The sequence below is a fragment of the Columba livia genome, chromosome 5, assembly GCF_036013475.1.
Source record: "Columba livia isolate bColLiv1 breed racing homer chromosome 5, bColLiv1.pat.W.v2, whole genome shotgun sequence".
Taxonomy (NCBI): domain Eukaryota; kingdom Metazoa; phylum Chordata; class Aves; order Columbiformes; family Columbidae; genus Columba; species Columba livia.
Genome location: NC_088606.1, coordinates 62,379,873 through 62,524,051, shown reverse-complemented (window position 1 = coordinate 62,524,051; position 144,179 = coordinate 62,379,873). Strand labels below are relative to the sequence as shown.

The 144,179-nt window shown below is 37.1% G+C and overlaps 2 long non-coding RNA genes across 2 annotated transcripts; one reads left to right on the top strand and one right to left on the bottom strand.

Annotated features, from left to right (window-relative positions):
- The first annotated feature begins 46,024 nt into the window (after positions 1 to 46,024).
- LOC110354952 (uncharacterized) lies at positions 46,025 to 58,729 on the top strand. Its single transcript, XR_002407212.2, has 6 exons — positions 46,025 to 46,129; positions 53,432 to 53,565; positions 56,604 to 56,743; positions 57,236 to 57,311; positions 57,780 to 57,913; positions 58,308 to 58,729. It is a non-coding gene; the product is annotated as an uncharacterized LOC110354952 (long non-coding RNA).
- Positions 58,646 to 140,528, bottom strand: LOC110354950 (uncharacterized). Its single transcript, XR_010473131.1, has 10 exons — positions 140,398 to 140,528; positions 73,047 to 73,124; positions 72,391 to 72,503; positions 69,882 to 70,003; positions 68,112 to 68,179; positions 65,865 to 65,941; positions 65,153 to 65,347; positions 64,684 to 64,881; positions 63,615 to 63,770; positions 58,646 to 61,284 (listed from the first exon to the last, which is right to left on the bottom strand). It is a non-coding gene; the product is annotated as an uncharacterized LOC110354950 (long non-coding RNA).
- Positions 140,529 to 144,179: the final 3,651 nt, after the last annotated feature.

Here is a 144,179-nt window from a genome sequence, read left to right as displayed (position 1 = left end):
GATTTGTGCAGGCAGGCAAATCTATTCTACAGTGATTACTCTGAAGTAATCAAACTCCAACGTGTGATAGCCACCCTCTCCAAAGGTAGTCAGATGAAGCTCAATTTAAAAAAAAAACCCTTTTAAAATATTTTTATTTTTAAACCCTGGCTATAAGCTAACTTGTGCGTAGTGAATAGTGTGGTTTAAAATAATTGCTTTGGCAGAAGGGAGGAGACAGAACTGTTTGCAGGGATAAAAATGAGATTGTGAGGATAGGACAGCTGAAAATTTATAAACCAGTTTAACTTGTGAAGCCATATTTTGTGGAATTGTCTTCCATGTGCAAGTCATCACATACAGCCTAAGAGTCCTGTTCTCTTGGTATAACTCTGTCTTGCGTATGACTCCTGGTTTGTGTGTTGGACCTTACATTTCTCAAAGCTTCAGTTATCTGGTCAGTGAAGGGGTTTAGAGATGGCTGTGAAAGGGGGTTAGGTACTTAAATTGTCTAAGTGGAACAGGTAGATTTTTGAAAACTCTGTGCGGTTGCTCTTAACCTACTGGACAAATACCTTCTAGAGAGGCGTGAGTGCTTTGCCCTCAACCCCAAACCCTGTTAGTGCCGTGTCTGTGTGTGCACGTGTCCTGCTGTGCAGCTCAATGTCTGAGCCTGGCTGTGATTTCCAGACTACTAATTCTTCCACCTATGCCCTTGCTGCCTGCCTGGCTCTTCACTACAGTCACCTGGCATATGAGGATCAAAGTTTTGGTGTGTTCATTTTTATTTATTTGTTTTAATGTGAATGTAAGTTTTTCCATATTACCAGAAAGGTGTAATTCACTGTAATTCCTTGAAAAATCCATATACCTCTTCAAAGCTTGATTTCACAGTGCTTTGTGTAATACTAAGCAGAGGGCATTATAAGCACTACTTTTTTTTTGCTCTTACATGTGCTTTGATTACTATTTACAACAGATGAGAAGTTTGGTTTTTAATGAAGCGAATGACATTTATTAACTACCCTGTGACTAGTTCAAAATAAATCAGCAAAGTCTGAACAAAATAAAAATAATTAATCTATAGAGATGGTTGTCTTCTGTGAATCACCTAATGCCACCTACCTCAGATTGGCGTTCCAGGAGCCATTAGTGAGGATTTTTCACTTTGTGACATGGCACGGTGATGGCAGATATATCCAATTAGTGCTTTTCCCAGTAGACAAGGTATTCTAATTATTGTTAAGGAATAGAAAAGGAGTGTCTGGTAAAGAATCATATGAAAGAACTCTTGACTTTCTCCCTTTTTTATATATCCCATACTGTGCATACAGATATATAGCTCACAACCATGATCTTTAAGAAAGCACTGAAGAAAAACATACATCTATAATAGCCTGATTAAATTTTATTGTGAAGTATGAAAAAAGCTTCTATTTACAAATAGAGAAAAAAAATCTATATTAAAAGAAAAACATCAGCTTCATCTTGAAAAGCAATTTCTTTTTACAGGTACAAAGAATGTATAATTCAGAGATTACTGAAGTTCTTAATTTGGATGGATACTTTTTATGATGCTTGACTTCAGCATGCATGGAAATCAGAATTTATTGGATATCAATATTTATTTGGTGTAACATTTTACTGTTTAAATATAAAAAAAATAATTTTAATTTTATTAACAATATCTTATTTAGCACAGTTGCTTTTCTGTGAAGACAAGATTTTATCTAAAAAGGCTGACTTTGGAAGCGTAATGTCACAGAGCAAGGAGTTTGATGGAAATTTGGTTTTCAAGAGGCCATATGCTATATCCATTAGCTCCTTGTACTTGCTTTCACCTGAAAATTTTCAACTTCCCCTCAGTTCAAGCAAGACAACAGTTTAGAAAGCCATTCAGGGAACAGGATCAATGATCAAATGACTTGGTTTAACGGGTCTTTTAAGAGGTTATTTTGACAAGGTCATTTTTAACCAAAATGTATTTAGTCCAGTGACTTGCAACCCTGCTCCATTAGCAGTTGTGTCAGCTGAGGAGAAGTGATAAAAGGAGCAGTTAACTACAAAGGCAAGGACTCCTTATGATGGCTTTGTTGCCAGAGTCAAAGCATATGTAACTTTGGACATAAAAAGATACGCAAAATTTTGTAGAGGCTGTGAAACTCCTGCTAGGCTGCACATGCAGCTGTATGTAAAACTAGAAACAGAATCAACTTCTAAGTCATGAACTTACACCTCATGTTATTTTTATTGGTTTTTAACATGATTACTTTCTGTGCTTTCATGTGTTTGTTTCACTAGCAAGGAGCCTGAATTGCTTCCTTGTCCTTTTTCAAATAATATATTAAAAGCTATGTGTTTCTCCTACCTCCTTTGCCAATCTCCTTTTTACATCTGAGTTTCCCTTTCTCCACCCCTTTTTCTTTTGTGTTTGTTTGCGTTTTTGTGTCATTTTTGACTTTTTTAGACTAGGTGTCTAATAGCAATTGATAAAATAGCCATTTTTCATGATGTTGCTATGGTTTGCAGGTATTCTATCCATTGCCAGACTTAACTAAACTTTATTGGTCTTCAACAAAAAGATTATATTGTGGGCCATTGTTTTATTTTCTCAGTAACTATTCACAGATTAGTTTGAATGTTCATCCACCACACTTAGCTGAGGGCTGCAAAGATCCTGTGAGATGAGACTCTGAAATCATGCTTCGAATTGCACTTGGGTTCTTATCCTCTGCCGTGAGAATCTGAGAAAGAAATAGTGGTTATGGGCACAAGAGAGAGAAAATGAGAGATGAGGTAGGAGGAAGAAAAGGAAAGAGCCAAAATATAAGAAAATAGAGACATTGAGACAAGTGTGATGAAACCAAGGTAGAGGATAGAGACTTTTCACCATTGATTTCTGTGTGTCAGTTCAGGCTGAGATTTGGAAAGCCTGTTGCCTTCCTTTTAGGAATAAAGCACTATTTGTTTTCATTTAAAAAGGTGTCCGGCACAGCACTCTAACTGTTGCTAATTATCCATTTCCACTCTAGTCCATATGTAAAGTACCAGCTTGCTTGCAGTTTGGATATAACTAAATTTTGAGACCCTGTTGAATCAAGAAGTTCTAACTTTGGGTTTTGCTTACTAAGAATGAGGAAAAAAAAAAAAAGAAAAATCAAAATTGTTCAGTTTTGTCCTTGTATATGGTAGTTTCTTCATATAAAAGTTTAAATGGAATTATTTAGTAAAGCTTCTTCCCCAAGCCCAAGATTAATCTGAATAAAGATATTGCGATTGGGTTATACAAATATATTGCTTTTCCCATCTGAAATACTTTGAGTAAAACCCCTACCACCATCTTTATTTTGAGGGATCAGAGGATCCCTTAAAAAATGTTTATTGCTTAAGCAATTATATAAAGAGCAAAATTCACCCCAAATTATGCCAATGGAGTAAATGTCACCCGCAAAGAATAGTTTAGTATCATTCGCAGCAGCATCCTTGATTCTTCCTCAGCTCCATTTTAGGTGGGCAATGTCCTGTAACTTCCTTACTGTCTTCAAACTTGACTTGTTATAGTGTACATACATTTTTCAATAGGTCCCTAGGTGTTTCAGAGAATATATCCCGTGGTTATAAGCAGCTTTTTAAACTTTGATATAGTCCAGTCTTGGCGGTAGCTGGAAGAGTTGGTTGGTTTGTTTTTTCCCTATAGTGCTTTAGGAAAGAAAGCTAGAAGAACAGTCTTAAAATCAATAGATTTAATATAACTTTCTACTGATACTGTACCGATGTTTGGTGGTGATAGACAAGTGATTTTTTAATCTGAATGTTTCCTAGTTTGGTTCCAAATTACAAAGTAATGAAATCTCTAGTCTTTTCTTTGCAAATGCAGATTTTACAGGCAATCCCTCTGCTGTCTGGAGTCCCACTGATTGAACAGCCAGCCTACTTTTGAGCAGGGAAATGAAGCGTGTAGACAAACTTACCACACTGTGAATGCTAATGAATGATACAGGGAAATGAAGGTTAAAATGAGAAATGTTTGGCTTAAGCCAAGTGGGATTTTACCAGAACTTGCAATAAAGTCCTGGCTCCACTGAGGTAAATCAAAGCTTTTGTACTGACTTGAATGAGATTTCACTTGCGAATGAAATCTTTCTGAATACATGGTGAAGATATAACATGGTTCTATAATAGCATGAACCGTACTGGTGTGCCTCAGAGTTGAAACTGCAGAGTGGACATGGTGAACAGCCTTCACCAAGACCCACCGCACAAGCCTGGCCTTACCACCCCCATGACACGAGGGATTGTTAAGATTGTTTCACCCCTATTCTTCAAAGAGCAGTACTGGAATTGTTTGCACTTATCCTTAGATGAGCAGTAGTTTATAATAGTGGACATACAATTTTCCAAGAGAAATATTTTTCTCAACAGATAAAACCTAGCTCTTCAGGAGTACATTTGTCCACACAAATCCTATAAATATGTAAAGACGTTCTTGTAGTTTGTTGTTAGATAACTGCACTAAAATTTCAGGAAAATGCTACCAGAAGTAGAGAAGTCACTCTAAAGTGTTTGCTGTGCCTAAACCTCTATGACACTGTTTTAGATTAGTGACAAAAACAGTGTTGATAACACACCAGTGTGTTAGCTATTGCTGAACGGTGCTTGCATAACACCAAGGCTGCCTCTGTTTCTCACTCTACCCTGCAGTGGGTAGCCTGGGAGTGGGTGAGAGGATGGGAGACAGCTGACCCCAAGTCACTAGAGGGATGGTCCATGCCACGTAGCATCATGCTTGGCAATAAAACTAGAGGGCAGTTTTTCCAAGGTAGATGTTGCTCAGAGACCACCTGGGCATCAGTCTGATGGTGGGAGGTGGTGAGTGATTTCCTTTGCATCAGTTGGGGTGGGTCTGTTTGTTTGTTTGTTTGTTTTCTCCTTCTCTTTATAAAGTGTCTTTACTGACCTATGAGAGTTTTTATTCTCACTTTTGCTCTTCCAATTGCTTTCCCTTTTCTGCTGGGAGGAAGTAAGTGAGCAGCTGGTGTGTGCCTACTTGCTGGTTGGAGCCAACTTACTACAAGCATGAAACTTGCTCTTCACTTTCATCTTACAGACTGGCAATTAAAAGTAGACCATTTAGAAGAAGTTTTCTTGAAAGTATTGAAAGCTAGGACAGGAAGAATTTTCCTATACTTGTACTTTGTATCAAAATCTGGTTTATATCAAGGTAAGGAGTGAATGATTAATTCTTAAAAGAAATCTACATCTTTTATAAAACTTTACTGAAACTTCATGGTTTTTGCTCTATTTAACACATACCAAATCTCTGGAAGAGAGAATGCTGGCAGCTCTAACCAGAAAAAAAAAATCATGACGCAGTCACTATGTCATTCTATCATCATATTTTGGCTTTGAGACATTTTCCATGGTTTGTTCATTTGCAGATCTTAAAATTCCTCCCACACCTCAGAAATGTATTTTAAGGTGATGCTGTATCCTCAGGATTCATTTCCAGCTTAAGAGAAAGGTGCAAGCAAATTCTAAAGTTTTGGCAACTGATATGAAAATACTTACTATGGTAGAAACTACAGGCTGAAATCTAATCAGATTCGTAGAAATGGGATCAATTCAGTATGTTTCAATCTCGTACTTTTTCCAGTAAGAAGGAAAGGGACACTATAACTGTTACTGTAAAACCTGGTAGTATGATTCAGAACTAGAAAATGTGGCTCCAGCTCTATGTGATAAACTTATCACCAGCTCCATCACAAGGTATGAGAAGGAACTCTGGGAGTTTTATTTTGCACATGTGTTTGTAAGGAGGATAGAAAAGGGAAAGAGGAAATGATGTTCAAATGAAAAATAGTCTAATTTTGAGATTTCTGAAATAGTTTGGTAGAACTGACCAAGCCTGTAAAAAGATACCAATGAACAAGATTTATGTTAATGTAGACTTTAAAAATAATTTTTATTAGATTCCCTAGCTTGATTGGCTCATGAGCATGGAATATTCAGCAATGAAATCAGCAGAGGAATATTTGAAGCAATATAAGATCTGGAGAATATTGCTATGAGTTGCATACTGATTCATACCGTCTCAGGATCTGACTCTCACTTCATTACGATCGCTTGTTCCCCTAGTACAATACACAGAAACAACACTGAAGGGGAAAATGGTCTCCCTGAGTTCATAGGACACAATAAACTACTATATGCATTGGAGAGTACCTGGGATAGTGTTTTTCCTCTTGTACCTGCTCTGCTGCCCAAACCTGTTAAATCTATGCTGGAAATGGGAGACAGGGATCAGGCTGGGATGATATCCAGGAAAAAGAGAAGAGGGAGTGGTGGTTTTGTGATTCTTCTCAACTGACAGAACCTTTCTTACACTGCAAAAAAACAAATCCTTTGCTTCTTACAATGAGGTTGGGAGCTGTGAACTGTTTTGCTACCTTCTCTCTTTGCTCTGCATAGCCTGGCAGCAGAAAGTTCAGTCTTTAATGCCAAGTCTGCCACCAAAAGTCGAAAAGGTCTGAGTATTTGGGGGTTCAAATCCATTGGTTTTGATAAATTTCTGTATTCCACTTTGCCTCCTCTATACATGAAGATTTTAACGAAGATTCCATGAAGTTAGAGGTCACTGTAGGCATTTCCCAGGAGGAAGAGAAAAAGAAAGAAGTTTTTATACCGTACTGAAATTGCAACTTACATTTTATCAGGTTTGTTTTCAGCAGGTTCAACAGGCAGTAGCTGTGTATAACCTAAGCAGAGGGCTTTTAAAATAAGAAAGTTTGCTGTGTTTTCCGTTACCTGCTGTTTTAGGCTCGTTGCAAACAAAGGCAGCTGCCCCACATTGTATTCTCTCATTTTAAAAGTACTCTTTGCGCAGTAGGGACCTGAAACTTTTAGAAATCTCTTTCAATATAAGTAGCAATTTGAAGCTATGAAGAACTTAAAAATGAAACCTGGAACACTGTTCTCTAGTAAATAGTGAATACTTCACAATTAATTTGCAATGAAATTTGGTGGCACATTGGCCTAGTTTTTATTAGGGATCAATATAAATACATATTTTTAATGAGAAATTTAGAAATTGCATGGAGTGTAAGAAAATGGTCAAGTACAAGAGGCTACTCAGAAAAGAAAAAACAAAACAAAACACAAAAAACTAGCACATGAATGTTTCTCTTTTGATTTTTTCCCTTGGCAGAATAGAGAAATCTGCACTTTCCTTTTACATACTCGTGAGATTCAGACAGACTGATTCTCCAGTTTACTAACATAGATTTTTCCAAAGAAACTGCATCCTGGGAGGCAATTTCCTTTGTTATATACGGAAGAAGCCATGCTGAAAAAAGTGTAACATTATACGTCCTGCCAGAAGAGACAGAGCAATTTCAGTCCAATCCAGCTTGGGGATATTGTTTCAGTGATGGTCGAGTGAGTGGAACTCATTGGGTTCGATCTACCCTTCAGAAATCTGATGTTCCTTCCTTCTCGACTGTTCGGTATGCCTGCTGCCACTTGGCTTGATCCTCAGAACACTTCCTCCTATACGTTTTCTAGGTCTCATTAGAACAATTTTTCACAAAGGTAAAAGTGGTCCTATTCACTTTGTAAAATCAGGCAAATAAGAGCAATGTTTGAATTGTTATTCTATGGGCCTAAATCGATGATTTTGAAGACATAGTGCATAATGCAATTGTCCAAAATACAAGTTTAAGCACAATTTACTGCCTGCCCAGGGAGGCTAAAGGGCTGGCTTTCTGCCACAAAAACCAGTTAGGATGCCTAAAGTCCATGTGCCAGGAGATACCAGTATTTCAACTGAGCCAAACATTGTGCAGCCCTGTTTCTTATTAAAGACTCATGTTTTCACTTCCACAGAATCACATTTTTATGTCTCCAGTCAGTCCTGAACATGTTTGATATGCACCAGAAAACTGAGTTCAGTGTTCAAGCCTGGCTACCTTTTCTCAGAAGTTCAGACAAGAGGGCTTAATACTATCTGGTTTTGAAGGACAGCTTAGAAAGCCTAAATTCAGTTTCCTCATTGCCATGGGGTAATAGAAGCATGATATATATTTTTTATTTTCCTGTGGTTTTACTAGCTGGGAGCTGAATTAACCCATAATTTGCTACAACTTTAATAATTTTACACCACCACCATCATTATGATCTGGTTAATTTTAAATTTGATCTTTGTAATCTTAGGGAGAGGACTATGCACATTTTGTCTGGACATCATGATATAGTTTACAGCTTTTTTGCTTCTCTTCAGTAGGATTTTTTCTCAGCTGGACTATGAATCGTTTGAGACTTTGCATGCAAAACTACCTCTTTACCAGTGTCTCCTAGAAATTGAACAGCATGCATATTTTTGAAAGGCCTCACTCTAAATCACTTGTGATTCAGTCGGCTTCTCCACTGTCATGCATACAAAAAGAAAATCCTTGGTATACTGAGAGAGCCACCTGTCATGCTGAAGAGCGTTGTTTCACTCGTCTCCTCCCTCCCTTTTCTTCTGTTTAATTGTTTCTTTTTAAAAATTTCAAATACCTTATTTTTTAAAAAAGAAAGAGCTCCCTCAGTGTGTACAATACCTAGCAAAATGGTATCTTCATTTCATGGCCTAGGTACAGTGACAGTAAGAATAACCAACCATTGGTTAATAACATGAAAAGAATACCCCAAACTATACTAATAGTCATTTAATTATTTGTAGGTTTTGGTAGTGAAATCTAGGTCAAAGAATTCCTAATCCTACCTTGGTATGTTAGAGTTTCCTGCATAAGATACTTGTATATACATAGAAGCAGCTATGTGGAAAATACGTTCTTTAAAATGACAGAGTGTGAGTTGTCCAGAAAAAGAAAATTTAAAAAATCAAGAAACGTAAAATCACCTTCACTGCCTCTATGGTCTTCGTGAAATATTTTGCGCAAAGATTATTAAACTGATGTCGATGGCAGGTGTAGCCTTGAGGTCATTCTAATAGACCAAGGACAGCTTTCACATTAGAGATTTTAAAATATGAACTTCATTAATGTTTGCCTTCAGAATCTGTGTATGAGACAGCGTAGATGCTAATGTGGAAGCACAGGGAGGATGAGTATGTTTGCACATTCTTTGGCTATAATCTAACAGTCTTGTTTCTCTCAATGCACCAAAATAACAATATGTACTCATAGTGAGGTCACTGGAACAGAATCCTCATATGACTTTTACTAGCAGAATAAGAATTATTATCCATTACTTTTAAATCCTGGACTTTTTCAATATTTGAGTTAGATTTAATAATTAATCTTGTGGATTGTAATAATCCTCTGCTTCTATTAATTTTCGGGGTGATATTCAGCACACTGTGGACATTCTCCAATAGAAGTTGAGGTCTCACAAGAGTTTGGCATCACACTGTCATTTTGGTGCAAAATCAGGGTGTTCCCTTATGAATCAGTAAGAACAGAGTAACAAACTCGTGCATATTATGCTGTCAGTTCTGCACAAAATGCACAGGAGGAGGTAGCACAGTCCTGTGGTACTACTGTGTTGGTGGATGGTTGGTTGGTTTCTTTTACTGTAGTAACAAACAAGATCTATTCCCTTATTGAGAGCATGTACAAGAAAACAAATCTCTTCTACATGTAGATAGAAACTGAGGATTTCAGGTAGGTCACAGTCCTGTGCAGCTGGAAAGGAAGAGAACATCATCTTTTCAGACTGTCGGGCAGAGAGTTGAGCCAAAGAGATTTCAATCTCAGCACTTCATTTTGTGAAAATAAAAGGGGTGAAGAGGTGTGTATGAAAAGGTCTTCAGACTTTCTTTTGCTTTGTCTCTCAGTTCCTGTGATAATAAGAAGCTCTGTGAAACCGTTTTAATTTTGGTAGACCATGAGCCCTATTCCTTATTCCTCCTCCAGTCCTTCTACTTAGCACAAGAGGTTATATTGCTCCTGTAAGTGAAGAGGACGGGTCATGTTTAGTCCTTAAAGTCATTGGCAAAGAATAGCAGAATAGATTGGAGAAGCTAGAGAGAGTGGAAGAAGAATAGAATGTACCAGAACCATGTTATTTTTGGTTTTTAAATGAGAAGTAAGTGAATCAGTTGTCATAGAATCATTTCGGTTGGAAGAGACCCTCAGGATGTCCTGCCAGTGTACACTCATGATATCGGTTCCTAGGGGAAAAATGTGGAAAGACATAGGCCTGTGAAAAGTGAGGACCAGAAGCTATTCAAAGAAGTTAATGTAGTCAAAAACTCTCTAAAATTTATCTTTAGCTTTTATTTGACATTAGGGACAGTGCTGCATGTTCCTTTCACTATCTTGTTATTCAGCCAGTCCAGCTGACTCATACATTCATTAATCTTTCTGAAGGATGAGATGCTGTAGACATGGCCACCTCCAATCTACGGGGTGAGAGAAGGAGAGACTCCTCATCATAATATCAGGGCTGAAATCAAATGACAAAGAATCGGCTTCAGCATCTCAAATGGGGACACGCTTTGGGTAATTCAGGAAGATCTCTCTGCTATGTTAAAAGTTTGGATCCTACCCTGTTGTGAAATCTCAGCTCAACTGGAGCAGACAGATTTCTTGAAATAAGAAGTGGTTAATATGTTCAACTGAATTTACTTGGGAAATTGTAGAAGCTTGTCAAATTCTGGCTTTGCTTCACAAGTTCAATTCTAAAGAAATCCATGTTGTTTATGATCAATTGTATCACTAAAATTACTGTATTTCCATAGTAATTTTTTTACTCAAAACTTGTGAATTTTTAACAATCAAACTGGATACCTGGAACTGTTGTATTAAAAAAAAAACAACAACCAAGTCCTCCTTTTGAAGAATAATAACATTCTGCCTAAAATTTAATTTTATTTACTAATGCTTTAGTTTTTTGAAACTCTGATAAAATCTTTTTGCTTTTTAGAAAATCTCTGGAGAAAAGGGAAAGAACAAATTAGACTAAACAGAAGTTGAGGAAAGAGAATATATTTGATGTTGTGTATTGGTTAAAATAACAGGAAAAAATAATAACTAATAATGTCCTGAATTGGAAACTAGCTGTGAGTCTCATTAAAACCTTAACTGCTTTAGGCTTTCCCTTCTCTCACCTGCCACCCACTGATGGCCTATGAGTCACCAACCATTCCAGCTTCATCTGAAATCTTTATTAAATTATTTTAAACCCTAAAGCCCTGTGTGATAAGAAAAACAACAGATCAGCTTTTATACTTTTAAATTATAAAATTATCTGTAGATAACAGAAATCATACTCTTCCATGTATGTATCTACAGGTATAGATGTATTAACAGCTACAATATGTGTAAGTGTATAGTTTTAAAGCTCACAAATAGAGTAAATTATGAAAAATGATGACATTTTAGCTCGTTACAGTTCACTGTTCATAAACCAACTAGAAGACTTTCAGATTTACTCAGAGTATCAGCCTCTGGGCAGCAAACAAAATGTTAATCGGGATATACGTTTCTTCCCAGCTTTTTTTTTCCTGGTTAATACAACACAAAATGGCTATTGATTTAAAATTATTTTTATTCAATAACATGGAAAAATACTAAAGGCACTGGTTTGTCCATGTTTTTCTCTGTTAACAAAAGGTTGGCCTTAGTCATTGCCTAGATGCTTCTCAACAATTATACATGCAAGTAACTACCTGCTGTTTGTCTCACCAAGGCACAGATAACAGCAGGTCATTGAAACCAAAAGCTTCTTATTGACCTGGTGCAGCTGCTCACTGAAGGCAACTGGACCTGGGTGTGTCAAATGGTGGGTGACGTTCCTAACCATTGTACTACCACAAAAATCACAGATGCGTTGTGATGCTGCTTGGGGTTTTTTGTGTGTCCTGGAGAGTAGTCATTGTGAGTAACTACAACCAGGAGAGGTTTCGCAGATGTACATTCTGTAGTAGAAAGAAATTGCTGTTAGTTACACCACAGCTCAAGGGGGACACATCTAAGGCTACACCCCCTTCACAAGAACTCTGTGCAATAGGATTTTCTATTGGATGACTTAGGTACCTCCTCATTCAGCATTTCAGATTTCTCAAATTTTGCTAGCATTGTTACTTCTTCCTATGTATCATATAGAAAGTTAAGTAACTCAGCTATTAATTAGGTATAATTTTGGCATTCTACCATGTACCAAGGTATCTAAAAGGTAAAGGCTGCAGTAAGTAACTCCTTGAAGACACACTGTGAGTTTGTGATAGAACACAAAACATGTTCAGGCCTCCAGAGTGCTGTTCAGCCAGTTAACTATTCAGCCAATCCTTCTTTGCCATGTTCCCCTAGAATATGAGCTACTATAAGTGCAAATCAAAACTCTTTACCTAAATTCACAGGATGGAGGAGTAATACTTGAGATGAACAGAGGATCTGATGAGTTGTAGCAAATAGTCAAAATAACGACAGCAAAATGGCTGATGGTTTGCAGTGTGCAGAAATGGAGTCATGTGAAGCAGAGAATTACATAGGGGTTTAGGCTTCTCTATGATCAAGCACTTGCTTCAGTTCAAGCATATGAATAATCTTATATTAATTATTTCAGATTTGTTAAGTTTCATTTAAGCATGTGACTAATAACTCTCCTAGGTTGGGATATTAATCATGTCACCAATATCATTCACCAATAAGTAAGAAGATCAGAGATGGGCATTTTGTGAATATGTTTTCATAACTCCTTGAAAATCCAGATCTATGTCACTGATGACTCATATGACAGAAAGAGCAGTTGAGAAGATCAAATATAACCTTTTTGCTGCATGAACTAGACACACTAACGTACCACTAGAGCTTCTTCCTCTTGCTTAGTCTGAAATGGAAATCTGTTATGCTATGGACTTTTTCTTTCCTTACCTTTCCTCTCTCTCTCTCTCTTTCTCTTTCTCTCTCTCTATATATATACATATATATATAGATAGATATATTTAATAATTAAATTGAACCAAAAGTGATTCAGCTTTTCTTTTTAACATAACCTTTACTTACAACGAATCTTCACTCTGGTCAGCTGTTAAGGCTGCATTCAGTATGTTGATTCAAGTGAACTTTTTTCTCTGTTGTGTTTCTTTTCCTACCTCTTTTCCTTTCTTCTCATCATACAGGGAAGTACCTCCTCTTTATTTCTTATTCACTTTTGTGTTAACTTCCATTTAGTACTCTATCCTGATTTTGTTTCCTATTAATGTATGGAAACATTTTGCTATTGCTCTCCTTTTTTTTTTCTCCCCGCCTGACCAATCCTCTCCTTGCCTCTTGCAGAAGTGAAAATATATCATGTCCATATCTAAGAATCCTCAGAAACTTCATGCTTATTTCTGTGTCCATTACACAGTCTCTATTCAAAACCTATTTTGCATTTTATCATGTTTGCTTGTAATACTAAAAGCTAAAAATCCTCAAATGTGTCTCTTGTTATAACATTTTAATGGAATCTCCAATCTTAGGACTAGTTGGTTTGATAAAACTTGGTTAAAAAACAAAACCAAACCAAACCACAGAACTGCCTCTTCTGTAAAGCTACAGACATTTATATAAAAAGAAGTCACATAGGTTTTATATATCTATATCAGAGAAATATCTTTAAAGAGAATGGTTATATATCTGCTTTAACAATCCACGTGGAAAAAAAAGTAGATTTCATTGTGGATATACGATTATAAATAATTAGAACACAGTGAATAATATCTGCAGCCTGGTGCTGAATCATGTACCTCACTTTCCTTGAGGTAGATCACCAAAACATACAGTTTTTAAAAATTAATTATTTGCAAAGGTCAACAAAATATTTTATGGGACATTTTATGCAGATCAAAGAACTTTTGGTCCTTTTCTAAAGTTGTAATAATGTAGATCATCTCAACTGCTGACCTTCAAAAGACCAAATTTGACGTCACCAAGTTCTGCTGAAATGACTGCCTGCTCATTATGTTCATAGCACAATGAATTTTCTAATCCTCACACCTAAGCAGATTACCTTGTTGTATAGAAGATGCTGCCCTTTCCTTTTCATAAGCACCTTGTCAGACGCTAAGTATTATTGGGCTAAAAACATCTTTTACTGTTTTTCTGAAAACCTACTATAATTTTTCTTTATGAAGTCATAGAGGGGATCAAAAGAGAAAAAAAATCTACAGCATTTCTTGAGTAGGAAATGAAGGAAGAGAGTGCTGTTCTTCCCGCAGGAGGATGAGCATGCAAGAGAATGACCAAAAATGAAGAGCTGTAGTTTCCTGCCTTTCTTTGTACCTGGAAGAAAATAACCTGAAACTGGTGTCTTTTTTTTTTTTTTTTTTTTAACAACCTCTATTTTCTGTTTCTGTGGCTGAGACAAAATTTGAAAAATTAGTGCTCTTTAATCCTGTCTCTCCTGTTCTTATACTTTAGTGCTCCATGATACTACTTAGGCAACTGAGCTAGACTTTGAACCGAGAAACACAGGGGTTTCTTTGACTGGAGGGTTGTGTTGGCTTTTACTATGTTCCCAGGACCCTTTAGCAAATTTAAATTGTATTCTGCAAAGATATTTCATTTAGGCTGGGCTTATTCCAATTTAAGTAACTCATAGATGCGCAGGTCCTAATAAACATGACTGGAGATGAGGGAAGTTCTGGATTCATTTTGGCCTCATGTAACATGCTTTGTAAGACAGCACATTATCCATTTTGAAATTATCTGTACAGTTATTTAGATATAAAAATAACAAACCAAATGTGTCTACAGTGATAAATCTGTTTTGTGCTTGTCAGTCAGACGCTTTACTTGTCTGTCCTCCAAGAAAAAAAAAAACAAAGCTTTAAAAGTAACACATCTTTTAAAACAACAAGGAGAATCAATGCCGTACTTAAATATGTGCAATCTGTCTGAACAACAAGTAATGCAACATTTCCTTAGCTATAGTAAAGCTAAACTAAAGACAACCCACAGATATGGGCAGTTGGTGAGTGGGTAGTACTCCAGTACAGTCATGCCTGAGGAGTAATTGCGTTGTAATTGGCGTTTTTTGCTTTTGCTCTCACTCAGCCAGCTTCCAGCAAGTGGATACTCTTCTCCCCCCACACACTCTTACCTGACATGGACTGGGGGAGTGCAGACAACTGAGGGAGATTCTAAAAAGCTCCAAAGAAAGTTAAACTTTACTCTCAATATTTTTAACAAGAAGATACATCTGGTTTGTTGTTGTAAAGATGAGCTGTCCCAGCGTGAAACCTTTATGAATTGTCCAAACTGCACAATGCTGCACCAAGTTCTCTACAGTCTCCTTCAGGTTACTTTTATCCCACAATAATTGCCTCCTTACTTCTCAGTAACTTTGTACCAAAGGACAGTGAAAATAGATGGTCCTGCACTATCAGTTAGCAAACAAGGTCCTTCTCATATGTATATTGGGGGTTTTTGTTTCCAAAACAGATTACAATTTTTTTCTGAAAACATCCTACTCACCAACCCCTAGGGTCATGTTCACAGTCTTACTCAACCGTTACACAGTAGGTAGGAAGAATCATGTGGAACACATTTGACTTTTATGTGGAAAGGCTTTGCATAGCGGCCAGGGAACACCATAGAACTTCTGGGTTTGAATCTCTTTTGAAGCCTTCAACATTTTGCCTTGAACTCCCCATAAAAGTAATTCTTTCACCCACAGATCTCTTCATTCTGCTGCAACATCAATGAATCTGCCTGGCTGATATTTTGCAGGGGAAGAGTCTGGGGGAAAGTGTGTGTTCTTCTGGCTTTATTATGGTGTCCTCCTCAAGGATTTGAAAATGAAAATTCTATCCCATCTTAGTTAGCTTAAAGTTGTGGAAACTGAACTTTAGACTAGTTTCAGTTTTGTTTACTTCTCCAAATTTAAGACTGAATCTATGCACAAGACTGGTTCCCTTTGCTACTAAGTCAGATTTGACTTTCTTGTGTTTCAAACCCAGCCAACTTTGTCCACTTTTAGGTGCAGAACAGGAATTGCCCAACATTTAAATATGCACCTATCCTTTCTGTAACAGAGGTGCTTTCATCAGCACCCTTGCAGAAAATGGGAGTGGGAGTCAAGGCCATCTGTTAAGCACTGCTACTCTATGTCTGTGCCAATATTTTTATGGTATCAGAATTTGCAATGTACAGATTAATTAAAGCACTACAAAAAAGTCAATAGTATAGATTGACACTAACCAGGGAAAATGTCAGCTCCTTATTGAATGAACAGTGCAGTTAGGCCAGCAACCACAGAGACTGTATGACTAGAGTAAAATAAATAGCATGCTGAAGAAAATACAGCCAGGCTTAGTTTAATGCAGTAGTAAGCATTAGAGGTGTTAAGAGTGGTGTTGCCCCCAAGGCATAGACTTGCAGTACTGTGTCTTTTGGTAAAAATTTGCAACACTGTGAAGAGTATTATAGAAAGCAGACAGGACTGTTATTCTTGGTTTCGCCCATGAAAAATGGAATCCTAGTGAAATCTACTTAGTGACATCTAGAAATCTAGAAAAATGCATATATTCTATAAATATAGATATATAAAGCCAATTAAACTGGCCAGACAAACGTAAAACTGTATCAAAGGTGACAGAAAATTGCATCCTGACTATTTCTCTGGCTAAGCCCGTAAGACGTTGGTTGAAGAAACAAAAAAGCAGACAAATCCACAGGAGAAAGGCCTTACCAGGAAGTGTTATATTTCCTGACTGCCAGTCAAGTTTTCTAGGAAACACCATGATACCAAATATGTCCAGAATCAGTGTGATATGAATGTAGCTCTTCCTAGCAACCAAGCTGTTATTGCTGTAGCGGTTCGAAATTCAGTATGTGTACATATTTTTGAAGAAAGTAAAAAAGCAAATATGTTTTCCCCCTCCAACTCTTCAAAAGACAAATACAGAACTACTGTAAAACTTAAGACACAAAGATACAAAATAAATCAGTTTATTATATGGTTTATTTGACAGCAGATATTGCCTGCTGCTGGGAATATTCTTTGACAAAGGATTGATTACAGAAGAAATGAAAGATATCTCTTGAAAACTAATGAGATGTTTAAAAGTCATCCTTCCTTTAATTAAGAAATAGAAGAGTGAAGATTATTTTAGTATCCCTGAAGTAGAGAAGTAAAAATACAAATAGTGCGAATAAAAAAAAAAAGTCTGTAATGGTCCTGATATGATCACTAGATTATTAGCTTTCCATTGCATTATTTCTATCAGATTTATCTGAAGTACTCAGTACTGGAAAACTCTGGTCCTGTTGGTATCAGGCATGCAGTGAGGCAATGCTTTGTTCTTTAGAAATGTATGCCTACCCATTTTATCCATGCAAATTTGTCCCATTGTTAGGGAAGCTCAAACTTTATCTCAAGAGCTCAAGTGATAGCAGGAGAGTTCATGAATCTACCCAGTTTGTAAATATTTTGCAGTAAAACCGCTGCTGTCACCAACAAAAATCCTCCACTTCTGCTATCGTGACTTGTTGCATTTATTACCATCCAAATCTGAAATAGTTGTCAAGAAGGGAAAGCAGTTACACAACCTGTATTTTAAGAGTGTTATCGAAGTTCTGTGTTCCCTTTTTTAAAAATTTCAAAATAACAGCATTTGCAAACTCCTAAATGTTATGGTTTCAAAGTGCATGTCAACATATCAGTCTCTTGTGTACAGAAAACATGTTAAGTGTCACAGTTTTAAATGGTAATTTTCAAAAACAATTACTGTCTCCTATTATCATGTGTCACAGCAAATAAGTGTGTATATATAAAGTATGCCAGTTCATCCTTATATATGAAAATTGCAAAGTTCTGTCATGCTGCAGCATGCTCTCAAAGTTGCAGTAGATGCAGCAGTAGCAAGCTCTAATACATGAAAACCACAGAATAAATATATTTTTGAAGTTTTAGTTTAACAATCATTTTTAGTCTTCAAGAAGCAGCAACAGGAAAAACAAAATTTAAATATATGTATTAAAATTAATAATTAAGTCTTAGTACTTGCACCAGTATAAAGCAAAATGCTTGCAGACATGCACCTATTACTAGGAGCAAACTAACAAGTTGAAAACTTTAACTTCTAAATTACAGTTCACTATGTTCTTCATTGTAAGTAATGGTGCTAAACTTGTCGAGATCTAATGAACGGAGCAAGATGAATTTAAACAATATACACGAGGATTTAATTATAAAGTTGGTTAATGAATAGAACAAGCTATCAAGCTATCAGTTCTCCTTATTTTTGATAAGACTAGGTGATTTTCTGTGCCTTTATGTTTGTGTCAGCCTAGTGGACTATTAGTGAAAAGGTCATAATGCTTTATAGTCAGGTAGTGCTGCCATATTAAGAGTCTCTGATGTTGACTTCTGCATTACTTGTTGAAGTTGATTTATGCTTTATTGTATATTTACGCTCAGAGAGTAAACTCTTAGACACCACACAGATCTGTATTTGACAGCAGAGGCTTCAGGAGAGGGATCACTTCACCTGCTAGATTCATGGAACTGCAAGTTGCAATATTATTCTTCAGATTTTTGTGGCTTTTCAATAATAAGGGATTCCTGTGATAGCCTATGACCGACAGCAATTGAATGTCTTTGAGAATTGTAGGTAGGGTAGCTTATTCTTCCTTTGAGCAGAGACTACTGCAACAAACAAGAGCAATAATGTGTGATTATTCATTAAATATGTTGCTTCTGAGCCTCACTGTATCTGTTTCACACATGATTCTTCGGTATGTTAGAGCTCAGGAGATGCTCTAACTGGTCAGCTTTGGGTGGATGGGTCTGACGTGCTGGGCTTCTTTCACTTCTTTCCCTCAGAAAACCCATCTAAATCAGTGTTGTTTTTTTAAATGTCATAAAATGTAGAGGGTATTGACTCCAGCATGTTAGCTCCAACACAGGTACAGAATGAATCCATATTTTTCTGCATTTTATTGATCTCTTGGCATCATACCATTTGACTTTCAGTCTTTCTACCACAGAAGGAACTCTTCCTTCTATACTACATATCTAAATTTTCTACGAAGTGTACAGAGAAAGATTATATTGAAGAATGGGATTCACAGAAGTTCATAAACTTGATAGACAACTTCGCAAACTCATCTGTGGGAAAATGAAAAAGGGGGTGGTGAGATGTCTGGCTCTGGACGACGAGGAAATGAATTCTCATGTAGGTTAGGCAACCAAACCACGTGACTTTCTTCTCAAATGTAAATATTAATAGATTCTCTTATTCCTACCTCACTGAAACTAATAGTTCAGTGAAGAAGGTGCCTAGCCAGGAGACAGAATAATTTCCATTTACTTGAAATCTGTCAAGTGCTCTGCTCCAGTTGGAGAAAGTTTTGAGTCCCGATTCCTATACTATTTTATTTCCAAGGCATAGCCCTAGGGATGTAGGATTTTCTCTTCTAGCCACCTTTGAAGCTTTTCTGCTTTGAATATATAGCTATCAGTACACTGGAGAAAGGCCCTGCACCTGACTGTCATCTTATTCTAGGCGAGTGCTTTATCGCAGGGCTTGTAGAGTCAACCTCTCATTCATTCTTCTGATAAGACTAAAGCAAAAGGACAGGAATATGTGAGTAGCATAAGGTCAATGTACACGGAAACAAAATTTTAATGCCGATATATACTCAAATTAAATGTAAGGATGCTAGCTAGCTAGGGTGTAGGTTGCAGTCTAGATGCAGTGGGCGAGGGTTCTGCTCAGGCTAATATCTTCAGTTAATTAACAGGGTAAGCATCTTTCACAAAACGCTCTCTAAAACCAGCTCCCTTCATTGGAGAGGTGATGATCACTTGCTTCAAAAGCCAACTCTTTCATAATCAGTCTAAGAAGCCAAATTGCAGACAATCCAATGCTCCTTTGAGGTGCTGCCTGGGTACCCTGGAAGATCCCAGAGCTGGTGAGCTGTGGACATTTTGGTATCATATTAAACTAATAAGCTGATGTCTAAATTGACCCAGAAGTTAATTATGAAGTGAAAAGCGCACCTGTTGTTTCACTTGTCACCAAACTAAAAGCAATTATGTTAATCAAATTTAATAAAAACTTGTAATTAGTGAGCAGCAATCAATTGACACCAGAAATTGAGACTTGGTGTTTGCTTGACTCATACAGTAACTTTAGCATCTTGATCTGTGCGTTAGGAACTAATGACATAATCATATATAATTATTTAAAATGTTTTTATAAACTGCAGTGAATTTCCTAATGCTGTTTGCTAATTATGCAATATAATTTTAGGAAAATTTCATGCATGTTGTAGTATAGATAGGATGAGTCAATTGTGAGCACAAGATTGTAGAGAAATCCTCACTTCTATAAATAGAGCCATAGGCATTATGTATATATACACAGTGCCTTTTAATTTAGTTTTGGTTTTTAATTCCTGAATCTCTAGTTACTATTGCTATTGTGATATATAATAGTATAAATGTTACTTTATCTGAATACTAAAGAGTACTGGCAGCAGTTAGAAACATCATGCTTGAGGTACAGCAGAACAATGAGGCTTCTAAAACATTGTGGGTAGATTATTTTAGGGAAAAAGCTCAAGCACCAACTCCTAGGTATTATAGAAGTGTAGAATGAAAGAGTTCACCAACTAAATAGACTAGATCAAAGAACACAGAATGAAAAATGTGTGAAGAAATTGGTATTTTTTATGAAGAAAGTCAATATTAGTACTGAGAATAGAATTCTTAGAAGTCTTATACTACTGTGAAATACTACTACTAATAATTATAGTACTGACTGAGAGCTTTGGCTAGGATTAAATTATCATTGAACACAAGATCATCAAAGAGAAAAGACTTTCTGAAATGATTCTGAGTATTTTCTAATACAAGAAAAGACATGGGTTATTCTGAAAAGTTACTGATGAGACAACATGGGAAAAGCTGTGAAAACAGGAGCTAGACTAGGCTACTTGGTATCATCTTGGCTATATCTTCTTAATATACTTCATTCCATACAAGTTTTAAAATAAAGTCCCCATTCAGAATGTTTTCATTCTGTGCTATTAGGAAATACATGTCAAACACCTACCTAAATCTGTTTACCTTAGAGTCACCTTTAGACACCTGAATAACAACTTTGCTCTTGAAAGTGCTGAGCTTTTAATTGCAGCCAGTGATACCTGTGATCCAAAACTAAAGTAATTTGCTGGTCTATTTTTTTCATAGAAAGATAGCCAGAAGCTTCAATTAAAAGAGGGGAGGGCTATAATATTGCCTTTAAACAACCTTGAGCTGTGCTTGGATTTGGAAAGTATAAAACAAAAAACACCATATATCCGTAAGTGCCTGAACACATACATTAGTCACAAGTGTTTACAGAATCCTTGATCTGACCAAGACATGGTAGTGTGTGGGATAACATGCGCAGATATCCCCCTGAAGGCAGCAATGCTCCTTATGAAGTTAGTTTTGAAAACTTTAGATGACAAGTTCAAAATGTCATTCCCATAACTGGCATAGCAGAGGACAGATTTGCTTCTTCTCTCCAGTAGTGTTCCCAAAACTTGCTCCCATGATGGCAATCCAGCGAGGAACATCCTCAAATAACTAACTGACTCGCTCCCCAGTTGTCTCCATAGCATCTTAGCTTTATCACCCGGTGTCTCCGGCCACACTGCATTTAGTAACTGGGATTACTTTGAGTGTGGTCTCAGCAATCACATTTCCCATGAGTGAAGAGTTACAACATCATGTGGAAATATCCTGCTCAACAAGGGAGAAAGTGCCTCTTCACAGGGTAGTATCTTCCCCCACAGACTATTTGTCTCTCTTAGTCCAGACAGAAATTATGTTCCCTAGAGCATCTCGTGAAAAGGAGGTGACGTTTTTTAATACATAAGTGTCTATGGAAAAGATGGCCATTTTCTTCACAGGTAACTTGCCTTTCTGTGGTGTGGCCAAACCAGTAAATGAGAGAGGTCTCAGAGAGTTCTGAAGAACTTACAAGACAATAGATGTTGCTCATATCTGGATGTGGCATGAGGGAATCACTGTACAGACCTTAGAAAGAGGGATGGTGAAAGCTCTGTTCCAGACCTGCTCCTGTATGGGTGGCAGCAGTCCCCAAGACTGGTGATTCCATTTCATGTACAATTTCCTGAGGGAGTGCTCCGATACTTGGCCATGGAAAAGGACTTTTAAGCAGATCTTCCTGCTGAGGTTTTCAACCATGTCCTCACGTGCTGCTGCAACAAGACAGCATGTACAGCCCATGAATTTGACTTGTAAGCTATTATTGCAGGTACTCTGCTAAGATTTTATAGACACAATAGATAAGTTGAAAAGGCTCTTCAGGGGTATCAAAGGAGTAAAGTTGCAAAGAGTTACAGTGCCTCCATCTAGAACTCGAGCTAAATATCACAGCTCTTTCAGGCAGGTAATTGAAGTATAGGGAAGAACTTTGACTCATCGTGCAGGTAGAGTACTTTGAGTTACTTCACAAGAAGAGAAAGATCAACGTGATTCTTCCTGACAGTTTAACAAATGAGTCATGCCATCTGTTTTTAATAGCAGTTCAGATCTCTCCAAACTTTCTGTAGATTAACTTCAGCAAAATGTTTCCCAAGAAATTACAAATTATTATTCCACGTTCTCATGTGTCTCCTAATTCTTTAGTTAACCTCCACTGAATAAATTCTCATATGCTAATTGTTTGTTCTTTAATTAGTTACCACTGTCATAGTCACTAGTTGGCACAGGACAACAAGCAAAGGACTTCCTTCTCTAGTATTAATTATGCAGACAGGAATCTGAAGGAATATTCACAGAGCTACAGGTTTTCTGTTTTGTATTAAAAATTAAAGGCATCATAATTAAGCATTTCCTAAGTACTACTGATTAAAATAAAGACGATGGCTGGTACGAATGAAGTAAGGCCTGTATAGATGTTCTTATTTTCTTTCTAATGTAACATTTTATTCCTGTTCTACTTATTGGCTGAGAAACTAACACTTGGAAGTCTACTGTTATATGCTGGTAGTGTGCTCTGAAATGCGGATTTCTCATTTCCATTTTTAGATGATTGCTCAAGAAATGTATGAAATGAACAATTATGGTAAATAGTTGGAATAGAGTGAGGCCACATAGATTAGTGCACTAAAAGATGTCATGTACTAATCACTAAAATGGACCACTGAGACAGTAACAGGAAAAAAAAAACTGGGAATACCTTTGAAAATTACTTAGTTTACAGGAAACAATTGCAAAGAAAAGGGGGAAGAAAGTAGAGAATTTTATTCATGTAACTTAGAAAATGCCCAAAGCTGACAGGGTATAGTGGATAAGGCTTGAATTCAAGCAAGACTTAAAAGAAAATGCAGTAACCTCACATATAAAGGCTCTTCACAATAGTTGTCACTAAGATCACTAAATAAACCAATTATCTGCTACTTCTCAGATCAGCACACATGTTCAAAAAAATTAGCAAATAACCTTTGACAAATTTGCAGATATTTCTAGCAAAAATGACAACCACAAAGAAACAGCAAAGATGAAAAAGAACAACTAAAAGTATATGAAAACATTCAGGATTCTAACACACTTTATTGAGAGCCAAAATTCTGAACAGAACTTTGACGTTATTGAGAGCTGATACTTTGATGTGTTTGACAAGTTGATCCTATGTAACGTCCAATGTTTCAAATAAAAGATGGTCACACCATAGTCATTACCTGCTAAACTGAGCATATCAGTTTTCCTGCAGAACGCTTTCCTCACCTTCACTATAGACGCTGTAATCAGGAGAAAATAAGTTTTATAAGAAGCTGCCCTGGGAGGGGAAGGGAGCAATAGCCATCCCACGAATGTCCTGGACATGGGCGCCATGGTGTTCTACAGTCAGATGCTGCAATACTGCAGGAAATTCTTGTAGAATCTGATGTTGCTTAATGAAGCATTGGGTTTTATCCTGTTCTGTTTTCTGCCTTCCCTTCTCTAGAGGTAGGAAAATTACATTTCTGGGTAGCAGGGAGATCAGAAACAGAGCATATGTGGCAGTTCAGGTCAGGTAATGAGTTCAAGGATTAATTGCAGAAGCTTGGGAGGCCAAGCACAGTGCACCAGCTGCCCTGTGGTACATCTACAACAATGTGCTGTTGAGATACAGGGCTACAGAAAGGGAGCCTTGACTGTGCTCAAAAGAGGTTCTGCTCTTCAAAGGTAATTGGTGTGTACCTCCCTGAGAGTAAATGAAAGCTTTTTGTTCTATCTTAGTCTAAACTAATCTCCATAGCCAACACCATAAAGACTCTGTTACAGAGCGATGCCCAAAGCTCTGCAGTAACGTAAGCACGTTGCCCCAGTTTCCTTGGTCTTGGCCTCTCCATACCCCAAACTAGTGAACTGAAGTGTGTACTAAGTATACTATGGGTAATAACCATCTTGTTAAAGAGTATATGGGATGATACTGCTTCAGCTGTCTTCATTAATTATTCATTTATTAGTGGTCTCATCAGGATGAGCACTTCATCTCTGAGGCTGGATACCTGGGATAATCTTGCTGTCTGTCTTCGGCCAGGAAACACAACTGGACAGTAATTTACAGTGAAATAATGTAACCTCTAGCTCCTCAGAACTGACACAACTGTGTCACATCTCATCATTATTCAAGTGTGAAACAGCTGCCCCTCTCCATCCACCCCGAACTTTCAGCCAGAAGAATTGCTGAAACATTTCTTCCCGTACATTTACAAGACTTTTTAAAATATGCATAAGGTTTGAACACAGAATGTTGCTCAGTGATTTTATGGGTACCTTCATAGCCGATTTCAAACTGCTCTGATGAGACCTATCAAATGGCTCTTTTTAGAAAGCAGCTAAGGTCCTTGCATAACCTTAAAAAGTGGAGTTCATTGAATCTCGTTTGGTAGTATGCATGTTTTGCCATTGAACTCTAACAGTTTTCATTACTCTTACCTGTATTTTGCTCTTAAAATAAACTTAACAAACAAATGTTTTACATTGACCTATATGGAACAAACAGTTTATCAGGAAGGTAAATTATTAGTCTGAGCTCTTCGAAAACAGTGAAAAGGAGATGAAATTAATTTGTTCCAAAATAGATGGTAAAAATTCAGGCTAGATTCAGTAGGAGTTATTACTTCATAAAATGAGTTTGATGAGTAACACATTTGGTGCTGAGGGTCCAGAGTTCATACTGTACCCTTTTGGGGTTGGGGTGGGTTGCTACAGATGAGCTCTATCCTGTTTCTGCAGACAGAACACTGCTAGACACTGGTGTGCTTCTTCTGGTTTAAGTTTAGTTTTACTTTGTGCACCCTAACATTGCTCTCCTATGTCAACCACATTGGTTACGTGAGGACAGTTAAAAGGATTCACTCCACAGAAAATAAAAAGGCTTCCAAGTTGCATCTACATTAGCATTTTAGTTTGATGTGTGATCCTGGATCTGACAGAGACGTGCCCACTAATCCCCTATATTCTGGTGTATTCTAACCATTGGATGAGTGGGAAGATGCTGCTTTTCCATTGACTGTACTACCAGCACATATCTCGGCCTGTTATCTAAGGTCAGACCACCAAGAAAAATGGTGATCTAAATATGTGAAATAAGTTCCTATAGGTGTACTAGACCATCTGTTGGGGACAACTTTCTTAAAATCCCCCAGGTGTTAGAGTTCTGAAGGTAGAGGAGAAGTCCTAACTTTGAAAGTGTCTCCACCAGGAAACAGAACAACATCTTTTGTTTTACCTTGTAGGTTTTGTTTTTGTGGTACAGAAATATACCCCCATCAACTGTGTATTTGTTTGGTTTTGTTTCCATGTTTGTTGTATCAATAAAACCTGCACCTGTTTGTTTTGGCACCAGAACAGTTAGTTGTCTAGCCTGTACAAACATTTCCCACCTGCTTTGCTTATCTCTTTTCCAGTGATAAATACCCACTACATTTTTTGTGGGTAATTAGCAGGCCAGTTAATCCAGGAGAGGCAAATACTTCCTTGTGGACACTTGCAAGCACATTTTTATTTTCTACAAGTACTTTTCTGTTAGAAATTATGAGAGACTTTGTTCTTTTACTAAGATATACAGGGAGAAAGCAGAAAGCGTTTCTAGATGATGTGTTGTTATGATGAACAGGCATTAATAATTGACATTTGTGGTGAGAGAGAAGGCAGTACGCACTCTGAGGAATTGTGATGATATCATGGTAACCATGAGAGCAAAGCCCGAGTGGTCTGTGATGACGGCAGATGTGTGCATACCTTTATACAAGCTGTTCCTCTGTTGGATGCTTTACATTTGATGGAAATCCGTTTACTAAATTCATACGTAAAGTATCTACACGTACTCCTGAAAGTTTGCTGGGGACAAGAGTAGGTCAGCTCAGTTGCATAAACGTGGGGAGAACAAACTGCTACAAACTTCAGGCGTCACCCCAGTGAAATGAAGCAGAATTTCCATCGGTGTGTTAGAAGGGGAATAGCTGTGCTGCGAGGGAGGGACCTGCAGATGCACAAGCTTCCCAGGAGCGATCAGTGAGATTTTCATCCTGCGTGCCTAGGGCACAGCCTGGTTTGTGAGGGATTACAGTTATACAGTTAGCTCCTGTGAATTGGTGTAGTTGCAACTTCCTTTGGTAATCTCCTCTGTAGCCCTGTCTCAAGCCCTCCAAATATAGTTCAAAGATGTCTATTCTGTGATTACAGACATGCACCCTATTGCCTTTGTGTAACTTGAAAATTATAGGATCATATAAACAGCTGCTATAGATTGCCAACTTCATACCCCTGCAAACCAGTTTACAGCAACTCCTGAGAAAAAGATGCTTTTTTTTCAGACCTTCTTTTCTTGAGAATTAATACACTTATCAAAATCCAAACAGTTATTCTTTTCACTCTTACCATTGAGCAACTCAGTGAATTTAGCTGGTGGCAACCGCTTCAAATAGCAACTTTTCTGGTTGCCAAAAGCATAATGCGTGAGGACAGCCCCAGGTCCCACCATCTCCGAAAGGTGAAAACAGGCGGTTTCTAAGCTAAGTCTGGTGGAGGACAGTGAGCGTCCAACCCGAGCTCTTACTGCCTCAGTTTTCTTCTGCCTTTCCTTTTCTGCAAGGGGAAGCTGCATGCCAGCGGTGATCCAGAGCACAACACAGAGCTGCTGCTTGTTTCAACGTGCTTAACTAAGACCTTTTTGTACATTATTAGTTTTTCCTTGTGTTCTTCTATTCTGTTTAACTGCATGAGCTGGCAAAGCAACTGGGTTCTGACATTAGAGAATCCCTCTGGTATGAGAATTTCTTTGCTGGCAGACAGCTCCCTGCCTTCACAACACCAGTGGTGACAGGGGACCCGCCATCATTAGGTATTGTTATGCTGAAGTTACTAAATACGCATTTCCTTGTGTCCTGGGAAAATAATCCTGCAACACATAGTTGCAGAGCACTTGACACATAATGAGTTCTTGGTCTCCTTCCTGGTATACAGCTCTGCTGCATAATTCTCTGTTTCCGGTAGTGCTTGTTTGGCAGTAGTGTTGCTTCAGGCTGAGTATGAACAGGTATGTCTTTGTGCTTTTGTCCTTTACGTGAAGGATGACAAAATCCTAAAAACTATACAGCATAAGGTTCATAGCCTCATCCGCAGCCTCCCAAGATAGGAACTGGTTCCTTACAAGCTGCTGTTAATGGAATTATTTTGTTTGTTTGTTGTTTCCTATTCTGTGTGAATACACTGGTTGGGCACATATAAGAGTCCTTTTCTTTGCTCAGTTTTATGAAAATATGCTCATATAACGTAGGACTGCATACAGGGATTGTAAGAAGAATTTGTTTTAAACACGTACTAACACTTAAGAGACAAAGAAATGATGGCTGCAAAAAAGAAAATATCTTCAGTGTGGGAGTTTTAGTTACCATTGGGATGTAAGATACCCAGTAATGGCACATCTGGGTAGTACCTTGCATTAATACATGATCAGTTTAGTATAGCTTGTGGCATATCAGCCATCACTTGCCTTCAAAATGGTTTTCAGGACTGCAAGAACGCCCATGAAATGCTGTCTTGGGAGACAAGTAGGTTCTTTGACATTTAGTTATACCTTTATTGTCATGATTTCAGGTGGGAAGAGCAGGGCATTCTCCTGAGCAAATGAAGTGACCCAGTCCCAAATGAAGGACAAGAGGTAAATATTAGGCCTTTTAATAATGTCCTAAGAATTTTCTCCTTTTTCTTAGTTCTTATGTAATGTGCTTCTTAAAAACACATTGGCACTTGACAAATGTATTTCAAATATAATAAAATCTGTGACAGAATCCAGAAGGATGCTAAAGGATCACTGACTGAGCTCCTCTCTTTTTCCCATGCAATTTCTGTAGCCTGGCTATCCGATTATCTCTGACACTTTTCCTGTTTTCATATATATTAGTATTATTTCCACATAATGTAAAAATTTGTCATTTCTCCTACCTACTAAAATATCAGGAATGTTTTTATTAACCTGGGTGACAGCACTTTTTATTATGATAAGCATTTTGTTGGCAAATCCCCAAGCATTTCACAGCATAAAGTGTTGCGGTTGTTGATGTCTGCTTAAAGGAGGCCCCACAGTTTTCTGTGTATACTGTGCAGGCATATAAAATTTTAGAAGAAGGTCTTTAGAAATAGATAAGGAAAAAAATATAATGAAAATGTACCTGATTTGTTTTTCTACCCTTTCCCCTAAAAAGTAGAAAACAAGAGGAATACTCAAACATTCTGTGTAAATGCAAAATACTTGAGCACCCTGGGGGAAGAGAGGGAAGGAAGGTTTGGTGATAGGTAATTTTGTGCTCTGTCTTTATGGATTACAAACCTGGCTGAGGTAAGAATAAACTTTCCTGGAGTCTGTCTGGAGGACCTATGTTGTCTATTGATTGTCCTTCTTCACTTGTCCTTACTCTTCAGGCTTTTATTGCCACAAGGTAGGTTTAAAGACTTGTTTCTATAGGTTCTGAGCATTAGCCATCAAGGTTGAATAATATTCATTGTATTGTCACCCTATTTTCCCTTTAGGGTTGAAAAACTAGTAGGTGTGTGGTTCAGCAACCAAAACAAACCTGTTTTGTCCGTATTAACATTCAGTTTTAGCTCAGGAGAAACTACTCATCCATTTCAGATATCTGCTTTGTGCCAGACCAGCTTATTAAAGACCTGGAAGGCCAATGTAAAAATTAGCATTAGTTTCCCCATTGAAAAAGGTAGGAAACAAATTGGCACAAAACCAATATTTCCTCTTTGAGGACAAGAGGCGTATACACCACATTTGTAAAGTGATAAATGAGATCTCTTCCAAGGAAGCTGAACTAAATGGCTTTTTCTGTTTGCTGTGTATAGGAACTGTTCATTGACGACTGAGCACTTACATTTGAATAGCACATTAAACAATTATTTGCTCATTTAGGCCACATTTGTTCATCTGTGTCTCTCAATAAGAGTGCTGGGTCAGGCTGTTCCTGCCACATTGCCAATAGTTCATTCCTCTCCTGTGAAGTTATTTTCTACAGGCCTAGTTTAAGGCTGGATGAGTTCCCTGATTCAGTTCATGTGGCTTCATAAGCAGTTGCATGGTAGCAATTTGAGGGGAAATGAGAAGGGGAGGTGGGGAAAGATGCTACTGAACTAAGTGGAATGTCTGTGGAATCATGACTTCAAAACTGACCTTGATAGGATAGAGTGTGCCTAAGTAAAAAGCTTTATCTTAGGATTCAGGTCAGCTTTTTTGCTACGCATCAGTTCTATGTTCTCTCTTTGATGGTCTATGTTCAATATTGATTTCTCATCTCACTTGGTTTCTCAAGGTTTCTTACTACTTCCTTTTCAGATTTTAGGTGGTTGTACTGATCTGTTTTGCTTCATATGAGACAGTGTAGACTATTCTTTAATCTGCTTCTCTGTATTGATTTTCTTTTCTGATGTTTCAGCTGTAACAAAGTTATTTTAGTTTCAAAAAGAATATCGCTCAAATATTTTCCTATTTGTTTCAATACTACGTTTGGCTACTCACATATTTTTCCAGGTTGTTTGAAATATTTAATTATATACCTTTATATACAGATACTGTGGGTATTCAAACAGATTTCACCCTTCAAAACCAAATATGAATGCATTTCATGTCTCTGTTTTACCTAGGAGATTATATTATTTTATTAACATTTTAGAATTTTTTATGGGTAGCAGATTTATAGATTTAATATTAAAAAATAATTTTAAAATGGGAATTATTAATTGAGGCTATGAAATCCTCTACCAAGCAAGCAATACAACAGAATTCTTAATGTGAGATAGTTTCACAGATTATATTGTATTAGCAGAGGATGGACTAGAAATTGGACTCAAGTTCCACTGAAGTTGATCAAAGCTCTGCATTGCCACTTAGGGGGAATACACACTGGCTAATTATAGTTCAGGCTGAATCTCCCTAACTTGTCACTGTTGTCAGTGAAGAGAGATGAACTTCTCCAAGGGATAATTTAGAGCAGAAGTCTCATATAGCCATCCTTACTCATGCCGTGGAGGATCATACGGTAGAGTCCTCTTCAGCCAGTGCCATAGCAGCTAGTCCTTTCACGTGTTAATTAGATCAGTATTGTGATATAAACCAACAATATTAACTTTCAACAGAGCAGAAAGTTGTCATGTTGCTAGGTTTTATATAAATGTCATAAAATTACAAAAAGCACATTATTATTGTCTATAAACATACAGACAATAAAATTAGCAGCAGAATTTTTAAGCTTCATTTTAGGCAGATTTCTTAAGGATAAATAAGTGCTCAAAGAAAGGAGAATGTGTCCCATTATGTAGTAGTTAATAGGTATCATTACTTGCTAACCCTGATTAGTAACACTACGCTTCTTGGTTCAGGCATCTACAGTAGACATACCTACCACTTTGTGGAGAAAAAGTCTGCAAGGTTTCTCACATCTTCCCTTTGAGCTTTTAAAGGAAAAGATTTTTAAAAGCAATAACTCTGGGTAAAAACATTTAATGTCATAAAATACATGAGGTCTCATGCAAGTATCACAAGTCCCAGAGTCAACAAGGAAAACAGTTCAAATGGTTTTAACTGAAGTCCCTGAAAACGTAAGCTTTAGTTACCTTTAGTCAAACCAGGACATTATATATTCTTGTTAGGCCAATTGGCTCAGCTGGTCTGTATAAGCATCTTCCTGCATCCTGAGGCATTTCAGCTTTGCCCTCAGTACAGTTATCAGTTCCACATGTCATCAAAAGAATACGCAGGTTTTGGGTGACTGTTGAACGTTCTCCTTTTAGTTTATCTTTCTCAGTTTGCTGAGCAACTGCACAGAAAACAAAAACCAACGCAGTTGTGTTAAAGCCATGCAGACTTAAATAGTGTCTTTGTTAAAATATTAATATCTAAACTATTAACTAAGGCCTATATAATCCTATGGCAATTACCATAACGTTGCAAAAATTACAAGGTTCACCACTGTCCGCAACCTAGAAAGTATTGAAAGATGTAAATTGGAATCAAACTACCTACTGAAAACAAACAAACCAAGCAAACCAAAAAACCACAAACGGCATACATACCAAAAGAGAACAACCAAACCACCCCCCTAAAAAAAAAAAGGCAAACAAATACACACATACACACATGCAAACAACACCCACCACCAAAACCAACCAAAACCCAAACCAACAAACAGAATCAGACAAATTAAGCTACATCACTCTGGTATCAATTAATATTAAACAAGCACTCAAGACAACTGAGGCTGCTCATGTTCGTAAAGGAGTGGACTAATCAAATCAGACATAGAAAGTAACAAATCACCCTTTCTGAAGAGCTGAGTTGGTTTTGTCAGTGTAGCTTCAGTTCACACATTGCTTTATCTTCCATACATATACATCTAGAGGATTTTTCTTTCAATAGTGTATTATTTTTGCTATAAATATAACTTTGCAGATGTCCTTTCACACAAATAAAAGGCAAGAGGAGAAAAAAAAAAATCTGTTTTCTGCTCTGAGTGACATCCAAGGCAAATAAATTCTAAGAATCGAAGGTCATTCTTTCTTTCGTTAGTTCGCCTCTATGCATAAGAAAAGAATTTTAAGAGCCATACTGGATGTATACTGGTGACATTATAAAATATTTTCTTTCTTCCCCCCCAACCCCAGGATTTCTATGACATCCCAGAGATTCTTATTTCAGTTGACTGAGTTACGTGGGCATTTAAGGCCCACTCACAGATTGGATTAGAGGATGAGCATCATAGTACTTTTTCAACATCCCTGTTTAACACAGGATTCCTACCTGCAGCCTCAGATACGACCCTTTATTCTTTGAAGCCAGCCAGCCAGTTTTAGATGGTTCTGTTCCTAGGCACTTGTTTCTGACCCTGCGCCACAGTTTGGGTTGTGCCAACAGTCCTGCACATGGAGTTACCTGGGAGAGAAAAAATCTTCCAGGGTTTTCTAGTTTGATATTTAACCAGAAAAACTTAATTTAATGAATCTACAGCTTCTTTCCATAAGTGCTTTGGATTGCCACAACTCAGGTGACAATACATTTTGTCACAAGGGCAGGAAACATTGGTGAAGGGTGATATATGAAATGCAGGAGTGTATTTTGTCAGATAGTTTATGATTAATATTATATTATTAATAAAGTTGTGTTTCTTCTTGCGCTTAAGATTTAAAACCATGTTGCAAAAGTCAGGAAAAAACATATTTTGTAGTCATTGGTCCTCTTTTTCAGCACTAGGCATTTTTAGACATATACTGAATAATTTTATTTCTGTTACTTCTGTTGCATGCAGAAGTGAAACACCTGTTCAGGTTTGCTTCTCTGCCTTTCCGATTTCTTTAGCTTTTGAGAGTGCTTATCTGGAAAAGTCTGTTTCTCTGTTGTCAATGGCCTGGTCACAATTTCCATTGCATTCCACTGGGGAATGGGGGCTTATGAGACACCATATTTTTTTCTTGTGGACATGCTGCTTTTTGAATAGTTCTTTAGAAATGATCCACATAGTATAGTATAAAGTAACAGCGGTTGCCTGGGCTGGTAGAGCTCAGTATCTGACAGCTGTCACAGAACTGTTAATACATTTCCACTTTCCTGTCTGCTGCCCAGTGTGAGGGAGAAGGGACCTACTGGAATCAGTGACTTTCTCTATACAAATTCCCTTTCTCCCCCCCAAAAAAGTTTACCTTTTTCATGATCCATTTTGCATTGTGTGGGATTACTGGTTGTATATCCTTGAGGCAACTGCTCTCTTTACACTTCAAAATCAAGACAAGCAGTATTTTTTTTGCATAGTCACAAAATAACTTGCTTTAATACTTTCAGAAATGTTTCCCCAAGATTTATTTTTGCATCAGTAAAGTCTCTTCACACCCTCAGTAACTCCAGTACCTTTTCTCCGATGCTTAAAATAACAAGTTATTTCTTCAGCTTCTACCTGTAGCTTTTGGAAGTATAGCAGGTTTATCTCTCATTATATTACTTTCTATCATTTAATTTCAGCTATTTTTCTCTAGTTACTTGTAATTTCATTTGCCGTTACATATCTTATTAAGATACTCATATGACAGCTTTCCTAATCATCATCATCAACAATTTTTACTTCAGATTTCAATATTTTCTCTTTGGTGTCTTTTAACTTAACAGTCTGGGGTTTTGGCTTTTTTGGTGGTGGTGGTGTTGTTGTTGTGGTTGGTTGCTTGGTTGTTTGGCTGGTTTTGCTTGTTTCTTTGTTTTATTATGTTTTTTGTAATTATTTGGTTTTCCAGTAACCTTCTGTCATGTTTTTCTATATAATGAACTTATATTAATTACATAATTATCATGCAATAAATTTATGGTTTAGGTATTCATTCCTCAATTATGGACTATAGAGACTGTGAGGAGATGAATAGGTGGCTCTTTGGTTAGATTTAAAATAAATGGGAATTTTAAAATTGATCAGAATTTAAAAGAAGTGGAAACCTAAACCCATATGCAAAGCAAAGAACCTAATTTGTTTTACCATATATAAAATTGATTTTTCTTTCAATAGCCAGTCACCAAGATAAATAAATTCTTATGCCACTTTATTATTCTTGGCTCTCACAGGGACCTTGCAGAAATGGCTTACACTTAAGACTATATTATGGTCTCTCCTTGTGTAGAGATATAATAGTATCTCACAGGACTGGTGCAAGGCATAAATGGCTGATGTCTCATCACCAACTTACAGGTCATAAGAAAGATTGCTCAGTGTTTTCAATAAGTATGTTCTTTTGTTGTCACTGAAAATTTTAAAACTTACATTAAGCAAAAGTTTTACTCCTATTTGAATCCTTTGTTCTGCAAAACCGTTCTACTACTTGGTAAGGTTTGTGAATGGTATGGACTTGTGATATTGATCCCATACTGAGAGTCTTGAGGAGCTTACGTAGTACCCCACAGTACTGTCTGTCTGTCCTTTGAACTGACTGAAGGATCTCAAAATATTCCCTACCCATCCCAGTTTTTGGTACTGGCTTTCACTTACTTTTGTCATTTCACATGCCACAGTCTGGATGTATACAAAGACTGCTCAGACTTTTTAATAGCATGAACATGATATAAGTGCGATATAAATATTTCACATACTGTAGAATTTTCTCTATTTCAATAACTGTTTCTTTCCTACTTGATTATATTACTGCCAACTGTGGTTTGTATCTCCCTGCACAAACGAGCAGTCAGATGTTTTGCTTCAGATATGAGAATATTATTCCAATAGGCTTATTAACTTAGAGAGAATTTACAATATAAGATTTTTCAAATGGGGTCTGATTTATGGCAATTAAATTATTGTAAATGTGACAAATCTCTCAGATAGCCAATGTTCTTAAGGGAAACAACTTTAATTTCTTCTTTATACTGATTTCACAGCAAATGTTCAATAGTACACATTTAATTTTACTGGTAAATGTAAGTGTGAAATTCATGTCAACTCATTATAACCTTACGTTTTCTTTCCTTTAAAAACCTGTTTTCCTCCTATTAGTATTTCTGCCTCTTTCCACAAATAAAACCCAAACTTTGCTAGAAACAGGGCAAAATCAGGCTCCTGAGATTACCTTTTCCTCTTCTAATTTCAAGAGAAATGCAAAGGTTTAAAAATAACTGACAAAAACATGAAGCCCTATACTATTTACATGAGTAAGGGTTCTACAGATGGAGCCTGACATAAGGGTGATTCAGTGGCGTGGGTAAAAGAGAAACTTCTCCAAACCTTTTGTACAACTGGTAGTATCTCTCATCTAGTGTTTTTTTGATGCCTGGAAAGAAAAACAACCTTTTTCTCCCTCTATATAGTTTGTATTTTGTGTCATTATATATTCTGAGTATTTTCTTCTGGTCACCTCTCTGACTTTAGTGGGCACTACACCAGGCCTTACTAGCAAAAATCCGTAGGACAGATCTGTAGCAAGTATAAATACATATAGCTTTGTCAACTTGAGTGGAATGGTGCAGCTGAGGTGGTTTGATTGTGTTTTGATGAGACTGTAAGCCTCTATACATGCATGAACATTAACAGATTGATACAAATGCCTACAAAGTACCCGTAGAGCAAGTTCTTGTCAATTGTGGTAGACAAGTGCTATTGTGTTCTATATTACATAGGACTGTTTCATCTGAACCCAAAATATATATATTTCTGTTAGGTTGGAAAGCTGTCATTGCATATTATTTCTTTTTAGCAAAATCAAAACTCAGGATTCAGTAGGTAAATGAATACTGAGATCACTGAGTATTTTACAGTATGATGAGAGCATGAGTTAGCCCTAGAATTCTGTAGCTGTGTGGTTTTGGGTTTTTTTTAGAGTCCAGTTTCAAATGATGTGATGTATCTTCATGTTTAATTCGATGAGGTATGAGGGTACCTACTCAGCTTCTTGTTGATCTGAAAAAGGTACAAAAGAAATGCAGAAACCTGAGTCTTTCATTGAAACCAGGGGAAGTCAAGGACCCTCAGCATCTTTGCAAATTATGTGTTAGTGCCTCAAGCTGATAACAAAAATTGAAATTCCCTGAATGGAACTCCAGAGTGCATTTCACATAGTGTGAAACCTCTATGAAAATACTCTGGTCTATGGTATTAAAATCAATGCAAATGAAGAAATAAATTTTAAAAAGTAGTATCACAATGGATAATCCCAAATCTTCTGATTCATCGCCTCCTTCAACCCAAACTGTGTATATCATGCAGCTGATACTAAAATACTTGACATTAATCTATTGTTATGAATGTCACTGTTCTCTACAATTTGCTCAAGATTATGTTTTTTGGAGTATTATAATTGGCAATTTGGCAGAGCATAAAGTATGAGCTAATGAGTTGGAAGAACACTCTGTACTTGCAAATTCAAAACATTTACATATGAACTATCTGCAGTTTCTTCTGAAAATTTGTATTCTGAGTAACAGGTCCTGACCCCACTTGCAACTCCACTACCCCATATTCAGCACAGAGAGTAACATTTTATGGTGTAGTAGTTTCCCCTGTGTAAAGTATCTCACATTTTGAGTATGTAACTCAAACACAACCTTGAAGTAACTGATGCTCCCCAACTTTCTCAGCACTGATGCAGGGTAGAAAGTAAAGACAAACTGGACCTCTTGCTTCCTCCTCTGATCTTCGTACATATAACACTACTTAAAATACTTTCCAAAAAGTTCAAGACCATTGTTTTGGCCCCACCTTCCTGTGGAGGACTGCTAGAAGTCCTGCACTTCGTTCATTCCTTGTGAAGTCCTCTCTTATCCGACCATTCCAGTCCTGTGACGATAGACGGCAAAATAAAAGCCTAAAAGAGGTCAAGTCAAATGAGCAATGAAGCTGCTGAGGGGTCTGGAGCACAAATCTTATGAGGAGCAGCTGAGGGAATTGGGGTTGTTTAGCCTGGAGATAAAGAGGCTGAGGGGAGGCACTATTGCTCCCTACAACTAACTGAGAGGGGGTTGTAGTGAGGTGCATGTTGGTCTCTTTTCTCAAGTAGCAAGTGATAAGATGAGAGGAAATGACCTCAAGTTGTGCCGGGGAGGTTTAGATTGGATATTAGGAAAAAATTATTCCCAGAAAGAGCTGTGAAGCACTGGAACAGGCTGCCCAGGGAAGTGGCTGAGTCACCATCCCTGGAACAGTTTAAAAGATGTGTAGATGTGGCACTTAGGGACATGGTTTATAGGTGGACTTTGTAGTGTTGGCTTTGTGGTTAGACTCAATGACCTTAAAGGTCTTTTCCAACCAAAATTACTCTGATTCTATTAATATGCTTCTTATACCAAGAAACAGAGCTTTCCCTTTTATCAACTGTAATCAGGAAAATTTTGACTTTACCTTGTAGTACACCTTCTAATTTTTTATGATTTTTATACATTTTCTATAGATGCTTAAAAATATGGAACTCAAGCCTGTAAGAACTATAAGCAGACTTTATACACGAATTCATTAAATACTTCTGAACTGTCCTTAGTTCTCTTTTTAAGCGACTAAGCAGTCCTAGTTTCAAGTTTGTCTCCATAGCAGCAAATGAAGGAATTTCTGTGAGATCACTGTGCCCAATCCCCTAGTGCAGGTGGCAGCTACGCTATACAGTCTGTTATATACCCTGCTCAGGGACTAACATCATCAGACATTGTCTGGCCCCAGGGCTTCAACTGAAAACTGTTCCAGAAACCCTGATGATTATGAACCTCTTCTGAATTTCCAGTCCAGATATCATAACTCTGCTTTAATAACTGTGGCATCTCTTTCCTTTACAGAAAGAGTGACATCTCTGTTAAAACATTTTCACTTGTACACTTCAAATTCATCAGAGGTGAAAAATGAAGCCCTTTCAGGACACTTTAAATGGTGGTCAATGTTAACAAGAAGAACATTTAATTAGCCTTGGAAAGTGAAATTCAGGTTCTATAGGCCACTTGTATGACCAAGAAAATTGACACATCTCTGTAGGTTGACGGGTAGTTTGGTAGCAAGCTAGTAGATATGTTACCTGCTTTAAAACTCCATTGAAAAGTTCAAAAAGAATATTACAGTACACACCACTTCTCATTAGCTATGCATGTTTGCAAAAATGATATCAAATGTTTAGAATCCATTTTCTGAAGCAAAAATCCAAAGTGAAATTTTCTTCACAAAAGCGGAATTTCACATAACTTAAGTTTAATTGTCTGAGAATCAGGGATCAGATTTTAAAGGCCAAAGCCAAGACAGTGCCTCAATATATTTCAGAACTGGTAATCAGGTGCTTCAAATATTTTGCCTGGTAATGCCATGCCAGACAATAGCACTGTGTGACTGGTGTCATGATGTTTAAGAAGCTTATAAATTGTCTTTTAGTATTCGCACACAAACATGCACACAGTTTGAATTGTGTATTTCAAAGCATTTGGTGTTAAACATGGGCCAAGGCTATTTGTAAAAGATCATAATCTGATTTTCACTTATCCAGGCTCTGACTTTCAGAGAAAATTTAGATTCTTTGGAACCTCCTTAAAAAGTATTATACAAATGTAAATGCATAAACCTCTCATTAGGCATTTACAAAAATCTGTCACCGTGAGAAAGTTTTCATTTGGTTTATAATGTGTTTAACAGCATCAACTATTGTTGTAGTAACAGTAAATTATTTTACTTCACTGCTGGAAAGTGACCATATAGATACTAAAATAAAATATCAAACTGTTTTGATTAGTAGTTTTCATACTATTAAATATGCAAACAATTTAAACAGTTGGTTTTCAGGCATTTTACTATTTGTAGAAAATCCTTACATGCACTCAATTCAATTTTAACCTGAGATTTGGAATCCCATGGTTGGACTAGTCAGGTATTTAGCCGAGTTGATTAACTTGCTAGTTCAAGATTATATTTTAACTATAGACAAATTCATAACAAGACAATTTTTAGCTACTATTTGCAAAGGCACCTTCAAATATGAATCAGTAGTGGCACTGAGGTACAAGAAGAGCAGAAATCGGGGATGTTCAGGTCTTAACAGTAAAAATAAGTGCAAACATAAAATATTCCATATGCAGAGAAACAGAAAATGATGGGTGCCTAGGAAGCGGCACAGTAATGGTTGCAAAACAGTAAAGGACACAAAGATTTGCAGCTTTTATCCAAGCCATTTTGAAACTCAAGCAGTACTCATTATATTACTGGAGTTTTAAGTTAATAAAAATATTTGTTTATCAGATAAGTAATAAGCCTCTCCAGCGGCCTGTATAGAAGTTAAACAGTGTCTACACTGGGAGTTAACACAGATGAAGAACTTCATGTCAACTAAAAATCATAAGGTGCTGAACAGATGAGGACACCACCTATTTTTTATTCTTAATCGCAGGATAGGCTTTGGACTACCCTGCAAAGGCAAACTGATTCACACAAGAATAAGAACAGAATTTATATGCTAACTCCCTGGATAAAGTAAGACATTGCTTAATCTTTTTGTATCATGATATAATCTAAGAGTGATACATTAATCAAACAGCCCGCTTAACTGTTCTACTGTAGCTTACTCCACATTAATTTCCCTGTGTAAACAAGCCACGGAACTCATAGGGAGAGAAAAATTATGAAGAGAATATTAATCTCCTATAGTGCAGGATATACATTTGTTAGATATTGATGATGATGAAAGTTATGAAACGAGTTGGCAAATGATAAATTTGGTAGAGTTTGGTGGTCTTTATGTTTCTCAAGCTAGCAGTGTCCTAGAAGCATAGACATCAATAGGCCACTGTGCGTTCCCTGATTCTGCTGGCATCTATACAAATGCTCTATTTTCTCCAGTCCTTCTCAAGATATGGCATTACTTCATGTTTCTTCCTTGTAAATGTTCTACAGTCATTAACCTGTAACTTAGCCTAGATTCTACCAGGGCTACACTTCATTTTTTTCCAGGAAATAATATGAGTTCCTGTAAAATAATATGAACCTGTTATGCACAATTGTGTTATCGTTCTAATTGTAAGATGGGCTGAATGTCACAAAACTAATGGAATGCAGCCAAATTCCCTGTATTGCTAACAAGTGTAAAGAATAACAATGCCTTTAGCAACCTCTGTTTACTAAAGGTGTGAGGATGGTCCCTTTAAATTTATGTTAACTTTGCCTTCTAATTTACTAGAAAGAGGAAAGTTATGCTGACAATGAGACAGTGTTATGGGGGTGGAAAATATCCATGATCCAATCAATGAAGCCGGCGGTGGGAGGAACAGCTGCTCCTTAAGTAATGGCATATAAGTAATATTAGTCCCATTGGTTTAATTACATCGTAACCTTAAACAACAAACATCTGTTTTCCATGTTTTCTTCCCCAAGGCCCTGACATTTCCAACATAACCAAACCTTCTTGTATTTTTCATGATAAAACAGTATGAAGCGGTCAATAGTAGGAGTGTTATTAGTATTAAACAAACTAACTAACCCAAACAAGCAAACAACAACAAAAAACAAAACCACAAGGAAACAAAAAAAACCCCAAACAAATAAATGAACCCCCCCCTCCATCCAACCAAACTAAAAACCACAAACAAACACAAAACTCCCACCCCTCAAACCAAGAAGAAGATCCAAAGGAAAAACATATCACAGCTGTTCTCACAGTTTGCTTGTCTCCTATATTCTACTTGATTGTATGCTACAAAATGCAGAGATGAAGGATGAGGGAAATAGTCAATTAAGATGTTAGTATTTTTGCTTCTTTTCTCCTGTCCTCATGAATGTTTGCAAAGACCACGTATCTGTGATCTATGCGACATATGGAACTTTCAGATCAATTCTGTTTCCAATATAAAAATAAGTGGAGAATCACCATGCAGATCATAAGCATGTTTTAAATTCCATTGTGTTTTCCTTTCTCTCTTTGGTGCATCTATCAAAACAATCCGGTTTTAGATCTCGTATACTTGGGGTATCATGTACTGCCGTGATAAAGGGTGAGGGGTCTGCATAAGTCTATGTGTCGTATAGGAGGTCTGAGTGATCACAGAAATAAAGGAAACAATTAGAGAGCAGTGTAGGGGAAAGGGACCTGGGGGTCCTGGTGGACAACAGGATGACCATGAGCCAGCACTGTGCCCTTGTGGCCAGGAAGGCCAATGGCATCCTGGGGTGTATTAGAAGGGGGGTGGTTAGTAGATCGAGAGAGGTTCTCCTTCCCCTCTACTCCACCCTGGTGAGACCCCATCTGGAATATTGTGTCCAGTTCTGGGCCCCTCAGTTCAAGAAGGACAGGGAACTGCTGGAGAGGGTCCAGCGTAGGGCAACGAAGATGATTAAGGGAGTGGAGCACCTCCCTTATGAAGAAAGGCTGAGGGAGCTGGGGCTCTTTAGTTTGGAGAAGAGGAGACTAAGGGGGGACCTTATCAATGTTTATAAATATATAAAGGGTGAGTGCCATGAGGATGGAGCCAGGCTCTTCTCGGTGGCAAACAATGATAGGACAAGGGGTAACGGGATCAAGCTGGAACACAAGAGGTTCCGCTTAAATTTGAGAAGAAACTTCTTCTCAGTGAGGGTGACAGACACTGGAACAGGCTGCCCAGGGGGCTTGTGGAGTCTCCTTCTCTGGAGACATTCAAAACCCGCCTGGACATGTTCCTGTGCGACCTCACCCAGGCGTTCCTGCTCCAGCAGGGGGATTGGACTAGATGATCTTTTGAGGTCCCTTCCAATCCCAAACATACTGTGAAACAATTCTATAGGGAAAGGCTTGTTTTATAGTAAAATTCAATGTCTTGAAAAGTTGTGTTTGCAAGTAGATGCTTCTAGATAGCAAATGAAGGGTTCCTAGAAATACCTAAAATGAGACAGTTAGTTAGGAAGGTAAGAGGGAAAGATAAGCAGGCTGGATAGTCTTGCAAATATGGCTATGGGCTTGTTTTTCAGAGAAACTTACCTGAAATCGGGAACTCGAAGATGTTCAGTGGAATTTATCTATGGTGTGGGAAATACTTTTTGAAGGAGGATAACAAAGGAAGAAATGTATACAAAAATAACTATTTCAGGATGCTGTAAATTGCATTATATTCCTGTCTTTCAAGAAAGATACAGCAGGTATTAAAGATGGAATTCAGGTTTAGAATGCATGTAATAATTAATGAAAAATTGTTAGAGTAATCTTGTAAAATTTATAGATTATATGTATGGTTCACACAAGATTAGCTGTGTCTATAAAATGTTATAAATCTGTAGGGTGTGGCAATTCACAATTAGAGATATGATTGGTCCCCCCTGTTTTGTTTTCTTGTAGTTTCTATTTCTGTACTTTCTTTGGGTCTGATTTAAAGCTCTTGCTCTTAATCCTGCAAATTTTCCTAGAGCTAGGAATTGTTTCACAGTGTACGCTGAGGATACAAATATGAAATGAAAATTGCTGAACTGAGGTATGTGTTATTTGTGTTTTAGAGCCCGTTACACAAGGGGTATCTAAAGTGCTACCAATGGCCAGGAAGCAGGCTCAGGCACTGGATCCCTGGTGATCCACTCAGCTCCTTGGCTTACTTTTTAACATTCCAAAGCTGGAACTGGAGTTCTCCCAAAATGCAGGATGAATAAAATCAGTGCATCAAATTTAGCTTCCTCTACCTACGCAGTCTTTAAAAAAAAATAGATCTCAAAATGTTTAGCACCCTCAAATGCACCCTCATGCCTCTACCTCGGCCTTTTCTGTTACCTCAGTTTTCCGCTACAAAATCAAACTCCCTGGTTGGCTGCAATGAAGCTGTTGCATTCTTATAGTCACTTTTAAATTTTAAAAGTGGATGATAATGTGTTAGGGCAACAGAGGACCACATGGGGACCAGAAGGCAGTGAGATCAAAAGGCTGGCTACCCTGGATGTGGGCAATCTACCCCAAAAGAGGCTACATTTAGTAGTGTGGACACCAATCTATCCATTTCACTTGGTGCTGGAGTTGGTGAGGTACTTGAAATTTGTAGTGCTGAGAATGTGAGAAAAACATTCAAGGTTGGTTTTCTCCTTTACCTAAAAGATGGAACAAAGTGGTTTAAATTTGAAATTTTTGATTGGTCACATTCCACTAGCTCTAGGGAAGAAAAATATGGTTTTGTCTGTAATGAAAGTTGTGATAAGACACGTGTGTCATCTCTGTACCAGGCCAGTCAAATGACAGTTAGTGTTGCATTAAGATAACATTAAGATTTTCCTTTTCAGGATTTAAAAGGTGTATGTGACTGTCATTTCTGGTGACACTAACTTTAAGAAAAACATGTAATTGCAGATTTCAGGGAGAAAGAGTATTTGTTGGCTTGTCTAGATTTTCTTGCTTCACTTCAACACGAGAAGTCAGATGTGAAAAGTTAAATCAGTCCTCCTTACACTGAGTTGGCAATATCACATGAGTTGTAGAAGGTGACATTTCCTATTTGTTAAATTTTCACAGGATCTTGTTCTCTAAAATTTTTACCTCTATTAGGTTTTGTTTTTGAGCTGTGATAGAAGAAATTTAACGACTCAGAAACCAAGTAACTACCAAATCATAGGAAAACCATATCCACGCCCAATTAATGGGCATTTTCCATGGGGAAAGTGTAGAGGATTCCTGTAAAATCTAAAATCTCTTGACATACAGTGCTTTCGAGAAGTGGTTTTCTTCTATCATTTCCAGTAACTTGAATGTATGGACAGGAATAGTTCTAGTATGTCATCGGTATTACTGATGCTGTATATTGCAACCTCACCATCTTCATTTCTGTACCCAACTTCAACCATCACTGCCATCCATACAAACTCTTGCGAATAGTGAATCTTCCCATCAAACTCAAAAAGAGTGGAAGGGACTTCGTCACCTTACATAGCTGCTACATAGCATACATAGCTACATAGCATACATAGCATACATAGCTGTCCTGAAATGCAAAGGTTATTTATGGAGGATACCTGCCAATCTATCTGCAGAGACTGGGAGGAGATAACTAAAAGGATGGAACTAAACAGTAAGGCGTCATCAGCAGTGACTTGATCCACCGTGTGTGAATAACCTTTGAGGAGCAGGGCTGAGAAGGAGCCAAGTTGAGGGACTCACTGGCACATCTGTAAAACTCCATTTCCTTGGATGCTGACCTCTCTTTGGTCTTCAGGTTTTAAAAACCTTTCCATTTGTGAGTTCTACAGTAAAAACCAACAACATTTAAAATATCCAGAATAATATAAGCTTTCCAGAAGAGCACATAGAACATTTTAGTCTGGCAAATAATGCAGTGGAACATAGATTTTTCTGATTTAAACTCAAATAAAACCTATTTCATTTCAAAATAAACTCACAATGGTTACTCTAAATCAAATTATAGAAAAACAGGAGCAGAGTGGGCTGTGAGAGGTCATGAGCTTCACCCCTTTGTGCTGAGGTATGATCCATCCATTTGGTTCTCAACCTCTATTTGTAGAGTTGATCTTTAAATGTACTTAAAAGCTGCTATTTTTCTCACTGAGAATTTTCTGTAGGGCCTCACTACTGGACCACAGAATTTGTTCATTGTTTTGTCTTACGATAACATACGCATTTCCAAGCAGAGAACTTAACCATCTTCATTACATAATGCCAGATATTCAGACAATAGAAGCTAAGGCTGTTGTCAAATTGCATTTCCAATTGACATTCTGTGAGACATTAGAAGTCACTACATACATCTTCAGTGCATGTGGGAGTCATGACATTAAAAATGACATAAAACTTATTATGCAGACAGAAAATAAACATTTGCTTCCCTTAAAGAGTTTAAGATTGATGGATAATTACTTTGCTTGCCAAGGAGAGATTTCCATAATCAGTGTAAATCATAAGGTCACTAAATTGGTAGGGCAATGAGAAATAAATCAGTGCCCTGAAGATGACTTGTAGTTTCTTGTTGCAGGATACACGGCTGAATGGTATTTTGTAAAGACCATCCTGTGCATCTATCTAATTGGACTGGATGTGTTAGGGAGTCTATAAGAGCGAGCTGAATAAGTCAAAGACCACCCACATATGAACCAAATGACTTATGTGTCTGTGGGACACTGAGGAAGATCTGTACTTATTGCTCCATCTCAACTCGGTCAGGAAATGCTGAGGCCACTTTAAAAAAGGAAAGAAAAAAAAACAAAAGGTTGATGCAATTCATTTTGTGTAATGTTTCTAAAACCAATGATATGGAGACAAAAGTGACATGCAGTCATAGCGACAGAGATGCTATTTTGGAATGTTCTGCGTCTATGTCTTTCATAATTGGATTCAAATGACCAGAAAGTGACACTTCTCCCACAAGGAGCCAGCTCTTCCTTGTAGCCAAATCTGATAAATAGTTCAGAATGAAAATCTCAATAAATTGAGACGCTGCAGTTCGTGACCTTTTAGTACTGTGAGTTTATAAATAATATATTCATCAAAATCAACTTAATTAAAATGTGCATCTGCAAAAAGGCAGTAAATAACTACTCTAACATTGAATTAAATTGTGGAACAGGATTATCAGTGGGATTCACATTCTAGAGAATTGCCTTGAGTCTGTTTCACAACCTGGGCAAAATAAACGTGTATATTTAAAACTCACTTATTCTGTTGTTTTCCCTGTGGATTTTGGGCTTTTTTAATTCTCAGTTAATGTCTATATTAGTCTGGAATAATTCCACTAAAAATAATAGGATCGTTCCAGATTTATACAAGTGTCATTTTGCTTTAACATGCCTGTTACAAGTGAATTAAAAGGCAGGGATTCATTAAATGTTGCTTATTCGACATGCTTTGTTCCAAGCAAATGTATTTGTTTAGTATGGGTGACAATAATAAAATAGTTATATGACATTAGGGCTTAATCAGTGTCTAATTCCTGTTGTGCTGGGAGTGGTACAATTATAGAAAAAGACATGTTCCTTACCTCCAGATGTCTTAAGATTTCAAATGTAAAAAATAAGCTTGGCAAGCTGATGCATCATGCCAACAAATGCAAAAAAAAGGACAATTAACATAGTTTTGTTAGTTATGTATTGTAGCTGAGATTTAGGTTTTGTTTTTCAGCTGGGAGAAGACACAATGGAAAGAGAAGACAACAGGAACAGCCCGATTAGTTACCGCAGAAGAGCTGGAAAGGCATAAAAGGTGAAGACTACATATTTGCCCAGTAAGTTACTAAGAAGTGTAAAGCAAATTTGAAATGATTATTTAATCTGTGTCCGTCAGTTTTATTGTTTGTTAACTGAGAATAGACACACACATGTGTTAGAGACTCTTCAAATTACTTAGTAAAGCAGTTAACTATCTGCAGATTGCCATGGCTACTATCCAAGCAGGTAATTCAAAAAGCAGTGAATATGGCATCATTCAAAATTCCAAACTTTATTCTAGAATCAAATTTTGTAGATTGCCCCAATCTTCATAAGGGGCCAAAGCAAAAACTGCATAAAAACTCCAAAGCATACAGGTTGTTCAAAATTGAGATTCATCCTTCTGAATGAAGCTAGTCAATATCTTTTTATAAAAAAACCTTAGATGTGTAAAGCAAAAACTTCATTTTACACATTTTTGTAATGGTTAAATCAAGTTTTAAATTTCATTTATGTTTATATTTAATGTTAAATCTTTGATGGCAAATGAGTAAGAAAACAGCAAAATATTTTCTAGTCTGTCAAATTACAGATAAATCTGTTTAGCTGGTTTAGAATGAACTCTGCTATCTTGAGGATTTCACTCCTGTCTCTACTTGTTTGAATTATCTTGAGTTCGCCTTCAGAAGAAAATCTGAATGTTTTTAATTATGTCATAACATGAGCAATTAGAAAATCCACTGCAGTGTCATCCATGATCAGTTTTAACGTGGGTACTTCACTCTAGCGGTCCGAGTCTTCTAGTACAAATAGTTTGCCAAATAAAATGGAATGATGATATTCCTTTTATTGGTTGATTATATTCAAGTTCCACTTTTATCCAGTTTCAAACCTTTTCCGAATCACGACAATTGCCTTTTTTTCTGATGAGATTTAAACAATTGTCCTTTTCTTTTGCCCGTGAGTGTCAATAAGAGAAAGAGTTCATAGTTTTCTGAAAAGATGAAGTTGTTGTTTTTCTGCAGTGGTTTCTTAGAGAAGACGTTGGACCAGATTTCAGGTGCAAGAGTTCAGTGATGTTCCATCAAACCCAGTTCTTTTAATATAAGCAAACAAAATATGCAGTCAGGAGAGGTGAACAGAATAGGCCTCTGAGCCATATGAAGTTCAAACTCTGTTGAATACCAAGAAATAAATCCAAGAAATAGTAGAAAAAAGAGATTTAAAGATTTCAAGGCTTCAGTCAGATATAAACTAGAGTCATAGCATCTGCTACTGTTTGTTGCTCTGTTAGCATATCTCTGTATAGAGGAGGGAAAAAGTCTTTGAAGCCTTTTCCAAATAGTGATCTTGAGTAGCTTTCTTGGACTTCAACCCTTTCAAAGAAGTTTATATCTTACCAGAACTGGGGAGCAGATTCTTTTTTCAGCACTACTGGTGGGTGTTTTCATTTCCACCACCATCTGAATACAGAAGGTGAAGACCATAGGGCACTGAATTGCCACAGGCTGGCAGTTGTACTTATTCTTCATTATGGTGAGGTCTGTGCTTCACATGTTGTATAAAGAGGAGCTGGTCCTCCTCTTAAGCATCTGAACTTGGCTGTTTACGTGTAAAGGGTACAGAAGATTATGTAACAGTTTTGAGTCCCAAGGACTAAATGCCTTTGAGAACAAATCAGATGATCAGGTGGGGAAGTAGACTGGAAGATCTTTTCTACAACTCTGTGATAGCTCCATGCCATTCCTTTTCACTTTCCATACACTTTCACAATGACCCGGTAAAAGGATTGCAAACACGGCAGATGTAATTTCACTATTACCTGGAGAAGCAGATGGAGAGAGGGAAGCCAAAACTATTTCTTATTTTATTTTGGGAACTGAAGTTGAGGAGAAGAGGTGTTTTCCCTTGGCCAGGGAGGTGGAGGAAAGGAGGGATTATGCCAGCTGCTCTGTTACTCACGAAAGCAAGATCTCACTAATTCGATGTTCTTCTCCACCTACATACAGAGAATAATCATCTCCTAAAAATATTTATACATCCAAACTGATTTCAAATAGAACACATGCTTCCAAAAATGTAATAAAGAGATGTATGTTCCAATAATGAAGGTTATAAAATATTTAAATACTTCCTCCGCTTCTCTCGAGAGGAAATGCCAAATAGCAAAGAGGAAGGAGATTCCAACTTCTCTTGTTTTTAGTGTGAGGTTCTTATTCCCCTTTGCTTTATCACTCTCTCCTCCCAGAATAAAAACCTATTACTATTTTGTGATGCATATCCTGATCCAAACTTCATACATATGCATTGCCATATGTTTCACACATCATATGCTTTCCTTAGTTTCATTTCAGGTTCAACATCAACACTCTTTACCCATCACGCTTATATACACATACTTTGTTCATTTCACACATCTTCCGATGTTTGCAGAGTTGAACAGAGAAAGAAGTTGAATTGACTATATGTCTTATGGGGAACAAGAGACTTGAGCCCATATCTGGGCCTTTCTGTGCCATCCTTACTCAAAAAGAATAACATCAGATATTCACTGACTATATGAATCCAATCTAAACTCCCTTGCTTGTGCAGCAGTAGAATGTCAGTGAAATTAAGAAAGAAAACAATTATTTTATGTAAAGCACCAAGAGGAGAAAATACAAGTGGATTTGAGTATCTGTAGGCAGCACTACAAAACTGAATTTTAGATTCCTGGTTGCCTAGTAGAATCCCTTGTGTAGTTATCAGGCAGTTGCCTAAGTAGGGATCCTCAGGGGCCAACCTCCCGGCACCATCTTGACCAAAGGTGTAGCTCAGTGCCTGCAAGGTGCAGGAACAGCCCTGCTGTGGTTCAGGATGCTCAAGACAAGAGACCTTGACATACATTTTAGACTCCAAAGAGGGCATCACAGTTTTCCAGACAATTAAGTCCCAGCAATATAAAAGGAGTCTTCCTTCTAATGAGTGAATGGCAAAGAGAATAGGACAGAAAGGACAGGCTTGAGGTAGGTGTTCCCAGCTCTAAATCTCCTAAGAAACTGCCTATGGAGGATTCTTCACATTTTAAGCATTCTTCTAGGATATTGCAATGGGAAGGTGAAATGATTGCTACATAGGGCACACAACAGATGTTACTCTGGAATTTCAAGGTGGTTTTTGTTTTGTTTTGTGTGCTTTTTGTTCTCAATATTGGGATTTTTTTCCTTTTTTTTGCGGACATACCGTGATTTACCTGCCAGGTAGGTGAGGATGGATTGTTTTTTCCCCCAGTGGAAATGTGATGACATAGCAGCCATTTTTCCTGAATTCTACTTTCTTTTAAGACCACAATTATGTTATTACAGTATGCTAATGTACTTGAAACAGGTGGTGTAAAATAGCATTTCTTATTATGTTTAAATTTTACAGTCTGCACTTACAGTGTATAAGAGTATCAGCACTTGGAATTGTGAATCTCAACATTTCCAGATATATAATAGTGTGTGCATTCCACCAACATATTTAGGATCCTACATGAGAATACCATATGCATTTTTAGGCAATTATAGGTTTGATTTGTTTTCTACTTAGCATTTTAGTTATGGCTTTGGATAGAAAGTATTTATGTTATGGATGCTTATAAACAGATAACAAAATTAAGAGTTCCTTCACGTTTTAGAGGAAGAATTTGTTTGCTTGGTTTATTGAGCTGCATGGTAACCTTTTGGTTCCCAGGCTGAGTGATCTAGTGCTCTTTCATGTTATTCATGTATAAACTGACTTTTGGACCTATTTAGATATTGAAGGACAAATTTTAGATCTCTACAGTCATTAATGTAATAATTTTACATCACTCATAATGCAGTCAATGTTCTTACATATATGGGGTGGCTACCCAAAAATTTACTTGGGTAGTAATTCTGTTCTTCTGATATCTGATGAAAAGCAGATGGATTTCACAAAGTACAAATGTTATGGATCTCAGTATGAAGGACATACAGAATCTGCATGCTTTCATTTATATCTCTACTGTCGCCATTTGAATATACTTCATTTTTAACTGTTTTACAGTTCTATTTCAGCAAGTGTGAAAATGAGACACCCTGTAAAATAACTTAATAATTTAGTGATTTGAGTGTCCACCTGGAAAGTGGAATACCTGAGTTCATCTCTCTCTCCAAATCATGTCATGTAAAAGAGGCATTAGGGGAAGGAGACAGGAACTAAGTGTTGTGTTGGCTAACGATAGAGCTGCCTTAGAAGGATCCTGTTCCTAAGTCACTAACTTGAACTGCTTAGGGTCAGCAAACCCCAGGGTAGTGATGTGAGCTATTGCTTTAGAATTCTGTAATATCCCAGCTCATCACTTATGTTAACCTTTGTCCAGGGAGGCACCTCACTTGACCTATACCCTTTAAGAACCCTAAATATCAGAGGAAACAACCATTCATTTGATATTTATACAGATAAGAATACAGCTTTATTCTCATTTGACATTTATATACAGTTACATTATGGTTTTTCAGATAAATGTCAAATGAAAGGTTTCTAAATCTGACATTTTTTAATAGTATGTCTAAAAATGTTGCGGTCGAACATAAGACTGTGATTCATGTGGCACTTAGAATGTTCTACCTGTCTTCTGCATACGACTTGAAGGCTAATTCCAGCCAGAGATCAGCATGGTAGCACCTCACCAAAAAGGAGAACAGGAGAGCTCTCTGTGGCATTAATCAAGTTGAAGCAAAAGGCTCATTTTCAAGTAACAGACACTGAGTCTTACTACCAAAGAGGTGAATAACCATTTCAACTCCATCAGACTCCAATACTCTCTGACCAGGTTCTTCTAGATGTTTCACACAGAGGGTTTTAAAGTTTAAACCAGCTTTACTTATTAGACACTGGACGTTGTATAGGATTTTGATTTAGCAACTACAAGGTCCTGAAATCACAATACACATGCAAATTACACTTCACAGAAAACAGGAATTGCACTATACAGCTGAACCACAATACAAATGCGATTCTCATTACTCGTCTATATAATATGCTTACTGTCAAAACACGGGGCATCCCCAGCTGCCAAGAAGGTTTGAAACCAGCTCAAGCCTATTGCTCTCTTCAAAGTTAATTTTATTTTTTCAGCTTTTATACAGTTGGATTGAGCAACACATACACTCCCACCATGTTAGCCTGGCTGACTCAGGAAGACGCTCATACTCTTGATTAACTTGGGCAAAAATATTTAGACAACCAGTTCACCCATTCAGTTGATCTAAGGCCACCCTTCAGTCCCCTTTGTGTTGAGCTAAGTTCAGTTTCCTTTGTAACAGCTCTGCTCAGTCACTCCCTCGATTCTTCCCTGAGCTTCATGAGCAAATCATCTTCACCCATATCCCGTGAGTCTTCTCCTCTCTTGTGGAGGTTTATAGACCAGTCACAAACTCAGAGACTAGTCCAGGTCTTTCCAAGGATGGGCATTACATCAGAAAAAAAAGGATAATGGCAAATCAAGACCAGAGTGACTTAACATAAGCACATCAACCACCAGTTTTTCAGAGATTTTTAACTTTACTGATCATCTTCAGATCAAACGCATCTTTGAAGCTATATAGAATATCCTCAAGTAAAATTTGTCATGGACAGTAGTTTAACACGGGGAATAATAGCAGACAGGAACGGAAGTTCTCTACTTCAGCTGCATTTCTTTGTTCCACTTATTTTCTTACGAATAGCCATGTTGTTTGCAATAATACAAAGAAATTTTGCTTAATTCAGACAAGGGAGCTTCTTTTCTGCAATTTTGTTTATAAAGTTTATTTTGAAGGTGTAATTAATACTGTGAGTTCTAGACCTATCTTTTCAACAGCAATATGTGTATTCTTGTAAGGTATTAATATATTGAATCTCTGCTTTTTTTTTCTGTATTTCTATCAAATTGAGGATATAGATTTATTTCAGCTCTTCTTAGGGTGTTTCATTCAATTACAACTACCACCCTTATTGTGGCAGCACACTCAGGAGTATCTCACTGTGGTTCGGTCAATGATCACTAAATGTCACTAATCACTTTCATGGAACAAGAGGGAAGAAAGTCGAGAGTGAGCTGGTTTCTCTTTTCACCTAGTTCTATGTGATTTTGTCTTTGACCCTTAGGGTTATGTGCCCACCCACCCCCCAGAAAAGAGGAAATTGAAATCAGTATTAGACTGTTAGCTTTTGAAATAAGAATATACTTTGAAAATCAATTGTTATGAATTACAAAAAGCTACTTATTTTGCTTTAAATCAGAAGTTCAAGGATGAATCACATAACATCTTGAGATAGGGAAAACTCCTATTACTGACATTTGTATTTTGTTCATGAAAAGGAGTTTCACCCATCAAGAATTCTTAATTATATTGGTTGATCATTACAGCATTGCAGATGCGAGCAAGCATAAAGTTTGAAGTCAGGAAAAAAATCTGTATAGTGAGGATTCTTTTCATCATTTTGATGTATGTGCAGATGAATAATTGCAAAGAAGAAGGGAAAGAACTAAAAAAAATACTGGAATGTAGAATTATGAAACCAAGTAACTCCATATTTACCAACTGGTATCTCCTGGGTAATTTTTCTTGAAGCTGGGGCTGGTGAGTGAGGCAAAGAAACCCTACACCGATTATTTCATGTTATTTATCCTATAATATATGAAAATGTGTCTTGCCATCATAGACTGATCACCAGGAGAGAAATCATCCATCATAATTCCAATGCAAACCATTCACAGCAGGGCCCCTGATCAGTATGGCACTTCAAAGAACAGAACAAAACCAGCTATATCAAAATATAATTTTTGTGATTTTTAGATAGAGAATTCTGGACTAGATAGAAGGGTTTGTCTGAGGTTTGTCAGACATGGGAAGTCTATGGAAAAGACACAAACTGAACTTGGATCCAGATCAGAGTTAACCATTAGACCATTCTTTTAAATTGCTGAGAATTTATATGACATTCCAAATGACATGATTATAAAATTGAAACCTCACTGAAAATATTAGGCCTGACTTTTCTTAACAAACGTGACTTTAATTGTACTAAAGGAAAGGTATGTGTTATTGGACAAGAAATTTAATTATTTGTTCTTAAATACATGGACTTTTTATACCTCTTATTTTGTTTCATTCCATTATCACAGAAAAAAAAATCACCCAAGTTTCCTTCCACTTCTAGATTTTTGGTATAATTTTAGCACTGTTGGCTAAAAGAGCTATCATAAGGAAACAGACATTAAACTTTATGAAAACCATTTGAATTTTACTAAGAATGATAAATATAACCATTTATTTTGTCATAAAGAATTGGAAACACTTATTTGATGCTAATCAACAGGACACCTAGTTTGCTTTTCTTCCTTTAAGATGGTGAATATTCCCATGGAAGACGCTGCACGTTGATAACTTTCCATTGCACTGACTGGATGTTCAGTTGGACAACTCTCGTCAACTCTTCAGGAACTGGTTGAGGCATTTTTTGATTTCTGAATACCATACAGGTAATTAAGCTTTTTTCTCCTCCACAAACTAATTGTAATAAAAATTCACTAAAATGTCTAAGTTAGATGCCAGATATGAAATTGACGACTTTTGTATATATATTTTGATAGATTCAGATTGAACATGTCCTTACATAACTGAGTAGTTTAACATTAGTGCGATTAAGATGACTAATTATATCTGTCCTTACTGTATTTTTTTATCCTTATCTTCTGTTTAAAATGTATTTCTAAACTAACATTGCGGAAAAACATATAAAATAACCCAGAAAAGAAAAGAAAAAAAATTGCTTCTTTATCATCAGAAAAAAAGGCAAAAGAGAAAGAAAATAATACAAGATACCAAATAATTAATTTTTCTTAACTGAACTGTACAAAGGTACTCCACAGAACATTAAACCCCCATTTTATGTCATATGACATAAACTAAGTTATATATTTTAATTGTATTCATTACATATCCCTATAAAAGGAAACATCTTAGCATGGATTGGAACAAATTAGTCTATGCTTCTTGAAAAATGTACCCTTTGAATGAGGTTAAAAGCAAATCTAAAAAAAGCTCAAGCCAAAACAAAAACAAGTAAAAAAAACCCAAACCAAACAACCAAACATACAAAAAAAAACCAAACCAAGACATCCCCTATGAACAGCAGATGGACCAGTTATAAAGAACGGCCATTGCCACACGGGCAATTTTGTTATACCATGTCTGGGCCGGATTTGCCGTCTCACCATGAGAACAAAATTCACATCTGCTTCAGTTTTTTTTGTAATTTATAATCCTGACCACTGAAATTACAAACAGGTGCCAGTTAAATGAAAATGCGATGTAAAAAAACCCTACACAATATGTTTTCCATAAGATGGGGAAGTATAAGAAGAAGGAAAAAAAGATTGTTTCAAGTCATACAGTCAGAGAATCAAGGAACCTAAATTTTTAAAAAATTATCGAGATGGGATCTTCAACATTATTTCATTCATGTATGTTAAGATCTGAAAGAAGTTGCACAGCCAACAACATCACAACTTCTCCAGGATTTATATCTGTATCAGAAAATCTGAGGTGACAAGAGCCCATTATGGTTTTCTAGTCAGGTCTCTATTCTGGGTGCATTAGATTTTTGTTTCTGCTCCCCCGCCCCTTTCTCCATGAGAAAGATGTTGTTTCCATGAGAGAACAACAAATCATACATTACTACTTAGTACATAAAATAATAATGTCAGCAGACAAGCAAACTACCAATGCTAAAGAAGTAAAAACATGATCAAAAGGTAGACAGCACCAGATTGAAACAGGGAGCTGGACTGACTATGTCTGGGGAAGGGAGGACCAGGTTAGCGATGTTAAACTGTGGCCGTTTTCATATGAGTTACAGAATATCTTGTTGGCAGGAAGTTATTAAAATAATACCTATAAAAGTAAACATATGTGATTACTTCATTAAAAAGAGGTTGTAATAGAGATGCAGTTTGTTCAGATACAAGGGACCATCCAGTTCCTTAAAATAATTAGGCTCCTAAAAGACAGGTTGGGTAGAAGACAATCTACTTACCATGTCATTCATTTTAAGTCTATGCTGGAATTATAAAAACTCTTGGTTTTTTTTCTTGCTAGGAAAGAACAAGATTTATAGCCAGAATGTTAGGGGAAATGATACTGTCAAAGCAGAGAAAACAGCTAATCGAGCATTTTGTAGCTGTTTTACTTTCTAATGGATCCTTTACATTCATAGAGCTTTAAAGTCACAGTCTGTCAAATAGCTTCAAAACTACAGGAATAACCTTTTGAAACCCCGAAGTATGAAGTAAATGTTTCATCTTTCCTTTCTTACAAGGTCTTATATTGAGATGATAGAACTCAAGGCACTAAATTTAAGGATATAAGAGAAGTCATAACATAAAGCTCGAGAAAGGAAGACAGACTCTGAAACATTTTGATATTATGAGGTTAGGAAATACTATTACTTTTTAACTACACTGATGCAAATCTTGAGGAAATGTTAGAACTGAAGTAATAGTTCTCTTTGACTTCAGAGCAACCAGAATCAAGTAATTTGTTGGGACTCATGAGCTCTTAAAGCTGCTTTATTTAAAAAGGAAAAACTTATGAATATACCACATGGAAATTGCATTTAAGGGAAATGGAGATTGACTCCTAATTACCGCTGTTGCAAGTGAACACCAGTAATTAACACTTTTTCTTTTTTACATACTGTAACCTAAATACTGTACTTCTGTATTACTTTTATTGCCTTTTATAAAACAAACAGAAGGGAAAACACTGCATTTATTTTTTATACAATTTTTAAAGAGTATTACACTATTAATGCAAGTGTGAATTTCTGATTTGTGTCCAAGAATGTTAAAACATTTGTTGTTTGAAATAAATGCTGAAACATTTAAAATTGTGTTACCAAAGAAAATTTAGCTCCAGTAAATTAACCTAAACTTGAAAGAATATTCTATTCTCCTCTATTTATGAAGAGCTTTGGGTGCTCAGGAACTTTATAGTGAAGCAAAGTTTTAATACGATACTAATATGTTTGCAATTAAACAGTGTTTATTTTTTAGAAACCCAAGGCAAACTTTGGTTTCAATAGGCAGTTTGAAGGAACAAGGAACATGTTTTGCTTTGGAAATTTTCTAACATTTCTTTTTACTAAAAGAAACTTGTCAAATTTTCTTAGAGAAAATTGTCAGAATGTCTAATTTTCTAACAAACAGAATTGATTTTTTTTTTTTCTTGAACTTAAACCCCTTTTTATTTACTTTCTCTTACTAGATCCTTGACTTTTTCACAACAGAGTTCAAAATCTACATGTTCAGGTAGAGTTAGATGTCTACAGCTTTCCTTTGCCAGACACAGGGCTGGAGTTTACTCATTAACTAACAATTAGCTAGTGGTCAGGATGTTCTGACACTGGGAGTCTTGGCTTTTTATCCTTCATTTCATATTTTCTCCCGTGACTCTCTAACGCAAAAGGTAGATAAAAACTTAGGAATACATAGTAGAGTCAAAGTTTCTTTCCTTTCAGATTTGCTGTGAGCCACAACACAAGGAGCATCTTGTGCTCTTTGAGCCTGATGAGTTTTATGCACTTCCAGGAGCGGATGTCAACAAACAAGCCATAGTTTTAGACCTGGGCACCTAAATTCTCACTTATGTCCTACACAGGTAAGACTTCTTTTACCCAGTTTTGCTCTAAGTACCTAGGTCATGTGTGTAAAGGCTGAATTTACCAGGGAGATGGTGAAGAGTAAAACAAACAGAAATGGATTCCAGTGTTAGGTTCAGGAGGCACCCGGGTGTGGCAAGATGGTACCAACACTTTCCCGGTGAAACAAGAATCTCTTGTATTCAAGTCAAAACACATGCTGCGAGGAAGAGGAGGAGCTGCTTGCCAAGCCAAGTATAAAGAGACACTGCTCCTGAATTTAAGGAGCCAGCAGTAGATGGGAGAAGAGCTAAAATGAGGTTTTCTCTGATGATCTAAGAAATATTTATGACAGCTCTTTCTCAGAGAGACGGGTTTATTGGAAGATCTCACTACTGCTCAGTGTTTGTTAAGAATAATTGATTTTACCTTTTCTGCTCACATGTTTGATATGATGTCAGCTTAAAAGAAGGCAGAGCTCGTGTTTCAAATATGTGATTTTTCATTAACAGAGTCATGAATCTTGCGACTTGCAGCAGCGGTCTTCAAACTGCCCAAACCAGAGTTTGTACCTCCCACTTATTCAAGGTACTTAATTATTCAGTAGGTTCTGAAAACAACACCATAGCATACAACTGAATTTTAAGATAAGAGATCATAGTGTTATTTTAAGGAATTTGGCTGTACAACAGTGATACTATACTCTGAAATCTGCTCTCTATTAGATTGTGCTTGGCCTTTTAACATAGGGATTTTGGTGAGATCTTAAGGACCACGTTTTTAGCCATGCAGTGAGGTAACTTCCTTGATAATTAGATATTCTGAAATTATTCTCAAAGATTTTAACAAAATCTAATATATGGTATTTTTGCAAAAAGTTTAAAACCAGAACATTCTTTACCTGAAATAGATTAATGATCCCTGTAGTTTGTTAAATATGAAAATTTAACAGTAGTTCTTAATTTTCAGCACATCTAAGTTAGCATGTTAAGAAAGATGACCCATGGGAAATTTTGACTGTTCTTTAATTCTGCATATCATTGTCTGTTGTGATAGCAATTGTGAAAGAATGTCAGCTTTTGAGAAGACACCTCCAACCCCTGGATGGCAGAAAATTGACCTACTGTTTGTTGTCCTTGCTGATGCAGCATCAAGAGACAGTAGCACACCATGAAAACCACATTCCTCCGGTAAAGAACCATATTTAAAGTCATTATGGGGAAGTTTGCATTTCTGTTTACTATCATTTGCTGTCTAAATTGGATTTACTTTTTGTTAAACTTTTGCATTAGTCTTAAGCATCAGAGCATCTCTTCCCGATGCTCTGGTTTATTACTATATATTACTTTGGCTTTTCTTCCAAAAGAACTTTGGCAGTGAAGTGAACGTTTTTAGCACCTGAAATATAATGCAATTAGAGGCATTTCCTGGGTTGACCCCTTTTTGGTACCTCTGGGAAGGATCTGCCTGTCAGGGCTGTGACAGAAGTCAGCAGAGTTCTCCACGGCCAAGAAAGTTCTTCTCTTTGGGAAGACTCTTGTTTCTGCGGTGTCCCTTCCGTACTCACCTGCTTTTCATTTCCAGATCTACTGAATGCAGCCGCAATGGGAAAGTTTAGAGGGAGACGACCCTCCCGTGATGCAGGGAGAACACAGTGAGGACAAACAGCTCTGAGACAGCAAGGGTGGGTAAAGCAGTTGTGTAATTCACTGTGGAGCCTAAGACAAGGGGCGGGGGGGAAAATAAAGGTAAAAATAGAAAATTTAACTAAGTGTATAAATTTGGAGGAACTCCCAACTCCAAGACTGGCACATTATAACAGAACAAGGTCTACGTGCACAATGGGGAATAAAAGACACACAATAGCGATTTTAAAACCTTAATTTTTATTGTATTATGTGGTTTTTCTCTTTGGTTTTAGCTTTTTTTTTTTTTTTTAATTTACTGCATTGGATTTATGACTGAAATATGTGTATACTATCTAATATGCTGCTTCTCTTAACACAGTAATTTAAGATGAATCTCATTAAAAACCCTCTTTCGGAACACATAAACAAAGCACTAATGTATTTTTAATGAGGTAAGGTGATTTCTTGCTGTGCAAATGTGCCCAGACCTATAAAAACACCGTTTTCTTTTTACCTAGTGAGGATAATGATGCGTGTTTATCAATGTATCATTGTCCTATTTGCTGGTAGGACTGACCTAGTGAGCTACATATAAGAACCAGGGACTCCTCTGACAAAAAAAAAAGGTCAGTAGCGCTGTTCTGAAATTGCATTGTTTCAATAATGTTTGAATTGTTACAATCACCAACTTTTTTGTTTGAATTACAGCTTTTGTTTGAATATGTGTTGTTGTTGTTTGGTTTGGGGTTGTTGTTGTTGCTTTTGTTTTGTTTTGACTTAGGATTCCCTGTTACTGCTGCTGCTCGTATTCAAAGTGGCACCAGCAGAACTGTGGGGGATGTTCTTGGGTTTCACTGTGCTCTGACTGGTTTGTCATGGTCAGAACAAGATCATACTCTTCCTTTCCAAAAAACATTGTGCTCATGTTGAAGAAGCTTCTTAGAAAATGTAGAAATGTTTGCTTAGCAGTTTTTCTTTTTATATAAAATCTTTATTTGTGGAGGGAGCTATGGAAAGGATTGAAAAAGAGCAGGGACAGTATTTTTAGGAAACAAACCCAGAAAGAAGGCTGAAAAAATACCTGAAATACAGTTTCTGAGATGGAGAAATTTCCCCACTGCCGCTTCACAAAAAAATGACAGGAAACAAATCCCCCCAAAATGAAGTAAATCGTACTCTTGATCCAAACCATCTGAACCTCTTTGGTTCCACTTAACATAAAGTCCTCTGGGTGCTGTGGGAAATTTCAGTTGTCATTATGTATTTGACACTTCACTTTACATCCTATTAGAATAAGATGATGACAAAAAAAGTATAGATTTGTGTATTTTTACATTATACCTTTAGTGTCATCTAAATTGGTTTCTGACACATATTATTATTACTATGATTATTACCATTATGGGCTTGGCTTCTGTTTTCTTTTTACGTTTCAGTCTTGGCAACAGGTAGAAGTTTTAATTTATTTTGTAGTTTTTCTGGGGGGGCTATATTGTATCACACACTAAATAACTTCTATTAATTTCTTATTGTCTTCCTAATTTTTAATATATGCTAGCCATGGGATTATTACTCATAGCTAAATCTAGAAAAACCCCTAAGGTACAGAGTTATCTAATCTGATATAAGGCAATGGAAAAGTTCAAATTTATGTAGAATTTCTGCTTTTGGGTACAGGTATAAATAATATAAGCAGAAACTTTCAAGGAAAACGCATACTTTGATCAATAGGCACTTTAATTAATAACTAAATGGTTAATGTATATTGCATAGAAAAAGACAGATCTGAGAGAATCTTGGAGATAATTTTCCTTTCATTTCCTATTTGTTGAAAAACTGGTCCTATGAAATAGTGATGAACTCTGAATTGGACTCCAAGAGGTTTTCAATGCCGCTAAATTTGCAAGAGTATTTTGTGAATTAATTGCATTAGTTTTTCCAGTTGGGACTTCTTGTGGAAACATATCTAGCTTTTTTAATATCTAAGGCCAACTTGTTAGCTAATCAGTAATAACGAATACTGATCTCAGTGTGCAGATTGTAGACAAAGACAAGGGAACTGTTTTAGAAGCATTTAATTTCAATGAATGGACATTAGAGTTTGGAGGAAAACTGAGCACTGCCATCTTTTGTTGGAAGAGACAAACTGCAACTTTCAAATGTCAATATTTGGATCAGTTCTGATTTGTACGCACTACCTTCTATCACAAGGTTTGTTTACCACTAATTAGACAGATGGTTTTTCTTACTAAACACAAGAAAGAACATTTTCTGTATTGGGTGAATATTTGTCAAGGGAGAAAACTTCAAGTATGAACACATTTAGGAACAAGACCCACCATTTTACTAAACTACTATACTTTTATAAATGAAAACAGGCCAAATCCATGAGAATACATGTGGTCTTTTTTTATGACAAAGACAATGCATTCAAGCTTGATTTGTTAATGTAGCTGATGTAACCTACACTGCTGCTGAGAGATCAAGTCTTAGAGTGGTCAGAAGGTCTTCACTTTCTGTTTTGTAGCTCAGGGATAAAAGGGGGAAATGAAAAAGGGCAGGTAATGTACGTAAAAATGCAGAAATTTTTATTACTCCCATTTAATCATTATATATGATCAAAGGAGTTCGTTAGAAAGAGCTTAGTGAAATTTCATAGTGCCTTTCAAAACTGGGAATTCTGTGCTTTTAAAGTTCTTCTTTGTAAAGTTCTTCATTTTCCCAGGTAAAAAGATTAATCAGATCTACACTTACCATTTTTGTATGCATAATTCGCTCATTTATATCTATTACTTCCTATTTGAGCTCTGACACTTTAGTAACCAGGCAAATCGGGACTCTTTAAACCGCATTTGACTGTCAGTCTTTTGCTGAAGATGTACAGCAGGTAACCTGTGGGCAACTGTTGGTTAATGCCAGTACCTCAGTAGGAGCTGAAAAAGAACAAAAATTCATATATTTACATAATGTAATAAATGGACTTACAATACATTCACTGTATTCCTCCTGTTCTACCTTCCCGTTGTACAGTAGATTCCCATCTGGAAGTTCAAGATGGTGGAGTCGCTTATGGCAGAGGGAAAGGTGTGAAGAGGCCAGATGATGGAAGAACCCACATTAATGTCAGTGCTGGGCTTAAACCATCCTTTCACCTAAATATCCCTAATTATCAAAATTTGCCCTGAGCACATAGAACTACTACCAACCAAGCTAAACTGCAGAACAGAGCATGAAACCCAGATTCTCCTCCACAATTGTAGCTGTAAAGAGTTCTTTGTATTCGTCGTTAAGATGCCACTGTAGTTTGAACATTGGGGATATCTGAAAGGGCAACTGTTATATTCTTGCTTTATCCAAGCCCCAGATGATCTAAGCTCAATAGGCAGTGTTAATTTTTTCTTTCTGTTTGATACTATAAATGTCACTTTGCTTTACAACCAAAATTGTTTTCTAAACCACTATCAGTACTTTAATACAAAAAGTCTTTTCCTTTGGCAGCTCTACATTCAGTTTTTAGCTTGACCAAACATTGGGAAATTTATTTAGTTCTTGAGTTTTCAGATGGTCTATTTCCTTTAAGAATATTTGAATCAAAACTTTGTTTTGCTTCATTTATATTTTACACATAGAGGAAATTAACCATCTTGTATAAGACAAGTAACAAACAGTATCAGACCTCAGTTGTCTTATCGGTCAAGAGCCCAAATTCAGTAATATTCCCGTAGTCTTCCACAACTCTGAAGTTAAACAGATCAATGTCACGGATGCCTTTGGCAAGTCTCTGAGTAATTAGACTAATTACATGACCTCATGTATAGATTTGGATGTGTGGAGCATGACTGGTATGAGCCTGAACTTAGGAAAGAAGAGACCTGCAGCTTCTTGCTGTTCATCTATGGAATGGCCCACAGACCTCTGTCTTGCCCTGAAGACTATCCTAAAATATGAGATAACATATTAGTTAAAGATTCTCATAACCCTTAGAATAATTCTCCCTTCCTTCAAAATCCAAAATGTGGGGAAAAAAAATCTCTCTATAATCCATTTTGATAAGAAATAATTAGACTAAATGTATTAATATATATTTAATACATTAATATGTTCAATCAGTGGGCTTATCGTGCAATTTTTTTTCCTTAGTTTTCCCAACAGGCTGTGGTAATCACCGGCTCACAGTCTTGAAGAATGAACTGCAAAAATCTCATTTGGAAAAATTATTTGCTCAAACAGCAAAATATTAATGAAGACACCCCTATTAATGTCTGTGTCTTTTCTTGACACAACTTGTTAACAAGGTTTCACATGAAAATTACTGAGCAATTGCATTCTATGTCCTTAGCTTTCTTGGATATGTAAGCACTGAATTTTGAAAGACATAAATTCCCTTTTTTAAGGTCTTTTTCATGTAACTTCTCATAGAGGTTTGGCCATGCCACTGTTTTTATTAATATTAGCACAATTACACATTAACAAATGCCCAAACACCCTCATTATTTGTTTACTATAGGTATAGTTCAATAAGTTAACTGGAGTTATAGTTTAACACACTCATTCTATCTAAGCAATTTTTGCATAAAATCAGGGGGTTGAAGAGTGGTGGTTTTTAACCTAATAATTTGAACATATTTGAGTGACTTCCACAGGAAAGGAATAGTGTTTCTGTCCCAGTCAAGGATACAGTCAGTTGCCAATTGGTTAAATACCAACCAAAACAACACCATCAAAAGTTTCTGCACTGAATTCACTCTTAGCTGCCTTTACAGATCAGGAAGAGTTAATTTTATGTAAAAGAATAAAAGTTCTGGAAAAAAAATATGCATGGCAAGAGCAAGGGCTCCTCAAAAGTAAGGCAGACAACTGGGGTAGAAATGAGAGCAGCGGTGCTCTTCTCAGATGACAAGGCAGCTCTGACTTTTGCTAGTGGAGCTTTTTTACCTTTTTAAAAATAAATAAAAAAGCATTATTTTTGAGAACTGAATGTAATGAGCTGCTTATGGGCAATGCAAAAAACTTGTAATAACAAATCTATAAGCAATACAAATAACTTGTTCAATAATCATAATGCATTTCTTTCAAAGACTCGGATTTCCAACCTATTCCCCCACAGACTGCGGAATGGCAGTGAGACAGCCGCCTGCTGCTGGAAGTGAAATGGCTGGATTTGAGGAGTCAAGCATATCCTGGAGGGCTTCTAGTTCATTCATGATCTTGCGCTTTCCTTACTAAGTTCTGCTTCCCAAGTAATTAGGTGGTATCTACTTACATGCAGTAGAATAACCTCTGTCTCACGCATTCATGCCTCATTTCTTCATTTAATGCTCTTTTCAGTCTTGTTATTTATTTTCTTCAATATTACACTTCCAGCTCCATAGCCAGATGAGTCACACTCATTGCCATCCACAACAGCACTCTCCAAGGCCTGAGAAACAATAAAGTAATTTAGAAAAGGTTTTCCACTGAAGTTATATACAGTCAGAAAAGCTAACCTTTATTTTAGTGGCACTCAAATTAGGATGAAGTTCCATTCAGAGAAGATTATTCACAATAAAATACAGAGGAACATAATATATTTTATATTACAAAAAAAAAAAAAGAAAGAAAATAACCCACAATACCACAGCTACAACTTATCAGGATAGTGGTGTGAGACACACTGGCTCACAGATTTTTAATTCAGAAACTTTAAAACAAACCAACAAAAAAAAAGGACTGAACATTTCAGAGCACTTTTCTTCTTTGCCATAGAAAAGGTCTCAGAAACACCTACATTAAATACAGAATGACTGATTTATTTTCTTCACAACAGAAGAGTAATTTCTCATTTCAAAATATTGCTTCCTTTGAGTTTTATACTGTTCCCTGTTCAGCTATCATTATCTGCCTACAATCATTACATTTCCCAATTAGAATTTAGGATAAGAAAGTAATTGTTACTTTTCTGAAGGTGATGTTGACAGAGAGATAATAAAATGCCTATGAGCATTTTAAATCCCTTTTAACTTACAGAAAAATTCTTGCTACCCAAGAATAATGATATCCAGAACCCAAACACAGAAGAATCTATCTACCTGCAACTGAGGGGGAGCTTCTATACATTTTCCATGAAGGGAAACCACCATTGTTTCAATCTTGTCACTAGAAACTTGACCTACAAAAGTACAAAACCTTCCTTTTTCTGTCATTTTAACCACAATTTTCAGTTTGTTGATTATGATTGGAATAGTCTGGATGAGCAGATGGAAAAATTGTTACTATTACTCTCCATAAAGTGGCTTGTACCATTTACTTTCACTGGGATTAACATCGGTACCTCAAACACATTTACTGCTTACCTGTACCTACGTTGCCCAAACTGTCCTGTAAAATTTAAGCAAGCTTCAAGATGCTGGCCTTCTCTCACAGCCTATAAAAAATCACCGTCTGAGACATTCCCTTGAATCTTCAGTGAAGCAGAAGTCAGCACTGCCGAATTCAGGGTGACAGGGCCACTTCTGCAGCCATCACAGTCTGCCATACGTGTTTCTCCAAGTCTGTAATGCAAAAGATGAGTTGTTCTATTAACAGTTGTTGACATGAGTTGGGCCCAAACACTTAACAGGATTCCCGTATTAACTTGCTAGGAAAAGAACGCAAATTTAAGAATATATGTGGAGTCTGATATTTTGTAGCTCATGAATTCTGTTAACTTGTGTTCAGGATGACAAATCCAACCTCCAACAGACAAACATTGCTGAAATGGAGAAAAAAATAACATATATATATATATTTTTAATAGATAAATAAGTATATAAATAAATTTACCTTTATATGGTAGAGGAGCTGGAAATGAAATTAAGGATTTTGACTCCCACACTTCTAATCTGAAGTTCAGAACATACATAAAATGAAAGCAAAAAGATGACTAGTCAACCAAGACAAAACCACCACCATAATTGCCAGCCGGCACTTGTGTCACTGCGAAGAGTCTGCCACTGCCGCTTGAAGAATATTTATTTTCTGCAAAATTAAAGAAGTATTACTTACCACATTCAAATATCATAAGTTTTCACTAAATAATAATAATAATATAAAAAAATACCATCGCTATGCTGTTAAAAAATCAGAGCATAAAATTTCATGCTTGCAGAAGATGAAAAGGAACGCACGTTTTACACCACCTTAAAAATCTGCTTTGTCTCTTCTATATAAATTGTGACGTGATTTGTATAATAAAGTTTGATTAAAATATATATTTTTTCATACCTGCATATTTCTGAAGGCCATGCCATGGTACAGGCCTGTGTAAATGTCACATACAGAATTTTCAGACTTCCTGTATAGAAAACATTATATTTCTGTAATATTTGTAAGAAACATAATTGTCTTTGGCTGCACACCGACACTGTTAGCAGAGTCCTTTACAACAACAGAGTACATGCTGTAATTTTCCCTAGAGCTGAAAAACTCTTTCAAATGAACATGAGTCAGGCAGCACTTTAGGGAATAACGTTGCAAAGTTGTAAATGCTGCTCACCGTTCCCGTGAATCCTGCCTTCTGGAGGAAGTACATCAAGTGTCAGCAATGCCGTGCACTCCAGTTTGATGCAGTACCTGTTAGCAAAGGGATATTTTCAAAGACATTACTGTATACGGTCCTGCTAACTTTGAAGACAAATTTTTATTTAGGTTGACAAAGAGTTGCAAGAACTGGATACATGAAATGGATTAGGGCTTGCTGGATGATTTAAATGTGGGCCCACATTCAAAGCTCATTGGTGCTTTTTGATCCAGGATAATTATATGTTAAATATTGGTTATTCAAAATCTAACACCAGCTTGTTTATTGGAGAAGCACTAACACTCATATGATAGTTCTGAGGCCTCTTTTAAACCTAAAGACACACGCTCAGCTCTTCTACCTTCTTCTAGGAGCCTGCCCTACTGTAACTGTGCCATCTGTTTGGAACTCTAGTCATATGGTAGGAGTCTATATGATTATTTTAGTGATTAAACTCTCATCTGAAGAAGGAAAGAGCACAAGGTGGCACAAAAATAATTAAATCAATTTGAATTAAACATGCATTATTTACTTCTTTCTGCAAATATTACCTTCCAGGAGGAGCTTTCTTGTGATTTGATGATAATGTCACTATTTATTTCTGTTCAGGCTTCATGGTTTTCTTGGGGTAGGTACTGTCTCACATTTCTGATGGTTTTGGTAATTTTTGTCAATATTGAACCTTTTTTTTTTTTTTAAAGTCAAACAATAATATTTTCAAAATTGTCATGTTTCAAACAAGCATTTAGCATATTTCACTGTGCGGCCTAAATTTTCATTAAATGGTTGAATATATAGAGAGTTGATTCATTATACAAGTGTTCTAAGTCACTTTTATTAAAGGGCTTCATACAAAGCTGGGATTGCCAAAGTTGTCTATGGTTAAAGTTTTCAAAATCTCTTGTCCTGTATGTCCTTACGCCTTACATAGTATCGCTGGTCTGTGTTTAATGAATGATACATGAAGGGCTGTTTGGAACATGTGCTGTAGGGAAAGAATATTCTGAGTCATGAACAGTCCTGAACTGTAGACTCATTAATCTGATAAAAAGCATAGCTCATTATAGCCTAGCTGGTTATGCAATTTTTAAATAATACATAGTTTGAGATCTCATTAATTGAAGTTATTATGTATTTTATTTATTTTTATGAGTTTTTGATCTCAGTTGTTGTATTATGCTGTTTACATCATCAAATTTACCACTGGCCATGCATGTGCAACATGTGCATGTTGGCAACACAAATCTTGCTTCCTAGATACTTAGTTGAGTTTTCAGCTTTTGGGTATGGTTTGAAATTACGCATAACTAAAACCTGACTCTATTTCACATTGTTGGTGCTTGGACCTTCTCTGTATCTGTTTTGAAAAATAATTGTACAACCCCAAAATACTACTACTAAAGAAGCTTATAGCAGAACCTAAGCAATGCTTTGAAAGAAACTTCCTTGCTCTTTTTAAAAAGTTAAATTCAAATAGGATATACTTAACAAAACAATCTACTGAAAAATCAGTTCTATAACTGCCTTCATGCATGTATTCAGTTCCCTGGTGGACAAAGTCATTAAGGTCACACTGATACGATTATTCTTTCTATGAAATGCTCAGTATTACATACCATGAGGCAATCAGCAATAACTATTATTCTGGATCACCTCAAAAGATGCTGAGTCAGTAGACAGCAAATAGGCAGCAACAGTTGAAAAAAAAAAAAAAAAAGACTGAAAAAACAATGTTGAAAGAAAATCTCCATCCAACAGGAAAATGTTAACACTGCAAAGCCAACTCAGTTAAAAGCTTTGGTTCATATTATCCTTAGATGAACTATCAATACTATTTTTAGTAGAAATAGATAATGATTCAAGTCATACCCAATCTACTGTCTCTACTGAATGCAGAAAGTTTACTTGTGTCATAAAAGATGCAGGAAACATCCTGGAACCTGACTCCATGTGGAGAGAACAGTAAGGAAAACTTTCCTTCCAGACCTAAGATTTTGATTTGCGGAGCCCTTGCTGACAGGCTCATGTTTGACGTGACGTGTCCGGAGAGCTTGTAATGTGCTCTGATTCTGCAGAGAACTGCTTCATAACTCAATTACAGTTCACTGGAAAGAAAACATTTACTAATAAGAAACTGAATGACAGACAAATTCTTAGAACTGGCATGGGTTCTAGACCTTTTTATCAGAATTGCAGGTACTTTTCTCTTGTAGACAAACTCACCCTTTTTGGAGATGGCAAATGCTGTTTCAAAGCTTCCCACTTTTTTCCAGGCACTGCAATGATGTATTCTGAAGGACAAATAGAAAAAATAAATTCTTGAGATTTTCACTTTATATATGTAACAAGTTCTGAAAATTTACACTGACAAAACTTCTACTAATGTTGAATAAGAACATATAAAGATCTAAACAAACCATGTTAACAAAGTGCAGAGGAGCTTAAGTAGAATGTAACTATTGCTGGTAAGGGTTTGTTTGTTTTTTTTTAACTTACTTTAGTAGATTAGTCTAAAATACATAAGATGAGACTTAACCAAAGGAAACTCAGTTTCCCGGGAAGGGACCCTTATGCTGGCTGAGAAGCTATCAGAACCGTAATCAGAACTGTTTACCCAGGGCTTCCTTGTAAAACAACACAATAAACTCATTTTTAAAACCTGGGCTATGTATCCCCTGTCTAGGTACTCAGCTCCCAAGAAATAGCACCACGTGGAAGAGAGCGGTAGCGCATCTTTCTGGGATGGTGGCATTTCAGGCTTTCTAGTACACACAAACATTTTTCTACCTGATCAGTGCTCAACTTACGCAAAGAACAAGAGAAAGTTCTATCAAAGAATGTATGAGAAATTTAGCACATGCCATATTAAGGTAAGATTCTTACAGAAATGCATCTGAAAAAAAAAAGAAATATAGAACCATCTAAATCATAGAGCTGGAAATCCTTTTGAATGGAAATGGCATACAAATTAACCAGAATAATTCAACACAGTGCTATTGCTCCTCCATCCTGTCTCTGAACATGCTGTTGAACCTTCATCCAAATTAATTAACTTGCATCTTTGACATCGTCATGGTCCTTTCATCTACAGTTTCTCTGTATTTTAACAAGATACAATCTATTCTTTAGATGAGGGTGAGGTAAGCAGGCAAGATCTGAAGGATTCATGCTTATGGATCTTTGAGCTGAGAAGAATGCAAAGCCATGCACAAGATAGACAAAGTAATTAGTATTTGAAAATGTTGGTGTTTTAGAAGTGCTACTGTTTAGAAGGCTCAACTGGGCATTTCAATACACAACTCTAAAATATTTGACTCACCATTTAAAAAAAAACACAAACAAAACACCAAAAAATAAAAAAGCCTACTAATGAAAAAAACTATTTTGCTTTTGTTTTCTTTTAATACACTTGGCCATCTCTCTTTAATACACATGGTAATGAAGTGAATAATCTCTCCCTTATTTAGCGCTTTTATGATATTTTAAAAAGACCTTTTTTGTGGAATAATGAATTATAATCCCATGGGTTATGGAATGGTTCCAGTAATAGGTTCCTCACTTGTATGATCACTGTGATTTTACATCTGTAAAGTATCGTGAATTATATTAATATACTTCTTCTTATTAACTTATCAGAGTTTACAAGAAGTTCTAGATTTGCTCCAAAGGGCTCAGCCGGTATATGTACTGGATTGTTTGATATTAGGTGTTATGTTTTGAATCTGTTTTTCCACTAGGCAGATTTTATTTTATTTTATTTTATTTTCCTACTGCTACTACACTCCCAGGGAATCACCACCACTTGCAGTTGGACTAGATGATTGTTGAAGGTCCCTTCCAACTTAGAACTAATCTATTCTATTTAAATAACTTATGAAGTCATAGGAAATAACTGACATGTCCTTATTTAGAAAGATGGCTGTTTTGGCCACTTTCACTGACACTACAATGGCAGTGCTGAAAAAAATCTGTTTTCCTTATATCAAGTCTTACCTTGTGGTAGTTTAAGAAGTTCCCAGTGCCAAGTACAACATCCACTCTTCGCATTCATCTTAATCACTGACGACTTCCCAAGCAGTAAAATGTAAATCACCTGTGTGAACAAATTCTTTTCTCTGGAAAAAAACAAAGTCAATGAAGAGGCTACGTCTACTTTACAGGACATCTAATAGCATAATATTCCTTTAAAATCCTAGGCCACTTATGATAATTGTGCATTTTACCCGTCACTCAAATAGACACAGGACTTAAACCAGAAAAAAAAAAATCATAGCTCTAGGAAATAACAAGAAAATGAACAGTATATTGATTGATAAAGAGCCCGTCCTTTCAAAACAAATGTCCAGAAGACAGCAATTCTGTAGCCAAAAGCTGGTGTTACGAGTTAGTGAACCACAAATAATCACTTTTCACTTTCTCTGTGGCTGTCCTGACTGTTTCTCAACAGAAGCTTGAATGCCTTTTCATTTTTTCTGAAAACAATGAAAATGTAAAGTTGCAATCAAAACATTAAAGTGTTTCCGTGTGTGTGTGTTTGTATATTTTGTTTTAACCAAAACTTCAAAGCATTTTATTTAGGAAAAAATAATCTTGAATTGAACCTTTTAGCAAAGTTAGCATATCAAGATCAAAAAACCTGCCCTCGGTTGCTGCATGAAAAACAACCATCCAAGCAAGAAAAATCTCACCAATTAATAGAACTGTAGAAGAAACTTTGCTACTTCTGAGGTGAAATATTTTGTTGAGCTGCAGATGACTGAACTTACTCGGGTGGAAAGAACCATGGCTCAGTATTGTTTGTGGGTTTTCTTAGAATTAGCTTCTTTGGGGTGAGTTGGTTGAGCTTAGCACAGTTACATCCTTCTGGGCAAATTGCTGGACAAAATACATCTTAGAACAGACACGGAATTTTTTGGAAAGAGACAGATGATGTATAGCAGGCACAAGTATTTGTCTTCACTGGGAGTCTTATCTTCCCAGATGATGTCAGGATTTGCCTCATACTCTCTGAGCATAATCCTACCAAAATTGATGCTTTTATTTATACAGAAGATGTTTATTCATGAACATTCAGAACTATCCAAATAGTTATGCTTTCTAAAGAAATGAGAAAGTAGTTAATGTTCACGTGTTAATAGATGGGGAATACAAACCTTTGGAAGCAGTATATGCTTTGGACAGCTTATTTATATAAAGCATAAGATAAATTGTAAGGTCACAAAGAGATATAAATAATACACATATTTGTTATCTGTATAGCATTTTTCTTCCAGAGTATCTCTGATCTTTTCAATACTATCAGACTTGACATTTGGTCAAAAGAAGAACCTTGTAACCAAAGACACCAGAGAATTCTTACTTTCTGGGTACATGTAAAGCCTCTATTTAAAGTCTCATACAAAAGGTTTCTATAGAAACCTGAAGGGCTCAGCCAACCGGTGCTCAAAAGCTGAACCCTGAGGCCTATACAAAACCATTTATTCATCCTTATGGCTCCTGAAGCCACTGATCTCTGTCATGCTTCAGCATGGTACCTTCTTAATATGTTGTACCTTACATTAGCATACTCTGTCTCTGAAAATAAAACATTCTCCTAAGTGTTAAAAACACGGCTATAGCTCAGGTCCTTGACTGATCCCAAAGCTAGTGAATTGAAAATTAACTCTGATCTCCTTTTTGGCATATACTATCTCCTAGGACATGTAATATGAGTTTTGCTTTTTTTTAAGGAACTGTTTGTCCTATATATAGTTATGTTTCAAATTGTTACTCACTAAAAGAGCAAGTATTTTTGGTTCCTTCTGAAAGTCATATTTCCATAGTGATGCCGAGCTGACAAAAATATGAAATACATCACGATAACCGAAAATTAACTCACTATCACAGATCCTGCTCCCAGATACCATTTTAAACTCAGTCTGGAATATTATGCTGGTGAGAAACTAAGATTTTCCTGAACCTTATTTTAATATATATTCAGTATAAAACATTCAACTCTTCTTAATTTTCAGCTCGTTCCCTGTTTCTCTTTTGGTTTGTTTCAATGAGTTAGCTGAGCCTAAAATAAAGGTAATGACTCATTTTAGTGTCCACTCCTAAACAGCAGCTTGGATGAGGCTGCACTAGGTTTGGCTTCCACTTCCCTGTGCAGAGAGACCCTCTCCTGACACTGCAGCACTGCCTGGTCCTCCAGCAGTCCTCCCAGAAGACTTTCATCCCTAATCTCTGCAGCCGGTCTTTCCATCGTGCTCATTTTCATAGTATAGAACCACTGGGGTGATCATCCCTGTGACGGTATTTTTCCATGTTCGTCTCTCAGAATGCTCATAGACGTTCACGTTCTGTTGGTTGGTAGGGCTATTCAGAAATCCAGAGAGACATATGCATCCATTGGGTCACACAAGATTAAAACATTCACTAAGCGGAAGATCGAAGGCAAATCAACCCTATCACTTGCTTTGGGCAGTGCTTTCAGAAAGGACAGGTCACATATTTCTCATACCTGTCTAGTGGGAGGTTTTCCTTGTACAGAATCTTTTTGTTTGCTTGACAATAGTCTTGGAAATGCAAACTCCTCCATTTTACTACTTCTGATATTTCATTGTGGCTCAATATCTGTTAAAATAGCATTTAAATTAGAGTTTTGGTTGATAAATAGAGTAGTATTCCCTTTCTGCTACACCAAGAAGGTCTTGCAAAAATGACAGAACTCCACAGCTCAACAGCATGCCAATGCTTAACAAAGAAATGGCTCTCCAAGAGAAATGAAACATTCATTTCTCTCTGAGTTCACAGAGCTACAATAATAGGACATACCACAGACACAAATTCCAAATATAATTATTCATACCATATATGAACAACTTTCACAAATGTTATGGAGTTTGGGGCAAGTTTATCTTTATAAAGAATTCATGACATACCTCCTTTCAATCATCTCACATCCACCCACACTGACATTTCACAAACCAAACTTATCCGTAATACCTCTCAGCGCAAGGCATTTTCTACACATTTGTTCAGGTCAGCATGCAAATGTTCTCACTTTCAAGTATTTCAAAAAAAAGAAAAGTACTCCCACATCCTTGTGCAAAACACTACTCCAGGTCAAGAGCAAGAATAAAGGCCTTTGTCTTCCTCTTCTGTCCTTCCCCTTACTTTGTGCAATACCTTCTTTCACACAATGTGTAATACGTTTCCAACACGAACTCTGCAGCTTTTGCAACTTCTTTCTCCCTGGGATAACAAGATCAGACAGAAACAAAATAACGAATATTAAACACCTTCCCATTTCAAAAATAATAAAATTAACTCTTCCGAAAAATTAAGTTACAGAAAACAAAACGCAGGATTTTCTCAGTAAAATCCTCACTGTACCTTACTTATACCAGGAACTTTTTAATGATTTCTTCTACTGTTGGAAGTAGTTATTGGAAATACTTGACATACTTTATAGCAGATTTTCCTCATGTATGTTTATCACCCACTGAGCTGTCTAGACCAGGTTGTGTTTCTTTCAAAGATGTAAAAACTGCTGAACAGTCCTTTTTCTAACTCTGAGACAACAGTTGTGTTTTTCTCTTGGGTGGACATCAATGACATACTTCACTTACAAAAAAATGACAAGAAAAACAACCAGAGAGTTCTTTCCATGGTGAGGCAATACACGTTTCAGCTGAAGACAAACGTCTGTGTATGACAGTTATATTTGATGAACCACAATAAAAGTTGGGAAACTAATCATAGAAAGTAGTGTAGTATTTATGCAAAGGAATGGTAAAAAATCATTAAATGTACAAAAATATAGCTATACTTTATAGGAATTAACATGATGTAAAGGCAGAAAACGCTAACTAGCATATGCGGCTTCACCAAGACAATTATTCTGCAAAATTCTTTAAGTACTAAACGTTATTATTCTCCAATTTACAGATTTTTGTTGTGGAAGGAAAGTCACTTGCTCATAGCTCGCTAGTGTGTCATGGCACCTGCTGTACAAAAACGAATCTATTTCTGACCCCAAAGAGCATAAATGAACTATTACACCTGAATGAAGTGCGGATCATGACTACAGTTTCAGAGAAAAATCCCCATCAGCTTCTGAATTTTATCACTGTACCACTTCAGTGCCCTGCAGACTTATTCACGAAAACAGTTTTCAAAACCCCATGTCAAAGGATGCTGAACAGAGTTTTCAAAGGCTTTTAACTCATTTTTAATCCTTGTTCCCAAGTATAGAGCTGATGCCAATAAAACGGCCAGAAATACTTTATATTATTTTAAGAAAAAATAGTTGGTTTTATGCTGGTATTGCTCCCCAGTATGGCTGAAATGTTTTATCTTAAACTCCCCAAAAATGGCAGCTTCAGGCAACTCATCTCAAGTTAAAAATATCAGCTTTAGGACTGAACTACAATAAAGCAAATGAAAAGGGCCTGGCAACTGCAAGTGTCTATAGACGACACTGTCAGATCCCTGCGCAGTCCAGGGTGTTATAACACGTGTTTGGTAAACGGTGGCTTTTGTCATCTGGATGTACTTAATGATTTCCGCCACTTTGTAAATGTCAGACATGTGACATGAATAGAACTCACATTACCACTTTAGTGTGTAATCCTGAATAATCACTATAATCTGATTTTAGCAACTGTGGTCATGATAGGGGTGTACATCTACTTCCTGAACTTCCACATCAGAAATCACTCCCAGTTCTTGCAGTAAACTTCAGGAGACAAGAAAATGAGACTGAAACAAACAAAAAACCTCTATTCAAGATTCTACAATGTCATTATAATTTCTGACCTTGAACAATGTGTATAATTAAGAAATTAATTAATTCCACTAAAGAAAATAAAGCCACTGTTTTGAAGGATACTGTATGGTTCTTACAGCAGTAAAATTTAATGGAATGCTGTTGAAAATAATTATAATTTTTTAATTACAAAAAATAGGAACTACCCCCACACAAATGAACAAAACCCCTGAAATTAAACCTAGCCAAACAGACATGAATAAAAGACATTATTTTGCAACTTAAACTATATTTAAGATGTAAATAAATGGACCTCAATTAGGTCTCAGTAAGAGAAACTACCTAGTTAGATCTTGTATTAGTATATACTCTGAGGAAAGGCACTTTGATGCATTCAGGGGAGATACTGCTCACATTTCTTTGCTAAATATCAGCACAAGTACTACAGACTGCAGAATGACTGCTGCTGCTCAAAAACCATCTAAAAAAGGGATCACAGAGGGAACAGGCTCCAGATTTGAGTTGAGGACGAAATGTCCTAAAAATAACATGCCTACATACAATATAGCTGAACGCAGAAGCAGCAGATAGTATAATCAATGCAAATTGAGGTCCCTAAAAAGGAATCCTAGTAAGCATAAATTTTATACACTAGAAATAAAAGAAAAATCGAAAGTAACACATACCACTGATATTTTAGATTTTTTTTCTGAATATTCTACCAGGGATAGTAGTTTTGATTACTTTGCTTTACAAATAAATTAATTAATTGATTACTGACACTATTTTCCATAATTTATAAATTTAAACATTTTAATTTTAGAATACATTTATTTGCTGAGCACAGGTTAGACTAAAGTTACAAGCCTCTTAATTGTTCATAGAAATCAAAATAATTGATTTAAATTGAAACTGGATCCATTTAATATAAATCTTGATATTTTGTGCTTGAAATAATCTATCAGAAAAACTGATATGCTCTTTAAAATTCCATAAAGTTAAATACCCTGAGAATGTTTTGATCTTTCTAATATTTAAAAGGCTTCTCCTGAAGACTGAAGTAGACTAGAACCAGTATTTCCATCTTGACTGCCTTGGTGAAGGGGCTTATCAGAACAGGCTGCACAAGGAGGAATAACAAACCAGCAAAGTGGGAATTCTACAGAACATTACTGGGAAAATTGTCAGTGTTTCTATCTGCTGCTCCTCCGTCAGAAGGCTGGGACTAAGGACAACAACATTTTAGATGTGAAAAATTGATCTTGTAATTTTCTAATAGTCTTCTAGCAAGAGATCAAATAATGTGAAAGCATTGCTAATAAGACTGTGTTAAGAGAGATGTTTAAGGAGGCAGGACCACAGATGAGAGTTAGTGAAGGTATAGGCTATGGAAGAAAATTAACTAAAACACTTCATAGCACATCAGACTTTTGATACAAGAATATAAGTGACATTGAAAAACACTCATTTACAGATTAATGTATTCCAACTGGAAAATACTCATTTATATATTAGTGTATTCTAATGAGCAAAGACAAATCATAAAAGGAAGGAGGAACCTGAGCTTTTTTGTACTAAGTTGATAAAGAAAACTTCATCATACAAACACTCAAAAAAGGAAGGAAATGGTGTTTGTTTTCATTTCTAGAACCCAGTAGGCTATAAAAGCCAAGAATCCTCTCTCATCATGGGCTATGTCCAAAAAAAGTCCTCACCTGAAGGTACCGGTACGGTTCCAGCAGTCATAAAATTACTTTCTCCAGGTGATCGGATCCAGCCCAATAAACTGTTTTCCCACATCTTGCTGCAATGAGTAACAACTAAATACTGTTTTATGGGTTACAGACAGGACAGTGAGCAGACTGCTGCCCTGAACATCGCTGACACAGAAGCCTTTCCTAAACTTTTTGCTGAACCCTTCCATTTATTAGAATTCAAACTAACCATTTACTCAGTGGACATCTTGCAAAGAATCTATATTTTCAGAAAATTACTTTTTTTTTGCAAAATTAACATCTGCAAAACAATGTCATTTCACACGTACAGCAGACTAATCATTTCCAAACAGAATATCAACATTCTAGATGTGGACTTCTGGATGTTAGAGAAATATTAGTGTTCAAACAAATGAAATAAACAAGGTCTGGGTTATTTTGTTCTTCTGTTCCCCAAGAAATGAACCTCATGTTTTTCTGTCACGGTGTTTTTCCTTCTCTTTGTTTGAAGAATCAAAGTGTCAGACTGTGCTCCTTTAGGCTAATATGTCATTACAATGGCAAGAAACTGTAAGTGATGTCTAACAGATACAATTCATATTCTAATAAAAAGAATGGCAGTACACAGTATCTTATACAGGAGTTCATCGGAAAATTTTTAGGATGGAACAGCATGGAAGCCACTGTTATAAAAAGTCTGAAGGTAAAGAGGATGGTATGTTAAACCACCAAACTGGAAATTTACTGGAAAAAACATAGTCCCCAGCTACTCCATCCAAGTATCAATGACACCATCTTCTAAAAGCAGTTGAGTTTTGCAAATTAATCAGAAGAAAATTATTAATGTATTAAACTTACATTGCAAGAAAGACTAAATAGTTTGTCAGTGAATACTACATCCTGCACACAGACCTACACAAATGAAATAAAAGTGTATCAAATTAATAACTGTTGATTTTGAAGCTATACCAGCTATTAATTTTCTGTTGAATCCTTCCCAATTTACTTACATAAATAAGCCATTCTCTTGACATTTGCTAAACAGAACTGCTCCCAAGTGAAAACTGTTGTCCTTATGCTCCTCTGAGAAGCTGCATTCACTATATGTCTATCCCAGCCTGTTCCTCATGATTTTCTGCAGCTGACAGACCATATTCTCCAACAGCATCAAGGTTGATCCAGCAGAGGTTTGCTAACTATACGAGATAAGGTTCTAGTTGTTCCCTTTACTAGAAAACATTATAACTAGGTAGATATGAAAATATTACTTCTTTGGGATATTACTTCAACTTCTATCTGTGGAAAGTGAGTTACTACACTCGGCTGTATTTGACTAGGTTTTAAGGAAGCTGTTGAAAGAACTGTTGATCCAAAAAACACCAAAGGCTCAACAATGCCCTCCTAAGTCAGCAATACTCTTCAAGGAAATGATAAATACAGCATTAAGACGCCTTAAATTTCATTCCAGATAAAATTATGTGCTATTTTCTCCCTCAGCTAGCAAGTCTCTGTAGATGACATAAGTGCATGAACTTCAGTCAGACTTCTTTCTATTTTTGATGCGCATCAGCTTATAATGCAACTCCCGCCCTTGGTTCACAGAGGTACGTAAGTATTACCAACTGACTGCACTACAACATCAAAAATACCTCAGAGAAAGGGAAACAATCAGCCTGTCTAGACAAAGCAGGTAAAATTCACAGAGAAAATAAGATTGCTTTCCAATGAACTCCTGTATAAGATACTGTGTACTGCCATGTCCACATTAGGCAAAGAGGTAGCATTCGAGTTTCCAAAGCCATGATTTGACTGCTAAATCATTTCCAGCAGTGTCAACAGTAACATTAGTTTCCAAACTGTTCCGCATCAGATTTGTCTCAGGAAAGATAAAAGGCTAGCTTAAATCCTGATGTGGGACTGACACTTCTCCCTTCCCATTTTTTAACTTATCTACCTTTGATAAAGCTACTCTCTATACATCAAACACCTCCTTTTACCATTCCACTTCAAAGTCTAACTCCTCCTCTAAACTTTTTGTAGATCAGAATCACCATCCTCTCTCAGGCCATTCTGCTTTAACAATGACATAGGGCTCTTGTGACAGAATTTTACATATATACAGACATTATATTGAGAAACTCCATCACCCATCTTACTAGTATAAGATTCTCTCTTCCTTTAAAAAACCCTTCTTGAGATGAACACTAGCAAACAGACAACACCTGTGAGGCAAGGAAAACAACTCACAGATGACCTATGAAGATATTTTGAAGCTATACTGTTACATCCGTAAAATAATTAGGGGAAAAATACAAGTCACTATCCAAATTACAACGTACACACCATTCAAATTCTGGTATCAGCTAACATAATTTGACTGACTCTTTTATGGAACTACTTCAAAACAGAGCTGGAAGCATTTTATGCACGGTTTTGAACTTGATTTAGAGGGAGAATCAGGTCCATAACTCTGGACTAGAAAGCATTATGTGTTTATACACAGCTTGTTGAAGATGGCCAGGTACCAGGATCAAGACATTCTTCCCCAAGCAAAGACTTTAAAATATGCTTTGTTTTAGGGAGTGGAAATAATTTTGACTAACAGCAAGGACATCATTAGTATGCCAACTTAAGTGTCAGTGTTTGAAAAAGCAGACCTTTTATTTGCTAAATATCCACTTAAGTTTGGTTTAGTTTTTCTGAAAATAAGAAGGAAATCAATTCCATATAATATCAGCACTGGCTGAATTTTGAGCATGAGATTCTCGAAAGATAAAAGCTGGAAAATCCATGGGTTTATCCATTATTAATAAGAACAACTTTACCAGAGCAAGGAAACAGAAGAATTGATAAAATAATTAAGAGAAAGATGAGCCCTTCATGTCTGCTTCCTTCTAGCTATACTTTCACCTCCTGTCAAGAAAGGACGAAAGAGGGAAGATCCTTGGGCATCGGTTCCCTGAGTTATGGAATCTGAATTCTATTTCTTTTGGGATCCTCTGCATCCAAGGATATGATGGAGATTACTTCTACCTCTGGAAATGTCAACTATGAGACCACAGTACCAAAAATTTCTTACATGAGGTACACCATGCTGCTATTTGCACAGGATGAATTGAAGTTATTTATTCTCTACAATTTAATCTAAGTTTATTTTGAAAACATTAACATGATAGGGAAGCAAAACCATGTGAAACACATCCAAACCTACCAAAACAAAATGCTTCCAGAGACAGCCAAAAAAGAATCTTTTGATATACGATAGAAAGAGAAGGCCAAAAAAGAAACCTTTATGAGTCTTTTTGCATCAAACAATGAATTGTTTTGGCTGTATTTTCCCAACATTTCCTCTTGAGTTCCATTCAGCTTACTGCCTCATCAACAAGCACAACTCTTCTGGCCATAATGAAATCCATCACGGCAAAAGATGGATGGGAAAGCTGTTGCCTATCTAAAATCAAGTTAATGCCCTTACAGTAGAATTACTGGGATGAAAGACCTAAAATTAGAGCAAAACTGAGTAAAACATTTATAATTCTAAGTCATAAACATAATGGGACTTAAGAGATAGATGTAACTGAAAGAAGGAGAAAACAAACAAACACAACAACACACAAACAAAAAACCCTCCAACAAACAAGAGAGAAAGGGTTTCTTTTAGAATTGATAAAATATTCAAAACCCAAATAAACAGTTCAATATATCTGAACAGAATGTTTAATACTCAACACTTCCTGTCCTCCCTGGGTAAATATTTTGCTCCACATCAGAGTCTGGGAAATTGCTATGGACTTAAAATGGAAGGAAGCCTTTCTGCATTATTTGTAGGCCTTACTTCAGATTCAGAGAGTTTTAATAACTTGGCTATATCTTATTCTCTTAATACAAAACAACAATTCTCCCATCTATCACCAAATGGAAAGGATATTTCCCAGAAGATATAGATCCACAAAAGATACTAATCAAATCTGCATTTCCATAACAAATACCTACATAATTAAATTCTTTATATTTTTTAAGTTGCGTAGTGCAATACAAACATCTACAAGTGTAGGTGGTTTACTTTGGTTTTGGGATACAGAACTGAACTTTGCAATATGAAAAATATGTAATGAGTTCAATTTTCACCTTTATTATGAGCGTTTCTATACACGACCAGCCCAGGTGGTTAACCATTTAATATTCTTTTTCATACATTTATATTTGAAATGCACTGGTTTATGCTTTTATATTTTCTTTTATTACAATGAAAGTGACTTAAAATTAAGAGTGTGGGAGGCATAAAAAAAATCTACCCTACCCAATGTCAAAGAGAATATCAAATTATTGATCTGTAGACAGGAAGAAATTAAATACGGGATCCCCCTCTCATTTGAAAGAAAATAACTGCAACAACTCTGCAAAAGTTCACAGAAGAAATAGATTAAAAATGTAGGCATAAAATTGACTGCTGTCTTGAATGTATCTTCCTCAGGAGTTTTATTTACAGAACACCACAAATATGAGGATTTATCAGAAGAGTATAGACTTAACTTTCTTTGCTGACCTTAACTCCTCTGCGTACACAGTCACAGCGACATTTCATAGTCGTGACAGCCAAAATTATTACTTTTACTCTGAAAACAGAATTGTTTTACTCTGAAAACAGAATTGTTTTCAGTGACATATCTTAACATATTTTGCTTCTGGAAGTTTTTCTTCTTGGATTTCTTGAAAACATCTCTGTATTTTATCAGAAGGCAGTCTAATAGATGGACAAAAATCGATAAATACTTTTTTCATGGAGAGTTACAAAAGCAGTTTTGCAACTCTGAGGCCTGAGTTGTTTTAATCTGGCACATTTTATCTCCATTAAATATCAAGTAAATATCAATCAAAAATTGTCACTTGACTGTAAACTGTTTATATCTGTGTAACTGTATCTTTACCTGCTTTTAGTGTCATTTCATGTACAGTCTATAAAGAAAACAAAGAATGAGACAAAAGACAAGTGCCTTACAGGTGTCCAAGTATCAAGAAATTCCGAGAGACTTGAGATGTAATCAAAAAGATGAGCTCTAGCTTAACACATCCAGCTTCTGCGGTCTCCATGTACCAGTCTCTGCCAGAAAGCAGGACTCTCTCCTTTCATTGACAGCAGATGGAACCAGAGATGACCACCCTTTAGCTAAAGTTTTCCTTTCTAAATATTTACTGTCCCTGCATGATTAAGGCAAGCAGCAGCAGAGCCATGGACATGGACCACCATGCTCCTAGAACATCGGTTCCATTATTCAGTTCATTACTAAAACACACTACAGTCTGTGTTCTAAGACCTATATAAAATTATCTTTTCTTAGATAGCAGTAATTTCCATTCAGTTCTCAATTCCTGTGCACACACATTGTCAAACCAACCACCGTGACATATTTCTTGATAATGTGAGAGGAAAAAAAAAAAGAGAGTTCTAAAAGGATCGTGGCTTTTCAGACAACGAAAGCTTGAACAAGGATCTTACAGACAAGGAATATCCCTGTTAGAAAGGGACACTGGCAGTTCATCTAGTCCAAACTTCTTCTCAGAGCAGGGTCAGCCATGTGATTAGACACAGGTGCTCCAGAATCAAACCAATCAGGTCTTGAAAAATCTCTAAAGATGTAGAATACACAATTTCTCTGGACAACCTGTTCCACTCTTCCAGTGCCCTAAGTCGAAAAAGCCTTTCCTTAAATCAAAGTTGCAACCTCTCACATTTCAATTTACATCTGTTGTCTCTTGCCTTCCCAAGACATGCGTGGCTTCCTTCACACTCAACTATATAAAAATATCAGTAGGATACTGTTTTCCAGCACTGACACAATAATGGTGCTGAAATGAAATACTTCAAGTTAAATTACAAGAAATATGGTTTCATTTTGAGTTGAAGATTCTTACGAGTAGTCTTATTACCAGTTGATTTAATACAAATAATAGAAGAATTAAACAACCCATTGTTCTCTGTTCACTGTTTCCACACCACCTCTCACATACGCTTTTCTAGCCTTGCAACCCTCTCACTGAAAGAAAAGACAAAAATGAGAAGAAAAATTAGAAATAAAAATATATCAAAATATCTCAAAAGTTTAGAATTTCCATTTTAAAAATGAAATACAACTTTAGAACAATTTTTGTACCTTTAATATTTTTTTCGATCCCAATATATAGGTCAAACGTTTCATTACTATTCAATTTATTGGGAAGAAAAAGTTAGAAGTTCCACTCTAATGCATTTTAAAAGCCTCTGTCTTACCCAAGAAATTTCTTGCATCTGCAGAATATTTTAGAACTCTTAGAATCCTCACTGATTCCTTTGGTCAGCAGTATTGGGGAAAAAAAGCTCTCGTACAGTTCTCCTACCCACCTTGATTACTGGCAAAGAAAACTAAAACACAAAGAAATTCACTAAATATAAGAAATAATTTGAATGTAAGACACTGCATCAACACTGGTTCTGATAACTATGACAGCTATTTGGACAGAATATGTTGTTAGATGAACAGATTTATCATGGAATAATTTCTAGGCAAAGGCTAACATTTTCAAATGTCAGTACCCAAAAATCGATCTCCAGGCACACAATTAAAGGCATAATTTTCAACTGTACATCTGTGCAATTTTAACTTTCCACTGAAAATCTCATGAGTCCCAAACAAGATGATCTTTGTATCGCATGTATACGTAGTGCCACGGTCAGAGAGGCTTCAGGTTTTGAGAGGAATGATTCCAAGAGAACCCCCCTCTAAATAAATTCCCTCCTTGACCATAGACATGAAATAACTCTCAACTAGCTTTGTACCAGTTCACATCTTTCTCTGCTTCACAAGGAAGGAGACAACAAATGGTTGAGAATTGCTGAGCAATAAAGATGTTAGAGACAATTAAAAAAGTCAGTTTTTATGGATGGTATTTAACTTATTAGGGAAAGTAGGCTTAGCATACATAAAAAATAAATTTCTTTCAAAACCACCTTTTCTTATACAAAGTTCTAAGGGTATAAGAAAGATTGCTCTTCCTTACTTCTACAAAAGTAAGTATTTTTGGTTTTCTATTTTGTTTCCATCCATGTGGATCCAGGCAGTACTACAAATATCACCCAACCAGTTGGAAGTAAAACAGTTTAATATAAAAATCAAGACAATTACTTATATACAAGGACGTTTTGGACAACAACATTAGAAGGCATTTTAGCAGCTATGCACAAGCCCCTACTTTTACAGAAAGGAAAGAGAGAGATTAAATGCACATCACAAATCTAGAAGTAAGCAGCTGGCTGACAAATCTTTCCTCTGCTGATTCTTGTCTAGTTTGCTTTTTTGTAAGTGTCCCAAGAGTTTCTTTACTTGCACCATGTGATATTTCACTACTATTTTCTGCTCTTGCAGCAAAACCTACTATTTCATCGTAAACAAACAGTGTTAACGCTTGTGATGTTTAATGTTTTGTCAGTTTGCTCAGCAAGTGTGAAGAAAATGCAAACACTTCCAAGCCTTTTTTCATGCTGTCAGACTTCACTAAGCCGAGGAGATCTCCCAAATGGATGGTCTTGTATGCTGCATTTAGATCATTTGCTGAAAAATTAAGAGTTGAAACTCATGCGATTCTTACAACAAGCAATACCTGGTTAGCAAAATGTTGTTCTGGGTTTTTTCTTCCCCCTACCTGGAACAAGCAAACATTTTTCTTCACAAGAAGCTTAAGGATGTATTTCTTAGCTATGACAGGCTTGCTTCCAGAATGGCTTGCCTTCTTTGTATTTCTGTCAACAGCTTCCTAGATATTCCTGTGCATAATTTCCTATACCAATGCATTATTTTATATTTTGATATACAAATCTGCACATTACCCACCCAAGTAGGTAGGCTTTTCAAAACTGATTTTTTTCATCAATACTTATATCTTTCCCCATTTCATATAATTAGTCCTTTTTTTTTTTGGTGGTGGGGGGGAGGAAGGATGAAAAACTATCTCGGTTTTTCTTTCTTCCATTGGTTCCTTTCATACACTACTCTTAAAATAATAGTTAGCTGTGTCAGACAAATCACTAATAACAGATACATGATCCAATTACAATAACTTATATTAACTTTAATAAATGTGGGTAACCTTAGGAAAAGTTGATATGAACCATTCCTACTATGCAGGCTGACACAATTTTAGGGGTTTATATAAAGTACTCGAAGTAATCCTGAGTTTACCATCCCTTTAATTTCAAAAGGTATTTGAGATGCATTAAAACCTTGAAAATGTAAAGTTCAATGTATTTCACAGGTCTCTAGCGCTTTTTGACAGGACCTATGATATTCACGCTGGCCTCCAGCTGCTAATCCAGAAGGTTATGGGTTTCCATAGATCACAATCTGCAAACCCCATCACCTGTCTCAGATACTTCATTGCATCCCAAATGGCAAGAGACTTATTTCAAAGCAACTGAATCAAGGCAGTATAATAATCCTATACATCTCCTAACTGATTTAAAGCTGTAAACAAGATGTCAGACACCACCTTGCCCTGTTTAGTATGACAGACATAAGAAATGCTCATTCTTGGGGTTGTCCACCTGGGACTGGCTGAGAATGGTGTTTGGGCCTTGGTGGCAGAGATAGAGTGTTGGTGGTTTGTTCCTTTTATAAAGTCTGATTGTTTGAGGTTTTTTAACATTTCTTCACATATTGCACTGGTGTAGTCCAGTTAAAAGTATTGCAGCTGTGGTCAGAATTGTATTTAAAAAAAGCACGTGCCAATCCTCTTCCCTGAACTGACCCAAAAACATTCACCAAAAGTCTACAACGTCCTTTATAACGCTATGCTAATATTCAAGGCAGCATAATGAGGATAATGAGCCAACCGTTCTAGCATGTTTATACCAGAAGCAGGAGATGGAAGTTAAAATCCTATAAAATTAATTCTTTTTAAACTAGTTATTGATTTTCTTACAAATACCTTAAATTAAAACATTTAAGCTGTCTTCTACTTTAGCTATAGATTAACACGGATTGCATTTCCCAACACATCGCAAATGTTCTAGTATTTTATGCTGTAACAGGTAAAAGTGGGCTGGGAGGCGATGAGCAGCAGAGTGCTGGAGGGGATGGCACTCACTGCTCCTTTAGTGACCTGCCAGCAGGACACAGGATTTATTACCTACATTACTACATTACATGTATGATACAGCTTATTTTAACAAAAAAAATCCAGTATCTCCTTTGCTGTTTTGAACCATGGAGTGACACAGATTTTCTCATATGTGGTCATTAATCTAAAAACGAGAATTGAAGAGCACCCGGAATTTTAACTCATTTTGAGTGCATCACTCAGGAATCCCTTCCTGACAAACAAGAACAGCTCTAGCTGGTACACTCTGTTTACCTCTGGTTCGGTACTTTTTGAATATATCAAAACCCACGAAAAGACTGACCTGTGAGGTTTAATGAAAACCTCTCATCCCAGATACTTTCCTTTTAAACATTTCTACCATCACCATGAATGTTTTATATGTGCCTATGTTTTACATATCAGTTTATTTCTAGTTAAATTTTTATATTATTTGCACTTCAAGAAATTAGTTTCACCAAAGACATGGTGCCAGCAGGACAGGCAGAGAAACAAAAATAACTCAATGGAGAGAAGTAACAAATCAGTGTCAGCTACAACATTGGACAAAACCAGGCAATTGCAGCATGTCTTAGAAAAAAATTGTCATTAACTCCGATTAAAAAGTCTCAATTACTTAGGAATACAGAGAATTTTATTACTTAAACTGCATAATAAACTGCTCCTAGTAACCTCCTTGATTTTAACAGACAAACCGAACAGTAAAAATATACAGAAAATAAGGAAGGGTATCAAAATCAAGCCTGCAAATTGCAACATATCTGAGGTAAGCACTAATTCAATCTAGGCTGAGGTCTCAGAACGCTACTGTGACATACTGATAAGTTTCTTTTCCTAAAGGAGCTAATTCCAAAGCCAAGAACCCACTGCCATTCCTAGAACTCATATGAAACCCTTCAAGCACATACTAGAATAACCTGGTGGGGAGAAGGAAATATAAAATATCTGTAGCAATCTACTCCCAGACCATTTACCCAGGTTGATGGCAACTAAACTGGACTAGGAACTCCTGCAGGATTTAGAAGAGAGAGAGCATTTAGCTTTGATGCCACTGAAATTTTCCAAACATCTAACTTGTTAATGAATAGAAAACACTGTAGGAAAAACCACCACACAGTTATACTTGATTTCTTGTAATTAAACCACTTCTCTTTGTATTTAGAATAAATTGCTACACCAGGAGCTGCCCAGTTGTGACAGGCATCTTGTTATGTAGAATATTTTCAAAATAATGACTAAAAGTTTTTACAAGAGAAACAACCAAAAAAAATTAATGCACAGGCAAATTTAATTTCTTGCTTCCTGATAGATTTTTGGTTTGTATGTTTTTGTTCTGCTTCAAAATTATTTTTAAACAGACTTGGACATCCCTTTACATAACGTTGTCAGTTTGAACCAGATTTATTTGTCCAATGAAGTATGTTTCATCAGAACATTCATTACCCTTTTTGAACATAGTGGAGTCAAGGATCAGAAAGCAATTTTCCTTCTTTCCTGTTCTCAAAAGTATGATTTTTTTTTAGTGAGGTTAAGTAGTGCTTTTTCAAATTCCCTGTGCTTGATGTGTCATCTGTCGATGAGTCAAGCCTGTTATGCTGGAACTCTGAATACCAGAATGGTCCCTCACTTTGAAAACTTTTAGAAGGAATGCTTTATTGTTTCTATAGGGGAATTTGAAATATGCTGTCCTTTTATTTGTAGATGTCACGGCCATACAAGATGTTGACTTCATACACAGACTCTTCAAATATTCATACTTCTACCCATGACTGCATTGTTTAACTAGTTCTGTTCCAAAGGACTAAAGCTACGACATCAACATGAACAGACTGGAATTTCTTTGCATTTTTAGAAACATCTGCTCTACGTGTCACTTTAGAATACATCTATATATTTACTGTAAAAGAAAATACGGTGTTACTTTGCTGCCAAAACTTAAGCATGTCCAGGACGTTACTATTTTTGACACACTGCAGACTGAGTGCTTTCAAAAGGAGAGTTCAGCCTTCGCAGCCACGTGTAAGGGATGCACACCCACCCTCCAGATAAAAACAACCCTATGAAAGAAATGTTTAGTCTGCCCTTCTGCTTTTCACTGAATTGTACTTCTAAAAGCTGTTTTCTACTTCACATAAAAATACTATTGATAATTGAAGGAAAAGCTTTGCATCTAAAATTTGACTCATGTTTTTCTTACTAATCATCTTATCCTCTTCCTTAACTTAAGGGAGTTCAAATTCACAGGTCCAAAATCCAGGATCAGACACTGTTAGGCTGGATAAGGGTACCCTTTATGACTCTTACTATGAATCTGTGCTGATATGTAAAGAAGCATATAATATGCACAGGGAGAGAAGGAAAAAACCAAGCCAAACAAAACCAGGAGTAAGACCCTTCATAGTGGTTACAACTTTTAATTACAACATTTTTTGATTTATAAAAGCTCTTTTTTAAAAGCTCTTTTTCTAAAAGTCCTTTACTACCTCAATTAAAACATAAGAGAACAGTGAAGAAAACTGGAAAGGCTATGGAAAATGCTCAAGCATTGGCATGCATTAGGAGACTTTGGTGCAGTAGGGGGGCAGGAGGAGAAGATATATCAGTCTTTCAAAATACTAATTTCATTACTACAGGCAAGGCAGTGGTGAGAATGAAGTATTTTTACTTTGTATCTTTTTATTTCTCAAACTCTGCCTCTTCTCAGTGGGCAGTCTGTTGAACTCTTTTGTTCTCGGGATACTACAATTGCACAAGGCAACGCTGGTTCCGTTTAAACTTTGTTATTGCTTGTAATTACCCGGTTAAACTACATTGGCAAATAAAAAACACATCTACTTTGAATCATCTGTAAAGCTGAATTGATTCAGGACAGAGTCCGCAATATACCAAAAAAAAGTTAATCTTAAATTTTCAGAATATAGATGCAGCCAACACTGTAAAGTATTTTACAGTAAGCCAATACTTCCATGATTGCTACGTGGAGGGGAGTTTATAAAATGAAAGGGTGATATCTCAGCATGAAGAATCTTCTGTGCTTTTTTACTCTCATGGCTACATGTAAGAGCCAAAGAATAATCCTGTTTTAGACATTTCTTTCCTAAAAGCTTTTTCTGCAGTGTTCAGGCTCTCATATTGTGTCTGACACTCAGAAAGTGAGTGAAGGTCTGTTAGCGCTACAGCACAGGTCAGAAAAATCCTCCTGAGGTGGGTTTCTGACCATTCCTCTTCCCTGTTTGCACCATGGAGGAGCGTCACTGAGCACGAGGAGGATTCCAGCGGGGCGCTGGTTCCAGGAGCTCACCTCCCACCCCAGCTGCAGCTCATGGGACCAGAAAGAGCTGGGCTGAAGAAAAACCTCTCCATCCAGCACAGGCATGATGGGGGTGTCAGGTCCTCAGCACCAGCTGTTTTACTCCACAGATCCATTCCTTTTTATCCACCTGTTAACGCAAAAGTAGCTCCGCAGCCTGCCAACAGTGTGATAAGCACCATGACTGGCATTTCTCACATACACTCATTCTTTCTTTTTGTCTCTCCCTCACAAAATCAGGCAGAGAGGTTGCAGCTCAACCACAAAGCATTTTCTCTCTTCAGTCCCTGAGCAATCCGTCTCTCCTTTCCAGCCTTTACGAACCCGAGGATTTGGAAAATAAAACTATCAACTAAACCCAACTAAATCCGATTGCACAGAATAAAGCAGAGACAGAACTCTGGCTGGCCCTCACTGTTCAGAAACACCACACTGTGCTTCTGCCACTGATGTGTAGAAAAACAAATGCTTCGCTCAAATGACAATTCTTTACTTTCATTTTTCTTTCAATAAATAATACTGAGTGTAGATGCTCTTTAAGATAGAAGAGAATGAACCAAAATTAAGGGGTATTGCACATCAAAACATCACTTCAGCTAAGCAGCAGGATCCTTGCTGAAAGCTTAGCTGAACTACTGGAAGCTCCTTGACTCTGCAAAATCATGCAACACATTTTAAAGCAGGTCAAATATTAGGCACTTCAGCTGCCAGGAATATCCCATCAGCAAAAGGAGAGGACGAGGAGGAAAGCAGCTCTTCCATCATTTCGCAACCCAGGAAAAGCTGGTGCTGAAGCCAGGTGACAGTTATTGGTACTGGATTTTGTTTTATGTAAATTTTCCTTCTATCAAGTTTGATTATATATCATTAATATTTTTAATACAACTCGCTTCCCCTCCCAGCCCAGCAAGACCTGTGTCTACATTAAAACGTATTCTGAAAAGGCAATTTTATGTATGCTTACAAAAATCATTACGCACAACTATGTGTATAGAATATTTAATTGCATGTATGCACATGGATAATTTCCACCATCTGCATGTTCACATCCTTAAGTGTTTGCAAGAACAAGCATAATATTTGGACATAATTTATTAGGTGGACAATTACACAAATTATATATTTGTATTTTAAATGAGTCCTTTATTTTTTCTACATTCTGTGTAATATTTGATCAACTCATTAAGAAGTATGAAGATTAAAATTCAGGAGTGTCTGGATGCATGCCTGTTACACTTAATTAGTGACTGCTGGAAAAATTATCTGAGAATTATCATACTGCAGAATGGCAAAGATCTACACAGCAATAAAAATATTCTGCACAGTGTTTTAATTCGATTCACTGTCTTCAGTAAACTTAAAGAGGTGAAGTAAAATACAGTATTTTCCATTATGTCAGGGTTTAATTTTAGAGTTTTATTTACAAATGCTACAAGTCATTTGAAGAAAGGAGTAAGTGTCATAGTGAAAAGGTGTATTATGGATTCTTTTCACAGCCATGCTGTAATGGCTTCAGTGTATATTAAATATTTAAACATGTATACCATACATTAAAAAACTGACAGAGCAGCAGAGGGTAAAAATGCAGCACTTTTGGTATAAAGATTTCAGATACAATACATGGCATGAAAGCAAAGTAACTGAGTAAGTGTGAATCATCCTGCTAAGATGCTGAAAATGTTCAAAGGGTTAAGGATGGCAAATCACATTTTGTTGCTATGTGCAGCAAGGATAAAAATCTACTGGAACCCCCTTTAATAGGTGAAAGGTGGACTGAGCCAAAACGCACATACTGACGTCCAACCCTTCCCCAGAGAATCACTGATGGTTTTTTGTGTGTGATCAATGTAATATTCCACAGCTAAATTTAGGGACTCTGCATCCTATGAAAATGGCACCTCTCTATGACTAATTAACAATAAAAAATTGTGGTTACCTACAGGTTTAATTATTTAATCTCCAAGGTTTTGATTAATTTAAATCTTTTTAGTAAGGACAAGAGAGTGTATGAAAAAAATGCATTTCTAATGTTGTTTATTCAGAAGGGATTCTGTAATTTTCCCTCGTCAGCTTGTAAGATTACACCATCTTTGCTGTTAAATCCCCTAACCCAAGCAACATACAGTGTGAGACAGACTGCTAATAAACCTGTTTCAATGTGTCTGTGTATTATTTGGCTAAATCAAACTATGCCTACACAGCTTTTTTTTCTTTTGAAATGTTAAAGGCTTTTAATAATACACAGAACACAAGATTCAGCACTTCATTTCCATGTGTTGAAGGAAGCTGAAAAGTTAAAACCAGATGTCTCTAGCCACTGTGATGGTAACTGGTTTCAGGCATATTTTATAAAGCAAACAGTTTACACCCAGGTCCACTCTCTTTTCAGCACCAACACTGCACTGCGTGTTTACAAGTCACAGGGTGACACATGTTGGTCCACCAAGGTCAGGGGGAGTTTTGTCTGATATCAGTGGGGTCAGATTTTACTTTTAATGATTCATTTGTCACATGGGCTGAAGTATTTGCAGGGACACAGTGGGTGGGTATTGTGCAAAGGATGAAAAAGGAAAGACACACACTCACCATAGAAACTCTTCCAGAAGCCAAGACCACTGCAAGCCCTGTTTTCTCCAAGCACTCTGAAGATTCCTGCTTATATGCTATTGCTCTGCCCAAAAGTGCCTCTACAAAAAAATCATTTAATGGAGATTTAAAGGAAGATGAAAGGAAGAAACAGACCTGAAATTCCAGGAATAAGAGTTCAGTTCTCAGGTATGACACCAGCTTGCTCTAAAACCATAAGCAAACCATGGCTCAATTTTGAAATATTACTAAGAGAAGTCAGCACATGAGGAGATTTTTGCAATTCATATCACAGCAAGAAAGACCCCATGAAAATCTTCTTTTGGAAATATACCCTGCACTCTTTTTATTTTCCTTCTCTTAACCTTATCTCCCATTTGTAAAATGGAAAAAATGAAGGTACATTATGAAAATGAATATTTTAATATCTGGTATTATTCTTAGTACTGTGAATATTTAACCTGTTTCTGTAGGGCTTATCAAGCAAAGTCCATTAGGGATAAGCTTCATATGATGTAGGCATTACTTTGAAATGGTTTTTATGTTAAGCTTACATTCAAATACATCTTTGCAGGTTACACCAGGAAACAGAACAAATTTTCTAGAACCAATTGACCTCTGCGAAGGAAGGGTGGGGAGGGGGAAAGGGCACTTTGTCCAAATACCTGAAGAAAAGTTCTGCTAGCATGATTTCACGGTGCCCTTGTGATTCAGGTAGACATGATCTCCCCAGACAGAGAAGTTGTGCAGCATTATCATTAAACCAACAAGAAAGAAAAATATACTGGCGTAACAAAAGTCAGGTTTAGAGTTTTCGGTGTTGGTGAGTTAGAAACACATGGGCAACTCAGCTAGAAAGTTTCAAACTTTAAATCAGTTGTTCCAAATAAATGGAAATTTTTGACCAATGAGTAGAACAGCCTCCGTAGGGATTCCCAGACACACAGTATCGCAGCTCTCTGGTGATATTTTTATAGTTCTGATGCTAACAATAATTTCTGGTTCATCTACAATTATAGGCCAAGTCCTGATGCCATCATCCTACTGCATAATAGACACATACAGACTTCTCCAGATGCACTCCTTTACTCCCCTTGTTTTGTATTAAACATAGAAGCTTTGTAAATTTTTATATTGTCACAAAAATACAGATCTTGTGATCTTACCAGGTAAGTGTAAAGACAAAACATTAAAAACATTTTTCCAATTGCAGTGAACACATAAATCAAATCTCTTTGACCACTCAGCTCTGCTTTGCCTAGAGAAGGCACAAGACACAGCAGTCAGGATCATTGCAATCCTGTCTAATCTCTGCTGAAAAGTGTGAGGAATTGTTTTCTGGCTTTCTCCACAGTCTCCCTTCACAGGCAGGCTCCACATGCCACCATTTCTCTAGAACTAAAGTTTCCGAGTCATTTTACAACCACATGGCCTTCTGGTGGAAAACAGACATCATTCCCATATTCTTCCTCATACAGAGAAATAAAACAAGAATTCTGTTTTGTTCCATGGAGAAAGAATATTCATAGAACTCTTTAGTCTTCCTCTCCAAGAAGTGTTTTCCACTACACATTAAAATACACCCCAGTGACTGAAAGGCCCAGAAGCCTCCATCTTTTCGGGAAGCTATCTCTGTTTCACTTGTCTTGTAAATCATCTATGCATGGACTAGGATACAGCTGAATTTTAGCAATGTTTAGGTATGTCTCATTGGGAATACCGGCAACGGCAATTTTACCTGTTGAAGAGATATATCCTATCAATGTGCCTCTCAAAAAAACAACAACCAAAACCCCAAACCAACTAACCAATCAACACCCAAACAAAACAGAAAAGAAACCGAACCAACCCCCAAGCCTTTAAAAATGTACTGAAAAATCTTGCCAGGCCCATCATCCCAGGTCACGAAGCAGGGCAGCTAGACATTTCTTTAACAGAGTTATTATGATGGAAACAATGAAGATGAGAAGGATAGATGGAAAACTCATTTGGGAGACATTCAAATGCTTAAGAAACTAAGTAACAGATTCAGCTCCATTCGGACAAAACAAGAAGGATGTGTGTGGTCGACCTACCAGAACATCTACTGTTGAAACACTGGAAGACATTGATTTGATAGTTTGCTGAAAGTTTCTGTCTGGCTGGATTTTTGTAGCTGTAGTTAGTTTGCTCTCAACCATAGTTCTTGCTATACACAATGATAAAGGCTAACATAATGAAAACAAAATTAAGTAAACTGTAAATATCCTGTGCAGTTTCTTTCAGGTGTTTATGCATTTAATGCCCCTGCAGGCCCAGATTCTAGCTGATTATTCCCAAGAGTGTTCCATTTCAAGCTGATGACAGAAAGAGTTTACTTGAACTATCCAGAACATGGGTTTGGAGCAAATTATTCTTCCATATGTTCAATATTTTGGGGAGAAAATAGTCCAGGCAGCCCTATCTATTTATGTTTAACATTTCTGAAACAACTTTTAATCCAACTGAAGTAACAGGTGACTGCACTAAAAGAGGAAGAGGAAAAAAACACCTAAGCATGACCATAAGCTATTTTTCAGATGACTCTGTCATGTTCCTGACAAAGAATAGGCAGCATTCAGGGTAAGTATTATGCCTGTACAGTGAATGAGGCTGATGTCCATTGCAATCCTGCTTTATTTGAAGCAAAAAGGAAATACGTGGGCTGAAAATGTAAGAAATTTCAGAAAAGTAGAAAACTGAAGGACAGCGGGATTAGGTAACTTCCGTGGTCACATACAACAAGCTTCTGGCACAGGCAAAAGATGCTCTTTTTGGTCTCCTCTTTCAGTCACTGAACAACAGGCAGTATGGAAAAAATCTGGCCATGTAGTAAGTGGAAATATATGTTTTGCCCTTCCAGCTCAGCTTTTTGTCTGTGCATTGCTGAGTACTCACTGCTCTGCCCCAGGCTTCCACTCTGCTAACAGGAAAAATCAGTCACGAAAACAGACCCGCTGTTGGAACAAAACCAATTACACTTCCACACTTTTCACAGGTGATACAATCCACTCTTCCTTTTCTCAGATTAGTTTCTCCAAATGGATTCCATTTCCATTTAATAGATTCAATGGAAAACTACATAAGTCTTGCATAAACAATAACTTTAAACAGTCACAGACATGCCACATTTACTTTTCCCTCAAGACAAATTATTTCCTTATTGTGCAAAAAGCTTCTAGAAGATGGACATCAGACTTGCTTTTAGAATCTCTGAAAAAAGTGAAAAGGCACTCTTGAATGTCAGGGGTGCTTAGTCACGTGAATAGAAATAGCCAGGGAAATCTCATAATATGAACTCTTTCCTGACCCAGAGCTGAAATTAATGTGTCCACAGAAGGTGAGAGTACAGCAACACATACAGACATTAATACTAGCTCTGCGATTCTCAGGAATATCCTCACCCAACATGATTTAGAGCAGTCACCAGGCAGCTGAGATTTGGGACACCTTACAGCAACTACACAGCACCTATATGAATGCGTGATGCATCTTTGATATGCTGAGAATCCCTTTTCTTCCCAACCTCAACATTTCCTTCCCTGAAAGACCGAGAAGCAGAGGAATTCTGCCAAACATTTTTGGCCGTGGGGTCACAATTAATTTGGTCCTGTACCTGTGTTATTCTACTAACACAAAAAGACACCATTACCGACCAAACGTCATTTGTGGCTCATAGTGTGCAAGCGCAATTCCACATTAACAATATCTGATTACTTGTTCCTGCCTTCATTATCTGTTTATGCCAACAATATAGATTGACCAGTGTATCGCAGTTCTGTCCTTGAAAGGTATCTGTGGCGGTCCTGTAAGTAAATTGAAATGCAAGAAAACCACACTAAATTAAACCAGTTTGTGAAAGACTGCTTGTAAGTGTTCTATTAGTATTTTTGTCACTGCGGGCAACCAGAGTGTGAAGCTGGTAAGAAGTCAAGCAAGCTCTTGACGTCAGTTATTCCTCATTTGGAACAATTCTAAACAATCTTTGACTTATGTTCATGTGCTGATTGTTGATTAAGCCACAGGGATGTTTCCTCTGGTGTTTCTTTGCCTTTATTATTATAAATAATGTAGTACTTTTCCAAACCACTTTGTTTCAGACTCTGTGTATGGTCTATTAACAAATGCATCCCTATATTTTTTGTTTTGCATTAATAACTAGAAGACAGCTGATTTTCTGACAAGCTCTGTATCGCTGAAATACTCATAATTATCAGCAATATGTTATGTTTATCTCTTAGTTGCATTTGAACATTAGAATTTATGCACAAAGAATAAATCATTTCTCTAACAGAATGATCAATTTTTGTATTTCTCCATGTAGTTACACATTAGTCACTTGGCATTTTCAGTTAAATGAATACATTCACTTAAAATAAATAGTAAGGAAAAAACAATAGCAGACATACTGGCTTAATAGGCAAACGGCATATTTATTGCCATAACTAAGGGACTTTTGATATTATAAGAAACCACTGATGCCCACTTTCATTCACATAGCACACACAGTGACTTTAGACAGGATTAATTTCTTTCAGCATCTTTTATTAAAAGCAAAGGAAGGCTCCAGTTCACAGATTAAAAACCCGTGAGTTATTATTTTAACTGTGTTCAGTCAATATCGCACATGTGTGTCTGGATTTCACGTTTCTTCATGGCATAAACCCAGTAATATAGACTGAAAAGAAAACGTGTGGAGTCCTTCTCCATACCATTCTCAAAAGCCATTGTTATTTCTTGCTACCACCCATTAAAAGCCTTAAGCGGCTTTTCAAGGCAGGGTCACTGAAACAGGTACTGCATCTCAAAAGATAGTCTGAGAGCTTTTTCTGAGGACCTGTGGACATTGCAACTACTAAACATATGAAGGTCAGGTATGAATTGTGCATAAGACATCTTGGACTGTGTGCTGAAGATAAACTTGCAGTGTCAGCTCAGCAAAGGTGGGAAACCGATGCAATGACTGATATGAAAGAACAACACATCAAGAACTGCTGTTATCAGGAAAATTGTTCCTTTCCCTCCCATCTCTGGTTACAGCCAGGAAAGGCTCATTTTCCAGGCTAGCACTGCTCCAGAGCACAGCAGAGCAGAGATGCTGGGCCTCTGAGGGAAGGTGAGAAAAGGAAGCGTTCCTAAAGCACGATGTGGAAGAAAGGGAGCAGGTCTGAAATAGCAGGTGTGCAAAAGTACAGGAGAATGGGTTTGCCCCTCTGATACAAGCTGCTTGAATCTATCAACCTCATTCTGTTCTTTTCCAAATTATTACTTATCTTCACAGAGAACATGTAATTATTATTTTTTTTTCTGGCTGATTATAAATTCAGTGCATCTTTAGGTGAGAATGGCCCAGCAGAATAAACCACTTATGAATACCTTAAGCTCAAATTCCTGGCTCTGCCATCTCCATCCACAGAAAAACCATTTGAATCCCCCCTTTAATGAGTATATGAAATAACCCCTATTTGTTTATCATAAAATATCAGAAGCACCAACAGAGAGTGGTGCAAAGCAGAGCATTGCAGACTAGTAGTGACATATTTCTGTGGTCAGGTCATATAGTAACATGATCATTCAGCTAGACCTGAACCTTTCAGCAGGATCATGAAGCACAAAAACGTTTACATTCAGTCATTTTCTGCTATTGTTTCTTGCTCCTCTCAGACTTGTTCTAAACTGTGACAAGAAGCAAACCCTTTAAGCTTCTTCACACATCTTTTTCTGTCTAAAAGGTGTTGAAGCATGAAGTAACTACTACTACAGTGGTTCAGAGTAGGTATTTTTATGTACACAATGACAGCAATTATTACTGGTTCTTAATACTGCTTTCATGGTACTATAGCCTATTAGATTTTTCCCCTTCTGTTGGATATTTGGAAATACTTAGATAATGAGCTTGTGTGGCAAGACTGAAGGGGGATGTCTAGACAGATGGCCCTGCTGCTGGCCATCAGCGATGGTCTTAGCATCCCCTTGATAATGTATCTAAGAAGGGATAGAAACCATGGTGGAGCAGAGATCCACCTGCAGCCTGGGGAGGACCCCACACCAGAGCAGGTGGATGCCCAAAGGAGGCTGTGACCCTGGGGGAAGCCCTTGCTGGAGCACGCTCCTGGCAGGACCTGTGGCCCCATGGGGGACGCAGGATGGAGGAGCCTGTTCCTAAAGGGCTGCGCACCATGGAAGGGACCCATGCTGGAGCAGTTCATGAAGAACTGCAGCCCATGGGAAGGACCCATGCTGGAGAAGTTCCCACGGGAGGGACTTCACGTTGCAGCAGGGGGAAAGTGTGAGGAGGAAGGAGAGTCAGAAACAACATGTGATGAAATGACCGCAACTTCCATTCCCCATCCCCCTGCGGCCTTTGGGGAGAGGATACAGAGAAACCAGGAGTCAAGTTGAGTCCGGGTAGAAGGGAGCGGTGTGGGGTAGGTGTTTTAAGATGTGGTTTTATTTCTCATTATCCTACTCTGATTTAGAGTGGTAATAAATTATATTAATTTTCCCAAGCCAAGTCTGTTTTGCCTGTGATGGTAAGTTGCTGAGTGATCTCCCTGCTCTGCTCTCAATCCACGAGCCTTTTGTCATATTTTCTCCCCTCGGTCCTGCTAAGGAAGGGGAATCACAGAGTGGCTTTGGTGGACACCTGAAAACCAGCCAAGGTCAACCTACCACATAATTTACATACCAAGGTACATGTTGATACTAGTAACAGTTTCGCCATTCTTTTCCAAGATACAAAGCTCATGCCAGTTGTATGCCAATGGCAGCTGCTATTAAGTTAAAGAGATCAAGATATTCCAAGTGTATATTGAATCATATTATAAGCAGTAAAATCTTTCATTGTGAATGTTTATGTCATCTCCCCAATTCCCCTCCTTTCTAAGGGTGAAACAAACACCATAAAAACAAACAAAAAAGGCCTAGAAGAACTGGAAGAATTAAAACATAACTATAAAGTATTTCCAGGGGAAAATCTGACATTTTAAACCACTTCTTTAAGGAAGCATGCTTCTCTCAACTCTTATTGCAGAGTTCCTAAGTAATGCCCATACAGATCTTCCTGCTGTCCCTGTTCGAATTATCATTCCTGCTGCGGGAAGGAAAGCAAAATGATTGCTGTAAAAGAAAGGGCCACGGACACAGAATGGAAATAGTCCTAGAATGGAAATATCTTTGTTGACACTGTAGATGGAGCTCACTCTACAGAGAGTGGTGAAATGCTTTCCTTCCTCCTTGGTGCCCCTTTCCGTGCCGCATCTCCTGATGCTTATTGAAAATATTCTCTGAATGTGCTGAGTTTCAGCCTGTGATATACAGTGCATAAATTCCGGCCTACCACATAAAACCAGGATCCAAGTCTAAAGTGATTTATTAAGCCAACGTGTCCAGAGAAGTTTTCTGACAAACTATATATATATATATATATATATATATATATTTATTTTTTTTTTTAAATTTGGTGGTCTTACAAAGGGCTAGTAGTTACTATTCTAACAAGTGCTTTAGAGTAACAACAGGTTTTCCCTGTTTGTCCCCATCACAAACTTGTGAAATGAATATACAGACCTCTTCAGCACCATGCCAATTCAAATTCGTCACAGTTTAGTGTTGGGTGCGCATGTTCCTGAAAGCTCTTCTCTCCCCCACCCCACTGCCCAACACAATCTCCAAAAATACTGTTGTGTGTACAGCTATGCAAACACTCAGATTATATTCACTGAAGGCAGCAACAGAGGTTAAGAGAGAAATACTATTAACATGCAGTGCTACTCCTACACCAACAGCTGGTAAGCCCTCAGAAAAGCATAAATAAACTAATTAGACACAGAAAAATTTTCAGTGTAATGATGTCTATCCACGCATTGTACCATCTTCTTTGATAAGCAAAGGGAAATGGGAATCAACACAATTTCACTTGCAGGCACATGGCCTATGCACCGGTGACCTTTATCTAAGCAGCGCGGTACCTTTATGTATAGCTATGTGCCTACGTACACAAATATGCCCAGCTACCCCATCACCTGGATACAAATTCCACTAATTTCTTTGCACAGCCTTTCAAGATTTTTTTTCCTGTTCATAAGAGCTGTACAGGTCTAAAAATTCCCAAAGGAACGTGTGGGAGCTTGTGTTACCTGTGTGATTATACTTTGATTTTGAAGTTTTCAATACATATAATGGAATACTAAAGACGAGCCATTGTACAAAGTGAAAGCTCCTATTAAAATTTAATTACAGTATTTTTACTGTTGTTTCCAAAAACTTGCAATGACGTGTACATTTTCTGGCAGAAATGCAAGACTACTATTTATACTTTTAGCCAGAAGAGTATAAATTCTTACTTGATCTAATGCATCAGACTGGAGAGAAGATGAAAAGGGGAAAGCAGAGTTCTACAAGATCTGAGATGACTATTGCAAGATGGCCAACTTTGTCAATAACCACACATACGGATGTAGGAAACTACCTCTACTTCCTTCTAGTTATTAGATTTAATTCTGTTCAGACAGAGGTTAAATTTGTTCACTTCATTTTCTTCCTTTTCCATCTCAATAATCATACCAAAACATGAGCATGGACCAAAGTTGGGTGTTTCATTAGATTTGATGCTATATAAGGCTTTTCACTGAATGTTTTTATTCCTCTCTAAATAATATATTTATTTACTTTTCAACTCAAAGGTATGTGTATGAATTCAACAATCAAATCCACAGAATATTTGAGTTTCAAAATAAGACACAACACCAAAGAATCCAGTAAGCATGGCTGCTGGCTTTAGTAAATGAAGAATCAGAACAGAAATGCTGCAGATTAGATCCTGTGCTGCTTTACGGTGATGCAGTTCAGTTTTAATCACCTTATTAGTGATGGTTTTAGTTTAGGTCAAGATGTCCTCCGATACAGATTTTAATGACATATTAGAGGTATAGATAGTAGTATCCAGAGCAGTCTTCCAGATTTTGAAAAAGTGAAAAGAGTGAGAATCTCAAACAAACAAGAAACAGGCTTGGATGGGATTTAGTGCTGATGAAATAGCCAAGACTTTTCTCCCAGCCATAGGTTCTCCTAAACTTAGAGATGTGCAAAGTCAGAAAGTCATAACTGTATTTAGTTCATTTCAGAAATATCTTGTATTTTCTCAGTGATGTGTAAAAACTACTTATTAATGACCTGCAACTTTTTCATTGACTGTAGGGCACTGCCATTGTACCACAACACCCAAACCTACTTCACGTGTTTTGCAGACTCACTTACTGCTCAGTGAAATGAAAACAAAAAGATTACAAATTTCACAATGCTTCATGCAGACAAGACTTCAAAGCAGACAGAACAGTGAGAGTCTCCGTGGGTCACAGAAAAGAATACTGCAGGCAGGGGCTTTTCTTGTCTGCACCATTACTGATCACAACTGTGGAGCAAAATGATGTACGCTCACACTTATAATCTGCCTCCCATCGATGGTACAAACCAGCATAAATCTCCCCTACAGTAGAGGAAGAGCACTGATTTACATCAAATACTGGATGACTCTCTGTGGTCCACACTGGACGAGTCATCCACTCTTGAGATACGAGGTTAGGGTATGTATTCTACCACTTACTGGCAGCAGTTGGAACATTCCCTTCATCTTAAAAGAAAAAAAACTTATGCACCCACTACTGTAATCTTTACATTTATAGTAACCTTCCAGCTTCTACTTTTATTTAAAGCACGTTCTAATTGTACATGGGATTTTTAGGTCTCAGTTTATCTTTGTAATATGAAACAGTGTTCTCCTACAGATTTTTCAAGGAAAGATGAAAAAATACTATTTTCTAAGAATGCAAGTGAAGAGGTATAATTTTTTTCTTTTTTTTCAGTGTTGGTAGAACAATAATTTAGAACAAATAGAGAGAACGACGAGCAGTACTTGAAAGGAGATATTTTCATTCATATACTTGCTATTGTATTTCCACTGGAGTCAGAATTACAAAATTTGCCCCATGAGCTCCATTATTTAATTTTTATCATTCAATACTTTATTTTCATATAAAAGATTTTCTCTAATACATCATTCCTGGAGGAGTGTTACAGGATTATTTGCAAAAAGACTCTTTTTTTCTTCTCCCCTTGAGTTTTCTATTCTGAGCAGGAAATGATGCTGATAGTATTTGGATGAGCTCCAGGAAGAGGAGCACACGAATAGCATATGTGCTGGATAAGAAAGGATTATAGACAATGGAAAACACTATATGCAAATGCTTACTTAAAAAAAGATCTCCTGCTCTTGCAGTACCCACTTTTTAACTGTTGCTTCCTGCTGCCCACTGTAATGAACAAGTTATGTTCTTCCCTTTTACAGAATATGCCATACTCTCAGAAGGATTTATCCATACCACTATTTACACTATTTCTCTGTGATTTAGCATGGAGGGAATGTGTAGATTTTACTTACTGCAGATTTCATTTATTGTAAAAGATAAAATCAGATGTTTTCTTCATGCCAGTAGGCTACACTTATCCCTCTGGCTTGTGTGAGAACCTTGTAAACAACACACAACACGCTAGCAGTAGCTTATGTCTATAGAGCACACATAACAAAACGACTAAAAAAGAAATCCAGATTTTGACATTACTGAAATGCCCGAGTTTTCGGTAAATGAATGGTTCTCTCTCTTCCATTTCCCACTCTTTAACAACATTAATCAACTTGCAGTGCATGGTATTTGCACTCTTCAACCTGGCTATGGAGTGGGCAGTCTGGGAGCTGGAACCCATCTCAGAGTCAGGATGCAAGGGAAAGCATTTAATAGCCTAGGAAGTGGAGATGCCTTTAAATAAAATAAATAATTGAATGAAAATAAACCCAAGAGCTTGGGGTGAGGGAAAGTGAGCTCCACAAGCTGGGCAAAGTGCCCCTACCCTTACTCTATTCCCCCAGTGTTCTCTGGGGTTCATGGAGACATGAGTTCTGCCCCCTATCCTTTCACCTGATGGGAGCAGAGGTCCAGAAAGTAGTACAGTACCTTATGCTATAAAGTTTTCACTCATTAATGGAATATGTAGTTTTTCAGATATGCATGACATATTGGATTGTGGTAATCTGCCTACAAGAGTCTATCAGGGCAATGACAGAAGAAATTTCAATTGCTAAGTATTGAATTTATTACCTCAGAATTTATTACCTCATTGTCTACAAAATACACAAGGCAAATAAAACATGTTATATCGCATCATATGCCCACATTGCTCTTCCAGGCAACAGGCAAGCAAGCACTCACATGTACATTACTTTGTGGCTCATATCTACATTTTGGCTCAAATTTTGCTTAAGACTTTATGTCTATCAAATACCATACAGCATGATGGGTTTCCATCCATTACGCATGTTTGCTTGCCCGGCAGAATGAATGTATCATATAAAACATTGCTAAGTCGTCATAATATCCTTGTATTCCTAAACAAGTGTATACATTTAGTTTCAGCACCATTGTTTTTCAAGTTTCATCAGTGGAACTTACTAAAAACCCCACAACACAGCATCCAAAACTGAAGAGGCTAAATCTCAATTTAAAGAACCAGAAAAGACACAAAAGAAAGATTGGGTAAAGTTTAAGCCAATGAAAGGATGAGTCATTATTATATAACAAGCAAGTTGGGTATGTTCTGATATTTTAAGCTGAAGAAGAGATAGGTTGAGAGGGGAAGAGAGCACAGAAGTGGGAGTCAACAGGGGAACTGAGGTAAAGTAAGTGGGTATGTAAAAGTTTAGGAGCACTAATAAGAGTTTGTGTTCTCTTAATTCCTGTTTTCCTACATTGTTTTAACTCTCCGGTAAAGCTCTTAAAAAGTGTTTACTCTGTTTTCATCCCAAGGGTTGAAGTTTCCATTTAAACCATATCAATGTAACGAGTTTTCACTAGGTAGCTATTAGGCAACTTCTAGGTAACTTTGACAAACTTCTTCCATTCATAGAAGACACAGCTGGGTAGAAATTAGTCTCTAAAAATACTTTCACACAACCTGCTTGTTTTCTAGTCACTGTCTTCTTATGCTATGCTCATTCCATCTGTCAATAGATATGAGTCACACATTCGACCTTTCAGTTTCACTTGCGCACATAAATTTCTTCCAATTTCCTGTGAAACAAACACTTTTAACTCTTTAGGGTCTAGCAATTTGCACATACAGCACGCTAGAATGGTTAAGGTAGAATCAAGCTCTTGTGCTGATATTCTTAGCTTTCCAGTCTGCACTACGTTTTGAAAGCAGATTGTCTCTTCACTTTGCTGACCACCCTTCTGCCCACCCTACCACTAACTTCCACTAGAAAACCAGCAAATACGTGCAGCTCCAGCCTAAAAGCCACAGTCTAACTATATTTTCAAAGAAAGCTAAACAGCAGAAAGGCAGATACAGGTCACTCCTGACGTTATCCACCATGATCAGCAGATTCACTGAAGGGAAACTCATTTTTACCATTTTTAAATCTGCAGCAAGCAACATTTGGTTGAAAGCTAACTTAAAAATAAAGACTCATGCTTGCCCAAATGCTACCCACTGACATAAATCATGATGCCTTCACCAACAGAACCTATTTTTTTTTCTCCTCAAACACAATAAACACCTCCAGTATGAAAAAAAAAAAAAAAAAAAAAAGGAGGAACATGACCACAAAGAACACAGCAAAATAGGAAAGCTAGAGCATTATTCTGGGATTTAGGAGTATATTGCCTTACTCTTTTTTTCTGGCATTGCACACAATTTAATTTAATCTTTCAGGGACCTTTCAAGACAAAGGGGAAAAAAAATTACCTGTTTTAATAAGAACTACAAAGCCGGACTACTGAAAAAGAGACCAAATTCAGCACAGTGCTCTGGTAAAGAAGGACAGAGATTTGACAGGTCCAGTTTGTTGGCAGACCTCACTGATGAGCTCATTTAACTCATTATTGTTGAAACAGCAGCTTAGCAATGAGATGCTTTAACAGAACAAGAGACTCACAGGCTATTTCAGTTGAGCATTACGATGGCATACAAGGGTCTGTGGTTTGGCCTTATGGTTCCTTTTCAAAATACACCAGACTCCAACCAGCTGTAATATCATCCCATCAAAACTGCTTCAACCATCCAAGCAAAGTCTCTTTTCCACTAGTGTCTGAGATTTCTTCATCTATAGTAAAAAGAGGGCACTTTTAATGGAGAAAATAGGATGTTAGGCCTGATGTTCAGAGCTCACGGTTGCTGGAAGGGATGATCAGATGAGCTATGGCTGAGATGATACTGGAGCTGCTCAGGCTCCTATGCCTGTACATTAACATGAAAATCTAAAGGGATCGGTAAGGTTCCAGCACTGTCATGTGAGATAAGCGCTTTAGATAACTCTATAAAATGTGGAAGCACCCAGAAAATCTGTTATTGTCTTATAGATGAAGACTGAAGTTTTTGGCTTTTGGTACATTAGCATTAGTATAATTAAACAGAATGCATGACCTGCTGATACAATGGATGTATGGATACAGTGTGCTCCCAGTCACCTATTTAAGTACAGACGAGTCAAACTAATGAATCCAAGATGACATCATAGGTTCACATATGTGAACTTTGTGTTAAAAATCTTTTCCTTCCTTACAGACAACACACCCTCAAAGGATTAATTTTACTTTTGGTGACTTACCCTCACTGTTAACTTAAGCAAATCAACTAAAGGAGAAAGAACTTTCAAGTAGTAATGAGGTCACTGGCAGACAGCAGATTCTACATTGTTCCTGAACTGAAGATAAAAAAGACAACACCAAAAACATATCCTAAAATTAGCAATAAGCAATATTAGTCACTGGGGGTGTTTGTTTTGTGAAGTGGGGGTGGGATGAAGTGGTGGGGGGGTTGTTGGGGTTTTTTGTTTGTTTTTTTACAGTTTCAAGAACTGTATAAGCTGCAATTGTATGCTGATACTTTGGTTTCTACATACCTTTAGGCTAAAGTAAAATTATCATTCTGTAGGTTCTTCATATTCATTAGTTCAGATAAACACTTGCCATTGGCACACAGTTAGCTGATAGTAACAGTGTTAAAAAAAAGCAGGAAAAGAAATCTGTTAAGTGACGGTTCTGATTTAACAGGCAGCTTTTCTGTGTCAAACAGTTTTTCAAAAATGTTATGATACATGGTCCACTTACAGATCTATATACTCTCTACTACTGCTTTCTTAAGGCTTCAGGTCTCTCAGCACTTTTTCCTCAACTTCCAAAAGTGTAAATGTCCATTATTGCTCAAAATTCTTTCCACTGAAATCAATTGAATTTAGAAGATCACTGTCACAACATGTATGAGATGACACAGCAACCTAGCCAGACTGTTCTCAAGTCAGTGCATATTTGCTCCTCCACCAAAAGCTCATCTTACTTTTGGCAAGTCCAGGTTTTTATTTCACAAGTCAGGCAGAGTAAAGAACATAAGGACTTAAGTACATTCATCATCTAGGTTAACAAAGTTAATATGAAGATTTCAAATCAATGTTTCACAGGAGATTATCACTCTCCAAATTTATTGAGTATTGATTATGAAACTATGACCTGAAATACAGACACTGATTTAAGGCTAATTTTACATACAAATAAGTGTTTTATGTGTTTTAACCTGACTACAAATTAGTTGAAGTCAGTAGGCTTTAGATTAAAATCAATGAAGACTAAATATTTCAAGAGCCCGATTCAATAATTTTGTTTAGTTATTAGTAAAACCCAAGATGACCAGTACGAGCAGGATGAAGGAAAGAATCAAAAGTATTCTACATGAAGTTTCTCTTAAAGTGTCCTTCACAAAAAAAAAGCCAAGCAAGTGGACCATACATTAATAATAGTGACAATAAGAATGGTAAAGAGTCTAAAAATATGGCTTTCTCAGATATGCATTTGCAGTAGGTGACTCACCACACAATACAAATTGTTCAGCAAATCTGTAGAGGTCTGTTGACTACAGTGGTCTTTCATTTGTATCTGATCAATCCTAACTAGGGAAAGCAAAATTTGGCAGTGGCCTTTTGGGTTGAAATTCTCATCTGAGGCAATGTTAATAACACAAATCTTTTACTTCATAATTGTGAGTTAAAAACCTATTTTGCTATTAAAAGAAGGAGTATCCTATACTATTGTATTTTTTTCATGAAGTTTCTAAAAATGTTAAAGTTTAAAAAACAAACATACATACAGGACTGTGTGTTCATTCGTTTTTATAGACAGAAATGGTCCAAAACAATCAATAAGTGACCAAGTGTTATTTTCAGCAATATCTTCCAACCACAGCTACTAGTGCATTTATTAACTGATTGCAAACAGACAAGGAAGAACTTGATCAAAGTATTCAGACAGCAATAAATTTCACACATTGTTCACTTCCTGCAGGTTGTTCTGGAACCTTAAGTTTAATCAAATGATGCAGAACGAGAATAGACAGTTTATGATATAGCATACCAATATGCCCAGACACCTTCATCTGCATGCTGGCAGAGTTTTACAGCTGGAAGCTGCATTAAAACTGACGAAAGACAACGTAACTTCTGTTGGATGATTCTGTACATCTCTGAGTTAGCAAAACAACACAGCATTCCTAATTTTTGTTCACGAGAAAGTCTCCCAAATATTTTCCTCATTTCATTTAATTAAATGCCTTTGTTCTAAGTAACTTGTTTTCCTGTTTTGATGCTGTTCTACTATTTCCACTCTTAGCTCTTTGCATATGCAACCACAGAACACTGTTAATAGCAGGTTAGTAATACAAAATTACTTGCTAAAATTAAAGGGTGCAGGAAACATTGGAAATACTCCAAGTTGGATCATTGTAGAAGTTCTCAAATCAGGGAAGGTTTAAAGAAAATAATACCTTAAACAAGCACCTTTAGCAGTTAATTATTATATATACAAGACAATGTTAGACATGTGCTTGACAGAGGTGTACAGGTGCACTGCAGAGTAGGTGGGTAATATGCATGATTGCACAGGATGGCAGAAAGGTTTTATTTTGGGTTGAGGGGTTGTAACTGCTCTGGATGGCTTCATTACACAGCCAAAGCAGTTGTTCTGTTAGTGCTAATTAAACCTCGGGGAACAATTTGTTTAGGTAGTTGGAGAAAATTTGGACAAGAGCAAAAAGAGGAATTTTAGTGTTTCAACCCCAAGCAGAAGGAGAATTTTCAAGGTCCCGACTTCTGGGATTTCAGCATAGGAGCTAAATGACTGATCCCACAAAGAGCAAGAACCTCCAGCTTTTAATTGAAGCTTACAGATATTTGCAGCGCATTTCAGGATTGAGTCCTTTTAATGCAGGTCTATTACTAGATTAAAATAATGTTAATTAACAGCATCGTTTTACACGGTTGTGCCATCACAGAATACTCTTCTTTTTGTCAGGGTCACATTCAGGAGTTTACAGTCCAATATGAGAAGTACCCCAGGTAGTGGGTTTTAATCACTACAGATTTTTCTGTTCATTTTTTAAATGCTAGTTAACAAATGAAGGAACCATCACAAAAAAAAGTTCCTATAGTAACTATTTAATTCCATTAATGACAGCCCTATCAGCAGCAGCACTGGAGGCCGTACCCGCATGCTGTCACGTGAGTTTAAGCAAAGATAGACTGCCAGCACAGCTAACGTCTGATCTTTCACCTAAATGTGAATTTAGGTGTTGCCTGTTTTTTCTTCTGGGTCATAACTTAGAGCACTGAGAACAGATAAAAGGCAAACAAGATAAAGGGAGCTGCTTGTTTCTTCACTGACAGAAAAAGTGGCAAACTGTGAGGCTGTCTAGGGAACAAGAACATACCAAAAAAAAGAAAATCAACAGTTCTCTGCGAAGGGAGGCAGAGGGTAAAAAAAGTGGGGGGGAAAAGGTGTTTGCTAGACTGGCTACCTGGTTTAGAGCTGAGAGAGAAACAGAACAAGCAGCTGTGAGATATAAACACTACCAACTTTGTTATGGATTTTCAAGGGGAGAACACAGGAGAAGTATAATGAATCATCCAAGGACAGGCAACAAGGATATGAGTATACATAGATTTGTGTATTTGGGGAAAACTTTTTGCTCAGATAATACATTAGAACACTGGAGATGAAAAGCATTCCCTTTTTAAGAAGGGTCTCAACACTTTATAATCCAGAGAAAGTTATACTTCATAAAAATAATAAAGTTTGAATCTTTGCTGGGCAACAGCACAGAAGCAGACGCCTTTAGTTGCCAAAGAACAGCTCAACACAAATACGTGTACTTTACCAAATCCCATTCTTCTGTTAAAATCTCCTCTCCCTGGATTCCATGAGTTTTCCATCCCTAATAAATTTGCAAGTTTCCCACAAATCTCCATTTCTCTTTATGACTTTCTTTCCTACATCCCCTATCTTCCTTCCTTCCCATCCAACATCTCTGCTTCTATGTCTCCCTGCAATTCCTTGACCTTCCCCACAGTCTCCGATGTTCCTTGATCTCAATTTGCAGTCCTACACGCATCTCCTGTGCATTAACCTTCTCCCTCCAGCTTCCTCCTGCTATCACAAATTGCAGCCACTTCTCCTTGAAACAGCTTCTCTTTGTTCCTTCAGGGAACAAAGCAAGAAAGTGATCATCTTGTCTAAGGACAACATAAGCTTCTCTTCTCAGAGGATGAAGGGTCACTGTAATCCTTTCAACAGCACATTGGAAAAGGTAGCCTCCGAATTAGCTACTGAACTAAGACTTCTCTTCCTTAACCCACAGCATGTATGTTTAGAATTAAGAAGAAGAAATTTGGGTAAAAGCCCAAGGATTAACTCTGAGCTTTAAAATAATGGTTTATACACAGCTGAACACTTGTCTGCTTGCCTAAAGCAAGAAAGTCTGAAAGAAGAGACGGTGAAGATGAAAATAAATGAATTATGATTAAGCCTGATGCAAAGATTAGAGCAATGGCTCGAGGTTCAAGACAGCAGAGATTCAGAATGTGATGTGCTGAAGATGTATCAGGGCCTAGAAAATCTGCAGTGAGGGACAGATGAACCGCAGTGCAACTGCATATCTAACAACAGTTAGATTTACCTCGTCATCCTCACTTTAAACTTAGACGTCTTTCAAAGAAAAAACTGGTACCATCGGAAACTGCAGGTAAGGGCATGGTTAGGATCAGCTCAAGGACTGTGTTTATAGCAAAGCCTTTTCAGTCACTGCAAAGGACACGCACAGTAGACAAGTGAGTTAAGATATAATATAGAGATGGGCCAGAAGTATGAATAAGATTTGCTATTTAGGAGGCTGATTTGCTGAGAGGAGACCTGGCTGAGATGCTTGGATGCCCTGAGCAGCTTAGATAGATACTAGAAACTGAACATGGTTCATGGTATAGTCTGGAATTTGGAGGTGTTAAAACCAGATATCAGGCTGATTTAAAGTACTTTGATCCCCAAACAAGTAATTACTTCTACAGTGACCTTAAAGACAGCTGAAGACTAAAACTGATACAGGTTTTTAGTTAGGCCTGGAGTATGGAAGGTTAAAATTAAAAAAATAAATCAAAATGCATGGACAAGAGCAATGCTACTACTCAATCCCAAAGGATAAGAAAGGGTATAAGGAAATCTTTATAATGAAAGTTCAGTTCAGACATAGCTGCAAACAAAGAGATTAGGATGAAGGCTGTGAGTCACCTGGGATTTGGATTATGTCCCATGCAGGCAGCAGTTCCTAGGTTACTAGGCTATACAGTTTAGGGTGGGAATAGAAATAAGGTTGCAAAATTTGATGATTAAGAGCTAGATTTATATCACAGTGCTGAAAAGGCCACAGTTCTAGGACAAGAATTTATGCTGGCAGAGGCCAGGATTAAGTTTGAAATAGGCAGAAATCCCTGAGCTTGGCTAAGAAAGAAGTGGCAGCTTTCTTAAGAGATTTAAAGCACATAAAACATGGTAAACTGGGAAAATAAGAGAGATTTTAAAGTGTCACAAGGATCAAGAGTTAACAGCAGTGTGGTACATCTCATTAGCCAGAGAAAAAGATGAGTTAATATTCAAGAGAATCATGTGAGCACCTAAAAGAGTGGGAGTAAAAACATTCATACTACTCCACTTAACAGTACTTATTCTGTAGATGGCCTAATTCCCCAAAATAACACTTTATAAGTGGAAAATAAATACAGAAGTTGCAACAGCACTGTACAAGCTCCAACCCAAAGCTCAGTAAGACTGCTGTAATTAAATCCCAAGTCTTCATTTCTGCATTCTCGTGTCTCAGTCAATGACTAGAAGCACTAAGATATGTGAAAGACTCTTTTCAACTTTTCAGGAAATATTTATTTTAAAGTAAACACAGAAAAGAGAATAGCATTATAGCCAAAAGTAATGTGAACAGATTATCCCTCTGTCAAGATTAGGGGACTGCAAATAATACAAGTAAAAAGGTAAAAGGAAGCACCACAGGCAACATTATCTGTTCATTTTAAGGTTGGTTTGTGGTGTTTTTGCTGTTGTGGTGGGTTTTGTTTGTTTGTTTGTTATTTAACTCAGAGAAATGAAAACAATATTCATGGTATTTTCTTTCTCTTGAAAGAAGTTATGGATTTTTCTACTACCTCTATGCACTTTTGCTGTGTTTTGTAACTCAATTTCATATGAGGATAAGCAAATATCATTATCTAAATTCTACTAAAAACACACACTTTGTATTTAAGTCATCTCTGACAGAAAAGAAGCATTTAGAAACAATTCTTAGTTAAAAAAATAATTTTATTCAATGCCTTAAAATATATTTAATTTATAAATACCTTAAAATGCAGAAAATATTTTATTAGTGTCCCAATTGTTTGTGTTCTCTGTATGAGTTGGAAATTGTTTATTGAGGATTGCTACTGTTGAGAACTTCTAAAGACAAGTTTTTGATTTGACAAGTTTTAGAGTAAGCACCAAAGAAAAGATTTGCACCATCTCAAGTTTAGTAAGACTATAAAAGCAGATAAGTAAAGCATTAATCTTTTAAAGACTGTATAAGCAGCAAGATGAATTACTTTAAATAAAAGAGGAATTAAAATAACGAACTTTCCCACAATCACGATAGGATTTTTTTTTTCCATTTAAAGACCCAGCCCAAAAGTAAAACATTTTGAATTTGTCATATATCCGCAGTCATCTGGGTGACAGTATAAACAGCTGCATTTCTTCTGTTTCTTCTGTTTCAGCTGTTTCTTCTGTTCAGGCAGCCTTTGTGAATTCATTTTGTTTACCTATACCACACAGGTGGCTGAAGACCATTTCAGCTGCATATGCTTCATCCAGCATTCATACCAGGTCTCAGCACAAAGGCAGGCTGGTTTTGGATGAAAAGTTTCTGCTCCAGAAATCCGCTGTCTTAGAGCTTTGTCCCCCATGTTACTGTTTCTCCACCTACATAACATTCAGACAACTGATGAATCGCTAGATCTCCTCACCCCATGGCTGGCAGCATCTCCCAGGTACACTGCACAGCTGGAAAAGGCTCCTCAGGCCACACAGCTGGTCAGAGTTCAGATTTTTATTTCCTCCTAATGCCTTTGAGCCAAGCTACAAGCACAAAACTCCTTCAAGTGAGTGGGAATCTATAACCGCCCCAGCAGCAGTGGATATAGGACAACCTAGACAGAACTTTAGGAAGAAACAGTGAAGTGGCTTCACTTCACTTCAGGCATTTACTCAGGAGGTTGGTAGGAAAACCAGCAGTGCTGAAGATCACATTTCACCTTGCATTTACCTATAATGAAACAAACAGATGGGATGGAGGAAGGAGTAAGGGAAGGATATGCAGAGAAAGTCCCATTTTGTGTATTTTATGATCTGTTTTACAACGTTCCGGGTGGGGGAGGGCAAAATCTGATAGCTCTGCCTTTTTAGTAGAAAGTATTAGAAGTTGCAGAAACACCATGCTGCTTTTGTCAGGAGCTTTTCCCGGGTAAGCCAGGCAATATTGCTTTTCAGTGCCCTTAACAGAGCCTGGGCAGTTCATGGCATTGCTCCTTTAACATCTGGCAAGTGGATAGTCCATGCAATGCAAGGCAAGCTGACTGACATGCCTCATTGGCATTCATTGACTGCTGTCGGTGTAGAACACCATCCCAGGTCAAATAAATGTTCGGTCCCAGAAGGCAGTTGATTTCTCCCCTTTTCCCCAGTCAACCATAGCTGTCTGTAAGCAGCAATTCAGAGGAGTGTTTTGTTGTCGGAAGAGATGAGACTTTATGGTCTGTGGCTATTCAACAAACAACAGACATCCCAAGAACTTTTGAACAATCTGCCGCTTTTAAACTTTGCTAGAGATAAGCATTAGCTTGGGTGCTTGAAGCCTGGTATGTGCATGTCTGTGGTGAAACACTCTCACTGCTAAAGCTGATGAAAAGGGAACCAGGTGTAAGAGGGTCAACAACTAAGCTGGTTCTCTAGGGCTGACTCACTTACACAGAGGAGGTTTTTTGCTATCCTATAGTCAGTGCAGACAATTGAGAAGTAGTTATGACTGTATACTATGTGTACAGCTGCAGAAAAAATAATTCTTTACATTGAGGGGATTAATAGGACAGTTTGGATTTTAAGGGTAAGGCGTGGGTTTGTGAGGATCAGGTTTAAGTCAGCTTGGCATCTGCCTCCCCTTCAGAGGCAGAATTCTGCATGTTTTAATACAGAGGTAGACAGAGTTAATGCCCTACAATTCTTCTCTTTTGACAAAGATAAATACAACTGACATCATCTGCTCCTAAACCCTGGCTCACCAGCAAGTCCATGAACCACTTAAACTAGCACTGTGTAGTTCTATTTGTAAGTGCAGGGCCTTGTTTCTGCATAGGACTGAATTTCACTCCACTTGACTTTAAGAAATAACTGTTTATTACTCAACTAACATCTCAGATAAGACACTTGGTAGACATGGAAGATCTCCAGAGCATTCCTTCAAGTAATAAATTGTTTGGTTGTCTATCTTCCAAGGTTTTGTCTCTATTTTCAAAGTGAGAGCCTCAAATTTGAAAGTGCTACTACCCAAATGAATTCTCAGAGCCAGAACTCCAGTATTTATAACCTGAAATTATCCTCTTATCTGAAAACAGAAGTAGAAACAACAGCAATGTCATATATCGCAACAAAGTAGTACAGAAAATGTATCAAATCCGAAAAGACAGCCTAAGCCATCTGACCCCTTCTTTTCACAGTGCCAAGCATCTTTCTTATTACTTTGCCTCTGACGGAAGCATTGCTGGAGAAGCCACTTCACACCTGCAGAAATATCTTTTTTGAATAACAGAGTGGGTAAAAGGATAAAATATTTTCATTGCTCAAGTTTCCTCACAGAACCAGGATCTGGCTGCAGGGCACTTCCACCTACAGATCAACATAAAAAAGATCCTGCTGTATATATGCTGTCCTCCCCCACTGGGCAGGAGTAATGGGAGAGGGGAATTCTTTAGTTACTACTCTGCCTAACTGGAGGACAGAGATTTCCGTGAAACTGTGTGTGGGAGCATTTCACAGTGAAACCAAAACACAGTTAAAAGTAAATTCAGTGAACTACTTCTCATGCAGTGCTGCTATATGAAAAGACAAGGATGTTTTATTATACACACACAAACCGCCAGACACCAACACCGCTTCAGTGCCAGGTGGCCACCAGAGATCTTGTCCACAGGATCCTGTTACTAAGGCTGTGGATCAAGTCACACCTTCACATGCCAGTCCCAATCTAGTCCTTATTGACCCAAGGAGCTGAGGACAACATGTACTTGATTGCTTCAGGTTCTATGCAACTGCTCTAGTCCAATTAAGTTCTTGTTTAGAGATTTCACAACCCAATAGCATGTCTACACAGCATCCTTAACTTTCAAATTATACCAGATTTATGCTGCTAAAAGAACAAATGTGGGTCTTACAACACTGCTATACAGCTGACAAACTTCTGTGCCAAATCTGTTCCATGATAAAAATTCATTGCACCTACTTGCTTCATGCAGTGCCAGTCCAAGGACATACTGAAGTGAAAAAAGGTCTTAGTACAACTATAGTGCACAGCATTTTTATAGAGCCATATTGTTATGATGGTTAGGTACCTAAATGACACTGAGAGCAACATGTTAGTGTTTTGCTTTGCAGGTTTTATCATCCATATGACAAAATAACAAAGGTTTACTCTCTCCCTTATACTCCACTCAATTTGGCAAAATTGAAATACTTGATGTTTAATATAATTGATTTTCCACCCACCAGAAGCAATAGCTAAACATCAAAAGTCAATGCCAATCTCTAAACTCCTACTTTTTATTGATCACATTTGACTGTTGTGTAACAAGTCATATTGAAAAGTGTCAAAGTGAAGGGGAAAAGGTAGCAAAGGAAATAATGCGGTCAAGACCATTACACACTTCATAATAAACACTTAGAGCAGCAAAATATTAGTGACAAAACAACCTCTTGTCAGTAAAACTACATTGGCTGTTTAGGACACTGGTATCTTTCAGCTGGTCTGTGTTCCCACTTCGTACCAAAGGGACACAAAAATTCACTACACTGTAATTCTGTGAATGTCAATGGAGTAGAATTTAAACTTCATACTTGGTCTGAGCAAGCCCAGCTACCGCTTATCTGTAATTTCTGGAAAGGCTACCCCAGAAAATGTGCTCTTCCATTCAGCATAAATGTGACTTCACGTCCCAAACATTTGCAGCTACTCTCACGCTCATTTTCTCTGTGTCCTTGAAGGTGTATAGATCAATATTTGCAGAAAATACTTAAAGAAATGTTGATTTTTAAACTCTAGTACAATTGACACATCATACTCTGAGGGCGACCTAAGAGAATGACAACTATTCACATTATGTACTCACTCAGCTACTGTTTATGAGGGATGGTCACTTGTTGGGAGCCAGTTTCACAGGTTACATCAAGTTGTAATTACAAAGATAAAAAATACTAAAGAAAGGCCGAATAGGTATTAGTTGTTAACATTACAGTGATCATTTGAAAATATTTGGTCATACACAAAGTGACAAGCTCTGTGTAAGAAAATGCGACACACTCTACCTGAGTGTATGCTATTGTATCATTTGGCCCAACCAAGAGAAGCTTCAGCTTCTACTGTTTCACAATTTTGCAGTATTATTTCTGTATGGAGATATTCACTGTTTCCATAAAGAAAGTCTCATCACATACTGGACACATTGGCCAAGAAGTGTACTTGGAGCCAGCACAACAAGTAGAAAAATCAGGCATTTTCATTATTATTAGCATTGAATAAAGATGCTTTTCATTTATTTCAAATGTTTGAGACACTTCTTTATTAATTCATAACTGGACACAGTTAATTGACCTACTAACTGATTGTTCTTTGTTGACCTGTGTATTAATTAACCATAAAGAGTTTTTGTCTAGCAGAAAACAACCCACATTCTCTCTCTTGAATGCTCCTCTGAAATGCAGTAGGTTTTCTTTGTCCCTCAGGAACACTTCTTTCCCCAAAGCAGGAATTGCAGCTCTGACGAGACCACATTTAATGAGACGGTCTGATATACAGGGCCCAACTCCTCCAGTTTCTTACCCATAAATAAACAAATAGTTTCTTAAAGTTCGGTAAAACTACTAATGGACCTTTCAGCAGAACTTTCACACTCTCAGTTTTGCACAGCTTTAGTTCAGCCCAGTTTTATGGAAACCACCAGACTGTTGGTGTTTTGCACAGTGCATTACATTGTGGCAATTACTCTAGGGATGAGGCTGTAGGCATGCAGTCCTTTTTTAACTGGCTACAAGGACATTATGTGCTGTCTAGTCTACCATACCCTGAGAAACTGCTAGCTATGTTTTTCTCTGTGAAACTGCAGTTACATTGATACTTGAGTTCAAGTGCAAGTCCAATTTAAGCTGGTTAAGAACACAGTAATGAGCTTTTCTTCACTAAGGCAGATGCCTCCAAGTGATGAGTAGACTTTAAGGCAGTCAGTGGTTGGAGCAGGATCAGTGGAACCGAAAATGGGCTTTACCCTAACTTTTTATTCTGAACCATCTTCACCACCAAAACAAACATACAAAGCTAACATTCACATCCAGTAGAATGATGACACCATCTTTATGCTGCTACTTAGCCAGGTATTGATTAACTTCTTGTGTGTGAGGTATGCTAGAGTTTTTAAACATTACCTTATATTATAAATTATAAAATGTAGACATAATACTGTATTCTGTGATCTACACTGAACTCTTTATGCAACACTGAATTGGAAACAATTCACGTTTATCAGTTATCAGATTATACACATGAAAAATGCTGCTCAGAATAACTTGTGTTATCTGAGTTGACATGGGGGGGAGAAAGGGCTTAGTGCTGTAGACATTGTGCCATTCTACACCATATTCAGTAGATTTAGTTGATGCTAAAGTGAAACTTGTGCAATAATCTCCAGCACTGAGCACTTCCATCCTAAAGGTTTTGTTACTAAGAACAAAAGGATGGTCCAATCTGTCATTCTCTCCATGCCAAGAACACCAAGAGTCAGATCTCTCCACTGCACTAGTGAAAACTATAAACAAAGGTACTCTTTGAGCAGTTCTCCCATTAAACTGTACAGGGAACTAGGTCAAAGCAGCCCCAAGGCCTCTCTGAACTACAGAAGCAAGCAGCAACTCATAAAGGGATATTTCTGCAGCTGAGAATCCCTTGTGCAAAATAACAGCCAATTAATAGTCTCTTGTCAAGACACACCCATGTACTGGATGACAGGAGAAAGGAAAATGTCCAACTTACTCCTTAGTTCAAGAAACATCCTGTTGGCCTGTTAAGCCAGTTTACGGAGGGAATGGAAGTCTATACAAAAGAGACCCCAAGAAGAGAGCCCCAGGCTGCCCTTTACCACCAACTGCAGCAATAGCCAAGCATTTTACCCACTGGGGACTGGAAGGAGACCAAACTGATCTCTCAGAATTGTTACAGTCCAACTACTGTTTGGCTGCAATGTACTACATCAAATTTTAAACAACAGCTTCTATTTAGACGGTCCTATAATCCGTTGTCAAAGTCATAGTCCAGCCAGTAAACTGTAACTACATTTTCTTACAATAGGTTATAATCAGTGAGGAATTTTATCAGACAGTTTATCAGAGAGATAGATGATGAAATTTATTTCAGAAGCAACATAGAATCCACTTGCTTAAATACTACTAATGGTAAGAGTGCATATGTAGAGGAAAACAAATAAGAAAGAAAACAAAATACAACCTGGCACAGAGGAAGAAACATGTCTCTTAGAGCTCAGAATCCAGGAGTGCTTCAGCCTGTGAACAAAAACTGCAACTTGGGTATCAGTCTAGGTTTACGGAAATGATACAGAGGTGCTCAAATATCTAACTGTTTTCTCTAGGAGCACTGCCTCCTACATGACAAACAGTTGTATCAATAAATAAATCCTTTCCATCCTCCACTGACATTTTCAGGAAATATTAGCACCAGGGCTAATTCTGCATTCTTAATTAATTTCCAACATATTCTTTCCAAAATGAGTTGCTTCAGCTTTCCTATGCCACCCTAATTTTGAAAGACTTGCCTTTAAAAGACTTCTTGTTCATAATTTTATGTACAAATTCATTTACAAGAGCTAAGAGGTGCTAAGAGAACCAATCCTCAGAACAATGGGGTTTCTTCAAAAGGGAATGGATTTGCTTTATATAAGAAACTTTCATATACATTGTAGAATATATAGGCATAAATACTCAATTCAGCGATTCTGTAATGATGAGGAACGTAGTCTGAGGAGTTTATTTTCAGGGACGGTGTTAGTGATTTCAATATCAACATAATTCATGCAAATATCTGATCAAATAATTATTTTTTATCCATAAACTGGCCCTGTGAAATACCTTTTCCCACATTCCAGAACAGAAACCTACCATAATAACCTGTCCTTCATAATTTTGGAGAGCACATAATTGCAAATGACATATGAAGAGGCAGCAATGACAAAGCTCTTGTCAGGCTTGTACTCAGATCTATCCAGCCCAGGTGCCTTCTTGACACAATTCAGATTCCTCTGCTGCATCTTCTCCCCAACAGTTCCAGGTAGCACAACTGCTTTCTCTGCCAGGTTTGTACCAACCTGGTCCCTCTGAGCAACCCTGACAGCTCTCTAGAGCCATCTAAGTTAGTTTTTAAACATTAATTTTCACTCATATATTTCTGCTCGCCAGTTCTGGAAAAACAGGACACCAGTAACACAGAGTGCATCTGGTAATGCCATCATTACCTTTAATGGACATACCTAGAGGTGACACACCTGAAGCTACTGTCTTCCTTCATGCTAGTTTGTGACTATCTCAGCTGTTCAACTTCAGGCAACATAGACTCACAATGAACACCACAGTAGCACTTTTTGGTTTTACAGTCATTTGAGTACCAAAATATTGCGTAGCAAACTGATCAGCCCTCTCAGCACAAAATATGCTGGTTTATAGGAGTTCCTATTGCTTTGCACCAGTACTACATGCTCCAAACATTAAAGCTAGCTTTACACCTTTAAAATACTTACAGCAATCATACACCAAGCCCAGACTGGTACGGGGCCTCTCTATACCTTCTCACATTATTGTACGTTGGTATACAAAAATCTACTTCAGTTTGCGGACAAGGCATAGGAAGAAATCGGGCAGTAGGAATAACCAAAAAAATCAACAACCTCAGACATATGGAAACTCAAAATATTTTTCAAGCTGAATTTCAGCAGTATTATTAATATGCAGGAAATAAACAGCGAGCTTGTTCTCATCAGCCACTCTTCCCTCCAGTCGAACACACCCCTTTTTCCCTCATATTTATCTTTCTGGAACACTTGTCCCCTATTACTTCAGCCCATTTCAAGATGCTGTGGCACTACCATTATTTGAAGCAGTCTTATTTTTGCCAAGTTTTTGGTGGGAGACATACCAAATTATTATTATTTTTTAATTAATCTCTTCAACTGAGATATTTTTCCCTATTCTTCATGTGAACAGGGGCTATCACATGGACTCTAGTCTTGTATAATCTCTGGGTTAAATTAATGGGAAAACTTCCTTGTGGAATAATAGCTCAGTATAGTAGAATGAGACGAACGCCAGCTCAATAGTCCTAGCCTGACCACACAGAGGAGTATATTGGTGGGAAATGAAGATTATTTCCTTATACAAGAGGTGGGGTGAGGGAACAAAAGAATAACACACCTGTGCAGCTTTGATAGACAATTTCTAGAAGTAAGCATTATTTGCAAGCTACCCACTGAGAAGAAAGAAAGATTTTTTGGAAGGAGATTAGTACCCATATTAGATGAGTAAGAGTAAAACAAAACTAACACTTGTCCAGTTCGCTAGGAATTATGTAATCAGAAGGTCTCCCTAGACAATGAAGACGCCAGGACTTCTCCCATTAGTAATACCAGTTCTATGTGGACACAGGAATAAGTTACGACAGTAACTTCTGGTGGTTTATTTTTAGGTATAACTTCAATAGTAACTCCAAACATATGTGAATATAACACATCACAATAAGTTCCTGTGTACCTGCAGAGCGTAAACCATGAGGGCAAGGACTTACCCAGCCCATTATATACAGCAGCAAGTAGAAGAGATGCATTAGAAGAAGGTATGTTAGCCATGGTATGTCTTACAATGAACCATATAGGAAGTAGAGTAATAATCCTACGATCCCAGAAATATAAGCTTCAACTACAATAAGCAAAGGTAGCAACAGTTTACTCACTCTGGTATTTCAGCTGCTTCATTTCCCGTTATTTTAGCTTTGTATCTGCAGGTACGTGCCACACAAGAGTTCTCCAGCCGCATCATGAAGTCCTGGTTTTTCAGGAAATGAAGCTGCACCAATAAAACAGTACTGCTCCAATTCCTCATTATACAACATCAAGGAAAAGAAGGGAAAAATCACATCTGTTAAGACTGAACTCAGAGTTACAAAACAACAAGGAAAAGAAAGAAAAACAAAAAGAGTGCTGGCTGTGCTCACATGTTCTGTAACCTGACCCAGGAGGTAAATTGGTCACAGGTGACACTCATCTGAGACCATAATCAAAGGACCCTGATGAGCTTTACAGGTGCCTCTTATTTTATGCATTTGGGCTGAACTGAATATCTGTTCCTAGTTCCCCAATTTCGCTGTTGAAAACACAAAGTCTTGCTATTTTGTTTTTTAATTTAATTTTGGTATAAAAGAGTTTGAGGCTACTAGACTTTTAACTTACAATACACAGAAAAATTTAAAAATAGCACATGCTTACAGATCTGTCAAGGTTCAGAAAAAGAAGTCTCCTGGTTAATGTTGTGTTTGCTTTTTTTCCTCCTTTTTATTTATTTATTTTTTCTTTTTTAACATTATAACCTTTATCTGTGACTGCTGGCAACATTCTCTGATTCCACCCAGTAAACACATGCAGAACCCACAGACACTCAAATTCCCCTGATTCAACTTACAAAGAGATGAAGAGCTTGACAGATTCAATAGATTTTGTTCCTGGTCATAATCCTTCTGAAGTAATGCCTAAACTACTTTTTTTGCAGCTCCTATCTCAATAGTCTGTCTGTTTAGACTTTCTGTACTCTTACCACAGATTAAACACTCAACATCTCGCTGTCCGTGCAGCCTTAGATCTCCGGTTCTGCACTTGCAAAACTGATGCCAGGGAGTGGTAATTATACTTCAATGACTTTATTGACTGCAGATGATTAAGCCAAGCATGACTGACAAAGCTTCACTGACCACTTCTATTAATAACACACCATCATTCCCTACCCATTCAGAGTTAGCTACGTGTGGTTCGTGTATGAAGAAGTTCTTTACTGACTCTTAAGTCTCGGGGGCTTTTACAATAAGGGGGAGTTATTCTCTCATAATGCTTTTGGAAACTTCTCATAGCTTCTTGGATTTTTTGCAGCTGTAACAGAACTCTGTTGTTGAGAAGCCGTAATTTTTTTACTATTATTATTATTATTATTTTCTTGGTTTGGATTAACATATACTGCCATCATGTGGGCAGAAATAATAAGAAAAAATAATTATTCAGTGAAAGCCTGTCACCTCAAAAGCCTTACCTTCATTTTAAAGCACTCTTCTTACTACCAGTACAAGCATTAGCTCAAGATTATTGAAACAGAAGGAGGAAAAGCCTGATTTGTTTGTTTTTGTTGTGATATCACAGAAAATGTGCTTGAGGGTGCAGTGGAAGGACCATAAAGCTGTGCTGCAGCTGGGCAGTAGACTGACTAGCGAGGGGGGTAAGTACTCCTAGTCTTTACTCTTACTCCTTCACTGCACATCCAGACACAAGTCATACCAGGACAGAAATCAGTGTCTAGAAAAAGACTGAGCAAGGAAAAGATGCAGCAGCACAAATACCCAGTTTGCACAGGAGTGCCAGTATTGCTGGTCTTTCAATCCATGCACAGGACTCAAGAAATCCATCAAGTGAATAACCGGTTTTTTCTACTTGTCCCTGCAGCTCTCTGTGCGTTCACCTTCTTCCCTGGGTGCTGCAAGAATGTATTTACCTCCTTCAGCATTAGCAACTTCAACTGTAGTACTGTTGTAAGAGATCCAGAGAATAAAGGATGAAAAGGAAAAGAATGACCCACAGGCATAAATGTTCTTGTTTTTACAAACAAATCTTGAAAGAGAATCACGATAGCATTTAAATATATCATAAATTTCTTATTCTTTTGAACATCATTGGGGAAAAAAAAAGTTTGATTGTCAAATTGTGTGTATTTGTATGGGCTAATGTTATTTTTAAAAACATGTTTTATAAAACCTGTACAGTTTAAAAAAACAGTAAGTATCTGATATTGCCAAGAACCCCAGACCTCACATTGAAATAAGAATACACCTAAATTCTAGACATTACTATTGAAATTCCAGCAGCTTTTGATTTTAACTACACATTAGAAAAATGAGAGGGGGTGTGGTGTTAAATCTATATATTAAATATAGCTTATCAAAAACTAGTACTTAAGTCTTCACTAAAGTACTAAAATGTCAAAGTTAAAGGTGAATGTGCCAGCTTCATCGTCTTTCTGCATAGCCATTGTAAGTGGCTTTTCAAGGTTCATCACGTGGAACCAATTAGTGGCATCCGCCCTTACAATGAGTAGCACTGTGTTCCAGAATGGTCCCACTGAGTAACGTGCTACTCACACTGGGCTCAGTACATCAGGCTCTAACAATTAGATAGCAAAATATAAATAATACATTGATTCCCCTAGTATAGCAGCTTATCAAGAAGAATGCCTGAAAATCTATGAAATAGGATTCTTATTCAAGGATCTTACTATTGCAGCAAACCACCTTTAATGCAAGAAAATTACATCCAGACTGCATAGGATCTGAGTCTGTATGCTATAGTCACTGTATAAACAAACTTGTATTGTCTAAAGTAAGCCATTTACACAAAAACATACTGCCACATAGGTGTCACTTGAGAAAATCAATGCTCGCCAACAAAACCGTAAGAATATTCCTCCCGCTGCCCCCAATTAGGTACAATGGTTACCATAGGTTTTCTTTCCTTTATAGAAACTGTTAACAACTATTTTGTTAGGAAATATGGATTCCAAAATCTTGGTCAGTAGAACAGCTTCAGTACTAAGCTTTTAAATTATTTAGTATATAGAATTAACTTTTCATCCATTCAATTTCCTGTTGTGTTAAAATCAGATCTGCTCCTACAGCAACCTTTTAATACACTTATTTAGGTGCTTCAGAATGTGTCATGTCACAGCTTGCTATTTTACAAGTTATAGCTAGAGGTGATAGAGAATTTAATTTATACCAGGTGTAACTGTTAATGTAACAATAATTCTTCCAATGTAATTACATTAATTTAGATTAAAATCAGGTTACTTCTTTTCATTAAAAGTAACAGCACTGTTGTCTCATTTAGACACAAGCTTGACAAACTAGACTAATGGAAAAGAAATTTTAGATAGATTAACATTAAAACAAAAAGACAGGAGAGTTCCATCAAATAAACTGACAAATTAGCTACCACTAATACATAGCAATGTCTCATAACATTTCTGTCACTAAGTCTGAGGTTCAAGCTTGACAGAAAATTCAGGACTCCTAACTCATGGATCAAGTCTATGTATAATACAATAAAAAGAAATAGGGAAAAACAAAAGAGAGCACATAGCATTTATTTCTGCTATTCACTTCGGGGTCACTCAGTTTTAATATATTTTACCAACATCCTCATACTCTTCAACAGAAAACATCTCGATAAGAAGAAGTTTGAACAGTGGTGCTGGAGGGAGTCCAACATATGTTGCTCATTTACCAGTAAAAAGTTCAGTTATTGCTCCTCATCTTTCTCACCATTTCCACGGTAAGCAGAAATAATTCTCAGGAAACAGTGTATGAAGTTCAAGGAAAACAAATACTAAGCCAAATGTATCATATCGCTCGTCTCATATAATTTCTATATTACAGAAAGTTAAGAATCTCTTCTGACTTCAGTTGGAAGGAGCCCTATAGATAAACACATACTTCATTTCCACATCAATGAATATACTTTTATCCAGCTTGAGAAGGAATCATGTAAAGACAGGACAGAAAGAGTGTTTTTGAAATAGCTAAAGTTGCTAACTGGAGTTTCGGGTTTACACTTGAAAGACTACAGAAATTATTCGGCAGTTTCAGTGAGATCCATTCTTTCCAGTTACTTCCAAGAAGAATATATGACAAGATAACTTGTTAATTATCTAGCGATTCCATCACAAAAGCTGATAACATATCTCATCTCTGATACATAATTTCACAGCATTTATGTCGCTATGATGTGGACCTGCACTGAAACACAGGCCATCCGGTGAAATACAGACCAGACAAACACGGCAGCCTTAAAACAAAAGAACAGCAGAGGAGCAGCAAGTGGTTGGTATTCGTAAGCAAACAAAACCTAAACAAAACATACAACAAAGAAATATAATTCTGCAGTCCTTTCATCTTTTTTCTACATTTCATTGTAAGATTCTAAAGAGCTTTGGGGTAGGTATCTCCTTACCTTACCTTCAACCTTAACTTGTAATAATGCTTGTAATAGAGATTAAAAGACTTTTTTATTATTACTTTTTTTTCCCCTCAGTCAGACCACAAGATGCAGCAATGGTGGGATAAACCTATTCAAACCTAACAAATTATTTCCCCTTTTTTCCATAATGAAACAGATACATTTCTGTTCCTGTCCCCTACCCTGCTAGATCTGGGCCCATATTTCATACAGTGTTGCTTGGGGTTGTCTGGCCAGTTCCAGTCAATAACTGGAGCTGGCTGAAAAACAGGTGAATGCTCAACAAAACCAGGAGGATTCATCACAGCTCTGGAAACTACAACAACATTTGGGCTGAAGCACCAGCCAGAGGGGCTGTTCAAGTTGGGCTGTGGCTGCACCTCCTCTGTGCCCCACAGCTGAATCAGTCCCTCAGCAGGCAATTTCTCCGCAGTTACAGGTAAGCAAGGAGTTAATATTTTATAATCTTTATATACCTTAACTCTGCCCCACGGAGTGTGGCTGCTTGCCAGCTGACCACTTACACAAAACTGAGATTGCTCCAGGCAAGGTGTTGTGCCCCACTGAAGCCCTTTATGTTGCTGTATATAAAGACACCTGCAAGGTAGAACTGACACCAAAAGCTGAGATAGGCAAAGTTTGCTAAACTCAGACTGTGATTAGCATTATGAGAAAGACGGGTAGATTCAACAAGCTAACTTTTCAAAAAGCACAGAGTTCGACATTGCTGCCTTACCATGCGTTTCAGGGATATTTCAAGGATCGGGAACTATATTCACATCTGAAACTTTCTACTGTAAAACCTTAGTTAGACAAATCCTGGGGCAGGTGGTACATTCCTGCAAATACATGAAGAGTTGCAAAGGTACAGAAAATATGGCTGTTAATAAAATTATGAGTCTGTTCTCTGTTCTTGCTTTGTCCTGAATCCTGTACTTAAATCCCTCTCACTCCCAACCAGCTTGGGTCTAACTGGTTAATCTGTTTCCTGGGCTGATGGAAGACAATCACAGGTGCTTATGTTATAAACAATTAAGAATTATATTGAGTTGCATAGATGAGGCTAAAACTGAAAACACTGAAGAAGAGAACACTGTTTTCAAGTGTTCTGAAATTCCTACTTGGAGGATAAGGTTAATTCTAAGAGGACATGCCATACCAGGTCTTCTTTATTTAAAACACATTTACCCAACTGTGGCCAATATTTAACTTTTGAAATTTTGCGGCCTATATGTTATTATTTCTCTTGTTATTAATCTCCTAGAGGTGAAAAGCTAAGGACAGTTAACAAAACATGAGCCAAAATCCATTGTCTACATTTGAATACATGGAATATACACACTAATGCATGGAATGGCTATTTAAAAGCCAGAAATTTGAACAAAACATTAAATTTTGTAGCACACCACTAGAGGGTGCCCAAGGCTACTCCTTTGTAATCACTCTGTCTTTAGACACAAATACTCACAAGGCTCTAACTAGGCTTGTAAGCACCCCTACTCAAGTTTTAAAGGGTGTGAGCCAGAAGAATTATACTACTCACATGAGTAAGGACAGTACTAGTTCTGAATCAGGCACAAAGCCACATCTGGCTTCTTGATCTGTATATTCAGCTCCCCCACTGTACCATGAATTAACTGTTCTGTGTCCACTGTTTTGTGGAAGTTTTGGCTTTCCTCCTGTTTCTCTGTGTCCAGTGAAGAAGTCATCCTTAGCAAAACTTTCTAATCTAAAGTAAAAACTCTAAGCTCTGATCTACTCCTGTTGAATGAAGACTCGGGCTTTTGTCAGAAACATCACAGCCACAAGCAAATTACTGCAAATAGACTGTCTTTCAAAAACAAGTCAGGGTTCATTTGGCACCCCGAAACAAAAATGTAAATCTCAATCAGTCCATAACATTCTCCCTCAGGTCCGTGCTTTCTTCTAGGCTCTGCAGACTTTAACCCAATGGAAGGCTTTACAAGAAATGGGTAGAGAAAGAGTTGCTGCATAATTATTTCTAGTGTGATTGGAGTGGAACACAGAAGTCACAGCAAGAGAAGGCAAAGAAACTCCAGTTGCATGAAAACATTTGACATGGGTCTTCCCATGGCTGGAGAGTTGGGCGGGGAAAAATTTAATTAAATATAACAATGGCAAGTGTAGAGTCTTGCATCTGGGCAGGAAAAACCCCAGGTTCCAGTATAGGTTGGGAATGATCTATTAGAGAGCAGCGTAGGGGAAAGGGATCTGGGGGTCCTGGGTACAGCAGGATGAGCATGAACCAGCACTGGGCCCTTGTGGCCAGGAAGGCCAATGGTACCTGGGGTGTATTAGAAGGGGGTGGTCAGTAGGTCAGAGAGGTTCTCAGTTTCTTAGGAACAGTCTGTTAGCTAACATCTTTGCAGTTATTATTGCTCAGGGTTTGTATCACAACTTGTCTTTATTCCATGTTTAGAGCACACAAGCCCAGGAAAGCTCTTATCTTTGCTATTCTACAGCTACAATGCTCCAAGAGGAATCACAGCATGGCCTCTTGCACAAAACATTTTCAGGATTATATGAAAATTTGGCCCACTAGCAGTCATTAGCTCTTGTAAGATCCTCACTTTATATCGATTCCTTCTACAATAGCATCAGAACCACTGAGCAAAAATGTTCTCCTACAGATACGGAAGATTCCAAGTTCCATAGGTAGTGGATTTCTCTTGATGCCATTAGTTATGAGAACACATTAATGAATAGTTATGTCTTATTTCTCAGAATACAAATCCGTTTTCCATCTCAGGCTTTTCTTTCCCTGGACCAGAAATCAGTCGGACCTCTTCCAAAGACTTAAACAAATATCCCACGACATCCCAGCTGTTGTTATCTGGAGAAATACAGTAATTACTGCTGTCAGTTGTGATCACAGAACACATAAATAACTACTGATGGCAGTCTAGATGCTTGGGCGACTTCCACTTTGGCATTCCTGTCTTGGGTGACCATTTCCTTCCATACTGCTTGCAGATTCATTTGTCCTGGGAATTAATTTGGAAATAGCATCCCAACTTATTGTCGACAACTCTTAATCTGCCTACTTTTTTGGCGATCACTTACTGAGGTAGTGTATCTGATGCAAATGAAATATATTCATCAATCTGCCTTTTGGGATTTCTTTTGCAATAAAAATTGGGAGAAATGGACCCACCCTTTTAAGTAATTGAGATGTGATTTGATTTTAATTGCCACTCTTACAGTACAGTCTGAGAGGGATGAGAGGCAAAGCAAGAAGTACACATCAAATGATGAAAAATGAGATTCCCAAAGTAAAACACAGTATACTTTCAGGTTTTAAAAAGGAGCATTTTCTATCCTAATTCTTGTCCTTAGTACTGGATACTCTCCTCCCTTAGGGAGAGAGAAGGAGGTAAATACTTAACATGACAGAACAGCACAATGAGTTTCAGAAAGGCTTCTAATACATTGCATACACAAAAGAACAAATTGGTTGCCATTAAGTATATCTTCATTCTACAAGGACTATTTAAACTAAAGGATGAACTTCAATTTCTTTCATTATATACATCTGGAGTAAGTTTACTGAAGGCTGTAAGCTCATGTCAAAATGAAGTCCTCATGAAGTATGAGTCAATTATGCCTGCTTAGAGCAGAAGTTTGGCCCATTATGTCTGTATTTAGAAAAAAAAGGTAGAATCTGATCTTTTGAAGATACACCAGACTAATGATTCACATTGAACTAATTGAAACATTTAAAATCCTGTGACGAATTGAGATCTCAAAAGAACTGTCAGGTAAATGAAGACAATTATTTCAGCTTGGTTGAGAATGCCGACAGGTCAACACAAAAACAATAATGTAAAAGATCTTGTGACAAATCCCCAGGGAGACAGAAGCATTAAATTTAGATGGTGGACAAAAGAATTAGTTACATGACAGTAATTGAGATCAATCGGAACACCCTGTCCTTGCTTGAGTCACAGTTTCCCTCGTAGTCTCTCAGAACAATTACTATTTTATCACCACAGGGATTAAGATAAGAGCTTCAGAGCTGTATGTGTTTAATTGAGCTGATACAGTTTGTACTGTAATGTTTCTTCATGAAAAACAGAGTTTTGTGATGCATCATTTTAACTGGTCATGAAAGAAAACACTCGTTTAAAAATCAAGTCTCTAGTCAAAATCATATCAAAGAACAGCAGGCAAGGTAAAGTTTAGTTAAGAATGGAAATACTTCAAAATTTGGTTTTACATTGTGATGCTTTCCCTTCACATAATCCCAATAAGGTATTTTCCTACTTCTACATGCTGTTTATTTAGAGTAAAAGGTGAAATACACACTGCAGTACAGCCAACTTTCTGATGACAAGAGGCTTTCTCCCTGCCTGTCTCCTTTGAGTAACCTGCTGTACAAGTAACCAGAACCTTCAGAAACTTCATGCTGCTTTGATACAAGACAATCAAAAACAAAAGAAGCACCAAGAAGTATCGCCGGCCCAAGGGGGAAGAAAAACCACTTTCCCGCCTTTGCCTGTCACTCCTCATTCATTGAAATACCTCGGCCAGGAAAAGGAATATGGCAGCATCGGTGCCTGGATTGAAAGAGACAGATCAAGTCTCTAGAAAAGCAGAAACTGGTGGAGAAATGTTGAGTATAGTTACTATAGAGAAGAAAACGTGAAACGTGAAGAGAAAAAAAGAAATAAAACTAGTTTAAAAGAACATACACTTTACAAATCGAGTAAAAGTAACAAAATGTCAGGTGTAGAGTTTCTTATGTAATCCTAATTTGACTTTGCCACATACAGGCCAAAATGACTTTTGAACTTAGTTTATTTTAAAATTAGAGTTGATGCGTGAAATTCAGTTCAAGCTCTTCTTTGTTATCATTTTTATAATTAATTAAATCCACATTAACAAGCCAGCAGTGAACAACATTTCAAAATTTGCTATTTTGGAGTAACTGAAGCATGAATACGATTTTGTTGCCACTAGACTAGTGAATGATAAATACTTGCTCCCAACCAATGAGACTTATTTGAATGTGGAGTATGTATTTATATCTGAATGATGAATCTCTGAAAAACAGATTTATCATGGAAAATGCTATAGACCGTTAATTGCAGCACTATTCAAGTTGTCACAGAAGTAACATAAATTACATAAATGTAAATTGCTACTTTCAAAATGAAAGGACAGGCATTTTTGATGCTTCTTTCAGATTATTTTAGTATAAATATCAAAATTTTCTGACAGTAAAGTAACATGGAAGAAGAAATATGAAGGATGTGATTAATTATCATAAAATTACCAGTGGATGGTACTCACAGAAAACAAATCTCTGTCTTTGCTGAGAAATGAAGTAGAACTGTTAGCATTTCTAAACCTATTTCTTCACTCCTAGAGTGGAGACGGATGGGCTGAAAATGATGAAGACGTATTGCAGATTGTTCAGTGCTTCAGAACAGAAATATTTAAGTCCTTTTATTTTCCAAATACTTTTTCCATTATATACAAAGAACACAGATGAAGAAAACCATCTACTTATAGTAAAACCAAACCTACAAGTTCCTGCCCCTTATATCAATCATGCTTTCCCTAACCACAGGTTAGGGACTCTCCCTTCCTGAATACCTCGTGTCCCAGGCTGCATTCATCGGAGAGAACCTTCCTCTGGTAAACCATTCCAGATATTCTATCTCACTTCTTTGCTGGGATCCTCTAAAACTTCTATTCAGAATTAAGTATTGTGATCACAGTCATTTAGTTTTATCCACCCAAGCAGAAACATGCTGAGGCCTTCAAAATCTGTACTGTCCTTTTCTAGAAAAACTCTAGTTTGGGTATATTTGGCAATATTAATGTAGCTCTGGAAAGTTTGATGCCCCAATCTCAATTTGACCTATTAACTGTTCATATTCTTACTGTTTTTTTTTGCACCTGGTAGTGGTACTTAATGGTCACTTTCAACAGTCTTTACTCACTGAACTGATTTTATCTTGACCCTTACACTAACCACAAATATTTAATGTACCTAATAAATACAGATGAGGCTAATGGTCACATCTGGCTCTTTATTGACATCAGGCACACTAATTAATCACTGTGAGGACCATAGTCTTGGGTTGCTTTTACCTATGTTTGAAGTATGTCATAACACAGGTACTAAAACCTTCAAAAAAGAAACAAACAAATGACAGCGCTTTCCCTTTGTCCCAGAATCTCAAAGGTATTCTGGTTGCTGATTGTATATTTATCGTTTTTCTGACTTAAAATCAATGGAAACTGTACCTGAGGAGGAAGTCAGGTACAAAGTCTCCAGAAACTTGTGCAGAACAGAAATAGTTCTGGAAAAATAGCAATCATCTCTTTGAGAGAAATGTTCTGGCTAAGGGAGGCACTGGAAGAGTATTGCATATCTAATAAAAAGATTAAGTGAAGTCACTCACTGCCTCATGGGAAGAGAAGATGAGAACACAAGAGACACCACTAAAAATGGCAGATTTAGTTCTGTTTCCCTGGATATACTGAGCCTGGTTAGATTCTCCACATCTCACCATGTCTTAGAGTAAATAGCGCAAGTTATTTCCCAAGACTACTTGCTCTTTATACGAACAAGTGAACAAAATATTGCGTGAATGAATGAACAAAAATGCTTCATTTTTCTCATTGCTTACCATTTTATACTGACATTCCACAAAGTCATGAACTTTTAACAGGACTGCAAGTGTGAGGATGTGGAAAACAAAATTCTCTCCTGGCCAGGCCACTGGTTTATTTGGGCACTTAGGACCACAGGCTCCTGCTGACTGAATGTTTCTTGCATTTCTATGGATATGAATTACTTTACATCAGGCTGGTAACAAATGAGATAAATGGAGCAAAATCCTTTTCGCTTTTAAGTTATACAAAGCACTTCGGCATTGACTCAATAGTAACCACAGATTTCCTTTTTACATTTGCGACTATAGTTGAAAAGCATGGTAAAAAGAACAAAGCTGCTTATATTTTTTGAAAGTCAGAATTATTAGGACACTAGCATTTGTTTAGTAGCTGCAGTGAAACGGAGCATACAAAAGCAATGCAATAAACTGTCAGAGATACACTGTCTGTGGCCAGAATGGAACCCAGATTGTTCAGATCTGACTACCTTTGTAAACAGAGCAGGTCAAGACAGACACAAAGGAGCAGGGTTGAGGAGACTCAACGCCTTCATCATACGCAGATTGGAGGGAGAAGGGAGTAATTTCTGACCAGGCGTATTCAGGTACCCTGAGCCTCTTACTACACATCTGGTTCAAAGTTTTCTGAGCGAGAAGTGGTCTGCAAAGCTTTGCTTTCCAGGCTGCAGACCCCTCCAGAAAGCATGATGCTGTTCCTTCATCTGTCTCACAAGTAAAATATCAGCAATCTCAACACCACAGCCCAAGTCCTCATATGTGGAAACCTTATTTTTTTTCCCGGCTCACGCAACCATTTGCCATAACTCATCTCCCTACTCTGGGTTTTGCATCATGTTCAAGATCAGCATACCTTTGGGGTAAAGTGGGGTGGGAATATCAACTTTTTGCTGGCAATGGCATTAAACTGATATCCAGTCTCCTGGATCTCCTTTCAGATGCAATTCAAACAACACAAACTGAAAACAGAAGAGGCTGAACCCTGTATGTTTCCCATATTAAGTGTATTCAGTACTGCACGAAGAAAGGAGATGTCACGCTAGGGCAGAACAGGTCACTGAACACTGCACCAGATATCCAAATCCACAGGTCAGTCTTCCAGGGATCATGACAATTCCTCCTTATTCACATGTTCTATCATGCAATTTTTTATCACTGAAAGAACAGGCTGTTAGAGGAGAGGAATGAAGGAGACACAGAGAAAGCATAGAGGATGTTTTGACGGTCATCAGGTTGCTATTTAACATATGGCACAAAAGGTAGTAGGGATGTTTATAATTCTTTTATTTTAGTCATCTGTCCAGTCTTTTCTCCTTTTTCTTCTTATTTTGTATTTTATACCACAGAAAATGTAAATGAGGAAAAAAAAAAGGCAGGTTAACATTAATTAAGAATTCTACCTATTTAAAAATGAAACTAGGACTGCATTACTTTTGTCTAAATATGGAAATGCTATGTTTGGGAGCCTTCCCCAGAACACAGACAGTGTGAATTGTAGGTTAGGGGCTCTCGGTAGTCAACAACCAAATTGTTAAGAAGTACGTATGTGACAATTTGCTGCCTTCCCCTTCAAAAGCAAAGGATGAAACTCACTGCTCTAATATACCTGTACACTGAGATGAGAGATAACTCAAATCCTGTTTGGAAAATGAAGAACAAGAGTGAAAATTAAATGTTGGAATAGAAACATTAACAGTTCTAAGGTCACACATTGCAAACCTTATCATTTGTATATAGTCTAGTAAATCACAGTGGGAGTCTTCTAATGAGAAAGATCTGTCAGATCAAACCTACTGTGTTCCCAGAACTATGTACCAATTGCCTAGAAGGGACACTTTTGTTTTTAAGGTGGAAAATATATTCTCATGTTGCTTTTTCCTAAACACAATTATTATTAAGCTGATAAGCAGTCGCTTACAAAAATGCAGGGTGATTACATGGTACCATTATACTACAGTTTGAGTTCAAGCTCTTTTTCCACTGCTATGCCTAAGAGTGCCAGAGGAAGGCAGAAGTTGAACACATTTTCTATACCAAACTGCAGCAAAAGCAAACACGACTACTTCACAAACAAGCTGTGAATAATCAATAGATTGTATGGAGCTTTATCAACAGTAAGAACTATATTTAAATTACAAAGTTTAGCCTTGAAAAGAAGCAAATGCTGCAAAATCATCAGGAGTAAGGGAAGAAATAAAAATCACAATAGGAAAACTCAAGAGCACTTTTCCAATGTAATGCATCTCAAACTTCAGGGCATGTATCTGCACGGAGAAGCCATCTCTTTGGCTTCTATACAATGGTATATCGGCTTACAAATGACATGATATTGCAGGTGTCGACGCCTTATTATGAGGAAAAACTAGAGGGGACTATACTTTGGTCCCTGTGTTAACTCTACTTTAATTTTCTATTATTGACTGGACCTGACAGGTGAGATAAAAATGCTTGAGCAATTATGGAATTGGCCTATAACCGACAATAATAGACTTCAGTTTCTACTTCTGATACAGAACTTCTATGGGAAATCACTTTATTTCTCTATGAAGTGTTTATACGGTTCATAATTTTACAAAAATATTTAGGAACCTTTTGCTATAATAATACAATCATATCAACATGGATGATTTCAAAGGAACTACCTATTTCAGACAGTACTTGACAATCAGTAGAGAGCACTCTTCTCTCTGTGTTAGTCCTGCTTGCAGGGAGCTGTTAGAGAGGCAAAATCTTAGATGCCATGTCAGAAAGTATTCCTGATCAGAAATCTGAAGGAAGAAAGAGAAAAGGAAGTACCTATGGCGTTGCTTTTAATCTTGTTTCATCAACGCCTCTGGGTGACAGCTTTCAAACCTGACCTTATCCCAGCTACTTGTGGCTGTTAGAGAAAAAAATACCTTCTCCCTCACTCCATAGTATCCTGAACAACCACCTTTAAATAGCAGTTTATACTGCTCCAGGTGACACATCTCCACTTTTCAGAACTGAAAATATAGAGTATCAGTACATAAAAGATGGATGGAACGTGGAGTTTTTAAATTTTTTAAAAGTTTTAAAACTGAATCAGCTGTGGTATAATAAATTAAATACAGTGGGCTACAGTGATTCTGTATTGTGTTTCCATCTACTCATGTACATAATCCTCAGAAGGGAACAAGTTGTTCTTTCAATGCTGATAGCTATGCTCACTGTAAACTCTTCCGTGAGGCTCAATGCTGGATGAGCAGTGAGGTGGATTGAAAACTGGCTGAACAGCCAGGCCAGAAGGGTGGTGACCAGTGGGACAAAGTCTAGTTGGAGGGCAGTGCCCCAGGGGTCAATACTGGGTCAAATCCTCTTCAGCATCTTCGTTAATGATCTGGAAGATGGTGCAGAGTGCACCCTCAGGCAAGTTTGCCAATGACACAAAACTGGGAGACTGGGCTGATATGCCAAAAGGTTGTGCTGCCATCCAAAGGAACCTTGATAAACTGGAGAAATGGCCTGACGGGGACACTATGCAGGTCAACAGTGAGAACTGCAAAGTCCTGCACCTGGGCAGGAATAACAACAGGCACCCCCGCTACATGCTGGGGCCTGACCAGCTAGAAGGCAGCTTTGCAGAAAAGAACGTGAGGATCCTGGTGGACACCAAGTTAAACATGAGCCAGCAATGTGCTCCTGCAGCAAAGCCGGCTAATGATATCCTGGGTGCGTTAGGAGGATTGTTGCCAGCAGTTAGGAGGACTGTTGCCAGGATCTCTCCCCTCTCGGCCAGTGGAGTGCTGTGTCCAGTTCTGGGCTCCCCAGTACAAGAGAGATACGGAGCTACTGGAGAAAGTCCAACAAAGGGCCACAAAGATGATTAAGGGACTGGAGTTTCTCTCCTGAGGAAAGGCTCAGAGAGCTGGGACTGTTTAGCCATTTTAGGATTATGGAAAACTACCTTTTGCATTGACAGGTTACATGCTATGTGCTTCAGCACCAAATAGAGCTACAAAGGCAGCATTTTCTTACCATCCTCTCTGCAGTTTCTGAAACACCCTATGCATCTAAACCCAATGAAGAAATCCCACAGGCCCGTATTTCAGTTTATAAAAAGTACTGCAATGTATTTTCTGGCTAGGAGCTAGAAGCCTCCTGCTAAAACCCTACTTATTGTGGTTTTTTTCTTTTTTCTTTTTTTTTTCTTAACTGACAGACGAAATAAAAAGTTATAGTATTTTGATTATCATTAATAATTTGAAAGCGTAAGAACTGCGGTTTCTGTTACAACATCATCTACCAAATCCTGGAGACAGATCCCTTGCTTATATAAAGTGTTAAGGTAACTACTTGCAGTTATGAAAGTTTAGATTAACTGGTGTCTATACCAAGGAGCTTACAATGTTTGCCTCTAAGCCTTTAAATGGCTATACAGGTGAGTGGAACCTTGTGGCACTGAACCGCTCAAATTCTATTTGACATACCTGTAAGTCATGTATAGACTTTCAAGGTAAGTGTCTAAATACAAACCAAACAAACTCCTTCCAACTCCAAAAAAACCTCTTTGGGTACGCTAGTACACCCAAGGCCTGTGGTGTGTCACCTGGCTGGTTCTGGTGCCCTGGGAAGTTGTCCTGAGGTAGCACTGTATCGTCTAGAGGGACTTTAAAGTTATTTCTCATTCACCTTAACTTCCCCCCTCTGTCATTTTCATGATTAATACATTGCTCTTTTCTTTGAAGATGCTTCACTGTTTTCTGCTTACATTAGTTATTCTTGTTGGGGTGACTAAAACCTATGACTAAGAGAACACAGATTAGGCTAAAAATAATAAAATACAACAGTAATTACTAGGAAAGTAATTAACATCTACAGATTTTTCACTCTTCCTTTTTATGTGCTTTATAATTTCTTAGCTTCAGCAAATCCAAATGGACTCAGGCCACTTATAGAGTATTTACTTCCAAGAAAACAATGGATGCAAACCAGTGGGAATAGTCATTGTACAAGCTACCAATTTTCTCTTACAGAAAAATAAAACTACAGTAATCAGAAGATGTATAAAATGCAATTTTGCAGTAGGGACTTTTATTTACTTTGAGTTTCGCTTTTTGTAAAGAAACATATCACAATGTTCAACAAAATGTACCACACTTTCTATGAAATAAATGGATTTCTGTATTATATATATTGAAAAGGTTTAGCTGGATATAATATCCAACATTAGAACCCTGTCATTGAGTCCTTCAAAGGCCTGGGGATATATCCAACAGATTTGATGCCTTGTCTAATAAGAGTTACAATAACAGGGCAAAGGGTTGCACCAACAGTGCAAATACAGGCTCATATCACTGAACTAGTGCAATGGTTAGCATGCATTCTTGTCTGGTGTAAGATCACCTTTCTATCTAACATTAAGTCAAATGGGATTGGATTCAAGCTATGTGACAAGCTTACACAAAGATTTTGTGTTGTCAGAGTTAAGCCTATGAGAGTAGAGTTAATTTATACATCCTGACTTAAGGAAAAAAATGAGATATACGGAGAATCCTCCACGGTGGGCCTCAGGTTGTGCCAGGGGAGGTTTAGATTGGATATGAGGAAAAACTTCTTCATGGTAAGGGTTGTCAGGCACTGAACAGGCTGCCCAGGGCAGTGGTGGAGTCACCAAGATTATAGTGCACAAAGGAATTATAAAAAAATTTATTTGTGCCCTATTCTGTCAAGGTTAATTATAGGAGGGCTGGAAGGAAAAGGAAAATTAGAATGATTATATCTTAAACTCAAAAGTAACCAAAATTTAATGAATTATCTTAGAGGAATTCCTCCTCCTTTACAAACTGGTACATAGAAGCGTGTCATTTGCAACACACATTCAGTCCTGTAGCTCTCAGCAATAGCCTACAGTCAGAAAAAGTCTCTCTCTTGAAGGATGCAATGGACATTCTTGTGGGATATAAAAATGCTTAGATTATGTGCAGTGAAGATCTAAAATGTGAGCCCAGTGAAGGTAATAAAGCATGTTCATGGCTACTTGTAACTTAAATATGAGCTTATCTCTTCAAGTTGAACAAAACTGAAGTGAAGGATTCCGTGGAATAAAATGAAATTCTGACAATCAGCTGGCAGAAAAATCATCATCTTGTTCAATTCTCTGCATTACCTCCCTACAGAAACCAGAATAAGACCAATGGGCCTGTTAAACATCTTTCTGGATCTTTAACTCAATTGACAACTAATAAATCTCTCCACTGCTACATTCCAGGTCATTTTTTTTTCTGTGAAGTCTCCTAAAAGACGACTATTCTGGTAGAGTTTACTTTTAAGTGTCTACAAAATGGAGTGAATATTTGGGCAGCAAAAGCTATATGGTTCACAAAAAGAAGTAAAACAAATTAAATTAAATAAGTTAACTTACCATTTCAATAAAATAGATTTTCTGCAGTAGGGTTTTCAAATAGTTGAGTGTGTATATATATATATATATATATATATATAGTTTCTGTAGCTATAAAATTTGTTGAATACTTCATGGATGGTTCTAATAATAACCAGTGGAACTTTCAACTATGTGTCAAAACTCTCTGCTGACGTGATTGAAAAGATCGAAAAGGGTGAGGAGAAACTCATGCCACCAAGAAATACCTCAACAGTTTGAAGACGTATTGCTGCCATGGTGACAACAGGTGTAGGAAAAAACATCAGGGATAAAGTGAAGTCTGGCTGTCTGTCTACACTTTGACCTAAATTTCTGCTTATACAATTGAGTAAGCTTATGTTCCTCCTCATGCACTTCTGGGTAAGAACAGCTCTCATAATAACGAATATCATTCAGTGTTTCTGTGTCTATTTCTCTAAGTACGGGCGTTCTTCCTCACAAAATGTAACTGCACAGACAAGCCAAGCAAAACTTTTGTCCCCCAAAATAAAAAATTGCATTAATTGATATTTTCCATTGCTTCAACGTCTTAACACTATATAAATTCTTCCATCTTGATATGGCTGATATAATTTAAAAGTGACATATGAACATGTTTATTGTCACAGTACCATTTTCTCAGCTAGTCTGAAATCACATTGAATATCAAGGCCAAGAGGGAATTGTATATCTAGAAACAAAGACATTCATTAAAGGATTTGGAAGGCTAGACAACTAATTTTTGACTGCCTAATGCTTAATTCACTCATCAGGTAAAGTTATTTAGTAATATTAATATTGGCATTTTACAGCCAAGTCTATGGCGAGATTGACTAAAGAGTCAGATTCTGCTGTGTTTAGACATTTAAAGTAATACTTCATACATACTTTTATTGATTCCTGTGGTTTCCTTTGTAGATTAAAACAACAAAGGCAGCAGAAATAGGCCATAACCTTTTGTCACATTCTACTCGACTTTCAATAATATAGAATAATTCAAGAGATTAACAACAGCATCACTGAGAATGGAAAGTTTGGGCTATTTGCCATCTTCATTTCAAGCTTAAATAACAAAGGTTTGTCATTGAGAAGTACCTGAAACAAACATGCTTTACTACTGGGGTAAATATCTTCAATGAAGAACATCTGGGTGATTTTCATTCAGCATAATGATATCGTTTTCTATATTTGTGGATCATATTTATGATTAATATACGAGAGATAGTATGAAGATTATTTTTAAATGGAATTATATCAGTCTATAATTATATGCTTACATCTATTTTATATTATATATAACACATTGTTATATATTTGTTTATATATTGCATTCAGTTATGGTGCTTTTATCTAAAAACGACACCTTCTACCTCAGCTGTATACCCATTAGAATTCACACAGTGATCTCATTGAGGGATTTTAATTCCTACAGGATAATTTACAGACACATACATGCACTGGCAATAGAAATGTTCCATTGATCTTTTGTAATTGTGGAAGGAGCTATATTTAGCTCACGTTATTGTGGGCATATGTTGTGCCTCCAGGAGGATCTGATTAGATGAGATACTTGGAACAATTCCATGAAACAACAAATTGAGATAATGAGTGCACTGAATAAGTAAAGCCTTGCAGACATTTATGGACATGTTTAACTTCATGCACACAGCTAATCCCATTTAAATCAGGGTATGCCTCTGTGTAGACAACACAGAGTTAGATGCTAAACTAGATATTTATATTGCATATCAGAAGAGGATCTGTGCACTCTAGAGTCCTTACAAGTTTCATCTACTTACCAGCACTCTCAGGTGAAAAGTAATGCATTCATTTTAAACAGAATACACTATGTAAAAGTCTGTGGCTGAACCAGATAATGAACTCAAATCTCACAAGTCCCATTAAAGTACTCTATATTCTAGATTATACTTGCTAAATTAAAACTCATAAGGTATTCCCAAATCATACACAAAGGGACATTACTTTGTAGTTTTCATTGCTAATGATTTGCTCTTTTTTTGCTACCTTGGGATGATCCCATAAGTATCCAGTATTCTGAATCTTTGAATAAGCACTCAGCCATCTGCTTACAATCAATCTGCAAGAACTAACTCCTCATCTCCTCTCTCAGATGGGGACTATCTGAAATAGGACAAATGAATGGGACAAATAGAGAGAACATTGCCACAGGCACTTCTCATGTGAAGGCAATCTCACTTTCTTCCATAAATTATCAACTACAGTTGCAGGTGAACGAATGAGGGACATTTTGCAACTGAAGTTCTATGTCAATAATGTCTATGTCAATTCAATGTCTTAACTAAACTGCTATGCCAATATATTCTATGTCAACACAGAAGCATTTCTGGAAGCAAATTAAAATAAAACCTCCCATTGTTAATATAAAACTTTATATTTTTAAAAGACAAGTTTCAGAGGACACATATATAATTATGTTTTTATTGCACCATTGGAAACTTAGTAACTATCATTTAGAAAGAAGTTTTTGCTGAAAGCAGTTTTTTTCAGTCTGGTATGCAAAAAAGTGTGCCCATGAATTCTCCGCCACTGTGAGATACGGTATGCTTGAGTAAATGATCTTCTGCATTTGGTCTACAAGAGCACGTCCAAAATTCCTAATTCTCAAATTGTATTTTGTTTTTTTTCATATATACATTTTTTCTGTTGCTAAGACAAAACATGAACTGGTTGACACTTACTAATTTTAATTAATTTCAGAAAGTCTGCATATTTTCCAGATGGAACTGCAGCTCTCCAGAAGAAATAACTTCTTCTGACTTAGCAGTTAGTGTGTTAACAGGTGACTCAAGAAGAGAGCTTCTAACTTGTATGTAATGTTAATCTCAGTACGTGTTTACCAACTGTAAAAAATATGAACTTACCCAATAAGAGCCACTAGAAGATGGTTTCAATCACGTATATTGACATCTTCACATCAAGATGAAAAGTGATCCTGTCATCTCAATATTTAAGTTGGGTAATGATCGTAGAAAACCTTCCACAACGTCCAGCTGCAATTAAATAAATAAATAAAAGTTAAAATGAAGCTATAGAGAATCAATACTGTTTATCACTATTCGTTATCATGATATACAGCAAAAGCTCATATAGATTGGCCTGTGACATTCTAGCCACCACTTCTTTAAAAAGTGCATTTTTTAGAAGAGATGTCAGAGAACACTGATGAAAACAATCGAAGGAAGTATATAATTAAAACAGTACAGGATAAATAGTCTAGAGAAAGCAAAATTAAGGTCTGGGGTTTTTTAATGACACAATGAAAAGGGAGCATTCCATAGAAAGGAAAGGTGCAAAATTGAAAGGTGTAAAATTGGGGTTTCTTAATTGTTAGGAAAGGTAAAAAACAAACAAAACCCCCGCAAAAAATGGTTTAGTTTTAATTTTTGCAAATGTCAAGAATTTAATAAAAATCAACATGAAACTGTACAGTTGTGTAAATATCCATGAACATGATAATAAAAATCGCAGGAAATCTTCTATTGAAGATTCAATGTGACGTAATGTGGATCACATTACTCCCCATCTGTCCACAGAAACAATCTTACAGCTTCCTTTGAAGCCTCTCGTCCTAGCTACTACCAACACGCAGGAAACTGTCGGGATATCTTTTACTGATGTTTTATATAATGTAATTTAAAGAATTATAGAATATTTTCAGCATTTTAGTAACTCCACAAGACAGATTAAAAAGTTTAATCAAATAGATCTGTGTCCTTGCAGCATTACTAAATAAGAGTTTACAATATTCTGTTATCTTACTTCAAATACGCAGGTTGAAAAAAAAATAACTGGAGTATTTACCAAATACACTTAAACAGAAAAGTGTAGTTGTAGAAAAATACTTTCTCTGTAAGGAAATAACATTATCATCCACAGTGACATGGAATTAGAAGTGGTTTTACAATGTGTTTTCATTTCTTTAGCAGTATGTAAAAGACCATACAAAAATAAATTTATATAATTAGATCATCTGTTTAGATTCCAGAACAGGCAAACATTTGAGATGTAATACTACATTTCAAAATTTATTTCTTTCTTGTGTTCCAAAAGTCTTTCTCAAAGCTACAAACTCATGTTAAAGATGAGCAAAAGAGTCATGTCAGTCACTCATCAACTGAACTGGACGAAAAACAAGTGACAGTTGCCTTGGGTTAACCAGCACAACTGGTGTACATTCAACAACAGCAAAAGAGAGTCCTCTGAAATGTTTGCCTCAAAAGCTTTGTAAACCTTTCCAGCATTCTTGGAAATAGCGATAAGGATTATGGTTTGTTATTAAAGTTTTCCTGATTTATCCCAGTAAGCAATCGAACAAGAGAGCTCTGAATACACAAACTCACTAAAGGCTAATTTTTCAAACAGTGATAGTTAACACAGTTGATTTTGATTAACTGCACTGTCACATGTATCTTAATTTTGCAATGATATACACAACGATGAAATATCTGATAAACTAGCATCTGCAGAGAATCTCTTACTATGAAAAATTGTGCAGGTTTTAGTTAAGAGGGTATATTTATTTTAATCACTGTCTGCCACACACTTGTAGATTTGTCAAAGTCCTACAGTTTCTTCAGGCTTTGTCTGCAACAGGAATCTAATGCAAAATATAGAAAATCCCAACAAGGGCAATTCAACGACTCAGAGCTCAGTTTCAGTGTCTTTGCAAGAAACTATCAAATCATTTTGCAGATGTCACCTTCACTACACTAAGTACATTGAACTCAGCAGTAGGCTGCAAATTGCTTTTCATCCCACACAAAAACGTGTTGGTAACACAGCAGCTCAGTTCAGAGAGGCACCGAGAGCCTCCATGTCTTTCCTAAAAGACAGTAACTCCAATGAGATACTTCACTAAATAGAGTGGGTAAACTCGGGCATCGCTGTTACCAACACATTCAGGACTTTGATCCAGGTAAAATGGCTGTTTTACTCAGTCTCCAGAGCCGCTTCCCAACAGAACAGCAAGGTGGCTGCGCCCACAGACACGGGCTACAAAGTGCTTTAGTCAACTGGAAGAGCTTTTCTGTGAAAGAGATATCTGAAACTGGAATTGCCTTCACTCAAACAAAGGCATTGAGGGGAACAACAGGCAGTAAGTTACTACAATAGTCTATTTCTTACTGTACCATTTTTATCAGCTCATAATTCTAATTCAATGATAGCGCAAATTACACCACTTTGTCAGCTACACAAACTTCCATGTGTAAACATAACTTGTATCACAATTTACATCATCACTAAATGACATGATATACAATAGATTTTCTGCTCCTGTTCTCTTCTGCTTTCTTCTCAGATTGTTAAAAGGCCCAAAACCACCTTTTATTAAACAAAAAAAATATATATTTCTTTTTTTTTCCTTCTTCTTTTGAGAGAAACAAGCAGGCTGGTGTACAGGCAGGTTATCTAAAAATAATCAAGACACTTGAAAGACATCAAAACTGACTGAAAGTGAACAGATGTTTTTAATTCCAAAGAGCTTTCCTAACAGGCCTGTTTATTTTTTTTCTTTAAAACAATCATTAAGAATCATACTGAAAACATTTTATTTTTTTTTCCTGAACATTATTAGTAAGCAGATCTGTTCAATAAATAATTCTCTGTGACAGCTGATGAAAGAGACTGATGGAAAGAGAAACATTTGATTGTTCTTATGGTAACTTCCCTTTAAACTTTGAACTAGGCATAGATAAAATTAAATCTAAGTCTCAATTCCAAATTGAACTTTAAAGAAAAAGGTATTTGTAATTTGGATCTGAATTCTGAGATATTTTCTCATCACCAGTTTAATCTGACAACTGGATAGCCTGCCCTGCTCTATACACACCTAACGAACCGTCACTGCTGGACGTGGCTGGAAATTTGCCAGCAACCTAATAAATAGCATGTCAGGAAAAGGTAAAAGGAGACAGAGCTGTGGTTGTGGTACATAGTCCGCGGTGTATTAAAGAGTGATAATGGTAAAAGGCACATCTGTGGGGGAAAAAAAGGCCTGTGTCTTTCCTTTCGGGGATATCTTGGACTGTTAGCAACCTCCTCTGCTTCACTGTCAACTAAATTCTCCTGGTTTAATTTTTAACTTTGTTAATGCCATTGTTCAAATATCTTCAGATTGTTTCTCTGAAAAATCTTGTCTGGATTTTTACTTTAAAATCAATATCATGTTCATTTTACATCCGTTTCACCAGAGTAAAAGGCACTTAACATTTGCGAAATGACTAATTTGTTTCAACTGTTACATGTTTCTTTTATTAGTTGTCCTCTGAGATCATGTAAATCATGTAATTCCTTAGGGACAGATACTACTCTAGTTTACCAGAGGATTTCCACTGACATCAGTAAGAGATGGACTGGTGGATTTACGGCAGAATAAGGCTCTTAGCACGAAGATTGCTCATTTGGGACAAGGTTGGGCTCAGCTTTTAGTATCCTTGAGCTGTGGAAGCATCTTCTTATTAATTAGTAATGTCAGCCTACTGAGGTTTTTAAGATTTGACTTCTCTGAATGTTTGGAATTCCTGAAAGAAACGCAGGGAGAAAACCATATAAACCACATAAAACTCGCCTTTGGTTGCCCACTTATAGTTCAACTGAATTTCAGGCTTTGTAGTAAGAGTTTCATTCTTAAAAAACGGATAAT